The 144179-nt window shown below is 41.8% G+C and overlaps 3 protein-coding genes across 10 annotated transcripts in view; all 3 read left to right on the plus strand.

Annotated features, from left to right (window-relative positions):
• Positions 1-8186: 8186 nt before the first annotated feature.
• LOC309846978 (zinc-regulated GTPase metalloprotein activator 1A) lies at positions 8187-63664 on the plus strand. 8 transcript variants are annotated; one of them, XM_082696666.1, is made up of 17 exons: positions 8233-8493; positions 8760-8847; positions 9086-9197; positions 12680-12766; positions 15062-15158; positions 16513-16604; positions 31780-31839; positions 33383-33420; positions 38757-38803; positions 40973-41059; positions 43954-43998; positions 49889-49945; positions 53549-53600; positions 59417-59485; positions 59587-59652; positions 62868-62997; positions 63358-63664. In XM_082696666.1, exons 6-17 carry the CDS (start codon positions 16544-16546, stop codon positions 63462-63464), a joined length of 819 nt encoding a protein of 272 aa, XP_082552792.1. In that variant the 5' UTR covers positions 8233-8493; positions 8760-8847; positions 9086-9197; positions 12680-12766; positions 15062-15158; positions 16513-16543; the 3' UTR covers positions 63465-63664. The 8 variants fall into 8 exon arrangements, with proteins under 8 accessions (XP_082552790.1, XP_082552791.1, XP_082552792.1 ...); XM_082696668.1 differs by having other exon boundaries at positions 8241-8613; XM_082696665.1 differs by lacking the exon at positions 8760-8847 and having other exon boundaries at positions 8231-8493.
• Positions 63665-73717: 10053 nt separating this feature from the next.
• LOC309846976 (forkhead box protein D4-like 1) lies at positions 73718-75442 on the plus strand (the record flags this gene model as incomplete). Its single annotated transcript, XM_082696661.1, has 1 exon — positions 73718-75442. The coding sequence occupies one exon, from the start codon at positions 73718-73720 to the stop codon at positions 75083-75085; it is 1368 nt and encodes a 455-aa protein (XP_082552787.1). The 3' UTR covers positions 75086-75442.
• A 36853-nt stretch (positions 75443-112295) lies between these two features.
• Positions 112296-144179, plus strand: part of LOC309847256 (phosphoglucomutase-like protein 5) — a gene marked incomplete at its 3' end in the record, with an annotated part of 44115 nt that continues 12231 nt past the window's right edge. Inside the window, exons 1-4 of the mRNA XM_082697198.1 lie at positions 112296-113082; positions 130761-130923; positions 137753-137899; positions 141555-141680. Coding sequence (XP_082553324.1) covers positions 112822-113082; positions 130761-130923; positions 137753-137899; positions 141555-141680 — 697 coding nt within the window. The 5' untranslated portion in view covers positions 112296-112821. The remainder of the gene's footprint in view (positions 113083-130760; positions 130924-137752; positions 137900-141554; positions 141681-144179) is intronic.

Consider the following 144179-nt stretch of genomic DNA (forward strand, 5'->3'; position numbering starts at 1 on the left):
TGGGTGGCTCAGTGGATTAAGCTGCTGCCTTCGGCTTGGATCATGGTCTCGGGATCCTGGGATGGAGCCCCGCTTTGGGCTCTCTGCTCGGCGGGGAGCCTGCTTCCCCCTGACTCTCTGCCTACTTGTGGTCTCTCTCTCTGTCAAATAAATAAGTAAACTCTTTAAAAAAATATTAATTGCATATACCTTTTTTTTTTTTTTAGCATATGCTTTTTGACCTAGAATTTCTATAGAAAGCAATTGTTCTAAAGGGAAGATGTTGGAAAAGCCCTAACTACCCGCCCGTAGGGGTATTGCTAAATGAATTTGGTCCATTCATATGTTGGAATAATATGGTCGGGTGAGGCTTTACATTTTATTTACATATTAAACTGCTAGAAGCACCTTTATTTTGAACAGCCTCCAAGAAAAAGTTGGACAAAGAAGGGTGAAAGGAGCATTCTGATTAATAAGAGACACTCCACTAAAATGTTGGTAGAGGGGCGCCTGGGTGGCTCAGTGGGTTAAAGCCTCTGCCTTTGGCTCAGGTCATGATCCCAGCGTCCTGGGATCGAGCCCCACATTGAGCCCCGCATCAGGCTCTCTGCTCTGCGGGGAGCCTGCTTCCTCCTCTCTCTCTGCCTGCCTCTCTGCCTAATTGTGATCTCTGTCTGTCAAATAAATAAAAAAAAAATCTTTAAAAAAAATAAAATAAAATGATGGTAGATTTTTTTTTTATTAATCACAAGTGGGGTAAATTCATATGCAGCTTCATTGAAAACATTGAATTCCCTGTAATACCCATATCCCATAGATTAACTATCCCATAAATTAAACAATTGTGATTTCCTTCAACAACCATGTTGATGAGGTCATGACATGCTTTAAAGTTAAAGGTTACATTCCAGGAGATTAAGTAACTTCCAAGTTAACAATCAACTCACCTGGAGAGCTACTTGCTCTTTCCCTGTACACATTGATGAAAAAATTAATACAACAGCAACAGAGCACAAGTATGATAAATATATCATAACAGCAACAGCCATACTCAGACCTTTGCCCTACCAATGCTCTTTTGCCTTGGGCTTCTGTGGTCATCAGAATGTAAACATTCACTTTATTAGCTTTACTGAGCAACATAATAACCAGCACAGTACTTTCACTTCTAAAACCTCTGGGGTGGATAAGATTCTGCCTTGCCAAGTTTTGCATGAAATATCGTTGTGACCCATAACCTGTCTTTTATATTAAGTAAAGCAGAATCACAATTTTAGGTTTAAAATATTTTATTTGAGGGGCACCTGGGTGGCTCAGTTTGTAAAGCGTCTGTCTTCGGCTCAGGTCATGATCCCAGGGGCCTGGGATCGAGCCCCGCTTCAGGCTCTCCCCTCAGCAAGGAGCCTGCTTCTCCCTTTGCCTGCTGCTCCCCCTCTTGTGCTCTCTCTCTGTGTCAAATAAATAAAATTAAAAAAAAAAATCAGGATCCTGCTTTTACTAAAACAGGGGATGGGGAAGGTATTGGGTAATACACATACTTAATTCAGGGAAGTTCAGATTATTCTACACATAAATTTGGAGGGGTCACTAAAATTCAGGTAGACTGTAGAAGTATTAAGTGCACTGGAAAATGCTAACCCACTATGTGGTTGAGATGGAATGGCTCAGTGGCTTGAGGAGAGGGGTTGCCATGTACTTGGAGTAGTCGACTCTAGGACCCCAGGCCGAACAGACACAGGAAAATCATAAGAGGAAAGTAAATCCGTCTGAAAAGGATTCATGAATCTTTCCTCCTAGTGAAAGCATGGTGCTCACGGAGAGACAGAGCTACGGGACTCAGAAGACACTCGCTTGAAACTGGGAAGACCTGGTTTTCCTGATCGCACAATATTTTTGTAGTAAGTGCAACTAAACACTCTTTTTTTTTTTTTAAGATTTTATTTTTATTTATTTGTCAGAGAGAGAGAGAGGGGCAGAGAGCAAGCACAGGCAGACAGAATGGCAGGCAGAGGCAGAGGGAGAAGCAGGCTCCCCGCCGAGCAAGGAGCCCGATGTGGGACTCGATCCCAGGACGCTGGGATCATGACCTGAGCCGAAGGCAGCTGCTTAACCAACTGAGCCACCCAGGCGTCCCGCAACTAAACACTCTTCAAGAGAATTTGAAGGACTAGGAAGAAGAAGGAAGAATGAAGGCATTTTATTTTTGTTTCTGTGTCTTTTACTTACATTGAAGAAATCATGCGTAGGTGCCCGTGGATTTTGCCACTTCTCTAAAAGTATAAAAGTTAGAAAGTAAAACTTAAAGCCACAAATGTCACTTTTAAATATTCCCTCACAAGAGAAGAGGATGTTACTTAGACAGTCTCCTAAACTATTACAACAAGATCATTGCACAACTTTCTTTTTTTTAGTTTTGCTCAATGTCCAGTCCTTGCCTGATAGTGTATTTTGGAGACAACAATGCACCACTCAGATGGTCAGCTTACAAGCTTTTAATGGTGTTTTCTGTTGTGTGTGTGGTGGGGGTGGGGTGGGCGGTGGTGAAACTGATCTAGGAGTGACTGCACTGTAAGTTAAGCCTAATTAACAGAATGCTTTAATAGCCCGAGACAATGAATTAGCATACTACTACTTAGAGCCTTTGAAATGAAAGTCACACTCTCCAAAAACACTGAAATGTACCTATTTCACCTGCCAGCCACCATCAGCATTCAGGGGAGTGGGGTGGAGAATATTATTTCATGTCCTTACAGTGGCTTTACATCATAACAAAGGGCATACGATATTTGAATATTGATATTCTATCCTGATGGAAGTGATCCCAAAAAGCCTTTGGCTTCCACCTTTCAGGGATGTTCCTATTAAGTTCATGGGCTCCTGGTGAAAAACAGCAAATAAATGGATAAATATCAAGGGTTTAAGAGATGCTGTGTTTGTTTTTTGTTTACTGACCACAGCTAGGTAAGAGGAACTGGGTTAATTCTGAAACCCTCAGTTTCCTTTCCTCTAAACCAGTAGCCACTGCAGGCCACTAATATGTTCTTTCCTTTGTAGGAAGTTGCAAAATGACTGAAGAAAAAACACACTGAAACAAAAAAAGCAAAACCAAACTGGCAGTATCTTTAGCTTTCCTCTGATTTGGATATAGCTGGAGTCCTTACTTTCTCCCCTGGCAGCCCATGTCATATGTGTTCAAAGGAGTAAAATGAGGCAAAGGGGAGGAGGCAGGGAATTGTGCCAAAGGACTTAGGGCAAGATTGTTGTCTTGAAGCTGGGCTGCAGGAATCCAGACAACCAGAGTGCTTCTCTGCTGGGCTCCAGTGCAGGGAAGCTCCTCCCATTAGGAAGACTCAGATGCAGCCTAAATCGGGTCCCTTGAAGACCAGGTATCAGTGTTCTTGGAGAAATAGTTTAGTTGTCTTTAGTTGTTTCCTTTGATCTGCAGAAGCTTTCTATCTTGATGAAGTCCCAAAAGTTCATTTTCGCTTCCCTTGCCTCTGGAGACATGTCTTGAAAGAAGTTGCTGTGGCCGATGTTGAAGAGATTACTGCCTAAGTTCTCCTCTAGGATTGTGATAGATTTCGGTCTCCCTTTGAGATCTTTCATTCATTTAGAGTTTATCTTTGTGTGTGGTATAAGCGAAGGGTCAAGTTTCATTCTTCTGTATATAGCTGTCCAATTTTCCCAGCACCATTTCTTGAAGAGACTGTCTTTTTTCCCATTGGATATTTTTTCCTGCTTTGTCAAAGATTAGTTGACCATAGAGTTGAGGGTCCATCAGAAAGTATTCATTCTTTCTGCATTGACATGGGTGGGACTGGAGGAGATTATGCTGAGTGAAATAAGTCAGGCAGAGAGAGTCAATATCGTACAGTTTCACTTATATGTGGAACATAAGGAACAGCATGGAGGACATTTAGAGAAAAAAGGGGGAAATGAAGGGGAGGGAATCAGAAGGGGAGACAAACCATGAAAGACTACGGACTATGGGAAACAAACTGAGGGTCTCAGAGGGAAGGGGGTTGGGGGCTGGGGTGAGCCTGGTGATGGGTATTAAGGAGGACATGTATTGCATGGAGCGCTGGGTGATATACGAAAACCATGAATCATTGAGCACTACATCAATAACTAATGACAGACTGTATGGTACTAACATAACATTAAAAAAAAATAGCTTAAGCTTCTCAGCTTCAGACCTTCCTCTGAATGGTGGTAACTGTGGTGCCTAACCTTGGAGGCCAAGGGGTTGTTGCAAGGGTGAAGGATTTACAAACTAAGCTTAAAATAGCAAGGATGCTACCGAAAAAAAATAATAGTAGTAAATAAATAAAAAATAGCAAAGATGATGTATTTTTGCAAAATTTCATTTAATACAGCATAACAAGGCAGAACATGTTAGCTTAGATCTGCAGCTTGTGGGCTGTGGCTTATCACCTCTACTGCCTGCAAGCTAAGAATGAAAAGAACAATATTTCATGACAGATGAAAATCACATCAAATCCAATTTCAAAATTTGCAGAAATTTGTTCTCTCTTAGGTTGTAGGTACCTACATAATATCCTTGAATTTGGCTGTTGACCTGTGAAACATAAAAAAAATTTACTACCTGACCTTTTACAGAAAAAGGTTTTTTTTTTTTTTAAGATTTTATTTATTTATTTGATAGAGAGTGAGAGAGAAAATGACAGGGGAGAGGGTCAGAGGGAGAAGCAGACTCCTCATGGAGCTCGGAGCCCGATGTGGGACTCGATCCCTGGGATTGTGACCTGAGCTGAAGGCAGTCGCTTAACCAACTGAGCCACCCAGGTGCTCCAGAAAAAGTTTAAAGATCCCTGGTTGAAAAGAGCATGGGATCCTGTCAGGTAAATCTGGAATGAGCCCCAGGGCTGCCATTTGCTAACTATATGACCTTGAGCAAGCTATTTACCTTCTCAAGGTTTAGTTTCTCTGTCTATAAAATGGGCATACGAATAATATTTATCTTGCCAGTTCAATAAGATAATGCATTTGATGTGCTTAACACAAGGCCTATCAGATGGCAAGGGGTCCACACATTATCATTATTGTTGTGGTGGTTGTTTTGCCCCAAAGCTACTGAAACTAAACAAAATGTCAAAACTGAGGGAATTTTAAAGTTACCTTAGAAAACGCAATAGAGGGACACCTGGGTGGCTTAGTGGGTTAAAGCCTCTGCCTTTGGCTCAGGTCAAGATCCCGGTGTCGTGGGATCAAGCCCCATATCGTGTTCTCTGCTCAGCGGGGAGCCTGCTTCTTCCTCTCTCTCTCTGCCTGCCTCTCTGCCTACTTGTGATCTCTGTCAAATAAATAAATAAAAAAGAAAAAAAGAAAATGCAATAGATTTTGCAATATATGATTATGATTCTTTTTACTTATTTTAAATGACATTTGGCATTAAAAAACAACAACAAAACCTTCCTCAAAATAGGATGGATAAAAGTGGTAAGTCCTGTGTTAAGATAGAAGTGAAAACAGTCACACAAGTAGGGAGAGATGAGATCGCAAGCCATTTATCTGAATATATCAAAAACCTCTCCTCTTTAGACACACGGATGTTAAATTTTGGGGGGAAAAGTTAATACACGTCAGAAAAGAAAATGGCAAAACACAGAATTCATGGATAGATACATTGCTGAAGAGTCTTACAGAAATAGACAAGAGACATTTATGAAGCAGCAATCTTTGTAGCCATGCCTACGTGTGGCTGAGCTGAAGAATCACTGCAGATAGGTTCAGACTTACCTGCTCAGAAGGCCAGGGCTTGAAAGGGCTGGGAGAAAACCTTGAAGGCAGTGTTTCTCTGCAGATGCACATGGGCACCCCCCCACGTTTTAACACACAGTGCAATGTTTAACACTTTTGAAAAATAGCAGCTCTGACTGGGTGTGGTGCATAAACAATGAATCTTGGAACACTGAAAAAATAAAATTAAATTAAAAAAAAAATAGCAGCTCTGAGGGTACCTGGGTGGCTCAGTGGGTTAAGCTTCTGCCTTCAGCTCAGGCCATGATCTCAGGGTCCTGGGATTGAGCCGCATGTCGGGCTTTCTGTTCGGTGGGGAGCCCGCTTCTCCCTCTCCCACTACCTCTGCTTGTATTCCCTCTCTCACTGTCCCACTGTCTTACTGTCTCTTTCTCTGTCTCTGTCAAACAAACAAACAAACAAACAAAACCTGGAGTGTCTGACTCTGGGTTTCAGTTCAGGTCATGATCTCATGGGCCATGAAATTGAGCCCTGCGTGGCAAGGGGGGGGTGTCATCTGCACTCAACAAGGATTCTGCTTGAAGATTCTTTCCCTCTGCCCCTCCCCCATGCTCTCTTTCTCTCAGATAAATAAATAAATCTTTAAAAAAATACATTTCTGTGGTTTTTTTTTTGTATTTTCACACAGTTGCACTACTATCAACACAATCAGTTTTAGAATATTTTTATCACCCCCAAAATGCACAGGAGATCAGTCACGCCTTTCAACGCCCCGTCTCTGGTGACAACTGATCTACTTTCTGTTTCATTGGATTTGCCTACAGTGCACATTTCACGTATATGGAACCATACAACATGTGTTTCACGTAAATGGAATCATACAACGTGTGGTGTTTTGTGAATGCCTCCTTTCACTTCATAATGCTTTTGAGGGCCAGTCATGTTACAGCAGCTACTTCATTCCTGTTTGTTGTGAGATAATTTTTCATTGTATGGATGTACCACATTTTGTTTATTCCTTCATTGGGTGGTGAACGTTTGGAGTGCCTTTAACTTTTGACCACTGCGGTGTGTAAAAACTCTTTTTGCTCTGACCAAGGCTATATACTGTTACAACAATATTTGTCAGTCACCTTGACTGAGCTGGCCTTTTGGGCACAGGTTGCTCTCAGTGAGATAAGAGATGTTCGTATAACATTCTGTCAGAGACATGTAAGGGAATCTGCAAGAATGTGTCTGAGAATTGTGTAAGGGAATGTGGTCTGGGCTGTCACAGCTTCTGCTCGGCCGGTAATACGGTGCTGAAGGGTCACTGAATGCTGTCCATGAAGCAAAACTGGGAAATAATTGACAGGAAATGAGTGAAGAAATTGCTGTACAGTCACACAGCAGAACAGACTACAACAGAGGAGCTGAAAATGTAGATAACCCCAGGAGATTACATACTGTGTGATACTCTTTTTATGAAGTTCAAAGACAAGCAAAATTAAACAACATGTTGTCTATTCACATATATATTTGATAACACTAAAAAGAAAGGAGCGCGGGTGCCTGGGTGGCTCAGTGGGTTAAGCATCTGCCTGCAGCCGGGGTTGTAATCCCGGAGTCATGGGATCCAGCCCCACACTGGGCTCTCTGCTCTGCGGGGAGCCTGCTTCCTCCTCTCTCTCTCTCTCTCTCTCTCTGCCTGCCTCTCTGCCTACTTGTGATCTCTGTCTGTCAAATATATAAATAAAATCTTTAAAAAAATAAATAAATAAAAAATAAATAAATAAATAAATGAAATTTAAAAAAAAAAGCAAATGAACAGTCACCTGAAATCAATTCAGGATAATGGTTACTATGTTAGGGGAGAGGCAGAGGCAGAAGGTTGGAACAGGGTACTGGCTCCACACAGATAGGTATAGCTTATTGGTAATGTCTGTGGGCTAGGGATGAGGTCAAAGGAGTTTATTATAAACATAAATATAAAGGAGGGCTTTCCATGATTAACGATGAAAGTGTCATGAACCAAAGAATATGATAAATGAACACAGGTTACCTGAGTCCGAATAAATGAAAAAGAAAAATAAATAAGAGTAATTCATATACATTGTAATAATTTGGATATACATGTAAAATATACAGTTATAAGAAAGAAAAAAGTTTCGCTGGTTATTCCTTCAGGGATAAAAAATACAATTAACATAGTAGTGTTACAGCTTCCCATTCTTCCCCCTATGAATTAAAAAAAGTTTCTTAATGATACTAAAAAAAATGTCAGATTGATGGAGTCTGTTCTCTACCGGGACTGTTGAGGTCAGGCTACCCGTTCCAGGATCCCACCACCCGGGTCTCAGTCGGTGCACACAGGGACAGCACGGAGGCTGGCACCATAACAACTCCGCCCAGCTCCGCTCAGGTTTAGAGAACACGCCCCGGGGGTGTGGTCAACTTCTCTGGGGGCGTGGCTAAGAGGCGAGGCGGTTCTCCGCCTGAGCTCAGGTAATCCGGGCGGGACCGGGAGGTGCCGCGCGTCGCGGCGTGATGACGTCAAGAACGCGTCCGGCGTGGCGCTTGCGGCGTGCGCAGCTGCGCCTCGGCGTTTTGGTTGTGTCGGCTGAGGGGAGGTGGAGGCGTAGTGTGTGCACTTGGCCGGGATGTTCCCGGCTGTGGGTGTTGTGGGCGAGGAAGAGGAACTGGCGGAAGAGGACTGTCCAGAATTGGTCCCCATTGAGACGAAGCTGAGAGAGGAGGAGGAGAAGGCTGGTCCCGACGCTAAGATCCCAGTCACAATTATCACCGGGTATTTAGGTAACTAACCATCCCGGTCAGAAAATGCCGTGAACGCTGGTATCCTGGGATTTTGGGGGCTGCCGGCGCCTCTTTACCTCAGGCATCCGGCCCTTCTGGCCGACAGCACGTGTCTCTGAGGTAGGGGCTGGGTCCCTCCCTCCCGGTTGGGGTTGCTCCTCATCTCGTGGCTCGAGGACGCCCCGATCCCTTTGCGTTACCTGCCCGTTTATCAAGGGAACCAGTTAACCTCGCATTTTGAAAACGAGATTTGGCTTTGCCCCTAGAGGCTTGGGCCCGCCCCCTCGTTACCCACGTGGCCGCTCGCCAGTCTTCTCCGTGCCTGAAGCTCGCGAACCTGACTGGAGAGCGGAAGTAATCTGGGTCACCCGTTTGGGTTTGCTTTCTTACCTGCTCGTCGGGGCAGGAAACACCCAGCCTTAGGTCTGTCACCTTTACAGGGTGCCCTGTCTGTGCCCGACCCACGGGGGGGGGGGCGGTCCTTTGGTAGCTTCCCCTTCCCCCACGGGCCAGCCCCTTCCAGCTGTTCGGGGAGAGGACTCCTAGCAAAGGTGGTTTTTTTTTGTTTGTTTGTTTGTTTTTTGTTTTTGAGGTTTGTTTGCAGAGCGCTCTAGGAGAAAGTAAGGATCAAATCTCTCCCCTCCCAGATGCTCTTTCTCACGCCGGCGACGTTCAGGAGTGCACACGGGCACTTGAACTCGTAGGTGTGTAACCGTGCAGTTCCCTGAAGGCCAGTGTGGGGGCTTGCGCGGGAGGAGCTCGGACGACTCTGAGGAGCAGGAGTCTAAAGCCTTACAGTTCACGGGAAGGGCTCGAAGCAATGCAGGACCGCATTGCGAGCGGGCGGGAAGTTAAGAAATGTAAATAAAGTGAGATGATTTGGGGTCGGTGATACCATTCCTGGATGGTGCCGGAGACAGCCACAAACTTGGTGCACCTGAGGGTCTTTTACGCAAAAATAGGAGTTAAATCTCTGGTGTTGTCGTTTTTTAGCTGCTGCTTCTCCTTTTTCTTCTGGACTAATTTTATAAAGGGATTTATTTTTGATGTGTCCCCACTGTTATGCAGAGGCTGCGCCACTAAGCAGTTGAGCAGATTCCTTGTCTGAGACACAGTGGCTCAGCCTCGCCCCTCTGGCCTTGACCATTTTTCTCATTCCTCGGTCACTAGAGCATTGGAGGTAACGGTCTAAAGCTCAGGAAGAGGACTTTTGCCGACCACCTTGTTGCTGATTATAGGGGATCTAGTTTCACTACTTATTCTTGGCTATTTTCTCTTTTTTGAAATATTGTTGTATCAGCTTTCATCACATTTTTCTTATGAAATTTCCACGTACTTCTCTGGCTTTTGTTTTGTTTTTTGTTTTTTGTTTTTATTTTCTCCCACCTCTGTTCATCCTTTTCACTTCACACTCAGATAGTTTCTATTTTGATGTCTCACAGACATCTCCAACGTAGCAGGTCCAAAACTTCATGTTATTTTATGGTCCAGTTCTCCTGCTCCTCTGATTCCAACAACCTGGAATATTCTAAAATTTTTCTAACTAGCCTTGTGTCATGTTTCCCTTTAATATATTCTCTGTATTTTAGCCTTAATGATCTTCGTAAATGTCAACTGTGTCGCACCCTTCAGTGATTTCCATTTGGGTTGCTGTTCAAATTCCTAAACATGAATCGACTGGTCCTATATGATCTGGCCCTTGACGGTCTTTTTAGCCGACCAAACTGTGGTCCAGGCACATTGGAGCTTTTACTTTTAAACAATACCAAGTATTTTAACCCCTGGAATCTTTTTCTTTTTTGTTACTCCTCTGCCTAGACCTCCCTTTTAGGTGCTGCCTAACATCTTGTCTATCTCCTGTCCACTCTATAATTCCGTGGCATCCTTGCCTCTCTGTCCGTCTGAACTACCTTCCATTTCCCACTTTCTTAGCCTTTCTAAGCATTGTAAAAGTAGAGGCAGGTTGTCTCTGTTCTGTGCACTTGCCACCAAGGCCCAGCATGAGATCTGCCCCATAGTAGACTTTTGAATGAATAAACTGTGCCTCAAGTCTTCTGCTTCATAATGTGGTTAATTATTAAGTCCTAGTAATTTTCTTAGAAGGTCTCCTATATCCACCTCTGTTTTCCCATTTTCACTGCCACTGCCTAGTGCCGCCCTCATGTTCAGGGTCTCTGTCTCACATTTGGACTGGTTCTAAGAATTTCCTCATTGCCCTGTCTCCTTAAGCTCTGTCCCTTTCATTCTATACCTCACACTTACGTGATGTTGAGGTTTTTAAAGCTCTCTAAACATAAACTTTTAATCCCTTCAACAGCTTTTAAAGGAATAAGACTTAAAAATGTGAAGATATTAATACCCTAATGATCATTAAATCCCTTCTAGTTAGAGGCTAAAAGTCTCCTAAATGTACTTCAGAAGTTGTGTACAGGCTTACATGTAATAGTTCTTAGCAGCACTGTTTGGGAAAATAAAACACTGGAGATAACCCAAATATCCACCAACAGAAAAGTAAATGAATGATACACTCATACAACTGAACTACACTACTATAAAGTTTTTTTTTTTCTTTGAACTTTGGTGTGTATAGTTGTTCACAAGGGAAATGTTTTTCTTTTTCTTGAGCTGAACATACTAGGTTTAACATGCCACCTACTGGATAAAGTTAGTGTAGCTTTATGAATTTTTCTAAGTACTGAATATTCTGTATATTGTTAACATTTTTTACATCATTTCTCCCATTTTTTGTGTGTGTTTTATGGAAAGGTAGTCAGATACAGTTGACCCTTGAACAGTGTGGGGGCTAGGGGTGCTGACTTCCTGCATGGTAATTTTGGACTGCCCCAAAACCCAGGTAATAGTCTACTGTTGACCAGAATCTTTACTGGTGATATAAACAGTTGATTAGCACATATTTTGTATGTTATATATATTAAATATTGTACTCTTTTTTTTTTTTAAGATTTTATTTATTTATTTGACAGACAGAGATCACGAGTAGGCAGAGGCAGGCAGAGAGAGAGAGAGGAGGAAGCAGACTCCCTGCTGAGCAGAGAGCCCGATGCGGGACTCGATCCCAAGACCCTGAGATCATGACCTGAGCCGAAGGCAGCGGCTTAACCTACTGAGCCACCCAGGCGCCCCTAAATATTGTACTCTTAACAATAAAGTAAGCTTGAGAAAAGGAAATGTTATGAAGAAAATCATAAGGGGGAAAAATACAGTAATGTACTATATTTACAGAGAAAAAGCCATGTTAAGTGGACCTACAACCCACACAGTTAGTTGTTTGAGTGTCAGCTGTATATATACACATATTTTCTTATAGGTTACTTTAAGCACTAAAAGTAGCCCTATAGTCTGTTTGAATTTGTGTGGTTAATGATGGATATTGAAATAAAAGATAGGCTTTATATGTAAATTTTTGGGAAGTAAAGCATACATTCTTGGCTAAGAAACATTGTCATCATGTGAAGGTGTCTAAATATTTTAAATAAAGTACATTAGTAATTTAAAGTTTAAATTTTAAACTTAAATTTAAACTTAAATGTAAAGTAAATTTAATTTACTTTACATTTAAATACAGTAAATTAAGTACATGAGTACTTTATTCGCTGGAAGCCATTATTTCAATAATTCCTTACTTAATAGAAATTTTAGATGTCTTTATATTAATTATATTATAAATTGTATAGAAGGCATATTTTTGTTGTATGAGGTTGAAGAAAACTGTGATCCAAGTTGAAGGCATATTTATAAATATTTACAAAGTTTTATTTCTACATAAAGCTTTTTTAATATTTTGCAAAGGATACTCTAATCTTTTCCTTTAGAATCTTCTATGCCATAGTTAAATAATATTTTAAAAATAGCACACAAATTTTAAAAACATTGGGACTCTATTTTTGTGTCTATGCCTTTAAAATTAGCCTTTGAATGTTTTTAAAACAAGTATTTTTTTTTTTTTTTTTAAGATTTTATTTTTTTTTTTTTTTTTGACAGAGAGAGACACAGCAAGAGAGGGAACAGAAGCAGGGGGAGTGGGAGAGGGAGAAGCAGGCCTCCCACCGAGCAGGGAGCCCGATGCGGGCCTTGATCCCAGGACCCTGGGATCATGACCTGAGCCGAAGGCAGACGCCTAACGACTGAGCTACCCAGGCACCTCTAAGACAAGTATGTTTTACAGGTGCTGGGAAGACGACACTTCTGAACTATATTTTGACAGAGCAACATAGTAAAAGAGTAGCAGTTATTTTAAACGAATTTGGGGAAGGTAAGTAAAGTTCAGTGAATGTGATGCTATAAGAATTTATAGGTAGCTTATGGTAAATTTTGATATTCCATACATAAAAATGAAAATACAAGGTATCGTAATGTGAATACATTGATGCAGATAGTTTTGGGAAAATTAATTTCAGTTCAGCTTTCTTTTGTACAGATTTGAGGTACTGAAATTAGATCGTTTTTATAAAATTTTATAAAACTTCAGAATTCATAATAACAGAATTAAATTAAGTTTTTATATGAAATAACTCCAGAAGTAAAAAGCTAAACATGTGAAAGAAAGTTCTTTAAGGCTTTTCTATGTACTTTTATACTGACTGTATTGTTCACTTGTAACTTTTGAAAAATTCTTTAAAATGTTCCAGTTTTCATAAGTTTATGTTGTTGGGTGTTTATTGTTTACAAAGCATTTAAAAAATAAGTTAAATATATGGTTTCTATCTCAAAATCTGCAGTTGTCTGTGGAAATATATGCACTTAAAATTCCATTTTTTAATTTTAATATTGAACTGTGCTTTTAAAAATACATATACAGCAGTGTTAGACACAATTTTTTGATTCCTTGTAGAAGTTTTTCTTCTTAAGTGTGAATTTTAATTATAGCTCACTTTTAGCCAAAAAATGTATCTTATGTTGAGCTATTTCTTAAAGTATACTATTTTCTCTGTTGTAAATGAATAAAGGAGCTAGGTTTTATGAACAAGAAGGGAGACCTGTTAAACTTGATTTCTCATTTTTTTTTTTTAAAGATTTTATTTATTTGACAGAGACACAGCTAGAGAGGGAACACAAGCAAGGAGCGTGGGAGAGGGAAAAGCAGTCTTCCTGCTGAGCAAGGAGCTTGATGCGGGGCTCTATCCTAGGACCCTGGGTCATGACCTGAGCCCACGGTAGACTTTCAGCTATTGAGCCACCCAGGCGCCTCTTGATTTCTCATTTTTTTTTTTTTTGATTTCTCATTTTAATAAGCTATTATAAGACTAGTAGACTTAATAAGCTATTATAAGACTAGCTTCTTAACTGATCTGTTGGACACTGATCATTACATTTATTATTGTTACTATTTTTCTTTATTCCTTCTGGATTGTTTATATAATTTTATATAAACTATTTATTTGCAATACTTTCCTTTGCATTTTATTCATATCCCCTATACCTTGAATTCTGTAGCAGTCCCTTTCAAAGCTCGTTATCCTTGCCTAACTGAAATATAAACAAAAAATATATGCATAAAAAATTACTGAATTTTCTTTTGTGGCCATTCACTTTACTAGATATTTAGAACTCTTCCTTGGCTTTGGTATATTTCTTTATTGGAGGAAAAGTAAGATATTTAAAATCATTGTTGTATGGTAACAAGCATCTCAGAATTTCACATATATATTACTCTTTCTTAAGTAAGCATTGCTAGGAAATTGATTTTAAAATTTTAATTTTTAAATGGGCCAAGCAAACTTCCTCAAAAAGAACTAGGGTTTTTACTCATACCGGGAATATTGGGTAGTCTGTCTAATAGAAACAAAAACAATTTTTAGAAGAAGAATGGGAAGAAAAAAATAGATAAGGCAGTCTTTTTTTTAAAAATTAAATTAATTTATTTATTTTCAGAAAAACAGTATTCATTATTTTTTCACCACACCCAGTGCTCCATGCAATCCGTGCCCTCTCTAATACCCACCACCTGGTACCCCAACCTCCCACCAAGGCAGTCTTTAAAGAGGGTTAAGGGCATATAAAAACCACTATATTAAACATACTGGTTGGCCATGGCCAAGGAGTACTTTTGAAATAGCTGCTTTATTAGGATATAGGAGTGGGCAAGTGAGAGGACCAAAGAAGAAGTAGGTATGAGTCAATTTTGGATTTGTCTTGTTAGGGACTTAAATCCTCTTTAAAAAGTAAAAGCCTAGGGGCGCCTGGGTGGCTCAGTGGGTTAAGCCTCTGCCTTCGGCTCAGGTCATGATCTCAGGGTCCTGGGATCGAGCCCCGCATCGGGCTCTCTGCTCAGCGGGGAGCCTGCTTCCCCCTCTCTCTCTGCCTCTCTGCCTACTTGTGATCTCTGTCTGTCAAATAAATAAATAATTTAAAAAAAAAAAAAAAGTAAAAGCCTAAATAATCTAGAGTAGTATAGTTTAAAACATTGAGGCTACATAAGCAATGAAAGAATGAAAGTTATAAAAGATGTTTGTATCAAATGATTTGATATCAATTTGAAATTGATATCCTCATCTTTGCTTTTGCTAGTGAACATAATCTAAAGAGTGCTTCTTGTTAATTATTCCAGGAAGTGCAGTGGAGAAATCCTTAGCTGTCAGCCAAGGTGGAGAGCTCTATGAAGAATGGCTGGAACTTAGAAACGGTTGCCTCTGCTGTTCAGTAAAGTGAGGAATGTGTTTATTGTGTGCTTGTTGGTTTGTTACAAATGTTTATTGATTATCTTTCCAGCTTTGGTTTTCTCGTGTAATGTAACAGACTTATGTAGTCTACTTCATTGTATTTCCATATAGAAAATAACTTATTAGGATGTATTTTCTTAAAGTGTTTCTTGCTATCCTATTTATTTTTTTGTCTGCTCTAATGCATTGAGTTTCTTTTTATTGTCTTTTGATGTCAGTGTTTAATTATTAATTTCTGTTTTACATGAAAGTCACATTTCATGTGTAAAAATTATTATTTTACATTAAATGAGTCATTGGTCCTATTTCCAAGGATTCACCTTCTATAAACAAAATAAATGACCATCAAAGGTGAAAAAGCTCACATTGTGTTCCACTAGTGGTAGTTGCTTCCAAGGACAGTATCTGGGTTTGTTTTTTGGGTTTTTTCTTTTGTTTTTTTAAGATTTTATTTATGTATTTGACAGAGAGACAGTGAGAAAGGGACCACAGGCAGGGGGAGTGGGAGAGAGAGAGAAGCAGGCTTCCCACTGAGCAGAGAGCCCGATGTGGGGCTCTATTTCAGGACCCTAAGATCATGACCCAAGTCTAAGGGAGATGCCCAACAACTGAGCCACCCAGGTGCCCTGACAGTATCTATTTTTTTCACTAATAGACCATAGATCTTAGAAAAGGACCTGACATACCTATTCACTCAAATATTTTGTTGAGTGAATAAGGAAAATTAATACCTGTACTGTTGACTTTGTATATTCTAGTGAACTAAATTTTTTCTACATTGTTTACAACTTAGGTATTTGACTTTGAGTCAAATATATTAACAAATCTAAAATCCTGACATTTTCTTGAAAACCAGTAAATATTTTCTTGGGCTGTGGATGTTCTAAGAGAAAAGGGAAATTAAAGTCTGGTACCCTTACTCAGAACAGAATTGAAAAGTAGTGATTGTGTCCCTTTAGATGTTATATTAAACCATGGTAATTCATAGATTTTATCATTGTTTTGGATGTTGAGTTTTTTCTTTCGTGATGCTATAAAAATAGCAGATTTTAACTTATCGGGGTTATTAAAGTTTCCTCTCCTTTTAATTTTAATAAAGTTAAAATATTAACTCCTCATGTATCTGATTTATTTCACTTATCAGTATATATGCCTCTGTTTTTCACTACCATTAGTAAATATTGATGGATGTTGTATTAGCAGTTTGGGAATGAGTTAAATTTTTACATGCCTAAAGGTATTTTTGTCTCAGGTTGCTAAATATATTTTAAAATGTTTATAATGATCGCTTTAAAATATTCAGATAATCAACTATATTTTATATTTTGGTATTCTCCAGGGACAATGGCCTTAGAGCTATTGAGAATTTGATGGAGAAGAAGGGGAAATTTGATTACATACTATTAGAGACAACTGGGTTAGCAGATCCTGGTAAGAAATGACGTTATTAATAACCGGAATATAGTTCTTAAACATTTTTAAGGTATTGAGAAATATGTAAAGTAAGCATTAAACCTGTACTCTAGACTAAAAATACTGGATTGTCATGTTTCTTTTGGAGATAAATCATAATCAAAGTACTTGGTACTTTTAACTTGATAATAGGATTGAAGTTCAATTGATTGATTTAAGACTACTGGTAGGAACAGGAGGTGTTAAAAGTATGGAAATTGGGGAAAAATAAAGACATTCCACTTCTGCGTTTTACTTTTATATCTGATTGATTATACTCTACAGAGATCTCACTTCTGATTACTTTTTTTTTTTTTTTAAGATGTTATTTATTTATTTCACAGACAGAGATCACAAGTAGGCAGAGAAGCAGGCAGAGAGAGAGGAGGTAGCAGGCTCCCTGCTGAGCAGAGTCCGATGCGGGGCTCTGGGATCCCAGGACCCTGGGATCATAACCTGAGCCAAAGATGGAGGCTTTAACCCACTGAGCCACCCAGGTGCCCCCTGATTACTTTCTAATCCAGCTGTCTTGGAGGTCATTTAAAGATACTTAAGGACTTTTAGACTCTAATCTCATTATTACTTAATTGTCTTTCAGTTAATTATTAGCAGTTTGTTTTTCTACTGAAGTTGAAATAATTTTATTTGTAAATACTGTCCTTAGGTACAGAGTTAAAATAAGGCTAATGGACCTTTTTCCTGGTGTGGAATTAATGATTACCCATGAAATTTTTTTTTTTTTTAATTAATATTTTATTTGTTTACCTGACAGAGAGCTAGAGAGAGAGCACAAGTAAGCAGAGCTGCAGGGAGAGGGGGAGAGAGAGAAGCAGGCTATCCGCTGAGCAGGGAGCCCGATGTGGGGCTCGATCCCAGGACCCTGGAATCACGACCCGAGCCGAAGGCAGCTGCTCAACCAACTGAGCCACTCGGGCGCCCCTACCCATGAAATTTTTATCTCTAAATAGAATTACATGTAAATTTCTCTTTTGAAAGCTACACAAAGTTGAACTATTTTAACAGTTTCTCTTTCCTTCTTACCAAACATTTTTTAGGTAACACCTTTATTCCTAGTTTGCAGAACATTTTGTGTTCATTGTATAAGTCTGACCATACCTTTTTTTTTTTTTTTTTAATTTGAGTTAATGGTATTGGGCCATAAAGCAATATAAAAGACTATATAAAAGTACTGTTTAGGAATAATTTATTAGGGGTCATAACTGTTTAAAACAGATACTGAAGTATGCTGAAGGGCCAAATGTAAACAGCAGTTATTGTACTTACAATTGTTGCATAATAACATTGTCCTTCTGTTTTAAAATTAGTGTTGAGTTGGGCTGTTTTGGTTCTGTAGTAAACCATACTATGTGTATTTTCATACATTTCCAGTAGATTTGACTGATGATAGAACTTGGACTATTATATTGATACTAAATATTAAACCTGGTAAGATGGGAAAATATATGCCTTCTTTTTGAAATTGCAAATATCAATTTCTTTCATGGTAGCCACTTCGTAGAGAAGAAACTCTTCTCTATGGGAAACTCTTGTAACTTTGATTTGAGAGTAGGTGAGTTTTAAAACATGGTTGAGCTTTTCAGAGGGAGAAGGAAGGTTAAATAATGATCTCAGAGAAGGCTTTTGTACAAATTGTAGGTATAAATAGGTTAATGTTTGTAGCTTCTACCTTTCTTTAGAATGAAGATTTTATTGTTTGAGTAAAAATGGAACATTTGTTATAAAAAAAAAATTTACCCGATATCTAAGAAAATGCAAAGAAGAAAATTAAATCACACTGTATCTCACTACCATGAAATGCAAGTAGATACGTTTTATTCCAGGGATTTTTCTGTGACAATGCTACTTGCTGAATGACAGCATCAGTGTCTGAAACCTGTGAAAAATGCAGATTCTTGGGCCCCATCCCAGATCTACTAAATCGGAATCTACTGGGTGAGCCCAGCAGTCTATTTTAATAAGCCCTCCAGTGGATTCTTATACATTTCATGAATTTGGGAAGCCCTGTCCTATGTGCTTCTGAAAGCTGTATAACAGACAGTTTTTAAAAATGTGATTGCATTCTTTGTGCTGGTCTTAGTAATTATTAATTTAGTTTTACTTGAATCTAAAAGGAGAGAACTTGAAGGCAGTTCAAGATGGCAGCTTAGGAACACCTTGAACTCTCTCTTTCTGTAGACACACTAGATCTGCAGTTACTTATGGAATAATTCCTGCTCAGAAAGAACTGAAAACTAGTAGAACAGCTCTTTCTACAATAAGGAAATCAGGGCCACATTGAAATGGATAGGAGAGGTGGAGACATAGTTTTGCCAAGAATTTCGTGCTTGGTGCAGCAAGTCAGAGTAGGGAGGGGTTTCATAGGTCTGGTGTCTTTACCTGAGGAGGGATGGGTTTTTAACCCACTTAGGGTATGCCAACCCTTGGAACCTGCACTGGAAAGATGAGGCTCCCCAAATGGATTTGGAAACCAAGGGGGCTTGTGTATAGTGAACCTGAGAGGCTGAGGGGAATCTGAGATACTCCTTTTGAGGGGCTTACGCACAAGCACACTCATCTTGGGACCCAGTGCAAAGGCAGCAATTTGAAAGTGTCTGAATTATATGGGAAGGAGATTCATTTGCTAATTCTAAAGTGTTTGCTGGAGTAGCTGGGACCAGTTGGTATTTTCTTTGGGTCCAGAGGTGCTTGTGAGTGCCATTTTTGCATTCTCCTTTCACTTGGCTAGTGCAGTCAGTCGCCATGGACACAGACAGCTCCCTAAAGCCATGCGTGTGCCTTGTCCCAGCCATCTCCGTGCCTCACTAAAGCCTTGGGTATATCCTGCCCACGTTGTTCTCCTGCATCCCTAAAGCCATGGATGTGCTCCACCCTCAGTACTCCTGCAACCTTGCTGAAGTCTGCCTTTAAGTGCGGTCCACAGAGGGAATGTCTGTTGATCACTTGTCCCTGGTGGCTGGAAAAGCTTGAATTTCTGCACCCTATGGGATTATAATAGGAAGGTAGTTTGGGGAGGGCTACCATACCCAAGGTACTGCATAGACAGCCTGCTGAAACACACTACTAGTCTGCCTATGAGGAAGGCCCATCCACTTGTCCTGGAGCCAGCCTAAGGGACAGGCTTCAAAGATCCTCTCAAAATGTAGCCAGGGAGACACCACCTTTGATCTCTCCTTCGGCCTCAGTGTAGCTTGGTGGTGCCTTCGGAAAGTTTGTGTGCTTGTCTGAAGCCCTGATTTTTGCAGGTTGAGTTCAGGAGACACCTCCAGATCTCTTGGGCTGGAGGTTAGCTGGGTTTACAGTGGTAGTGCCACAGGGCTGTATATTTGTATACTCCAAAAGCCCCTTCCTGTGGATCTTTTTTCCAATGGATCTATCTTCCAGTCAGTCTGAAACCAGGCACTGAGATCATTCCTTTTGGAACACTGGCAGGTCTTGACACACTCTCAACAATGTGGGATCTACCAAGAATAATTCAAGCTAATTAGTTAACATAAAGCTTCAGAGAGATAGCCAAAAGCTAGAGCAACGTTGAATTATAAGGTTTATCTCCTATACAAGGCCACTCCTTCAAGACTGGGAGAAGTAACTGTTTTGCTTAATAATTAGAAACAGAGAGTCAAGCAAAATGAGGAGACAGGAATATTTTCCAAACAAAAGAAGGACACAAAACCTCAGAAAAAAGACCTTAATGAAGTGGTGATGACTAACCAACCCGATAAAAAGTTCAAGGTAATGGTTATAAAGATGTTTACCAGAGTTAGAAGAATGGTTTAGATTGCAACAAAGTAAGGTAGAAAATATGAGGAAGTACCAAATGCAAGTCACGGAGCTGAAGAGTACAGTAACTGAACCCAAAAATATACTAGAAGGTTTCAGCATCAGAAAAAGTGAAGAAGAATGGATCAGTGACCTGGAAGACAGGGCAGTGGAACTCAGCCAAACAAAGCTACAACAACAACAAAATTAATAAAGATAGCTTCAGAAACCAAAGGGACAATATCAAGTGAAATAACATTCATATTATAGGGATCTCAGAAGGAAAAGAGAGAATGAAAGAGAAAACTTCCCTAACCCAGGGAAGGAGACAGACATCCAGGTCCCAGAAGCACAGAGAGTGCCAAATAAGATGAACTCAAAGACATCCACATCAAGAGACATAATTACAATGTCAAAAATTAAAGAGAGGGTCTTAAAAGCAACAAGAGAAAAACAACTTGTTAAGTACAAGGGAATTCCCAAAACCCCATCAGCTGATAGTTCAGATGAACCTTTGCAGGACAGAAGGGAGTGGCATGATAGATTCCAAGTGCTGAAAGGAAAAAATTTTCAGCCAAGAATATTCTACCTGCCACAATTGCCATTCACCGTTGGAGGAGAGTTTTCTAAATGAACAAAACTTAAAGGAGTTCACCACTAAATTAGTCTTATAAGACATGTTAAAGGGACTTCTTTAAGCCAAAAAGGAAAGGTACTACTAACGAGAAAACATGGGAAAGTAAAAATCTCTCTTGTATGTGCAAATATGTAGTAAAGGTTGTAAATTAACCATTTATAAAACTACTATGTGGGTTAAAAGACAAAAGTGAACTTAAGTATAACTATAAAAATTAAGAGATACACAAAGAAGATGTAAAATATGACATCAAAAACAAACGTGGAGGGAAGAGCAGAAATTAGAGTTTTTATAATACATTCAAATTTATGGTACTTTCAACTTGAAATAGGCTTTTATTTATATATAAGTATATGTAAATATAAAATCTATAAGCATATGAGTATACAAACAAGTATATAAACAAATATGTATATATATAAGCTGCATGTATATATAAGCATATTTTGTATGTATATGTAGTCTGCAAGGGAAGTGAATGAGAGAAAAAACAGGAACTACAAAAATAGCCAGAAAATAATTGAGAAAATGGCAAGAAGTACATATCTATCAATAATTACTTAAAATGTAAATGGACATACTCTCCACGTATGTATGTAAATGGATATACTCTTTTAAAATAATTTTTATTTTTTTATTTTTTATTTTGTACATCTTCAAAGATGTCTATTAGTTGAACAGATTAAAAAAAAAGACTCATCTCATCTATATATTGCCTTTAAGAGATCCACTTCAGATCTAATGATGCACAGACTGAAAGTGAAGGGGTGGAAAAGATATTCCATGCAAATGTAAATGAAAGAAAGCTGATGTGGCTCTACTTATATCAAACCAAATAGACTTTACAACAAAGTCTGTGATACAAGATAAAGGGCATTGCACAATGACAAAGCGTCAAGCCAACAAGAGGATATAACGTTTGAAAATTTTTATTCACTCAACATAGGAATTCCTAAATATATAAAGCAAATGTTAACAGACTTAAGGGAGAAATGGACAGCAATACTATTAGAAGACTATAGTACTCCATTTACATCAATGGATAGGTTATCCAGACAGAAAGCCAATAAGAAAATAACAGCCTTAACATATGAAATTAGACGGACTTAATAGTGTACAGTTAAGCCTTGAACAACATGGGTTTGACCTGGGTAGGTCCACTTACAATGCAGATTTTTTACAGTACGATACTGTAAATGTATTTTCTGTTTCATATGATTTTCTCAATAATATTTTCTTTTTTCTTGTAAAAATATACAAGATTGTATCATTTGTAATATCTTACATAATTGTAAGAATATGATAGTAAGAATTGTAAGAATATGATACAAAGTACAACCTATAAAATATGTACTGATTATTTATACTATCATATGATAGTATAAGTAATATATACTATCATATGATATGATATGTAAGAATTGTAAGAATATGATAAAAAATACAGCCTACAAAATATGTACTAACCGATTATTTATACTATCAGTAAGGCTGTAGGCAATTAGTAGTTAAGTTTTTAGGGAATCAGAAGTTATATTTGGGCCATCTGGGTGGCTCAGTCAGTTAAGCCTCTGCCTTTGGCTCAGGTCATGATCCCAGGGTCCTAGGATCAAGCCTGTCATTGGGCTCCCTGCTCATCGGGGAGCTTGGTTCTCCCTCTTCCCCTCCCCCTGATTGTGTGCATTTGTGCACTCTTCTGTCCCTCTCTGTCAAATAAATAAATCTTTTTAAAAAAGTTATATGTGGATTTTTGACTGCATAGGAGGTCAGCGTCCCAACTCCATTGTTCAGGTGTTAATTGTATACAATTCATATCATCCAAAAGCAGCAGAATATATATTCTTCTCTGCATATGGAACATTCTCCTATTAGATCACATACTGGACTACAGAACAAGTCTCAGTCAATTTAAGAAGATTGAAGTCGTGTCCTCCGATATCTTCTTCAATGATAGTGGTATGAGACAAAGGCAATTATAAAAAGAAAACTGGAAAAATCATAAATATGTGGAAATTAAGTAGCATGCAACTGTTATAATCAATGGGTCAATGAAGAAGTCAGGAGAAATAAAAAATACCTCGACACATGAAAATGGAAAGACAACAATCTAAAATCTATAGGATGCAGCAAAAGCAGTTCTGAGAGTAAGGTTCATAAAGACAATTCTACCTAAAGGAACTAGAAAAAGAACAAATGAATCCCATAGGTAATAGAAGGAAAGAAATAATAAAGATTCAGAGAAGAAATAAATGACATAGAGACTAAAAAAAAAAAAAATAGAAAAAGAACAATGAAAGTAACCTGTTTTTTGAAAAAGATAAAATCAGAAATGAAAGAGAAGTTACCATACCACAGAAATCGAGGATCAAAAGAGACTACTGTGATAATGAAATGGGTTAATTCCTAGTAACACATAATCTCTCAAGACTTCCAGACTTCCATGAAGACATAGAAAATCTGAATAGATGCATTGCTAGTAAGAAGATTGAATCTGTAATAAAAAAAAACGTAGTAAGCAAGTTCAGGACCAGATGTTTTCATTGGAGAATTCTACCAAAAATATAAAAAAGATGTAATATCTATTCTCAAACTCTTCCAAACTATTGAAGAGAAGGGAAAGCTTCTAAACTCATTATAAGGTCAACATTACCCTGATATCAAATAAGAAGGACACCACCAAAAAAATAAAATAAAAAAAAAAATTATAGGGGGTGCCTGAGGTGGCTCAGTGGGTTGAGCCTCTGCCTTCGGTTCAGGTCATGATCTCACGTCCTGGGATCGAGCCCCGCATCACGCTCTCTGCTTGGCGGGGAGCCTGCTTCCCCCTCTCTCTCTGCCTGTCTCTCTTCCTACTTGTGATCCCTCTCTGTCTGTGTCAAATAAATAAATAAATAAAATCTTTTAAAGAAAAATTTATAGGCTCATACCTGTGATGAACATAGATGTAAAAATCCTCAACAAAATATTAGCAAACGGAATTCAACAATATATTTAAAGGATCATACACCACGATCAATGGAATTTATTCCAGGAATGCAAGGATGCTTTAACATCTGCAAATCTGTCAGTGATACACCACTTAACGAAGTGTGACAATCATGTGCTCATCTCAGTAAATGGAGAGGAAATCTTTGATAAATTTCAGTGTCCATTTATGATAAAAAACTCTTAAGGTGGGTATAGAGGGAATGTACTTAAATATAATAAAGGCCATACATGACAAACTATACTCAATGGTGTAAAGCTGAAGGCTTTTCCTCAGCTTGGGAACAAAATAAGGATGCCCATTCTTGCCTGTTTTATTTGATATAGTATTGGAAGTCCTACCCACAACAATAACACAAGAAAAAGAGATAAAAGCATCCAAATTGGAAAGAAAGAAAACAATCACTTTTTGCAGATGACATAATTCTATATATAGAACACCCTAAAGACTCTACCAAAAAACCAAAATAAGTGAACTTAGTAATTTGCTGTATACAAAATCAGTATATACTTATCTGTTGTGTTTCTATGTAATAAACTGTCAGAGAAATTAAGGAAACAATCCTTGCAACAAGCCTAACAAAACAATTTGCATCAAAAAGAAAATACCTAGGAATAAACATAACTAAGGAAGTGAAAGATCTGTACGTGGAAAACTGTAGGACATTGATCAAAGAAATTAACTCACCAAAATAGAAAGTTACTCCATGCTCTTTTTTTAAAGACCTAATACTGTTAAATGTCCATACTACCCAAAGCAATATATTCGTTGTCAACTCTTTCAGAATTTTAATGCCATTTCTCACAAAGCTATAAAAATATTTTAAGTAATCTCTACACATACACCCCAACATAGGGCTTGAATGCATAACTGTGAGATCAAGAGTTGCGTGCTCACCTGACTGAAGCTGCCAGGTGCCCCACAACAAATAATTCTAAGGTTTGTGGGGAATCACAGAAGACCCTGAATAGCCAAAGCAGCTTTTTTTTTTTTTTTAAAGATTTTATTTATTTATTTGACAGAGCACAACCTGGAGGGAGGGAGCTGTAGGCAGAGGGAAAGGGTGAAGTAGGCTCCCCACTGAGAAGAGGACAAGATACAGGGCTTAATCCCCAGACCTGGGATCATGATCTGACCCGAAGGCAGATGCTTAACCACCTGAGCCACCCAGGTGCCCCATAGCCAAAGCAGGCTTGAGAAAGAAGAGCAAATGGGGGACACCTGGGTGGCTCAGTGGGTTAAGCCGCTGCCTTCGGCTCAGGTCATGGTCTCGGGGTCCCGGGATCGAGTCCCGAATCGGGCTGTCTGCTCAGCGGGGAGCCTACTTCCTCCTCTCTCTCTCTCTCTGCCTGCCTCTCTGCCTACTTGTGATCTCTCTCTGTCAAATAAATAAATGAGATCTTTAAAAAAAAAAAAAAAAAAGTGAGAGAGAAAGAAGAGCAAATGGGAAATGTCACAGTCCCAGACTTCAAACTGTACTTCAAAGCTGTAATATGAAAACAGTATGGTATTGACATAAAAACAGATCAATGAAACAATAGAGAACCCATATATAAACCCATGCTTTTCTGGCCAATTAAACTATGACAAAGGAGGCAAGAATATACAATGAGCAGAAAAGATTCTTCAATAAATGGTGATGGAAAAACTGGACAGCTACATGAATGAAACTAGACTACTGTCTTACATGATAAAAAAGTTAACTCAATGGAGGGAAGACTTGAATATAAAACCTGAAACCATAAAACTCCTAGAAGGAAACAGATATTTAGCTCCTTGACATCCATCTTGGTGTTGAATTTTTGGATCTAACTAAAAGCAAAGGCAACAAAACAAAAATCAGTAATTGGGACTATATAAAATTAAAAGTCATTTGGACAGCAAAGGAAGCCATCCATAAAATGAAAAAACAGGAGAAAATATTTGCAAATCATGTATTTGATAAGGTTAATATCCAAAATGTGTAAAGACTCAGTAGCAAAACAAAACAAAAAACAACTGAAAAGAATGCAGAGGATCCAAATAGACATTTTTCCAAAGAACATATGGAGGTGCCCAACAGGCACATGAAAAGATGCTCAGATTCACTAATTACCAGGGAAATGCAAATCAAAACCACAGTGTGATACCACCGGACACCTATTATATTCAAATCGGCAAGAAATAAGTGGTGAGGATGCAGAGGAAAGGGAACCCTCATGCACTGTTGGTGGGAACGCAGACTGGTGCCGCTACTGCAGAAAGTGGTGGTTTTCCATTTGCATACACTTTCATTACTATGGTGATTCCTCGAAACATTAAATATAGAACTATCATGTAATCAGCTATTTTATTGTATGTACTTTTCTGAAGAAAACGAAAACTAATTTGAAAAGATATTTGCACCCCTATGTTCATTACATCATTATTTACAGTAGCCAAGATATGGAAGCAACTTAAGAGTTTGTTGATGGATGAATGGAGAAAGATGTGCTATATATATATATATACAGTGGCCTTGCTATTTGTGACAACGGGAATGGACCTTGAGGGTATCAAACTCTGGGAAATAAGTTAGATTTCATCAATCTGTGGAACCTAATAAAAGAAAAAACAAAACTCAGATACAGGGAACAGATTGATGGTTATCAGAGGGGAAAGGGTTTAGAGGACTGAAATGGATGAAGGGGGTCAATTATGTGTTTTGGATGGTAACTAGATTTCCTATGATGATCACTTTGTAATGTACACAAATATGGAATCATTATACAATACACCTGAAACTAATATAAGGTCAAATACCATTTTACTCAATTAAAAATATGTATATTATATATGTAAACCACCTAAAGTTAGCCAACATGTGTTAGATACTCCACTAATCACCTATTAATGTCATTAAAATGAATTTAATAAATTACTCAATAAAAGGTGGGTAGAAGCAAAAAAATTACTACGTAATTGAAAAAAGAACTTGAAAGAATGAAGGAATCCTAAATTATCAGAAAAATGCTTTTCCACTGGAAGGGATATGAGTTAAGGGGATAAAAAGGTTATAAAGAGCATAAACAGGGGTGCCTGGGTGGCTCAGTTGTTAAGCTTCTGCCTTCCACTCAGATCATGATCCCAGGGTCCCAGGATCGAGTCCCACTTTGGGCTCTCTGTTCAGCAGGAAGCCTGCTTCTCCCTATCCTACTCTCCCCTGCTTGTGTTCCCTCTCTTGCTGTCTCTTTATCTGTCAAATGAATACATAAAATCTTAAAAATAAAACCATAAACAAATGGGATGAGTTAGTTTTAACTATATGTGTCAGTTCAGAGTATTTCTTGACTCCCTGACATAAAGGAGTAGGGAATGAACACTATCACTTAGTGTGGTTGATTTATTGTATGTGGTGGTGTTAAGATTTCTAACATTTACATTCTCTCATACTTTGTTTAGTTCTATGTTAAACAGTTTTAGTCCTCATTAGCTCAGTACTGTGGCTTCTCCATTCCTGAGTTGATGAATCTCTTGATTGGACTGATTTTCATGGTCAGGTAATCCTTTAAAGCTACAGATGCTGTGTTCCTTCACTTTTTTTTAAATCTTAAAAAAAAAAAAAGATTAAAAAAAAAAGATTTAAAGAATTTATTAGAGAGGGAGAGAGAGTTGGGAGCAGGGACAGAGGGGAAGGGAGAGAAAAGTCCCAAGAGGACTTCATGCTGAGCGCAGAGCCCGACGTGGGGTGCAGTCTCATGACACAGATCACGACCTGAGCTGAAACCCAGAGTCAGACTCTCGACTGACTGAACCACCCAGGTTCCCCCCTTCTTGAGGTCTTGCATACTTCCTTGAGAATGCTTGTCCTTTGTTTTTATAACTGAAGGATTGACTAGGTACAAAATTTCCAGATCACAATTAACTTCCCTCAGAACTTAGCAAATATTACTTCTTGATCTCTCGGTAATTTTTGGTTGGCTGGATTTCCTTTTTTATTTTATCAGAAAGGATTTATGAGTGATGTATTTTTGAGTTTTAATGCTTTTGTTTCCTTTAATGTATTGTGTGTGTCTATCTGGTGTTTTCATTGTTGAAAAACAACTTGGCAGGAGATAATATCGTTAGGGAACACTTTCATTAGAACTTTATGGTCATTATCTTATTATATTAGGGCAATGACTGTTACTATAGAAAAGTCTAATATTTTTTTTTCTGCCTCCTGGAAAGTGACTTGCTTTTTCATCCAAAATGCCTGACAATTGTTTCCTTTGTTTTTGAAGGTCAGTAATATAACCAAAGTACATCTACATGTCCTCTGTAATCATTTTTTCTTGGATTACAGTATGCTCTTTTGTCTGTAAATTTATGTATTCATTTAGGAGCATTTTCCTTATTTATTACCATAAGGATCTTTTTTTTGGTCCAATTATTGGGTCCTCTACTTTATGACACCAATTTCCCCTATGTTGAATTTTCTTTTGTTCTCCCTATCTTTTATCTTCGAATTGTCTTTTGCTTCTGTATTTAATCATCTCACATGTTCCTTTTTGTCAGTAATTCTGTTTCCACCAGTGTCTATTCCAACCTTGATCTTTTAAAAGAATTCGTTAAGTAATGATATGTTTATTGGGTATATACATTTATTTCTTTCACAAAGTACCATTTCATATTACTCTGCTTTCTCTTGCCTTTGAGAGTTTGTTTTTAATTGATTATGTTGTTTTTTAAGTTCTCTATTATGAATAGACCTTTCAGAATTTTCTTTGATTATGTTTCTTTGGTTATGTTTCCTCCCAGAATGGGTTCTATGCCATTTATATGCCTTATTCATTTCTTTAACATTTTTCTTTCTTTCATCTTTTTTGTTTTCTTCTAAGCTGTAATATTTGTGCATTGGTTTTTTCAGCATGTTGGTGATTGGCGTAGAGAACATTGGTCTACTTACATATGGTGTTGAATTACTTTTAATATCTTACCCATCTTACCTAAACGTGTTTTTCTCCTACACCTCAATTTGAATGTTGGGTATTGCTGGGAGCAGGGAAGGGGAAGCAAAGGAAAAAGGGTGACTGAGAGATCCAGTCAGATCTCTCAGATGGGCAAGCAGACTTTCAGGCTCAGCTCTCTTTAAAGTACCCAAGTGTTCCTCCCTTGAATTTCCTCCAGCTACTCATGAATATATATTCCATATCTAGTGTGGGTATATCCTCGAGCCTCAGACCTTTCGATTCATTTTGTTCTGAGCCCTAGAAGGTGACCCCCTCCTCCAAAAATGTAGAAATGGTGAATGCCTGGGTGGCTCAGTTGGTTATGCGACTGCCTTTGGCTCAGGTCATGATCCCGGAGTCCAGGATCAAATCCTGCATCGGGCTCCCAACTCCATGGGGAGTCTGCTTCTCCCTCTGACCTTCTCCCCTCTAATGCTCTCTCATTTGTCTCTCTCTCAAATAAAATCTTTTTAAAAAAATACAGAAATGGTTAGAAAATTTACCCTTGGTTGACTTTTTCCTGTATTACTTACTTCTTGTTCAGTTCCCCATACCATTTTGAAAGCTGTTTCTGGTAAGTATTTGGATTCTGTAAACTCTTCCCCTACAACCATTTATTGATGGGCGTAGAATGAAGAATTATCAGAAGTCACATAGGACTTTGTTTTCTTTCTTTCTTTTTTTTTTTTTTTAAAGATTTTATTTATTTATTTGACAGAGATCACAAGTAGGCAGAGAGGCAGGCAGAGAGAGAGAGAGAGAGGAGGAGGAAGCAGGCTCCCTGCTGAGCAGAGAGCCTGATGCGGGACTCGATCCCAGGACCCTGAGATCATGACCTGAGCCGAAGGCAGAGGCTTTAACCCACTGAGCCACCCAGGCGCCCAGGACTTTGTTTCTTATTTAGACTATCACTCTTCAGTATTCATCGTAGGAGGTTATATATTTTGTTATTGCTAATAAAAATTTGGCTTTTAAATTTTATTTTAAATTTTTGTTGTAATTGGTTTTGAATAAGGGAGATTCTATAATCTAGCTAAGGGTTTCTTAACACTGGCACAACTTAAATATTTTGGATTGGATAGTTCCTTTTTGTAGGGGATTGTCTTATGGATTGTGGGATGTTTTTGTTTCTTTGTTTTGTTTTGTTCTGTTTTTTGCCTTGTGGGATGTTTAACAGCATCCCTGGCTTCTACCCACTAAATATCAGCACCATTTCCCTAGTTGAAATGATTAAAAATATCTTTAGACGTTGACAAATACCCCCTGGGGAGAAAAATCAGCCTGGGTTTGGAACTACTGATCAACTTACTCTCTCATCTTTATTCCTCTTGCTAAACACACCTGCATCTGAGTTTCAGATAGTTGCTTCTTGGGTAGCCTGATATTACCAAAGATGCACATCAGATTTAGAAAAAAAAGCTCCAATACCCTCTTGTAATTCAACTTAATACAACATGAATGTTAACTGTGTGGGACTTGTAAGCTATTTGAATAGTAATCCATGAATTTAAAAAAAGGTTTATGAGCAAGGTGGAATTTTATTGAGTGAAAAAAAATTAAGTCTCTTTTATGACTTACTGTTTGGAGTAAATGATGCTCATAGTAGATTTCCTTTTTTCCCCCTCATTAATTAAAATCATGTTGTTAGCCAAGTAAGTGAAGAAAATTCTTATTGGCAATTCAGTTGTTTCCCGTTTAGGAGACTGACACTCTCCAGTTCTAAGCTAAATAATTGTCATGGTAAAGTAATTTCCTTGAAAAGAACAGGCATTGATTCTCTCCTGTTACTCACAAATCCTATTTCAGTCAAATTGGAAAACTATTAAGTTTTTGGGAAAAAATCAATAGGTATCAGGAAACCATTAGATCTTGTGGCCCTTGCTATATCTTGCATGAGTAATCACTGTAAACAGCTGACAGGTATTTCACTGTTGACACAGAGTGATGCTTGGGGGACCACATCTCCTCGGGCTAGGTGGACAGCTTCAGACATGGGAATGAGTTCAGTTATCCTTGTTTTTCCCCAGTACTCATTCTTTTAGACAGCCCTGTCAGTAACTGGACCTGTGATGCTTTGAAAAATCACATACTTTCTTTACGGCCAGTTTCCCTTTTCTTGCGTAGTGGCATACTGATCAGGGTGTGTGCTTTGCTACTGAACCAGTGTGCGTCAAAAACAAGTTTCAATTTCTTATTTAGAAATTATTTTTCCTCAGACCCACATTTTATATCAGTATTAAATAAACAGTATAAGGTTTTACTGGTAATGCCATAGAGTATACAATTTTGCCTCTGGTCTTTTTTCTTCTCTAAAACTTACAAGTTTTTCTCTTTTTCGGTCAAGTGGCTTCCGAATTACCTATGTTGTGTTTTGCTTCCCTTTAGAGAGATAACTGATTATTTATGAACTGCGTGATTATTAAATTAGGGACAGAAAACATAAAAATAATTCCCATGTGCACATATCCATAGTACTAAATTATTTGGTAGTATCTATTGGCAGATTATTATGGCATCGGCAGAAGCTTGGTGTTGGGTTTGTATGTGATAAGAGCTAATCTGTTTTTCTTTTCCTTTCTTTCCTTTTTTCAGAGTTGGGGGCAAAAAGGGAGAGGGGAAGAAATGAGTACAAATAGCAAAAGATTCTGTCATTGTAATTCCCATAAAGAAATTTGGAAAGCCATACATCATTTGTATATGTGTTTGCCTAATTCTGTTAGGACATGTTAAAACAGCCTAGTTAGCATAGTGTTTCTCAGTTTGAGTAAATATTTTTGTTTGATGAATATTTTATATATTTTTCAGGTGCTGTAGCTTCTATGTTTTGGGTTGATGCTGAATTAGGGGTTGATATTTATCTTGATGGTAAGTTGAAAAGCAAATATTCTTTTGTTTTCAAGTAAAATGTTACGGTTAAATTTTTTGTTGTTGTTCACATTATAATTTTAATCTTCGCATTTTTACTCTTTTTAAATTTGTTTAGTTTGATAATGAAGTAAGATTCCAAAGCCCCATTCAGTGGTAGAACTAGATGTAAGGTCTCAGTGTCAGCTCCCAATTTAGTGCTTCCGCTAAGGTTTTCCTTTTAAAATGCTATGTCAGTTTCTTATATCCTATATTTGATTTATTCTACTTTATTTAAAATATGCAGTATGAGGATTCTATTTTTGCTTTCATTTTCCCTTGAAGATAAGAATTAAAGTCCCCACCCACCCCTTACTTCTTTGCCTTAACACTTTTGGGCAGTTTTATTCATAGACTTTATTTAAGATATAAGGAAACTTTCTGCCTACCCTTTACCTTTCTTTAAACCAGGTCTTCCATAGACTCAAGAGTGAAATTTAAGACTGTGCCTAATCATTTGGCTCTAGTGTATGTAGTGTGTAGCTGGTTGAATTCCCTAGGCATCATCAGACTCATTCTGCTCTTACCATTTGAAAAAATTACTCGACGTACAAATTCAGAGGTTGCCAAACTAATTGACCGTTGGAAACTTAGGTACGTGTTATGGAAAATACTTGTGTGAGTTAGATTTGGTGCAAATTACTAGGAATAAGATATCTTAAGGTATCTCAGATTTATTAAGCAGTAAATTAAATGTTAAGAAAAGTCTTGATTTTGGGGCACCTGGGTGGCTCAGTGGGTTAAAGCCTCTGCCTTCGGCTCAGGTCATGATCCCAGGGTCCTGGGATCGAGCCCCACGTCGGGTTCTCTGCTTAGCAGGGAGCCTGCTTCCTCCTCTCTCTCTGCCTGCCTCTCTGCCTACTTGTGATCTCTCTCTCTCTCTGTCGAATAAATAAATAAAATCTTTAAAAAAAAAAAAAAAAGAAAGAGAAGTCTTGATTTTGATAATGTGAATATAAACTGGAAATAACCTGTCTTGATGGTTTATCACATCCCAGTTTATATTATGGAATTTGTCTCATCATATTTTGGATTGTAAGCTTTTTTTTTTTTTTTTTTTAATGTTACAAATATTCTCTCACTTTTCCTATTTTTTTTTAATTTTTTATTTTTTATAAACATATATTTTTATCCCCAGGGGTACAGGTTTGTGAATCACCAGGTTTACATACTTCACAGCACTCACCAAAGCACATACCCACCCCAATGTCCATAATCCCACCCTGGATTGTAAGCTTTTTTAAGGCCAAAGAAATCTTATTTTCTTATTTACTTCTTTGTTTATTCAATTAAAAAAGTATTTTATAGCCTCTCTAATGCTTTAAAATGGTGCTAGGCACTCAGTACACATTTGAAATGTATCTGCTTGTTCATAGAATTGAATTAAATATCAGCTTTGGCACAACAACAAAAAAATATTTACTGAGTAAAATTTGTGAATTTAAATAGGTTATGATTTTCATTCTTAAACATAAAGGTGACTAAAAGATGTATTCTTTTGTAGGTATCATAACTGTTGTGGATTCAAAATATGGATTAAAAGTAAGTTGAAAGATTGCTGTGAGTTGCTAATAATTTGTTAAAAGCTAGGTATCTGGGAATTGATTATATTATTTTTTCTACATTTTTGTTTGAATATTTTAACAAAAAGTTTTAACTTCATCTGTTGCTCATATCATAAGCAATAGATGAAACTTCTGTGTCTTTTAATTATTGTTTTAAAATTAAATATTTATTTTTTATTACTCTGGCTTAATGTGATAGAAGTTGGAAGTGTAATATTTTGTAAAGATGATATTACAGCATAAAGTTTGGGTATGTGTAACTCCTTACTGGGACTCAGCCTCAATGTTGATGTATTTTTCCATTTGGTAGAAGCAATTGAGATTGATAAAGCATATGAGAACTTTTTTCTCGTGCTAAAGTTCTATCAGACACAGACTGGAAACCACTGCATTAAAAAATAATTGCTTGGGGCGCCTGGGTGGCTCAGTGGGTTAAGCCGCTGCCTTCGGCTCAGGTCATGATCTCGGGGTCCTGGGATCGAGTCCCGCATCGGGCTCTCTGCTCAGCAGGGAGCCTGCTTCCTCCTCTCTCTCTCTCTGCCTGCCTCTCGGCCTACTTGTGATCTCTGTCTGTCAAATAAATAAATAAAATCTTTAAAAAAAAAATAAATAAAATAAAATAATTGCTTTACCTTATTTTGAAGAAATCAGGATTTATACATATGTGTATTGAGGATAAACTCTCCCTTAAAAGGCAGCCTCCTGTGAATGTTTTCGTAACTACCAAGTTCTTCAAATGCATTTAAATGAACTTAAATTCATAAAATGCACTTAGTAAGATTTTTAGAAACATGTTGCATAAAATAAAACAGTATTTTTCAACTTTCCAAGTGAAATATTACTAAAGGGAAAAGAGAATGAAATTATCCTCCATCTCCCCAACTCAATCTAGGATGTGGATAGCCTTCTAAATAATCATTTGTCAGAAGTTTAAATTTAATATTTAAAAATACACATTCGGGGCACCTGGGTGGCTCAGTAGGTTAAGCCTCTCCCTTTGTCTCAGGTCATGATCTCAGGGTCCTGGGATCGAGCCCCACATCGGCCTCTCTGCTCAGTGGGAAGCCTGCTTCCCCCTCTCTTTCTGCCTCCCTCTCTGCCTGCTTGAGATCTCTCTCTGTCTCTGTCAAATAAATATATAAATAAAATTAAAATACACTTCAGTTTTGTATTCTACTCCATCGTATATCTGAATTTGTTAACTTGAAAACGTTTTCCTACTGGGGCACCTGGCTGGTTCAGTTGGTAGAGCGTGCGACTCTTGATCTCAGGGCTGTGAGTTCGAGCCTCATGTCAGGTGTAGAGATTACTTAAGAAAATAAAATCTTAAAAGTGTTTTCCTTCCAAACCTTCAATAAAGTTATGCTCTCAGAATACAGCAGGCTTATTAAGTGGCTCCCAGTATCCCTTCACTAGCCCTTTAGTTCCCTCAGGAATAGGGCACCTAATTTGACCTGTTTGGAAAATTATTTCTTTGTAGATTTTAAGTCCAAATTTATTAGTCATCTTAAGAATCAAAGAAAAGAAAGAAAGAAAAAAAGAATCAAAGCAAGATTCCCAGTATTATAGATTTACTCAGAAAAATTCTGACTTTTCTGAAATCATGATATTTCTAATAAAATATTCATGGAGGAATCCAAATAAATCAAGTTGTTAGTTCTGTATGTTTACTATGGGCATGTTTGAACTCCTCTCTTATATACATTTATTACCAAATTTGGGATACCCATGGGAGAGGTAGCAGTTAAGGTATTTTATTTGTTTTCTTGGTAGACTTAACATATCACACCCAGAGTTGAATAATTTTATGTGTTTATTTGGATGTGCAGAGGAGTTAAATAGAATCTATTATCAGTGTAATTGGGGCCAAATAAACAAAGCAACATTCTGAATAATGCAAACACAGTAAACGTTTAACCTCCTGCCACCTTGATAAAACCTCTTAAATTATTAAATCAATATACCTACACAAAACTGACATACTGTCAGGATAATGGAAACTTTAGATTTTCTAAGTCAGATGCCAGATAAATAACTTTTCCTTTATATGAAGGATTTGCCCACTTGTCCAATTCCTCTGGTTGCACAGCTTGACCCCAGTAGCTGCTTGTGATTCAGAGCATTCTGAGGCAGTGCGAGTAATGACACTTGGATGATGGGCAGCAATTTAAGGATGTCATGCTTCACAGAGCCAGCCCATCACAAGGAAAGCTGAGAAATGGTACCCTGTGGCCGGGCAGCCAAATTGAAACTGAAGTGGTAATTGATATCATGGGCTATCACTCTAATGGGATTGCCACCCATTGATCTGAAATATTCATTTTTTAATCACGGGCAAAGAATTGGACAACTTCAAATGACAGCTCTCTATTCTCAGGACTTGACACCCAGGCTACCAACATTGTTCTTTTCAGTTCTACAAACGTGACAGCATTGAATGCAATAGAATCAATGGATGAAGTTACACAGGAAAGGTCAAGTGAGAGGTTTCTCTCTGGCTCCTCTGTTACACTGCACTAGCTGTTGAAACAATTCAGTCAGAAAACAGTTGGGCTTGGAAAAGACTGGAAAAATAAATAGATTGACATTATGCAACAATCGTTTTCTAACAGCTGAAATAGCATCAGATCTATAACCAGTCCTTGGAGAAGAGAGAGCTTCTGATGCTTTTTTTAAAATGTCGTCTGACATCTCTGACACTAGATTTCTTTCCATTTGGGTCAAAAACAGTGACCCAAATGGAAAGAAATGAAATAAGTCCAGCTTATTTCTGTTTCTGCGGGAGAGGGGTCTACAGTGGTGTTATTTCAGAGGGTTTCTTTCTTTCTTACGTGTGCTGAGTTGGAGGGTTGAACCTTGATTTTTGGGACGTGTTGTGTTCATTAGTACCAAAATCATTTTTGTCTTTTTTAATATATAAGCAAAAGCCATGGTCTCTCAGCAGAGATGAGGAATCCTTTGGGTATATGTATACATTCTCTCACACACACACACACACACACACTCACTCTAAAATTTTTGGAAAAAAAATTTGCAGGTGTTTTCCTTCCTTGCTTGTACAGGTAGAACAGAATCTCAAAATTCCCACTTTTTAACTTTATAAATGGAAGTTGTCCAACTGAGTCATGAATATTGGAGAATGTCCCTTTGAATAACAGACACTGATTTTAGTCTTTTTGCAGAGTTTGGCTTGGGGAAATAGGAAGTTGCATAAGGGAAGTAAATATCGGGCTAATACCTGGAGAAAATAAATGCTAGTGTGCATTTATTATTTCTTTATGTTTGTATGGCCTTCAGAAGTGTATAGAATGGGGATTTTGTCTCCTTTTGTATAATTATGTGTGATAATTATGTGCTTTATCCATAATAGAATTGTACACATTGGTCATTTTTATTTTGGGGATTTTAACGTGTTTTTTTTTATATTTGGTACTTCTTGACAGCTTGAAGGTAGTAAAATGTGTTTTTTCCCAGTTAGCTTTACATATAGATTTCTAATCTTCTGGAGAAGTAAATGTGTTAAAAACATGGGTAACTTTGTGAAACTACTATTAGTTCCATTTAGGTATGGAAATTCAAAAACAAAAAATCTAATTTTCCTGCCATGCCTTTTTTTATACACCACCAACTCACAGCCAGATAGCCCCAAATTCATATGTAAATAAGGTTCCCAAAAGGTCAGTGATAAAATATTTTGAAAAATGTTTCAAATTTTCAAATCTGGAATATCCCGGGATATTTCAGAAATAGGTACCTTGCTAAAAATACATCTTTATTAAATAGATGAACTGCTGAATAGAAGGGGATTTGTTGCTGCACATTATATAGAATATTTCAAATAACAACATCCACTCATCTTTGTCAACAAATAGGAGTGTTAACTAGAATTCATTCAACAGATATTTTTTGAGCCTGGTGCCAGTTAACTATTTCCAGGATGGTAACAGCCTTATTCTCTACAGGACATAGTAATAGGATTTGCAGTGGCCACAGGCTAAGAATAATTAACAAAAATAGTAAACTCGTCTTTTGGCAAGGAACAGTTTTTGATTCAGTACTGTAATAATAGTGGAATGATGAATGCAATTTTTAGGTAATCTCTATGAGTATACTCTTACATGATTGTTAACACTTGTGTAACATCCGCATCCAAGATTGATTTTATGTGACATAAAAAGCTTTCATTCACAAGGTTTTAAAATTATGATCATTTTACTTATATTGAGTATGATTTCAGTTTTTGAAAAATACCCCTGTATAAAAAAAGAGTATCCTATAATACTATTATGATACTATTGTGACAGTATTAGATTTAGTTTCTTCTTTTATAAAATGAGAATAGTCATTTCCTCTAATCCTTTGAAGGCTAAATGAGATAATGTATGTAAAATGATTTAAGAATTTGTGAAGTTTGATTTCAAATACAAAGAATATTAATATAATCAAATTGCCTCTGACCTCACAAGGCAGCTTTTTCTTGTGACAGGGAGCAAGTATTGAAGGTTAAAGTAACGAAGGTGGAATGTTTTGCAGGATGAACCTTATGGGCATTGATGCCTTTAGGGGTTTAAAGAGAATTATGGAAAGGTAATAACTGCTTCTAGGGACATGAAAGCTAGCTGGGTCAGTGTCACATTTTTTTTTTTTTTTTGGAGCTGGCTTGACTCCGGAGAAGTCAGCGAGGTAAACAGTTACACTGAGGGGCCAGGTCAGTCAGGTGTGGGTTTCTCTAAATGATCAGCTGTTCTTAGGCTAGAATTGGGGCTGAGGCCTTCCCACAGCTTGTTTCAAGGGAGTAGGAGGGGCTCAGCACTGAATCTGTATTGTGTGTGATGCTGGGGTGCAAAGTGAGGTATGGGACTGGGATGGATGGAAGTGTATTAGATTTTAAGAAAGTTTATTTCAGTGGTTACCTCTTTTATATGTAAGTAATAATGAATATTTAGAACAAAAACAGTTTTGTGAAAAGGAAGAGGCCTATAATTTGAACTGTAATGCTCTTTGTTTTTATTGACATTATTTAAATCTGGAAGGTTTTCCTTTTAAGAAAAAGGAGATGTCAGGGGGACAGAATTTAAGTCCTGCCCCCTCCCCCAAAAATCTCCCACAGGTTCACTGTGGGAAAATAATTACAAATGGGGAATAAAATTATTTCATTAGAAAAATTAGCTCTGCATTTGTGTATTCAGTAATAGAATTTGTTGAAATCTATATTAGAAGCAAGAAAGGTGTGTCAAAAGTAAAATTCTTTGTGTTGAAATTAGCATTTGTGTTTTCCCACAGTAACTTTTTTAAAACTTTGTTTTTGTTTAGCATTTAGAAGAAGAAAAACCAGATGGCCTTATCAATGAAGCTTCTAGGTATTCATATTCAAAGTATATATTGATTACTGGCTAATTGAAAAGAGAAAATTATTCTGAAAACCAAAGTGAGAAATACAGAAACAGAGTAAAGGAAAATTTGTTATCTTTTTTTCCTGAAATTGAATTGCCGTTTATAATGGTCTGATAACTAAAAAAAATTGTTTTAAAGATTTTATTTATTTATTTGACAGAGAGATCACAAGCAGGCAGAGAGGCAGGCAGAGAGAGAGGGGGAAGCAGGCTCCCCACCGAGTAGAGAGGTCCATGCTGGCCTCGATCCCAGGACCCTGAGATCACAACCTGAGCCGAAGGCAAAGGCTTAACTCACTGAGCCACCCAGGTGCCCTGATAACTAAAATTTTATTTAAAACTTTTATATACAGCTTAAAATGAGTGTTGTTGGGCATAGCAGTTCTTTGAGAGGAGCTTGGGAATGGTGAACATTTAAAACTGTTTTTTTGTTCTTACATAGTTTCATTGGGATTCAAGAGGATTATAAAAAAAAGAGTTGGTTCACTTACTACATTCTTCAGCAGTAATTCATTTCATTTACGTATTCACTGTTATTCAGAACAAAAGAGGAAGAAATATGAAAAAAGTTTTAATTGGTATTTAGAACATTTTTTTGTTTAGTACCTTCGTCCTAACTGGGTTGTCTTAAGACTTAGAAATATTTAAATCAGTTTGCCTACCCTAAGCATATTCTTCCTAACGGGGGAAGAAGGCTTTGGGATAATCCACTGTTGCTAAGTGCGCTGCTGAGGTTGGAGGGGGGTCTCCCTGAGATTTGCTAAGAATGACCCAGACAAATAATAGAAGGCAGGCAAGCACCTGGCTCCCTCTCATTCTGCGGTATGGTGCTGTGTGATGCTGTAATCCTGCCCGAATTCTGCAGTGCGTAGGTAGGTATGATTCAGGTTAGACTGAACTTAAACACTTTTGTAATTTTCTTCCTTATTAAAGTATATTTATTATGGAAAATATAAATAAGCCAAATAGAAAATAGCAAAGTGTCATAAAAGCAACAATGAAAGTGGGGCACTTGGGTAGCTTGTTCAGTTAAGCGACTTGATTTTGGCTTAGGTCATGTTCTGTGGGTGTGAGATCCAGCCCAGAGTCAGGCTTTGTGCTCAGCCGGGAGTCTGCCTCTCTCTCTCTCACCCTGTCTCTCTGCCCCTTCCTCCCACTTCTTTTCTCTCTCTCAAATAAATACATCTTTAAAAAGCAATAAATAAAGTTAAATATAGAAGGGCTGCAATTTAAAGATAGTAACTGTTTATATTTGATGATATCCACATTAAATCTTTATTCATAGAAAACTTAAACAGAAATGAGATTATGATGCAATGTACATACTGTTGAAACTTGCTTTTTCAGTAAATCAAAGTTAACTTATTTTTAAGAATTTGCCTATCTCCTTTGAAATAAATGGCTTTATCTTCAGGTAGCATAAAACTAGAATTAGGAATAAATAGTCTAGGGATTAGAATTTCTTGAAGAATTGAGGAAAATTTAAAGAATCCTCAGCTCTGCTACTCCTGTTAACAGAAAATAGAACTTCTATTTATAGTAAGCTATTTTGTTATCTAGCATTCTATCAATGGGTCAGAATGGCATTCTTTAACTTGAATGTCTTTGTTTCAGTTTTACAGATACATGTACACAGATAAATTTCTAGTGATGATTAAGAAGATATTCGTTTACGATCCTGATGTATCTTCTGTAGTTTTAAAAAACATTGTTTAGTATTAGTGTTAATTTGTTTTATTTCTCTGAAAATTCCATGTGATAGCATGGAATATTTTAGTCAGTAGACTGTCCATATTTTTACCATACTGAATATCTGAATTATATGCATTTCATTACAAAGAAATTATGAGTTGAAAATGATTTTTGATTGTAAACTTTTGGGGTTTGTCTTTTCAGTTTCAGAGTAGCAAGTGAGACCACTTAGTAAATATTTTTTGAATGACTATATGTGAAAACTGAATTTATATAGTGATAGATGGAATTTATTCCTACTATTTGAAGAATGATAAATAGGAGTTAAAACAATTACCATATAGAATACTATATAGTCCTTAATGCTATTTGATCTGAAGATGTTTCTATTTTTAATTTCTTAACATTTCTCTTTTGACATCTGTTCTTTGTTTTCTAATTTAGACAAGTTGCTTTGGCAGATATCGTCATCATTAATAAAACAGACTTGGTTTCAGAAGAGGATTTAAGCAAATTAAGAACAGCTATTAGGTATGAAGTTTTATGTGTTAACTACCTACAAATCCAAACTGCACCATACAAAATATTTTTCCAATGTTACCCTATAGAAACTTGAGGTTCAAGGTTGACGTGCTTCAAATACCGTTCTGGAATCACTTATTGTTGATGCCTAATTGACTCTTATGTAAATAGTAATATATAAAATCATTCCCCATTTCTTACAGAATATAGTTAGAATTCATAGACTGATAGTCATGGTTTTCTGACTCCATCCTCTTTTTCCTGTCCTCTCTTTGACTCTTTCCCTGTAAGGAAGTTCTCCAGCTAAACTAAGGACGACTTACTTTCCCAAGGATGTGTCTTGCCATCTCCTTTCTTTACTCTTACATGTTCTCACTCTCACTCTGCAGTCCTTGAATTCCTTCGTTGTCTCTGTTTTCTTTGCCCCCCCCTTTTTTTTTTTAAAACAATTTTATCCATTCTGTAGAGTCCTCCCAGCATCTTCTTTTCTCCTTTGGGCCCCTGTGAAATCTGTCTTGAAGGTGGTCTCCTTTCCCTGAACCCTCACTGACCTGTCTTCCTTGACTGTCAACTAAATGTGTCTGTTTTCCAGCTTGCTTTAATGTCTTCAGAGTCCATGGCCAAGGTTGGTCAACATAGGACAATATGAATGGTGGTCAAATCTATGCTAAATGACCCAACAGTCATTTGGACTTTTCAAACGAGATAAGAGTTCAGAGACTTTGAATTATCTTTTAAGACCTAAATTAAGAAATGCCATCTACAAAGAGACATTCAATAGCTTTTATTATTAGTCATCTTTAATGGATGTAATCTGCTGACATCGCATTTTGATTCTGTCAGTACCAGGTTACATAGTATGTTATAAATTAAATCAGTAAAGGTAAGGCTCATGAGGAGATTGACTGCAGTGATTAATGATTAAAGAAGAAAGAAATTCCTATTTTTCTGCATATTTTGTTTTATTTTAATGTTAATATCCTTTCAGTCTTTACTACAGAAAACTAATACTGTCTGCATGTGGAGGGCAGGTAGTGCTGCATAGTGTTTAAGATGATGGACTTTGGAATGTGGTTGGGTTTTACTCCTTGGTCTGTTTCTTGGTGTGCTCTTTTAAATTCTCCTCTCTAAAATAGGAAATAATGACTACTTCATTAAGTTCGGTAAAAGCGTTCATGACAGTGTTGGTAAACTTAGCACTGTGCCCGACACAATAGCAAGTGCTCTGTTAGCTACTGTTATTGTTAGAGTGTTGATTTTGTTTCCTGGTTTACATAGTAATTTCAAGCTACAGTGTATAAAAGAAATAGAAAAATGGTTGATATTTTTGAAAAGTCTAGAAAGATGAAAGCAGTGAATGGAGATTAGTTCTTTTACCCCTTTTGACACTGGTCTCCTAAATTTTGTTTCTCTTTTCAAAATCCTCTACATCATTGTGATTTCTGGAAAGGAAAACAAATCCATGTAGCAAACATTTTTGTCACAAAAGGAAGGATTGTTGCTACAGTGCTTTCTGTCCGCCTGCTGACTGTTTAAGCTGGGTCTCTAACATTAGCACTGTTGACTGGTAGCCACTCGTTGCCGGCCTGCTCTGTACAGCAGTATCAGGAAAGAATTTGGACACAGTGCTTCGATAAATTATAAACCCTTTGGGTATTGACCCTCCATTTTACATCAGACTTGAAAGTGAACATATCTGAGAGGAAGTGGCCATCAGGTTATACAGTATATTCAGTAGAAAAGATTAAGACCCATGTGGAGTGGTAGAGAGACTTGACTTAGAATCATCGTAGATGGGAAGCCTTACCCATGAGAATAAGCTTGAAAAAAGGCACATATATTAAGCAAGTAATGCTAAAGGCAATGGAATTGTTGGTCTAAAGAGAAATAGATGAGGTGTATAGTATGTTGAAAAGAATTTAATAAGTATTTTGGTGCCATACAGAAGAAGTCCTCTTTCCTTATCTTAGTAGTATCAGAAAGGGAAGGATGGGGCAGACTGGGTATGGATTCTAGTTAAAGAACAAAGATGTTATTCTGTGGAAAAACCTGAATGCCTGACTTACTGTGAAAACTGAGGACAGGCTGGGGTCAAAACCACCTAATTAGGTTTTTATTTCTAGCCTGTGTATAGCCATTTCCACAATGTGTGCTTGTGGATAATTGAGTTTCAGTAAAGATAAGTCTTGATTTATCTTCTCATTTTGAGAACATTAGAATTACTGGATGTTTATGAATCATTTTTTCTTTTTTTTTAAAGATTTTATTTATTTCACAGACAGAGATTACAAGTCAGACAGAGATCACAAATAGGCAGAGAGGCAGGCAGAGAGAGAGAAGCAGGCTCCCTGCTGAGCAGAGAGCCTCATGCGGGGCTCGATCCCAGGACCCTGGGATCATGACCTGAGCTGAAGGCAGAGGCTTAACCCACTGAGCCACCCAGGCGCCCTGAATCATTTTTTCTAAAGTGAAGGTCTCTTTATAATTCACAAAGTAGCCCCTAATTTGTCAGTTATGCTGTCATGTTTTAATACTGAAATGGAATATACCTGATTTATGATTAGATAAAAAATGATAAGCTATAAAAAAATGTAAGTTTTGGGACACCTGGGTGGCTCAGTGGGTTAAAGCCTCTGCCTTCAGCTCAGGTCATGATCCCAGGTCCTGGGATCAAGCCCCGCATCGGACTCTCTGCTGCCTGCCTCTCTGCCTACTTGTGATCTCTGTCTGTTAAATAAGTAAATAAAATCTTAAAAAAAATGTAAGTTTTGTTTTTCTGTTTTTTTTTCCTCTGGATGTATTTGTATATGCTTATTTTCTATTTTAGAAATAATATGCTGTTTGATCTTTAAAAAGTTTAACATTTACCTTTTTACCCTTCTCCATTTTTATGTTTATTTCAGATCAATAAACGGACTGGGAAAAATTTTAGAAACACAAAGATCAAGGTACTTTAAAAATCCATTCCCAATATTGACAGTAAATAATTTTAGTTAATAATTATTAAGTATTAATAATTAATATTAATCGATAAATAAGTTTGATTCTGTTATAAGAAAGATAAAAAAAATAGATACATGTGCCTTTTTAAAAAATGGGGCCCCAAAATGTTTTGAATGTTCTTTATAAATTAGTTTGTCATATTTGATTAGTATGTTTGCTTCTTGTAGCTAAGACTAAGAGCCATGGTAAGACTGGGTAACTGTGCTTTTGTTTCATGAGGAAAAAAAACATGGGACTTTTCATCCACTCATAAAAGTAGTATAGAAATCTGTAAGAGTATATTATATTACTAAGAATCTCTGGGGCGCCTGGGTGGCTCAGTCGTTAAGTGTCTGTCTTCAGCTCAGGTCATCATCACGAGTGCTGGGATCGAGCCCCACATCGGGCTCCCTGCTCAGCGGGAAACCTGCTTCTCCCTCTCAAACTCCCTCTGCTTGTGTTCCCTCTCTGGCTGTCTCTCTCTGTCAAATAAATAAATATATATTATATATATATATAAATAACTAGGAAGCTCAGCTTGAGGTACTTAAATTGCATTCTAATATTTTTTAAAAACTTCTTAGTTTTTTGTATAGCTGCAAAAATAATCTGTCATGTAAAAATAGATGGAACCTTTATCTTTAAGTTCCTAACACATTCTTTTTTACATTTTTATTTCCGTTTCCGATAGGTTCTTCTGTCTTTTTATTCTGTTCATACAGATGTGCATTAGTTTATAAAATAGATACAGTCTTGAAACATCTGTGAAATGTATTTGTTTGGATTGAATTCGGTTTTCCAGTGAATGCTATTATGATTTCAGAAAATTTCTTACAGGGCTATGTCATTAAGCTCATTTTTTAGCAGGAATGGTTGAGCAACTGATAGGCCCAGCAGCATGCAGCCAGCAGCTCTGGGGCTCACAGCTGGCAATCTAGCGCCAACCCAGTCCTTAATTCAAAGATTCTTTCCTTGGAAGTGCAGCAGAGGTCTTAGCTGAGAGGCTTGTCTGCTATGGCAGAGATTAGAGGTGCTGACAGACTACCCTCAGCATTAGGCATGACGGAGGCAGCTGCTTGTGTGTGTGTGAAGAGCCAGGGAATGAATTTGGTGTGCGTTCTTGGAAGCCACTCATCTGTTAGCAGCGGTGGCAGAAGAATGCCCTTAGTGTAAGTCTTCTCCAGGCACACACCAAATGTGCTCCCTGCATTTCAGATTCCAGTGTAGAAAATCTCTCATCATCCAACCCGTACTAGAGCCATTCCTCAGTTATCTGTCTTCTTTCTATTGCATTTTTACCATTTTCTTTTTCCTTAAATTTTCTCTTCATTGCAAAGTGACACACAGACGACCACATAAAGCTGAAAAAGTTTTTTAAAGACCATATCCATAAATAGCTGTGGTTCTAGTGTAGTAGCATTTATTTGGTTCACATTCACAAATATCTCAGGGTTTTTTTTTATTAATTAATTTATTTTCAGCATAACAGTATTCATTATTTTTGCACCACACCCAGTGCTCCATGCAATCCATGCCCTCTATAATACCCACCACCTGGTTCCCCCAACCTCCCCCCACCACCCCGCCACTTCAAAACCCTCAGATTGTTTTTCAGAGTCCATAGTCTCTCATGATTCACCTCCCCTTCCAATTTCCCCCAACTCCCTTCTCCTCTCTAACATTCCTTGTCCTCCATGATAACAAATATCTCAGTTTTTACAGGCCCCTGGATTTACCTTGCTTAATATTTTTTCTGTTTGTTTTCATTTTAGACCTTTATGCCCTGCATAAAGGTTTTATCTTGAAAAGATTATTATGAAACAATTTGATGTTTATATGACATTTCTAATAGTTGTTCTGTTATGTTATAGAACAGTAAACATGCAGTTATATATATAATATATATATCATATAATACATATAATATAGTTACTTCAAGTGGGTGAATAAAATCTTTTTTCCTTTTTTTTTCTTTCTTCAGTGTCTTGTGTTTGACATTCTATCTGAGAATGTAGGGAATTTCTGAAATAGTACTTCCTTGCCATGAGGACTGAAATTGGATTAGGATCTTTTTCAGTGAAGATCAGACCTCCATGGTAGAATTCTTACAATGGTCACGAATCTTACATTAAATATTTTCCCCAATTCCTTGAGGCACAGCAATTTGAGCTTTCCAGTTTAGAAAGGAAAGATCTGGTTTTTAACAAAATGGTTGAAATAATGGATGGAGGTTTTGTCCTACTGTGTTTGTTTTTTTGTTTTAAATTTTAATGCCTCAAGCATTTTGTGGCTGACAAACGCTGATAGTAGTAAAACTGACAATAATAAGACTGCTGTAAACTTACGTAGAAAAGGCTTACCTTGAATATTTAAGTTGAGGAATAAGAATCAGGTGTGGCATTGTCTTACTAATAGTAAGACTTAAGTTGACTTTGAGACAAATGGAAGTTCTAATAGGCCATATAGACTTCAGAAGTAGGGGTGGGATATCAGAAGAAGAGCCATTCTTATCTCTCCCTGACTCCTTTTTAATCTTAGAGATTTCAGAGGATGGAACAGGAAAACCAAAATCCAGTTGTTCAGTAATAAGTTAGTCGGTTCAACAAACTGTTGGGCATTCTATTAGCTGCCAGACATTTCTTGGCTTGCTGAGGACTTAAGCAATGGATAAGGCAAAAACTCTGCCTTTGTGGTAGGTGATGAGTCATTTGGGGGAGCCAGAACTAAACAAACAAAACCCAATGTATTAACTATTATTAATATAATAGGAGTATTATTTGTGTTGGGTCCCATAAGAACAGGGATATAGAGGAACAACTGCTCAGCTCTTCTTGATGAAGATTCAGGAAATTTTGACTGAGAAGGTAACTACTGACCTCTTAAAGAATGAATAGGATTTTTCCAGATGAGCAAGAGTAGCAGTGGCTTTTTAGGCATAGGAAGATTTGTACTCCAGGGACCTGTAAGTATTTTAGAACAGCTAGAGTACATGGTGTGTGGCAGAGAGAAAAAGAGGTGTGACTGAGGAGATGGAGAACTTTCCTCAAAGAATAACTTTCCACAAAGGATCTTGACTGCCATGACATATACTTTGGATTTTTTTTTCTGTGGGCAACGAGGAGTCAGTGAAAGGTTTTAAAAGCAGTATGAGTCCTGGGAGAAGGAATGAATATGGTGCAGTTCTCCATGGAAGGAAATACCAGAAGGAGGAACAATTTCCGGGTGAGGTAGTGGTAGCAGGGGTTTGGTAAAAGGTGTTGAGTTTTGGAGATACTGAGTTTGAGGGGAAGGCCTTCAGAAATCTGGTTCTGAAGTTCAGGAGTTAACTTAACTATTGGATGGATTTGATGGTTCGTAGATCTGGGATTGGCGGGTGGCCCCTGTTTAGGAGACTTACTGAACTTTGGAAAAGTAACTAGCAGCCACTAACCCTGGGGTAGCAGCTAAACTCTGCTCCCCACTATGTAAAAACTGATGGAGGTAGTCTTTTAATTTTTTTATTTTTTGTATTACTGTTTTGAAATATTTGATGTTCTTATTTTTAAAGGAGGACACTTAATATATTTTATGCCATTGAAATTAGTTTTCTAATTGGATGAGTGAAGGAATTTATTTTCCGTGGTGGTACTAGATTTGGTCAGGTCCATGTTAACTCTAATCTGGAACCTTAAACTTTTCCTCTTTAATTCTCCATTGAGAATTTGGAGAGATGTAGTGAGAGGCTAGTGTTACTTTAGTCTCTGTAGAATTTTTTTTTCCCCTTCCCTTTCAACACCGCTGTAGCGTCCTCCAGCCCCCAATGGTTCCTGCAGCGGAGAGCCCCAGTCTGGGTAGGAGACTCCCCAGAGCTCCCCTAGTCCTATTCCAGTCCCCTCCCCACATGTACAGAAAAGAGAGGCATGCACCTGGCACCTCCAGCATCCCCAGCTCTGCCACAGGAGCAAGGGCAGTGGCTGGGTTGTGGCAGCCTCCATGAGGACTCTATTCTCTATAGATTTTAACCTCTGCAGATTTAGTGTTGATACTGTGTGTTTGGAAATATCAAAAGATTCTGGGTATCAAGCAGAATTATTTCTAAATGTGTGATGTGAATTCTTAAGAACACCGTCAGAGTGAAACTATTTATTTTAAAAGCTTGTGTTTCAAAACTGACTTCTGGTATTCATACAGTTGGCCTGAATTTGATATTCAGACGATTGTCAGGTGTAGTTTTAAAACTAGCTATTTCCTAAGGTAAAGACGATAAACTTGTGGGGCACCTGGGTGGCTCAGTAAGTTAAGCCTCTGCCTTTGGCTCAGATCATGATCTCAGGATCCTGGGATCGAGCCCTTTGTCGGTCTCTTTGCTCAGCGGGGAGCCTGCTTCCCTTCTCTTTCTGCCTGCCTTTCTGCCTACTTGTGATCTCTCTGTCAAATAAATAAATAAAATCTTTTTAAAAAAAAGATGATAAACTTGAGGGAGAAGTTCATTCATCTGTCACATATCAGTACAAATATTTACTCTGTTGTCATGGTGAAGATGGAAATATGTTTAATATTAAGGGTTTGATCTCTTATGTTAAGTTGTTATTTTAAAATTTTCTTTATGGAATATTTACTTCTTTGATGATTTTCCTGATTCTTTTCATCTAGGATGTCCAGAATGTGAAATGTTGATATAGTTTATTAACATAGAACTTTGGAGTCTTACTCTTTTCGTAAGATAAGAATTTGTCTGCCTTGTGCCAGGATAAGTACTCCTAATCAAACAGTATTGTTGCCACAGGCACGAATATTTGGCTGACTGTTGGGAATCAACAAAACAGCCAGAGCCGGTCACTCCTAAGTTAGAAGAGGTGGTTTGGCTTACACATTGGCGTGTTTTTAAAAATCTTGAATTTGACTAAGTTTTGTTTTCCTTTTAAAAGAACTTACATGTTTGGTAAATTCCTGGAGTCTGATTTTGAAATTCATACTGTGTGATTTTCTTGAAACTTTCCTTCATCGTAGCTTTGATTATAGAGAAATCACTGTCCTCTACTCTTTTACAAGCTCATGTAAGAATTGGAACTCACTAGTCTTTATGTATTTCAACCAAAACGAATGCTCTTTGATGTGATATTCTCTTTTTATTTCAATCACTGCTTTCCTAATAAGCCACAATTACCTCTAAATAATTCCCATGGAAATAATGTTTATTCACATAGCACTAACTGGGATGTTTCAGTCAATGCAATCCTGATCTGAAGGAAATAAACCACATTCTTTGACTGTAGATTAGTGTCCTAGAGTGCACATTTATACCTTAGTTGTTTGACTCCTCATATTCTTAAAATATTACCTGTTATATCATGGTGGGGGTGGGAGGGAGTGAAGTAAAAGAAATCCAGACCTTCTGAAGGTAAGGTACTGTACTGTGCTAGTCTCTTTGCTTCTCTTCTTGCATTTCATCTTTTGAGTAATAAACTGCTGCTTTGTAAGGTTCTAGTTCTATAACTGATGTGTTTTTTGTTTTTGTTTTTTTGGCTGTAAAAATGTATTTGAAGTCAAGCTCATAAATATCCAGAATTAAAAAACAATTGAAGGTATAAATAAAAATATATGTAGTTTATTGAAGCAATAATCAAGTAATTTTCTGCCTTGAATTTATACTATTCACCATTTTTTGAATTTTATGAAGAAAATTATTTAAAAGATTTACAACAAGCTTTTTGTTCTTTGCTTGTCATTTTTATGTGTTTCCCAAATGGTATGATATGTTGATTAAACTTTACATCTACATTTTTGGCAAAAGATTCATAGAGATTTTTTTTCCTTGATTAATTGAACATATTTCACAGAATTGCCCACTGTTTACACTGGATTTCTTCCTTTTAGAGTTGATCTTTCTAATGTATTAGATCTTCATGCCTTTGACAGTCTTTCTGGAATAAGGTATGTATTCTGTATTTTGTTCACTTTTTTTGTAATGTACTTTTTATTCCATGATTGTAGAAGTTACAGGAATGATGTAATGTGCACTTGTTTTAAGTTTCTGATCATTTCCATGGTTTACAAGATCATTCCTAATGTTTAGATTCTTAAAATGTTATTAATTTGTTGTTTGGAAATCACAGTACATTTTCCTAAAGAAATTTTAGTATAAAAGGTAGTTAACTTTAAGGATCCATTTTTAATATTTCTACACCAACCACTGTGCGTAATACTTTCTATGAGAAAAATGGATGAAATACAAAAAAAATTTTAGCTTGAGATATTCCTACACACTTCTCCTTTCTCTTAAGTGATGGATCACATTCCTGTTTCTTTCCCTAGGGAATCTTTTTTTTTTTTTTTTAAGATTTTATTTATTTATCTGACAGAGAGAGAGATCACAAGTAGGCAGAGAGACAGGCAGAGAGAGAGGAGGAAGCAGGCTCTCCGTTGAGCAGAGAGCCCAATTTGGGGCTCAATCCCAGGACCCTGGGATCATGACCTGAGCGGAAGGCGGAGGCTTAACCCACTGAGCCACCCAGGTGCCCCTGGAGGTAATCTTTTGATAAGGGAAAGGAACATATCTTTCTTCCCTGGACATCAGTATCTTTTTTTTTTATTTTAAATAATCTTAATCGTTTATAAATGTATAGTTCAGTAGTGTTAAGTATATTCACATTGTTGCACAATAGATTTTATAGGACTTTCTCATCTTGCAGAACTGAAACTCTGTTGAATGACAGCTTGCCATGGTCCCCTCCCCACAGCGTCTGGCAACCACCATTTTGTTATCTGTTCTTAAGAATTTGCCTACTCTATGGGCACCTGGGTGGCTCAGTCACTTAAGCGTCTGCCTTTAGCTCAGGTCATGATCTCTGTGTTCTGGGATCAAATCCCGCATCTGGCTCCCCACTCAGTGGGGCGTCTGCTTCTCCCTCTCCCTCTGCCTGTCCCCACCATTTGTGCTCATGCTCTCTTTCTCTCTCTCAAATAAGACAAATCTTTAAAAAAAAATAAAATAATTTGACTACTTTAGATTCCTTATACCAGTGGAAATATATGGCATTTGTCTTACTGTAACTGGCTTATTCACTTAGTCCTCAAGGTTCATCCATGTTGTAGCATGTGACAGTTCTTTCCTTTTCATGCTAAATACTACCCCATCATATGCCTGTGTTACATTGTGTTTATCCAGTCATCCAGTGATGGGCATTTGGCTTGATTCCACTTCTTGGCTGTTGTAAACAATGCTGCTATGACATGGGTGTGCAAATGTCTCTTCACAACTCCTGCTTTCACGTCCTTGTAATATTTTGAGGCACATTATACTGTTTTCCACAGCAGCTGCACCATTTCAACTTCCACCAGCACTGCACAGGGTTTGCTTTCTCCATGGACTTGCCAACACTCGGTATTTCCAGTTGGTTTTGGTAGTAGCCGTGCTCATGGGTGTGAGGTGGCAGCACCCTGTGGTTGTGCTCTGCATTTCCCTCACGGTTAGAGATCGTGACCATCTTCTCATGTACTTAGTGGCCATTTGTCGATGATCTTTGGAGAGATGTCTATTCAAATACTTGGTCCATTTTTTAACCCCATGGTTTGTTGCTGTTGTTTATGGCTGAGCTGGAGGAGCTTTTTATGTATTCTAGGTGTTACCCACTCATCAGATATGTGATTTGGAAATATTTTCTCCCATTTCCTCCGAAGTAGTTGAGTCATAGGAGCCCCGTGTGAGAGGTACCCACCCACTGCCCAGAGGAAGGGAGCATCCTTTCTCTGCAGACTAAGGCGCACACAGAGGAATCTGAAGAAACCGGCCTGAGTATCACCCAGTTACTGCACTTGCTTTGTACTTTGTCCCATTTTATCTTTCCACAACCTTCCACTCTTCATCAAACAGCATAAAAACGCTCAGGTTTAACCATTTTTTTGGTTCTTCATTTCTTTATGAAGGCTTCTGTGTTACATAAAACTTACATTAATGGGGTGTCTGACTGGCTTAGTTGCATAAGCATCTAACTCTTGGTTTCTGCTCAGGTCATGATCTCAGGGTCCTGAGATCAAGCCCTGTGTTAGGCTCTGTGCTTTGTAGAGAATTTGCTTGGGATTCTTTCTCCCTCTCCCTCTTCCCCTTCCCTGCTGCACACTCTTTGTTTCTTTCTCTGTAATAAATTTGTACCATTTTCTCCTGCTAATCTCTGTTTGTCAATCTAATTTTCACACCCAGCCGGACACCTTAGAGGGTTGAGGAAAACCTTTTCCTTCCTTGTGGAAGTTGTTGGCAGTTATTTTGAACAACATTAAATATTGAACCTAAGGAAAGAATGTGTGATTTTTCAAACATTTTCTAAGGTAATCTCACTCCACACTTGTTTAAGAACAGTGATAATGCATTAGTGACACTTAAAGAATTAACTATTTAATGTGAGCCCATTCTGTGACTTAAGCCTGTGCATAACTTTCATTGTGCTCAGTTGCCACAATGGAGAACCCTTTCCTGAGCAACCAGCTGGGAAGGATTTAATTCGACACTTTCTCTACCAGGACCCCCTCCCTTGAGGCTCATTTCCCTCCAGCAGTTCCTACAATACTTTTCTCTTTTCTAAACTCCCTGTTACTAATTTACCCCTCACTGTTGTGCAAAGCAAAACATTTGCAAGGTTTTAAGTCTTTTTCCTCCTCCCAGCCTACCCCCATCAGTGTCCAAGTATATGCTACAGTTGTTAAGGTTGTAACTGGTTGTGCCATATTGATCTTCTTACTCTTTTTCATATGAGAACCATACATTTTTAAGATTCTGTCATTGGCAAGTAACTATATAGTTACTCTCTCAGTCATTGGCAAGTAACTATATAGAAGGCGTATATTTATGGATGTTACTTATTTCTTAATAAGTAGATAGGTTTAAGGGAAAACACTGATAAAGGAAAAAAATAGACCGTTCTGACTTTGTTTAGGTACTAGCCTTGTTTTGACGCTAGGAAGCCTAAGACGAGTTGAAATTTGGAGCAGGAGTAAAATGCTCCTGTGTCTTTTTCTAGGCTGGTAATAGATCTGTTGGAATTAAAAAGAAATCTGCTGATATATTTAACCACACAGAGTAGTGTCACTAAAGATTAATTTTTTTCTATATTGTGTGTATATGTATGCATGTGAATGTGTGTACATTTTTTTTATTGAAGTGTAACATACAGTGTTTTATTATTTTCAGGTGTATAGCATATTGAGTTGAGAATTCTTTTTCTTAACTCAGTGCTCGCCTTGATAAGTGTGGTCACCATGAATCACTGTACAATGTTACTACAGTATTAGTGACTACCTTCTCTGTGCTGTACTTTTCATCTTTGACTTATTTATTTTGTAACTGGATGTTTCTAGTTAGAAAAAAATCTTTAAACATTTTGCTAGCTTTTCTCTATTAGAATGTGTAAATAGTATGTAAAACTGGAACCATGTAATAGAGTGAATTGTAGAAACTCCCTTCTTAGCTCTGCATCTCTAAGTAACATATAAGGTTAAATTGAAAGTATATTAATCTTTTAATTTATAATCAGTTTTTTTTAGTTTGCAGAAAAAACTTCAGCATGTGCCAACAACACAGCCTCACCTTGATCAGGTAAAACTCTCTTTAAAAAAACTTTTTAAGCATTAAAAAAAAAATAAATTGTTTCTGTTAGGACTGTTTTATTTGAGTCTTGATTTAAAAAAAAAGTATTTTTGAAGTTTGTTGATAATTTTCAGAATTTGGATGCTTTTGAGGTAATCTCATCTAGCTTCTTAATACATATTAGGAATTCATTAAACCAGAGTTATTTAGAATCTCAAGAAGTCATGCTTTCTAGCTTCTCTATTCAACAGGTCACTCAGCGTATTTTGATCAGTTCTTCTTATGGGAATCACTCCTTAAAAGCAGCCTGGGGTTCTATAAGCAGCCTATTTTAGCTATGTTGAACCAACAGATTAATGGGAAGTCTGGTAAAAACCTATGGCTTATTTAAATGAAAATTGACTTGGAGTTTCACCTGGAGATAGCACTGTAAATTTGAACTCCCTAAGTTGTCCTTCATTTAGGTGGTCTAAAGCTCTTAATATTTAGGTACCTTAAATTAAAATTTAGGTGGTCTAAAGCTCTTTCTGGTAATTTCTTTGTTCCACTGAAACACAAAGGGGGCATGTGAGTGAGCTGTATACCGTCTTCCCTCCTCTGTCTAGAAACCGGCACTCACTCTTTGAAGCATTACTGGTTGTGATGGGGCTACTTGTTTGTCTATCTTCATTTTGCCTCATATTTATGGGGATCCATATTACTGTGTTCCTGGCACTTTTCCTCTGGGAAGCTAAAATAAAATGTTCATCTTTGCATGTCTTTAAGATGAGTGAGTAAAGGGCACCTGGGTGGCTCAGTCGGTTAAGTGGCTGCCTTCGGCTCAGGTCATGATCCCAGGGTCCTGGGATCGAGCCCCACATCAGGCTCCCTGCTCAGCAGGGAGTCTGCTTCTCCCTCACTCTCTGCCTGCCACTCTCCCTGCTTATGCTATCTCTCTGTCAAATAAATAAATAAAATCTTAAAAATAAAATAAAATGAGTGAGTGAGAGAAATACAGTTCTCTGGCAGTAGAATTTTTTGAAAAACCCAACTGTTTACAATACTCAGTCATAATGATGAACCGGAATCATGTTCTTACTTTCTAAGTGAGGGACATCATCCTAGGAGTCATGTAAAAGATGAAGAATGTAGTAGTCTCTTCCAAGAACCTTTATAATGGCCAATATCTCTACGTACGGTATCTTGCGTATATCCCTCTCATGGCATTTATAATGCCCTGCAGTTTGGGTTGAAATGCTTTTTCCTTGTAGTAGTCTGTATGCTCCTTAAGTGTGGAGTCCTCAGTGCTCTGCACAGGGTATGTGGCTGCTCAGTGAATATTTGTTACGAAAATGAAAAGCTGTTTCTCAAATGGGAAACATCAGAGTTACCTGTGGAACTTCTTAAAAAATATTGGGTGTTCAGTAGTCCCCCACCTCGTATCTCTGGGAGTGGGGTTTGGGTGTGTGCAAATTAATGTGTATGTACATTTTTAACATTTTATTGAAATTTCTGAAGACACACAAAAGTACAGAGAATAGCAATAGGAACTCAGTTGCAAAGGTTGTAAACATTTTGCTGATTTTATTGCCTCTGTCTTCCCAGTATTTTTTTTTTTTAAGATTTTATTTATTTATTTATTTGACAGAGAGAAATCACAAGTAGATGGAGAGGCAGGCAGAGAGAGAGAGAGAGAGGGAAGCAGGCTCCCCGCTGAGCAGAGAGCCTGATGCGGGACTCGATCCCAGGACCCTGAGATCATGACCTGAGCCGAAGGCAGCGGCTTAACCCACTGAGCCACCCAGGCGCCCCTCCCAGTATTTCTTTTGCTGGAGTATTTTTTAAACAGAAAAATTCAAAAATACATAAAAGTAGGATGGTATAATAAAACTGCAAGTGCCTGTTACCTTTGCTGGAGTGTATTAAATCCAATCCCAGACAGTGTGTCATTATTTCATCAGTAAATAGGGTGTATCTTTTTTTTTTTTTTTTTTTTTTTTTAAGGCTCTACAGGAGATTCTGAGGCACGTCCCTGCTTTAGGCGTATAAAAAAGGGCAGAATGTACTACTGCATACAAAGGCTCTGGGATTCAGGGGAATGGTGGTCTCCTATGGTTTAGTGGATCTGAGGCTTCATAAAAGATACTTTTTTTTTTTTTTAATGTACAGTAAAGCATACAGGTTTTTAGCATAGAAGTCCATGTGTCTTTACATATATTTGTGCTTGTGTATCAGTCCATCTGCACACATGGACACATATCTCTGTAATCCTCTCTTAGATCCAGATACAGAAGATTTCCAAAATCGTTAGAGAGTTCCTTGGCATCTCTTTCCAATTAGCAACATTCTTTGCAAAGATGCAGCTGGTGTTCTGAGTATGACATCAGAATGTAGCCTTAAACTAGGTTTTTGTTTGACTGGAAGAAGTAAGGGAAAGAGCAATCCAGGTGTTTAAAAGTAGGAAAGTGAGAATACTCTAGAAGAGGAGGACTGTAGCATGGAAGTGTTGGTGGGATGCTTGGTATTTTAATCCTGAGCTAAGGTGTTGGGCTTCCATGTGTGGGGGCAAGCAGAACTCACACTGGGCTGGAGCTGATGGCAGGAGACCAAGCAGGAACATACCCTGTGACAAGGGCCTGGACTGTGTGGGTGGTGGGGGAAATGGAAATGGGTTAAATGGAGGCCTGATTCCCAGGTAGTAGATTTGCCGGAGTAGCCTCACTGACTGATGCGGGGACAGTAAGATGGGGAAAGTGATGGGAAACAGGCCTGATTGACTGGAGGGACTTAGGCTTAGAGAAACCTGGAAGGCACACTGATTTGGAGAAGGATGTATGCCAGACGTTCAGCTTCATACTTGGTGGCAGGATATCCCATAGAGATGACTCAGGAAGAGCTTCATGTTTGGTTTGAGCATGTTTTAATGGGCTCAGTTTCCCAGATGAAAACATGCAGAAGTTATTGCATATTAGATACTGTTTGCCAAAGATTGGGACACCAAGGGAAATAACCTGTGAGGTGGAAGAAAAAATAGACCAGAAAACTAGAATTTTGGAGTTATTCCTAAATTTTATTCTAGCGGCAGTACCTTATTTTACTTTTGTTTTCTGAATGATTGCTTTGGTTTTCTGCTTCTTTCTGTGTCTGGGAAAAGAAGAGTTAATTTTAGATTCAAAACAAAAACTGGGAGAAAAGTCTGAACTAGGTAATACTTGGTACATTGTAGTTATGTTATTAAAGTTTTATCCCTGAATCATCTGTAATGCAGCCATCTTTCATGGATTCCTTGTTCCCTCCCTATAAAGAGGGCCCAGGGTTGGAGGGTGAGAAGGTGAGAAAACCCAAATGGCAGTCTGTGCATAGTTTATTAAATTAGGAATTATGAGTTGTGACTCTCGTCCTCTGCAGTGGGAATTGGATGATTTAATCTTTAAGATTTGTCTATGCAGGATGCCCAGGTGTCTCAGTTGTTAAGCATCTGCCTTTGGCTCAGGTCATGATCACAGGGTCTTGGGAACGAGTCCCACATCAGGCTCCCTGCTCAGTAGAGAGTCTGCTTCTACCTCTCCTATTCCCCCTGCTTGTGTTCCCTCTCTGGCCGTGACTCCTATCTCTGTCAAATTAATAAATAAAATCTTAAAAAAAAAAATTTGTCTACTGTAAGGAGAGTTTATTGAGTACAGAAAAACCTCTAGTTCTAAAATGTGTATCTCATTCCTTGAGCCCCCTGATGCATTGTTGTAATTTTTAAAACCCTTTTTATCTCATACTGGAGTTTATTGTACCCCTTAGAAATATCCTCATATTGCTAACCTGCCAAAAACAATAGTCATTCCCAGTAAAAATTCTTTTAGCTAGAATAAAGCAGTATTGAGTTCCATATTGGGACCTTTCCAATATTAAAAGCCAAGTTATCCAACTTGAATAAAATTCATTTTAAGCAATTTTGAAGGTTGAATTGCTACTGTCTTTTGAAAATGACAAATTATGTTTCATTTAGCAACCTTTTTGCTATGTATTTTGAAATGTTATATGGTTTTGTATGCATTTTGGTATGGATTTTTAGTGATTGCTTTAAGGGGAAAAGAAAACTTTAAGTGCAGGATACTATTAAACTTACAAAACAAATAGTTTAAAAGCATGGTGTGTTTATTTAGACTTAAAAATAACTATTTTCTAAAAATTATGATAAACCCATGTGATCTGCCCTCTTGACAGTGTTTTTAAGTATATAGCGCAGTATCACTAGCTAATACTGTCTGTGTACTGTTGTAGAGCAGATCTCTAGCCCTTTTCCATCTTGCATGACTGAAACTATATTCACTGAACCGCAGTCCCCCATTTCCCTCACCTCCCAGCCAGGCAGCCGCCATTCTGTCTTCTACTTCTGTAAGTTTGACCACTTAGAGACCTCGGATAAGTGGAATCGCGTAGTATTTGTCCCTCTTTGGCTTATTTCACTTAGCCTGTTGTCCTCAAGGCTCATCCCTGTTGGGGCATGTGGCAGCATTTCCTTTTCTTTAAAGGTGAATAATGGTTCATTTACATCCCACATTTTTATACTGTGCTATTATACTATGTTTTCTTTGTCCATTTAGTTTGTTGGTGTTATATTGTTTCATCTCTTGGCAGTTGTGACAGAACAAGTACTTCTAAAAATCTGACATTTCTAGTTTCATTTTAGTTGACTTTCGTGTCTCACATTTAGCAAGAAAGTGCTTTTTGCTTTTCCTATTACCAGCAACAGTGGAGACTAAATTTAATCAGTTTATTTTGTCCTTAGATTGATCTTTAGTACTTACCTTTAGCAGTCCTCCATGTTTGGATAAAAAGCAATTGGGTCTTTCCATATTTTCTGCTCTAAGCCTGTGTGCTTTTCTGTTGGTGAATAAAATTGCTCTTAATATGTGCAGTTGTAGGAAATGATGCAAGGCCGTGCTTTACTATGTTTTTTCTTCCTGTTTTAAAGCTTGGCTTGAGCATATTCTGATTATCCAAGGTGGGGTTTGTGTTTTCATCATCTTATGCTTAGCCCTTGTGTATTTTCATCACTAAGTTGAAATTTTGGTTACAGGAGCAAATGGAGCTTTGGATTTTAGTTATGTGACCAACTACAGGTGATCTTGAGCTTCTGGTTCCTTAGAGTGGATAGTGAGAGTGAGAGATTTTATCTAGAGCAGGAGGAAAAATAAATATGAGAGTTAACATTCTAAATGATGCCAGCCTTCTCAAACCAAAAATGACATTGTGCTATCATTCTCATCTCCACATACTCTCCTCCTTTGGCACATACTTGGTCAGAGATAAACTGAATTTTCTTTTACATTTTTCCCAGAGAACAGAATTACACTTTTGCATTTGAGTTTTACTCCTGGCTCTGAGTAGTTTATTTTTTCTGAGCGTTTTTTTTTTTCAATTTATAAAAGGGAAATAATTCTCTCAATTCCACAGGATTGTTGTTCCCCAAGTAAATGAAAACACGTAATGAAGTGGCCCAGGCAGGAGCAGCTGGCTCAGTACATAGTCGGTGCCCTGGCACGTTACCTTCCCGCTCAGCGCTGCGCGTCCTGGACAGAATGAATGAAATTATGAGTGTCCTTTCCTGAAATACTAACCCACTGATCACCCCTGCAGAGTACAGAAAATGGAATTGCTGCTACCAGAACTCAGCAAGATAGTGAAAACCATAGACCCCTGTACTTGTCAGGCAGCATGCATGTTCATGAACGTGTTCCTTTTTGTCTTCAAATATTCCAACATCACTATAAAATAATACTGATGTTCTAAAAAGTACACCAATATTACTATAAAGAAAATCATGATTGATTATCTGTCTTGATTTATAGAGCATTATTACCGTGACATTTGAAGTACGAGGAAATGCAAAGGAAGAAAGTCTGAATGTATTTATTCAGGTGAACGCAGTATTTAATTGATAATGATTTACCACGTGTTGTGTTACATGGTTGTTGCTGGCAGCAATGGTTGATCTTATTAAATATGTCACTTGATACAGAATCTTCTGTGGGAGAAGAATGTGAGGAACAAGGACGATGACTGCATGGAGGTCATACGGCTAAAGGTGCGGAGTCCGTTCTACACTTTTATACTTCGGGACAAAGGCCTTTTCCTTTCTCGACCGTTACATAAAACTGTATTTGGTTTTAAACACCAGCACTGGTCTTAGTACAAATAATCTTTACTTATTTCCTTTTTTTCTCATTTCCATTGCTGAACAGAAGCTTTGGAAATCACTGCGTAAAACGTAATTTATTTGCATAGCTTCATTTAGTGTTGCAGCTAAAACAACTCAGGCGCCTTGAAGCATCACCCCTCTTTCTCTCCTCCCAAGTGTTCCGAGCAGTTACCTGGCTGATGAGCTTGACTCACTGGAACTCTCCTTTCCTCGGCACGTGGTTTGGTTGGTTAGGGAAAACTGAATGAATGTCCTTTTTTTTTTTTCCTTTTTTTTTTTTTTAAGGGAATGGTGGGGTTGAGGGAGAAGGAGACATAGAACCTTAAGCAGGCTCTGTGCCCGCTACAATCTCATAACCCCGAGCTTGTGACCTAAGCTGAAATTAAGAGTCAGACACTTAGGGGCACCTGGATGGCTCAGAGGGTTAAGCCTCTGCCTTCCGCTCAGGTCATAATCTCAGGGTCCTGGGATTGAGTCCCACATCAGGCTCTCTGCTCAGCAGGGAGCCTGCTTGCCCCTCTCTCTGCCTGCCTGCTTGTGATCTCTCTCTCTTTCTCTCTCTGTCAAGTAAATAAATAAAATCTATTAAAAAAAAAAAAAAGAGTCGGACACTTAACCAATTGAGCCACCCAGGTGCCCCCGAACATCTTTTTGTGTTTGATTTTCCAGGTGAGCTTCATTAACAGAGAAAGCACATTAGAAATCTTGCTGTAAGGGCGCCTGGGTGGCTTTCAGTTAGGCGTTTGCCTTCGGCTTAGGTCATGATCCCAGGGTCCTGGGATGGAGCCCCGCATTGGGCTCCCAGCTCAGCGGGGCACCCGCTTGTCCCTCTGCCTCTGCCTGCTGCCCTCCTGCTTGTGCTCTCTCCCTCTGTCCAATGAATAAATAAAATCTTTTAAAAAAAAGAGAGAGATCTTGCTGCAGCTGAACCTGTGTTGCTTGGTGCATTTAGCAGACCCTGAACGGTTGTCATAAACAGAGATACAGAACATCAGAGAAGAATTCTTCCTCTGTATTTGGAAACCCATTCATGTTATTTGGCATTTCGGTATTTATGTCATGAAATGTTTTTCCTAGGGAGCAGTGCTTCTAGTTGTGTGCTTACCCAATCAGCAGTCATTTGTCTGCTGCTCTGTTTCCAGAATTGTGCATAAACATTTTGTTATTACTATTGGTTATTATCACTGTTAGTAACTAAATTTTCCTGTGAGGTTAGCTGCTGACTTCCTGGGGTCACTAGAATGACAAAGGTAGAGACAATCAAGAAACCATTCCGGTTTAGATTTCTTTACTCCCTGTGCTGCCTCTACCTGGGATCGGCTTCAGAGCACCACGTCTGACTGTTCGCAAATCATTTCCACGCGGAGGAGCTGAGCATGGTCCTGCCACTGCTGTCCTGACCGCAGCACCGTCTGCATTCCACAGTCCCACCTGGCAGATTGTGTTTCATTCTGTAACTGCTTTTATCCCCTGCTTCTGAAGGGGGGGTGGGGACTACAAAGCAGCCCTTGGGGCACGTATACTAGTGCTGCCCCCAACACCTGCACACACGGTTCAGTGGCTCTTCCTGCGCCATCCCAGCGTGGATTTTGTCCTTAGGTGTGTAACAGTTTTTTTGCAGTTGTTTGTCCTTTTGGTTCTTCCCTTCCCCTTCGTCTCATCACAACAACACTGTGAGAACTGGGGCAACACAGCTTTCACCTTCACAAATGTCCTCCTTTTCTGGCTACAAAAATGTTAGTTTGATAATGATGAACATGTTTAAAATGTTCCCTCAGGGAGGCACCTGGGTGGCTCAGTCAGTTATGTGTCTGCCTTTGGCTCAGGTCATGATCCCAGGAGATCTCAGAGTGCTGGAATGGAGCCCCACTCTCTGCTCAGCCGGGAGCCTGCTTTTCCCTTGCCCTCTGCCTGCCATCCTCACCACCTGCCCCTTCCCACCGAGCTTGTGCTCTCTCTCTGTTAAATAAATAAATAAAATCTTTAAGATAAAATGAAATCTTCACTCAGCAGCTAGCACTTCAAAGTCTTTAAACAAGTAACAGAAAATTGATGTTTAGATAATTCTTTCCAAGGAGTTTATATGTATTAAAATGAAATTTAAAAAGCAGAAATCAAATCATATTATACACCTTAAACTAATAAAGTTCTGTATGTCAATTTTATTAGTAAAACTAGAAAATAAAAAGCAGAAAACAGAAGTAGTCAAAGGAAAACAGGAAGAACATACACCTAAAATACACAAATACACCAAAAAAACACAAAGCTTTTATGGCAAGAGTGACAATGAGTGGTGTGTTTCTTACTGTTCTGCAATACATGTATTAACTTTATAATAAGTATAACAAACATTATTTCAGAGAAATTATTTCATGCCCAGAGGGACCAGTTTATCATTTCTATAAGTCAATAAAAAACGAACTTAATCCAGACAGTGTTTCCTTTCCTTTAGTCCATCATTCCCTGCACCATTCATTGCAGCCCCGTCAGAATTAGCGCCCAAGTCTTTTAGCTCCTCATATTTTCCCACTAAAACTATGGAACAGGTGTAAAATCCTTGAAGTAGAAACATCAGTAGAATTTGATGCATGTTTTGTCATTTGGTTGTTTAAATTTTGTGTTGTCATAGCACTGAAAGCATATCCCAGTACATATATTAATTTTATTGTTCGAGGGATTATTTTACAAAACATTGTGCACATAAACTTTTTTTAAAAAAATTGGAGGCTATGGGGCACCTGGGTGGCTCAGTCATTAAGCCTCTGCCTTTGCTCAGATCATGATCTCAGGGTCCTAGGATCAAGCCCCACATCAGGCTCCCTACTCAGCGGGAAGCCTGCTCCTCCCTCTCCCACTCCTGCTGCTTGTGTTCCCTCTCTCACTGTGTCTTTCTCTGTTAAATAAATAAAATCTTTTTAAAAAATTGGAGGCTTTAGAAAGCTATTTCTAGAATGTACAGATAACTGGATTTAAGTAATTTTTAACAGCATCTTCTTTATGGGTGTGTATTTAAAATGAAATAAGAACAATTCATTAAGATTGATGCACAGCTTCTGCTTTAAATTCGAACTGCGGCTGATTGAACCATCTCATCTGAGCAGGGGTTGGTGTCGATCAAAGACAAACCAAAACAGGTGATTGTCCAGGGTGTCCACGAACTCTACGATCTGGAGGAGACACCACTGAGCTGGAACGATGACACCGAGAGAACAAATCGACTGGTTTTTATCGGTAAGTGACAGTTAAATTTCTAAAATATATATTTGAAAGTGATAAAATAATGCTACTTAACCAGTATTAACGAATCTCAATACTTTTTGTCAGCCTAAGCTTGTGGTTAATGTATTTGTCTTCATGACGTGATAACATTCAGAACTTGTTAGGCATTCTATTCCCCTTCACATGTAGAAAAGTAATTAAAATGCCAATTTGATTTTGAGGGAAATAGAAATAGGTAGTTAACAGAGGGGATCACTGATTACTTAGTTTTTGTAAATTTCTTAAGATTATCAAGTTAATGATTTAGAATTGGTAGGCAAACTCATTTTAATAAGTATCATATAATTACATCATACTTTATTCTGTTTGCAGGCAGGAATTTAGATAAGGAGATCCTCAGACAACTATTTATAGCTACTGTGATGGAAACAGAAAAACGGTGGACAACACGTTTCAAAGAAGATCAAGTTTGTCCATAACAGTAAAAGCATTTCTTACCAGAGGGACTGGGTGACCAATCGGGAGTAAGTTTCCTACTGGGTGTATTTCAAGCATCTGTTCTTTGCATTACTTATGTCGTGAATTCCAGTGTACTTTAAAATAGTGTTTATTTTATGGAACACATAAAATGTAGTAAATAAATACTTAAAACATACAATAAAATACAATGTTCTCTGAAGTATTTGTTTTTTGTTTTGTTTTTTTGAGAGCGAGTGCGTGAGAGGTATGTGTGGGGGGAGGGGCAGAAGGAGAGGGAGAGAAAGAATCGTAAGCAGGCTCTCCGCTTAGCATGGAGCCCGACATGAAGCTTGATCCTAGGACCCTGACATCATGACCGGAGCTGAGATCATGAGTGGAGCCAAAGTCAAGAGTTGGGCACTACCTGGGTCGTCTGGGTGGCTCAGTGGGTTAAACCTCTGTCTTCAGCTCGCGTCATGATCTCAGAGTCCTGGGATCGAGCCCCACATCGGGCTTTCTGCTCAGCAGGGAGCCTGCTTCCCCCTCTCTCTGCCTGCCTCTGCCTACTTGTGATCTGTCTGTGAAATAAATAAAATCTTAAAAAAAAAAAAGAGTTGGGCACTACCAGCTGAGCCACCCAGGTTTTGTTTGTTTGTTTGTTTTTAATAGACGGTTCACAAAAGTACCTGTCAGAATTGGCTTTGAAATTTTCATATGTTGAACTTTTTACCCGTGGAAGTTATTTATAATCCTAATGATAAAACTTACTTTCATGTTGTCTTTTTCCCTTAGAACTGCACTGACTGCACAGATACAATTTTATTGTTATGAACAAAAATTATTTAAAAACAGTATCACCATTTTTATTAAATGGAAGTCTCTTGCAGCTAGAGACTTATGAGTGGAAGAAATCTGAGTCAAAAAATTAAAACCATCTCTTAGTCAATTCTAAGCTTTCCTGTAGAGTAATGGAACTTCCATTTACTTCATAATATATTTAGATGATTCCAATTTTAGAGCTTTTAATTTTTTTTTAAAGATTTTATTTATTTATTACAGAGATCACAAGCAGGCAGAGGCAGACAGAGAGAGAGGAAGGGAAGCAGGCCCCCCGCTGAGCAGAGAGCCCGACTCGGGACTCGATCCCAGGACCCTGAGACCATGACCCGAGCTGAAGGCAGCAGCCTAACCCGCTGAGCCACCCAGGCGCCCCTAGTGCTTTTAATTTTAAGTAGAATTTACTACTGCTATTAAATTCATCATGATTTCTTTGAACTTCTTTAATTTTCAATATAAGCAAAAAAGTAACAAGGTGCAAAACTTCAGACATAACTGGCAGACAATGTAGGAAATTTAACCATCTTTATATTAGTGGTTGATGTGTAAATGTACAGTGGCTTACTTATCTCCTATTCCTACTAAAGGCCAGGTCTGCATAACTATTCAGATTGTAAGAGAAAAGCATTAGATGGAATTTAAAGAAGAGCTTTCCCAAACTAATGACAAGGTATCAGAAGGCTATCAAAATACCTTTTGGAATTTTGTTTTCCCAGAATTTTATTTTATTTTATTTCTTGAACAATTTTGTTTATTTGACAGACAGAAATCACAAGTAGGCAGAGAGGCAGGCAGAGACAGATTGGGGGAAGCAAGCTCCCCGCTGAGCAGAGAGCCCAACTCGGGACTTGATCCCAGGACCCTGGGACCATGACCTGAGTTGAAGGCAGAGGCTTTAACCCACTGAGTCACCCAGGAGCACCCCCCCTTTTTTCCCCAGAATTTTAAATAGAAGAGTTACATCTCTGTGTCTTGAATGATTCTAGTGTTTGGAGGCAGGCTTATTGACTAGCCTATCTGTCTCTCAGGGCACCTGGCTGGCTTAGTTAAATGTCTGCCTTCGACTCAGGTCATGATTGCAGGGACCTGGGATCAAGCCCTACATCAGGCTCCCTGCTCAGCGGAGCCTGCTTCTCCCTCTCCTGCTCCTTCTGCCCTCCCCCCCACCCCCCGCCCATGCTCTCTCTCAATGTATAAATATAATCTTTAAAAAAAAAAAAAAAAGACTCTCTCCTCGCCTACATTCTGTCTCTTTTTATTTTTTATTTTTATTTTTTTTTAAGATATTATTTATTTATTTGACAGAGAGATCACAAGTAGACGGAGAGGCAGGCAGAGAGAGAGAGAGGGAAGCAGGCTCCCTGCTGAGCAGAGAGCCCGATGCGGGACCCGATCCCAGGACCCTATCCCAGGACCCTGAGATCATGACCTGAGCCGAAGGCAGCGGCCCAACCCACTGAGCCACCCAGGCGCCCCTCTGTCTCTTTTTAAATAAAAGTTCTCTGTATTTATCCATTTGCCTTCTGAATCCATTCTCTTAAATCCGTGGTTGAGAGAGTAAGCTTACTTGGTGGTGGTAGATTGCCCAATAGAAACTCATTTGATTTTTGTGTCTGATCTGGGCTGTGATTCCACTTCTTTTCCTTCTTGGCTGTGTAATCTTTGGCAGACTATTTTCTCAAGATTGGTTTCCATATTTATAAAGTGGACGGTGATGATATCAATCATTCAGTGTTTTTGTGGGGATCGAATAGGTTTCTTTTTTTTTTTCATTATTTTTTTTATTTAAATTTTTTATTTTTTATAAACATATATTTTTATCCCCAGGGGTACAGGTCTGTGAATCACCAGGTTTACACACTTCACTCACCAAAGCACATACCCTCCCCAATGTCCATAATCCCACCCCCTTCTCCCAAACCCCCTCCCCCAGCAACCCTCAGTTTGTTTTGTGAGATTAAGAGTCACTTATTGTTTGTCTTTGAATAGGTTTCTAATGCACCCAACGCAGCTCCTGGCACACAGCAGAACCTGGATAAATTTTTTCTTCTTCCTAACAACTTAAATTGATTTATTTTATAGTTAATGTTGACACAATAATACCCCATAATGTTCTTTGACAAACAATTAGTATCTTGATTCATCTGTTCTAGAAATATGAGAGGGCGCTTACCTTAATTGTCCTGTTGCAGGAGAAGTGTTTGAAGTAATATCAATCAATACTCTTAAAAGTCTGTCTTTATCAAACTCACAAATACTTGTTTTTTCTTTAAAAAGTATTAATCTCTAAATATTTTTTATCACACAAGTATTTATATTGTAAAAAATGCAAGCGTTGCAGATGAAGTCAGCCTCCCCTGACCTTTCTCCTTCTGTCACTGTCACTCTTTGGAGGTAAGCGAAGTTGTCAGCTTCCTGTCTGCCCTTTTCCATATTTCTTTTCGCTCGCACACATGGCTTGCGTTGTTGCCTAAAGTGAATTGTTTTTCAGTGATTAGAACGTAATTGATGCTGCTTCCTCAGGATATTTAGAAGCTTGTTATAAATATCCTTAAGGGAAGGTTTTATTTTTATGTGTGTGTTTTAAATAAAATAATTGTATATTGTAATACAACTTGCTTTTAAAATTTTATTTATTTATTTAAGAGAGAGGGAGAGAGAGTGCACCTGGTGCGGGGGTGTTGCAGGGGAGCAGAGGGACAAGCGGACTCCAAGCTCAGCACGGAGTCAATGTGACACCAATCCTACCACCCGGAGATCATGACCTGAGTCCAAATCAAGAGCTGGCCATGCAACATGCTTTTTTCTTTTTTTTCTTTTTTTTTTAAACTCAACTATTAGTCTTAGATCTTTCCATGGTCATATTGCTGCATAGAAGTTCATAGCATAGCATAGACTACATTCATTTAAAAAATCATTTATTGAGAGCTTCCAGTCTGCCCCTGCGTGAGCACTGGACTGAAGCTGCACAGGATGGGTAAGGGTCAGGATCTTACTGTGTACATTTTGGTGGAGGGACATAAATTAGAAAATTCAAGGGAAATAAGAAAGCTGATAAAAGTACTGGGTGGGCCGGAGAAGCGTCCCTGAGGAGAGGTGGTGTCTACGTTGAGAATGGAGCTGAAAGGTCATGCACTGGAGTAGGGAAGAGAAGCAGCTTCCGCAGAGAGGGAGCAAGCAGTAGAACAAGGCTTTTAAGTGGAGCCCGCACAGTGCCAGGCAAGAGCAGGGAGGAGGCCGGGGCGGCAGAGGATAGAAAACCAGGGTATGGAGAGGGACTGGGGCTGTGTGCTGGGGCCAGGCTGGCTGCTCCTCCAGCCTCGGAGCAGACCACGTGTGGTTTATGCTGAATGCCTAGGGTTTTAGCTGGGGTCCTAATGTGGTTTGTGATCCCTGGGGCAGATGAACCAGTCCTTTGCTATCTTTGGAACTGCAAACAGTGCTGCTGTGACCAGCCTCCTGCAACAGCATCTCTGTTCTCATGCGACAGTGTTTCTCTAGAATGGAGAGGTACGGGTGGAATCACTGGCCTCGGGCATGTGCACATGTGAAATGTTTAATAGAGCTGATAAACTGCTCCTCCAAATGGCTGTAACTTTATACAGGAGAGTATGAAAGTACCCATTTTTCCAAACCTGGTTAACACACTCGAACCTTCTCAGGTCTGTGTGGAATGGCGTCTCACTGTTTTAATTAATTAATTAATTGATTAAACATTTTATTTATCTGACAGTGTGCATGCACGTGAGGGGGGAGGAGGAGAGGGAGAGGGAGAGGCAGACTCCTCCCTGAGCAGGGAGACCAAGACAGGACTCGATCCCAGGACCCCAGCATCATGACCTGAGCCCAGGCAGATGCTTAACCGACTAACCCACCCAGGCGCCACTTCACTGTTTTAAGTTTTGCACTGTATTTTTATGTTGCTTATATGCCCTTTTAAAGATGTGTTGTTCTGGTCTTTCTTCTTATTTTTCCCCAAATGAAATATTTCCCCATGATCATAATTGTTATTGGTTTAACCTACACTTCAGAGGACTTGGGAACTTGCCCTAAATATCCTGGAAAGAATAATTTTTTTAATAATGCAAATCACTGAATAATGTGGGCTGTTATTCTGCTAGCTTTAGAAAATTTGAAGGGTATTGGTGAGGAGGGTCAAGGTTTAGGCATAATCCATCTAAAACTCTCTTGTTTACCAAGTAATATAGGATAGATTACTAAATCTCTCTGAGCCTTTGCCTCCTTATTTCGTAAGATGGAGATAAAATGCAAATCTCTCTCCATTGTTCTAGGGGTGAAATTTAAAGCACCCTCAATACAGAGTCTCAGTAAATGCAAATTCTCTTTTTATAGCAAGATTTGATTTTTTAAAAATTCAAACTTTCTGAATACCTTCCTAAATAGCAGAAGTTCTTTTCTAGGCTTTTCCCAGCTTTTAGTGTAAGGGGCTTGAACATTGGTTCTGAGTGCAAGAAAGCTGTAGGAAGAGGTCAGCACAGGGTGTGAGGGAAGACCAGGTGACTGAAAGGGTCTATAATTATGACATTTGAAGGAAGTTATCCACAAAATAACGCTAAGAAGCTTTTAAGCACTTAGGAGGTTGGTTGCTTGCTAAATTGATTAATAGTCTCCTTTAGATTTACTAGTGTAGGTGGGAAAACTATTTTTAGATTGCTTTGAAAAGACTATTCCAGTGTTAGAAATGCCATACATTGTGGAAGTGAAAGAAGTTGTTGAAAGAAGTAAATTCTGCCTTCATGGACTAGCAACTTGCCCTACCTACTTCTATGAGAAACAAAGATACGCTAGATTTTTTCCCCAATTAGTCTTAATATGAGAATCGACTTTAACCATTGATGACTACATTGCATATAATTTTCAGAGTGAAATGGAGAGAAATCAAACGTCATCATCCTTTTTGTAGATTAGTTTAGAACGTTTGGTTTTTCACACTGAGATGGCATTTTGTGAGCTCGATAAGTTTGTTCAGAAAAAAAAACTATTGTTAGGAAAGAAGTAATCACCAATTATTACAGAGTGCCCACCGTGCACTAGGCCACATGTTAAATATTGCAGGGGCTGCAAAGGAAGTTTTCTGATTCTTTTTTTTTTTTTTTTAAAGATTTTATTTATTTATTTGACAGAGAAAACAAGTAGGCAGAGAAGCAGGCAGAGAGAGAGAGGAGGAAGCAGGCTCTCCGCTGAGCAGAGAGCCGGATGTGGGGCTTGATCCCAGGACCCTGGGATCATGACCCAAGCCAAAGGCAGAGGCTTTAACCCACTGAGCCACCCAGGCGCCCTGAAGTTTTCTGATTCTTATGGCAATACTGAAACTGAAAGAATGGGACAGTAAGAGTTCCTTTCCTGCTTCTCTTTTTTTCCTTAGAGTGACTTGGCATAATGGTATCTTTCCAAAACACTCAGTCTTCATTGATAAATCTCTTTGTTTTTACACTGACATATTTTGTTTAACGGTTTTGTTTAGTTACAATTCATGTACAGTAAACTTCACCTTTTTGAAATGTACAGTTCATGGTTTTAGTATATCCACAGGTAGTGGCAAGATTCCAGAACATTTGCATCTCTCTCCAAAGAAACTGTCCATCAGCAGTTACCCTCGCTTCCCCTGCTCCAAGCCCCCAGCAACCACTGGTCTACCTTCTGGGTCTATAACTGGTGTATTCCGGACTCCTTTCACATACCATAATGTTTTCGAGATTCCCCCTTGTTGTAGCACGTATTGGTGATTTATTTTTATTGCTGAACAAAAAGTCTGTACCACATTTTATTTATCCACTCATCAGCTGATGGGCATTTGAGTTTCCTTCTGGCCATTAGGCCTTTTCCCCCATATTTAATTTTTTAAACTAATAGAATGTAATTTTCAGAACAGTTTTAGGTTTACAGGAAAATTGAGCAGATAGTACAAGATAGAGATACAGATAGTAGATGTTCCCATATCCCCTCCCCAGTCAGTGAATGTCTTACAATAGTATGGCACATTTGTTATAATTAGTGAACCAATATTGATACATTATTATTAATCAAAGTCCATAGTTATTCAAGTATCCTTGGGTTGTTTTGTGGGGGTTTTTTTGAAGGTTTTATTTATTGAATAAAATGAGTGAGAGAGGGAACACAAGCAGGGGGAGTGGGAGAGGGAGAAGCAGGCTTCCCACTGCGCAGGGATCCCAATGGGGGCTCAGTCCCAGGACCCTGCAATCATGACCTGAGCTGAAGGCAGGTGCTTAATGACTGAGCCACCCCAGCGCCCCCAAACAGCCTTAGTTTTTACCTAGTCTCCTTTTTCTGTCCCAGGATGTCATCCAAGGTGTTAGTTGTCATGTCTCTGTAGACTCCTCTTGGCTGTGACTGTTTCTTAGACTTTCCTTGTTTTGGTGACCTTGATAGTTTTGAGTATGGTCTTTTTTTTTTTTTTAGATTTTTATCTATTTGAGAGAGAGAGCAGGTGCGCGCCTGTCCACACAAGCTGGGGGAGGGGCTGGGGGAGAGGGAGGAGCAGGCTCCCCAGAGAGCCACCCAGGCGCCTGAGGATGGTTTTGATTAGGTACATAAAATGCTCCTCTCTTGGAACTTGTCTGTTTTTCTCCTGACTTCATGGGTTTTGGGGAGCGAGATCACAGAGTGCTATTTTTATCACATACCAAGGGTATATACTATTCACATGGTTTATGACTACTTATGTTAACATTTATCCCCTCCCCCCTCCCCATGACCCAGCTGAAGTGTTTGTCAGGCTTCTTCACTTGTAAGATTATTCATCGGCTCCCCTTGCCCCCACACTGTAGTCTGGAAGGAAGCCACTCAGCGTGCCCACCACGGTAAAGGAGTAAGTGTATGCCACCTCCTCAAGGGTGCAGTATCTATGTTATTGGGAATTCTTCTGCATGGGAGACTTCCTTCTTTTCCCTCATTTATTTTTGGGGGTCTTGTTTTGTTTTAAAGCAAGCCTTATGCCCAGTGTGTGGCTTGAACTCAGGACCCTGAAATCAGGAGTCACATGCTTTACTGACTGAGCCAGCCAGGTGCCCCTCCCTACCCCCATTTATTAATTTACTTGATTGTTAATTTTTATCAGTATGGATGCTTGAATATTTACTTTATACTTTGGGTTGTAACCTAATCTTTCCTCAAATTGTTCCACCCCAACCAGAGTGGTTGGGGGTGGGGGTGGGAGGGGGGCTCTTTCATTTGTCCTCTTGACCCTCTCTGACTAACCTCCCAAGAATGGAGGTTGTTTCAGTTGTTTTGTTTTTGCATGACTTTCCTTTTCTTCTTTCATTTTTAAATCACCCAAATCCCCATAGAAGTTGACTCTAGGAAAACCAACAATACTCCCTTTCCAGGTCGTCCGGATTCCTCTGCTCCGGGCAGAAAGGTCCTTTACCTGCAGGGGGTTGAAGGGAAGGCAGCTGGGCGCCTGAGTTTGAATAAGACACCTGTTGCAGCCCTCCTGGAGCTTAGTTTAGTAGATCACACAAGTAATAATTGGTGACTCTGGGATTCAAACACAAATCGGTTAGGCTCAAAAGTTCTGTCATTTGTCCTTCTTCAACCTACATCTGACTAAGAAGCCTAAGAAGGTGAGAACCTCAGGAGTAATGGATAAGCTTTTAAAAGACAGGAGAGAATTTTATCCTGAAAGGACTAGCTAGTTTGAGCTTTTTTTTTTTTTTTTTTTGAGCTGTTTTGTTTTATTTTGTTGTTATATTTTGCCCTTGTAGCTGGCTTCTGATTTTTTCCTGAAAATTCATTAGCATGAATCCAGGGTAGAAGTTTCATTCTGTGACAATCAATGCCATAATACAACGTTTTCCTGCTGCATTTTTCTTAGATCCCTTCTCAAATTCTTTTCACTAGTGGGTGGGTATTAAATTATGAATATATACTGTTGTTCAGCATTTCAGCATAAGATCCCCTTATATAAGACACAATATATTCCACTGCACTGCTGCTGTCGTCTCTGAGCAGATTGGAATAAAGCCCATCTAAAAATCCTCTTCAAGGACGTCAAGTGAGTTCATCGGCTTCTCCGCCGGGTCGCTCCTCCAGTGTAGGGAATGCAACCTAGTCATTCGATAAAGTGCTGAAACTGCAGCTCTTCCTTTGCCTTATTTAAGTTTCAACTTTAGTACTGACTCTCACACTGGTGTATCCCTTGGTGTTTTGAGGCTATTTTTCAGAAAACAGGATTTTTCACACTGGCTCTCTACTAGTTAGTCTGTGGCAAAATCAGTCGTTGGTCATGGCCATTTTTTTTTTAAGATTTTATTTATTTATTTGACAGAGATCACAAGTAGGCACAGAGGCAGGCAGAGGAGAGGAGGAAGCAAGCTCCCTGCTGAGCAGAGAGCCAGATGTGGGGCTTGATCCCAGGACCCTGAGATAATGACCTGAGCGAAGGCAGAGGCTTTAACCCACTGGGCCACCCAGGCACCCCGGTCATGGCCATTAAAAAAAAAATAATAATAATAATCAGTGATCACTTGTTTCATGAAACCCAATTTAGTTACAGAAATCGATCTATCCAAGATCATGACATGAAATGTATTTCATGCTGCGGTTCAGTGTTCAAAGAAGTTCGAGAATCAGTGATGCAAGGGGACTTCTCTTTAGCTCTCCTGCTTTCTTTCCACCCTGAACTTCCATAACTTAATGCCAAGGACATTTCAGCCTTTTCTGGAAAGCTGAGCCGGGAAGAACATTTTGTGGAGCTAAGGTGCGGAGTAGAAGGGAACATGCAAGCTTTCCTCACACCCCCCTGAGCTCACGGATGTACTTATTAGGACATTAAGAATGTTTCAGTGCATCATTGTGGATGAGGACCCATGAAAATGGGTGAATCACCAGCTATGAAACACGAAAACATACTTTTACTGTTACACATTGTTTTACAGTCAAGCACCAGACACTTACTGTCCCCCCACCATTTCTGTCCTCCAGGGGAGAGGCCTGAGTGGAAGTAGCCCTAGATTGTTGGGTACCATACTTTCCTGCCTCTTCTTTATGTGCACGTTTCCGAAGGGCTTTAACAAGCACATCTTTGCTGGCGGGTGGGTGTAAGAAGGAGGAGGCTGAAGGTTCTTGCCCTGTCGGGTAACGTGCAGAGGACCCTCATCATTGGACTGCGTCGGGAGGGAGTGGAAGCTCTCAGAGGTAGGGGAAGAAGGGGTATAAAGGAGAGGGGGGAGCCAACCACACAGGGACTCCAAGAAGCCTTAATAAAAGGCAAAGTTGCATCTTTGCTGGACGGTGTTGGAAACGAGGAGAAACCAACAGAAAAGGACACCACCAAAAGGGCAACGGCAAAGGTTTCTGCTTTTTGGAACATTCTTAACCCAGAGCTCCAGGCCAGTCCCCCACGAGCCAGGTGAGCCGCCGCCACCTCCCCGGCGTCTGCGGGACCTGCTCCTCCATGAACTTGCCAAAACCGGAGCGCCTGCGCCCCGCACCGCAGCGCAGCCTCCCAAGCTCCGACGGGGAAGACGGTGAGATCGACATCTTGGGAGAGGAGGAAGATGAAGACGAGGAGGAGGAAGAGGAAGACGGAGAGACGGAGGAGAGCCAGCGGCTCCTAGAGGAGCTGCAACCGCCGGGGACGCAGGAGGCGCGGCGGGGTGCGGGCGCGCTTCCCCGAGAGCCCCCCGAGAGCGGCGGCGCCCCGAGCGACTCCTCCAAGTTCGGCGCCAAGTTCAGGGCATCGAGCGGCCCTGCGGCGGCCTCTGGGGACGGCCCGCAGCCGGCGAAGCCCCCCTACTCGTACATCGCGCTCATCACCATGGCCATCCTGCAGAGCCCGCACAAGCGCCTCACGCTCAGCGGCATCTGCGCCTTCATCAGCGGCCGCTTCCCCTACTACCGCCGCAAGTTCCCCGCCTGGCAGAACAGCATCCGCCACAACCTCTCGCTCAACGACTGCTTCGTCAAGATCCCCCGCGAGCCCGGCCACCCCGGCAAGGGCAACTACTGGAGCCTGGACCCCGCCTCCCAGGACATGTTTGACAACGGCAGCTTCCTCCGCCGCAGGAAGCGCTTCAAGCGCCACCACCCGCCCCCGGGAGTCCACCTGCACCACCCCTTGGCCCTGCCCGCCGCGCCCGCCGCCCTGCACGGCCCTTACCCGGGCCTGCTGCTCGGGGCGCCCGCCCCGCCGCAGCCAGTCCCCGGGCCCTACCCCGTCGCCGCCGCCGCCGCGAGCCGCCCGTGCGCGCTCCTGCACCCTCACCCGCTTCGCTACCTGCTGCTGTCGGCCCCGGCCCGCGCCGAGACGCCCAAGAAAGCGCAAGGCGCCGACCTGGCCAACCCAGGCGCGCTCTCTGCCCTGCAGCCCTCTCTGCGCTCGCAGCCTCGGGAGGAGGAAAAGGCGCCGGCGGCGCGTCTGGGAGACGGATGCTCACCCTTCAGTATCGAGAGTCTCATGCACGGGGTCCGGGGAGGGGGCACCAGGGCCACGCAGAGTCCGCCCCCGACCCCGTGGGGCTACTGCCATCTGCTGCAGCGCCCGTCGTGCCTGTGGCACCACCGGGCCGCTAACCCCTTGCTGCACGTGTCCGCTGCGGCCGCCGCGGCCGCTGCCCGAACGATTTTAGGGCAACAGCAGCCGCTGCCGCAGCCCCAGCAGCAGGAATGCACCCGCGGCTGCACTCCCAGCGAGGGCGCTCCGCTGGGCCAACACCTGTCCGCCCCCGCGGCGCTGCTGGGGTGTCAGCCTGGAGCAGAAGGCTCTCGGCTGACCACGGTGGCCAGCCTTTCCGGCAGAGAGGGTATCTTGCCAGCTTTTTGAGTAGCATCCACACTTTGTCCTGGCGCTGACTCCGCCGGGCGCACCTGCAGCCAAGGCATAGCGCAGAGCGAAGAGGGGTCCCGCTCTTTTGGTCTTCGGCTCTCATCCTCACCACCCTGCAAGGCAGGGACAACGCGGATGCATCTGAATCCCACAGCCAAACAACCACTAACTGAACCATACAGTTAGGGTCGCTGCAAAGTATGTACAAAGCTCAAGTTGGATGCTGTTCAGACAACCGGGACATAAACTTCGGCCGGAGGCAACACTTGCCCTTTCTTTTCCAGCCTTCAGTTGTGGCTTCCGGGGCTCTTCCGGTTACACATTTCCAGAGGAAGTTCGAACGTGAGTGGGACATTTTGTTCTGGTAAAAAAAGAAAGAAAGAAAAAGAAAATATAAATGTCCAATGCACAACTTGTTTCCCCTTGTTCACTCCCTAGAAATGGTAAATACCACCAATGCAAAATACTTATGTTCTTTATGAAATGGATGTGTAACATGGAATTTTAATTTTGACACATTTGTTTCTGCTCTGTGTGTCTGATGTGCCACCTTCTGCGGAAAGATGTTAAAATCAAAAGCTAGCTATATAGACTAAATAAAATGAGAAATCATTACACTACGTCGTTTATTTCATATTATGTCTCAAAAATTGCTTTCCAGATGGAACTTCTTTCAAAACTTAGTTCTTGGGGCGCCTGGGGGGCTCAGTCAGTTAAGCATCTGCCTTCTGCTGGGGTCATGATCTCAGGGTCCTGGGATCAAGCCCGAGGTCAGGCTCCCTGCTTAGCAAGGAGCCTGCTCCCTCTGCCCCTCCCCCTGCTTGCTCTCTCTCTCTCTCTCTCTCTCTCTCACACACACACACACACACACACACACACACACTTTCTCTCAAATAAATAAAGTCTTCCAAAAAATAAAAACAGGGGCGCCTGGGTGGCTCAGTGGATTAAGCCTCTGCCTTCAGCTCAGGTCATGATCTTGGGGTCCTGGGATCAAGCCCCGCATTGGGCTCTCTGCCTGCTTCCCCCTCTCTCTCTGCCTGCCTACTTGTGATCTCTCTCTCTCACTGCCAAATGAATAATTTTTTAAAAATCTTAAAAAAAAGTTATTTCCTCCCAGTTAAACAATTCAGTTTTATAATCTGTATTCATTATAGGTATCAGAAACAATTTTCAAAATGGCTTTCAAAACTTAAATAGTTGAAGTTGAAAAGGTCCTGAGTTTTAAAATAATGGGATTCAGTACTTATGAAACTGATAGAAGAGAAAAAATGGGAGGAAACTAAATATATTCTCCGTTTGTTTTTCTTTTTTCTAGAGACATTGATTTTTCATCTGAATAAAGTGGAGCACCATTTGAGATCAATACAGAATGTAGTGGCCAACATTTACTAGGGAAAAATAAAAGGCAATTTTAAAAAGCATTAGAATTTTCAAAAGCAGGGTGGGGGAGGGCGGGGAACAAGTATCAAATGAAGCAATTGGAATTTGGACATTTATAATTAAAACAATTTTCTCCCTAGATGGATGACTTCTAAGGGCTTATAGTCCATTTCTTTAGAACAGAAAGAACTTTGTTGTTTCTAATAGAATTTCTGAAAGAACTTTGCAACCAGAAAGGTTTCACTGTCATTTGGCTCCAGGTGACCCGGTGGGAGGGAAGCCAGAGGAAGATGCGCATCAGGAAATACTCTCCAGAGAAAGCAAGTTTCTAGAGACCCTGCGGCTCTCCCGGTCTGGAGGAGGGGTCCTTTTCAGATTTGCATTCCTTGGCGCTTTAGGAGAATTCACTTGGTAAGTGTGAGAAGGTCCTTCCCCTTCATCTACTCCGCTGTTGCAGCTGTGAATTTCTAGGGAAGACACATTTTTACAGCTGTTTAATTGGTCCACTTTTGGGGCGCCTGGGTGGCTCAGTGGGTTAAGCCGCTGCCTTCGGCTCAGGTCATGATCTCAGGGTCCTGGGATCGAGTCCCACATCGGGCTCTCTGCTCAGCAGGGAGCCTGCTTCCCTCTCTCTCTCTCTCTGCCTGCCTCTCCGACTACTTGTGATTTCTCTCTGTCAAATAAATAAATAAAAATTTAATTGGTCCACTTTTACCCCAGTTTCTTATCTCCTCCCCAGCACTTAGAAATTCTTCGCAAGTCCTGCCTGCTCTCACCTACTCCACGCTTGCAGTAGGGCAGTTCTGGGGGCGTTCTGGAAAGCTCTCAAACCAAACCCCCGGTAGCAGCTGAGACTCGAACTTCCATTCTCCGTCTGCCCTGCACGTGCTGTGCAGCCTTAGTCCTCGCTGCCAGTACCGCCCCCCCCAACCCTGCCCCAGCCACTTTACGTTTTCAGGTTTTGCCCCGTCTTGTCAGACCCTCTGCACCCCGGCTTTAAGATCCGATCATCGTATTCGGCAAGTCTGGGGTTACCTGTGTTTGACAACAAGCCATAGTAAAAAGAGCTTATTTCCTGCCAAGAACAATCCCGTGCAACCACCTTCCCGACCCCCACCGCTTTCGATTGAGTGCAAAACCCTCTCCAGGCCTATATGCGCTCATTTATTCGGTCAGCAAACTTTGGGAGGGATGGGTAGAGCCCCCGCCAAGCCTAGTCGACTCTCCGATCTGACGCCGCTTTCTGCCTTCCCTTTGCCCCAGGCGGGACCAGCACCGTCACCAACACGGGTGTCTGAGGGTCAGAACCCGGCCCAAGCCGCCCCCCCCCCCGCTCCTACTAAGGAAACCATATCGAACATGACATTTCGAGAAAAACGTCGATTCGGTGGAAGAGTAGATTAAACGTTGTTCTCCAGTTGAACTTGGCGACTGCGTGGACAGGTCCGGCCTCGCGGGGGGCCCACGAGCTGCCCCACCCGACCCCCCAACCATGGCCAGCGCCAGCCCGGCTGTGAGGACGAGCCTGGGCGGAGGCCTCACTGCAGGCGAGGCGGCGCGGGGGTGCAGGTGGGTCTGCGCAGGGGCGTCCGCGCGCCTCCGGGGGTCCCCGCGGCTCAGGGCCACAGCGCAGGTCCGCTGTAAACGCCGGCGCTCACAGCACAGAGCTTCGCAGTTGCGCAGAGGGATGCGGAGGTGGGGTTGCCCTCGACCTTCGGGCTCGTCTTCTGGAGGCCGGGCTGACTGGACACTTCCAGAGCTGGGGGAGCGGAGTTTACCCGCTGGGAGGCGCAGAGAGGCTGGGGCGAGGGCTGGAAGGAAAGCGACTCCCGCCGGGGTCCCTCCGGCTAATAACAGCACTAATAACTAATAACAGTAAGGGAAGCGGCGGACCGTTCTCCTGGGCTGGGCTCCTTGTCTGTGTGCCAGGCACTGGGCTCCCTGGAACCCTCCCAGCACTCAGTGGAGAAGACACGCTGGAAGCCCCATCACACAGATAAGTTTGCGACTTAGAGAAACTGAGAAACTCGCACCGGGCCCTGTTTGGTTTCTGAACCACTAACCCTCACGGCGCCCACGACTTTCTCCTGCTGGGTCTCGGATGGGTCGCGGAGACCGAGGCCTAAACGGACCCAAGTTCCCGGCTTCCTGCCCCAGACCCGGCGTGCCGGGAAGCGCATTTGTCCCCCCAGGACCCCAGCCGCCCCAAGCCCGCGCCGTCGCCTCCCCAGCCCAGCGCCATGCGCTCTGCTCCGCGTTCCTCTAGGAAGCGGTTGGGCGGAGAGATGTTCGGGAAGGTCACGGCCGGGACTGCACCTGGCTGCGCCCGGGTCCGCGCTGAGCTACCACACTCGACCCAAGGTAGCCAGCCAGGAGGCAGAGGAGTCGTGAGGATGCGTTCTTCCTCCACAGTGGGATTTGCGTCCTCTTGCCGCTGGTGGGTCCCAAGAATGCACGCATGCCTGGACGTAGTTGTCCGCGGTGCTGCAACCCCCAGTCCGCCTACGGGCCCGCAGCCGCCTCCCCCTCCCTGCCGCCAGCCCTCTGCAGTGGAGTTAGGCGGATGGCTGCGCGGTGCTGCCCCGCCAGGCCTCGGATCCTCCCGGGAACCTTGACTCTGCACTCCATTTCGCGCCCGGCGCCAGGCCCTGGTTCTGGACTGCGCGGGAGGGGTCGTGATGTGGCCAGGGAGCTGGGCCGCACCTGCCTGGAGAGAGCTAGGGACGGATGGCGACGCTGGGCTGGGAGAGGGCCAGCCCTGCAGTTCACCCTGGGGTCCGAAGGTCCGGGCCCAATGCACGCGAGCGAAGGTGAAGGCGCCTGCGGGCCAGGAGAGAGGCTGCCTGGGAATCTGGAGACTGAGCTGGCGGAAGACCGCGAACCTCGGTGCCGCTGGGCGGCAGGTGCGGTGTGGCGCGGCGGTAAGGCTCTCCGCTCCTGCTCCTGCACACTTTGGGTGTCCCGAGTGTTTGAAAAATACTCATGGGAATGTAGCTAATGTAGCTCTCATCTCCAGGCTGCTGAAACCAGACGCCCCCGCTCCTCTCGTTTGGCTTTCATATGCCTTAGAAGCCATAAGGGCAGAAAATCCAGAGAAACTACAGAAACTACGAGAAAAGGGGGTAAGGTCAGAACGGCAGTAAGAACTACAGGGCTGGGAGAGAGATGAAGCGATTTTCGGCTTTTGAGTTTTTGCACCGATCCTTCTGCACATTTCACTGGAAGTCTGAGGGGACTGGGCTCTCATCCCCCCTTGGCATTTAGGAAGAATGTTCAGAAATGTCTTCCTTCGTGAATATCTGATTCCAGTCTCAACCGTAGTCGGACTGCTAATGTCCCCTCCCTGTAATTTCTGCAAAAATGGTTTCAGCTTAATGGCTGTTTTTTCACACCAGCACTGAAATTATTTAAGTGTTTCAAGTATTCATTGATTCCATATACATCACTTGGTTCAAGGAACTTACATAGATGGTAGCTAATAATACCAAAATCTGCCCCACCCCCAAGAAAACACACCGCTACGGAAAAATAGGTGTAGGAAAAGTAAGAGTTTGAGAGTCCAGTGTGAAATTCAGTTCCACACCAGTTCCCTGTTGCTCAGCTATTTAATATAATCAAGACTTATATGTCAAAAATGGATGCTTGTAAAGAAAATACCTAGATATAAACTTCATTTCCTTTTAATTAATTAATTAATTGGACAAATCACAAGTAGGCAGAGAGGCAGGCAGAGAGAGAGAGGGGGAAGCAGGCCCCCTGCCAAGCAGAGAGCCAAACATAGGGCTCCATCCCAGGACCCTGGGAATCATGACCTGAGCCAAGGCAGAAGCTTTAACCCCCTGAGCGACCCAGGCTCCCCTAAGTTCATTTTCTTATTTGTTCTGGGAATGCAGGTGTATGTTTATTGAAATCATTAATTAAGAACATTTGGGGGGTAGTTAATGATTTATTCAGCTCATGAATCGGTTTCTATTCCTAAATTTGGGCAAAGAGAACAATGAAATTAAATTAAGTGTAAGAGGGGTGCCTGGGTGGCTCAGTTGGTTAAGCCACTGTCTTTGGCTCAGGTCATGATCCCAGAGTCCCAGGATTGAGTCCCCCTTTGGGCTCCCAGCTCCATGGGGAGTCTGCTTCTCCTTCTGAACTTCTACCCTCTCATTCTCTCTCTCTCTCTCAAATAAATGAATAAAATCTTTTAAAAAAATAAATTAAGTGTAAGAGATTTCCGTCTGTCAGGTAATTTTGCTATGAATAGTTATGTCTATACTTAAAGCCATATTTATGACCGATAGATCTTTTTTTTTTTTTAAGATTTTATTTATTTATTTGGCAGAGAGAGATCACAAGTAGACAGAGAGGCAGGTAGAGAGAGAGAGGGAGAGAGGGAAGCAGGCTCCCGCTGAGCAGGACTCAATCCCAGGACCCTGAGATCATGACCTGAGCCAAAGGCAGCGGCTTAACCCACTGAGCCGTCCAGGCGCCCCTGACTGGTAAAAAGTTAAACATGAATATTATGGTGTTACCTGAAGTATCTCTTGTATAAGAGATATTGTGCCATATTTCAAGCAGCATCTACTTTTCTCTTAAGTTTTAAGTCTTTTTGAAATATATATAATAGAAACTTCCAAGTGTAATCAAAGTTAGAGGGATTAGTATAATTAATCTCCATGTACCGCCCCCCACCCAGGCCAGACTGGTTTCATCTTTACCCTCCAACAGCCCTCTTCCCACTGGATTATTTTGAATCAAATCCCAGATATCCTGTCATTTCACCCATAAATATTTTTTTTTTATTTTTTATAGATTTTATTTATTTATTTGACAGACAGAGATCACAAGTAGGCAGAGGCAGGCAGAGAGAGAGGAGGAAGCAGGCTCCCCGCTGAGCAGAGAGCCCGATGCGGGGCTCGATCCCAGGACTCTGGGATCATGACCCGAGCCGAAGGCAGAGGTTTCAACCCACTGAGCCACCCAGGCGCCCCACTTATAAATATTTTTTGATCATTTCTCTAAAAGATTTGAATTCTGTATCATGGTACATAACCACCCTACCATTAGCACACCTGAATAACTCACGCATAGCATCAACTTCTCTGGGCAATATTTACATATTCTAAATCCTCTCAAAACTTTTTTTTTTTTTTTTAAGATTTTATTTATTTATCAGAGAGAGAGGGAGTGCGAGGGAGCACAGGCAGACAGAGTGGCAGGCAGAGGCAGAGGGAGAAGCAGGCTCCCTGCCGAGCAAGGAGCCCGATGTGGGACTCGATCCCAGGACGCTGGGATCATGACCTGAGCCAAAGGCAGCTGTTTAACCAACTCAGCCACCCAGGCATCCCCTCTCAAAACTTTTTGTTTAGTTGGTTGGTTTGAATTAGAACACACACAAGGACCACATGTACATGGTTGATGCTATCTCGTCTGTGTCCACGAAGATTCTTCCATCCTCTTTATTGTACTGCATTTTTGTTGTTGCAGAGACTGGACTATTTGTCTTAAAGATTTTGACATTCTGGATCTTGTGGTTGCTGGCAGCATCTTTCTGGTAAGATACTCTCAAGCATAAGGTTATTTATTTACTTACTTACTTACTTATTTACTTAAAGATTTGTCTACTTATTTGTTTATTTGAGAGAGTGCACAAGTAGAGAGAGTGGCAGACGGGCAGGCAGAGGAAGAGGCAGAAGCAGGCAACCCACTGAGCAGGGAGCCCCATGCAAAGTTCAATCCCAGAACCCTGGGATCACAACCCTAGCCAAAGGCAGACTCCCAACCCACTGAGCCACCCAGGTACCCCAGCATAAGATTATTTATTTAGACTTTTGAATATTAGCAGATAGTAGTACTGTTTGTAGAGGGGCAGGGAATAGCCAAGATACCTTGAAGTGTCAACTGTTGAGAGGATACGGAAGGATGGAAAGGCTTATATGAAATTTTCCTAAATGTATAATTTTTAAAAAGAGATTATTTTCTGAGATGCCTAGATGGTTTGGTCAGTAGAGCACAAGTAGGGGAGTTTGTTTGAAATTGTCTCCCCCCGCCCCCAAAAAAGTAAATACATCTTTTTTTTTTTTTTTTAAGGAAAGTGACCAACTGTTTTGGGTTCCCATTAGTTTACTAAGTATATACACTAAATAAAATTCCCATTTCCATTCTTCCATTGTATACTGGACTTTCTTTATCTCATTTGTCTCATTCTGTAGGATTTGCAGACGTTTTTATGTTATACACTCTCTGGAATCCCTGTGAGTCTTACTGATCTTTATATCTCAAATGACAAAGAGCACATTGTCAAAAACACAGGTGAAATTAATTTCAATCAGTCACATCTATAACATTGATAACTGTTTAAAAGTGTGTTCATATATTGGGCTCCTATTTGAGCTTGGGTGGATCTAAATATTCAAATTACCAATTTGAAAATTATTATTCATCTAGAATAGACAGAGATTTTAGGTAAGGCTGTATCTGTATGTTGTAATACCTTAGCTAATAGGTCACATTTCCTGACCATTAAATACCTGTTTGGTAAGCAGTCGATGCTCTATATAATGCTTTTGGGTAGTTTCTGTTTGCTTGAATTTCCTGATTCACTGCATTCAGCACTTAATATGATATAATAAATCCGTATATTATATGTCATCTCTGTGTATCTTCTATATCTATTATGTGTGTATATTTGGCATTCAATAGCTTTGGAATTTTAATCCTGGAATAGACTTCAGTGTTTACTAAAACTGTTTAAATACCCATTGCAAGGAAAAATCTTTTATTTATTAAAAAACAAAAACGGAAACAAAACCCCAGGCTCCTGTTTTCTCGGGGACGAGCCGAGGATAAATGGCAGCGAGGTCTGGGGGGTCTCTGGATGAAACGCATGTTGGTTTGCACTTCCGTTCTGCCTCCTACTAGCCTTGTGATCTTGGGCAAACCACCTCACCTCTCAAAGCCTCAGTGTCTCCATCTATGCGGTGGTGATAAGGACAGATTTGATGGTGAGGGTTACCTGGAATAATGCATGTGGAGTTCTTGGCACGGAGTTCTAGGAAAGCCAGCTGTTGCTCAGTGATGATAATAACTACGATGTGTCCCCAAAGTACTGCTGGAGTTTTCCTTGGCATTTTCTTTGTGCAACGTGTAATCTGCCGTTGATCCCACCCAGGGTGTTTCTCATCGGACACATTATAATGTTTGCTTCTACAAGTGCGTTTCGGTCTTTTTGTCTGTCTTCCATGCCTCCAGGGAGAACGCTCAATCTTTAGCTTCTGGAATGTGTGGGATACAGTTACGTAACTGCTCAGATGTACTTGTACCCTAACTCTGTCATTTATGTCATTTCTGGGTTGGTCCGGATTGATTTTTATCCTCGTTCTGTCCTACTTTCTTGCCTCTTCGCACCTCTGATCATTTTTGACCGGGTGACAAGTTTCACTCTGTCGGGTGCTTGATAATTTTGTACTTCTCTATCTAGTCCTGAACTTTGTTCCATCACACTGTTCAGCTACTTGGAAATGGTTTGATCTTTTCAGATTTTACTTTATTAGTCATTAAGAATCGCACTTGAGAGGCTCCTGGGTGGCTCAGTCAGTTAAGCATCTGCTTTCGGCTCAGGTCGTGATCCTGGGGTCCTGGGATCGAGCCCTGCACTGGGCTCCCTGCTCGGTGGGGAGTCTACTTCTCCCTCTCCTCTGACCCTGCTCATGCTCTCACTCTCAAATAAATAAAAAAAGATCTTAAAAAAAAAAAAAAAAAAGAAAGAAAGGAAAAGAAAAAAAATACAGCACTTGGTCTAAGGCTGTTTTGCCCCAAACACTGAGGCAGAACTCAAAACCTTATTAGTTGAGGCTTTCCACTCTTGCTAACAGCACCAGACACTAACCCTTTCTGATGGGAGCACCGTGTGCTGTTCCTTTTAATCCTGGGGGATGGTTCTTTCTCCCGTCTCGGGCATGCTCTCACATGCGTGCTCTGACCGGTGCTCTGCAGGATACTCGAGGGGGATGAGTGTGCCCAGCCTCTCCGTGCAGCGCAGCCCTCCCCAGTACTCCGCTCTGCGTCCTCCAGCCGCCGTGGCCTTCCCGGACTGTCAGCTCTGTCTTCTCAAGTCAGGGAGACCTCTGAGCTCTGTCTACACCTGCTCCCTGGGCGGTGGCCAGGAAAGCCCCAGGAGACAGGAAGCTGGGCCAGGGGGAGCGCTCCCCTCACTTCTTTCCCATCTCTAGGGGACCCCTGTCCTTTGTTGCTTAGTTATAGTGACTTCGTATGTGTCGTCTCGTTTTCTCCTGTCTCAGGTGGGAGGGTAGCTTTGGTCTCTGCGGCTTCATCTCAGCCAGAAGAAGTCATTTGCCCAAGCACTTCAAAATCAAAAGACGTATCATTTTACTTTAAGTTTCTTCTTTTCCCTTTAAATCCCCTTTACCTTCTATCGATTATTTGCAATTCCTTTCTGTTCAGGTCCCACACTCCATTTTGTTGATGCAGTGTGTGAGGCATTCCAGAACAGCCGTGACACTAAGGGACATTGAGTCTGATGGGATGAGAATGGCAACCTTCGTAGCCACAGAGACCTTACAGTTCGCTCCGCATACGGAGACAGTCTTGAAAGTGAAAGGGTGTGCTCTTTTTATTTTTTTTTTTTTAAAGATTTTATTTATTTATTTGGCAGAGATCACAAGTAGGCAGAGAGAGAGGAGGAAGCAAGTTCCCTGGTGAGCAGAGAGCCAGATGTGGGGCTTGATCCCAGGACCCCGAGATCCTGACCTGAGCTGAAGGCAGAGGCTTTAACTCACTGGCTACCCAGGTACCCCAAAAGGGTGTACTCTTAATAGTTACATCAGGACCGTGGTCCCGGCCAGATGTCCCAGGCAGCCTGGGACACATTTGCGCCTCAAGCCTACTCTGTGTCCTTTTGCATCATTACTTCATTCTACAGCCTCAGCTGAGCCGGCTCTGTGCCCGGGGCTGGCATGGCCAAGATGAAGAAGGCCATGTCCTGCCTGAAGGAGCGGACACAGAGAGAGAGGAAGCACTTTGCACGATCCGGTGTGATCTGTTCTCTGAAACAGCCCAAGGATCTGATGAAGGCCCAATGAAGGGCGCATCTAACTCCAGTGCAGGGGTGGGGAGGGCAGCTTCCCAGAGGAGCTGAGTCTTGACATCTGTTCGCTGGGTACTCAGGACGAGAGGTTGGGGGGAAATGGTATTCTGCTGTGTTGGGGCCAAGAACCAGAGGAACAGAGTGTAATTAGAAGTTCATTCTGGTCGGCGGGAGAATAATGTGCGTACCATGTGGATCTGAGAGGACAGGAGAGCAGAAAGCAGTACTTCTAGAAACAGAGCGACTATTTACTGCTTATCCCCGGCTGGATGCCGTTCCAGGCACTTCTGACACTTAATCTTTACAAGGACCCAGTGAGGAAGCTATTATTATTATTGTCCTCATTTTACAGAGAGGAATCTAATCTGAGGCGCAGAGAGGGTAAGTCCCTTGTCCAGGGCCACACAGCAAGGATGTGTTAGATCCTGGAATTGAGTCCAGAGTCCCTTCACTCTCAGCCCCTGAGAGCCAGAAGCTACGAAGCCTCACTCTTCTGAGCCGAGCTGTGCTAAGTGCCCTGCAGGCACCCAGGAGCCTCTAAAGCATTCGAAGCCGAAGTGATGTGTCTCGGGACAGTATGAGAAGGCTTCTCCCCCAGCGAAACATTCACATGGGCCTTCTTAGGGGTTTCTACCAGGGCAAGAGGAAGTGAGAGTTGGAGTTAAAGCAGCAGCAGCGGGGATGGACAGGAGAGGATGTACTTACCTGCTGGGTGGTGTCCCTTTGTCGTGGTGAGCACAGTGTGGGGATGGCTGGAGGCTGGGGAGGCACTAGGCATCGGACTTGGGCCCCTGTGGGCACAGGGTTATAGCAGGAGAAGCAGGTGTGTTCGGGAAGAAGATTCCAGATGAAGACTTCTGCCTCCGCCGTGAAGTATTTGAGTGCTCGTACCAGTGTCAGGTGCATGTCCAGAAGGCAGGAGGAGATGGAAAACTGGAGCTCAGGAGAGTGGTTTGGGCAGGGGGTGTGGGGGGCCGTCAGCATGGGCGTGGCAGGAGAGCTGGTGTTAGGTGAGGCTTGGGTAGTAAAGGAGGAGACTAGTAGGGACGAACGCGGGACACCCCTGTTCGTGAGGGGGCGGAGTAGGCGGGGGCACTTGGGGGAATGGGGCTGAGAAGATGCCGAGGCGAGCGAGGGGCCGGTCACGTGTCAGACGCAGAGGAGCGAGAAGGAATAAACAGAGCGGGGGCCCAGAGAGGTCAGATAGAATGAACACTGGACTTGGCACTAGCAGATCACATGCAGAAGGATCTTGGAGCCCCAGAAGGAAAATCATGGTGACTTACAGGATTCTTAGTTTTAGAGTTTAAGTTTAGAACCACGGGGCTTCGAACAGCAGCACTTACCCTCTCCGGGTCCTGGAGGCCGAAAGTCTAAAGTCACGGTGTCAGAAGGGCCCTGCTCTCTCTGAAGGCTCTAAGAAAGGTCTGTTCTGTGCCTTTCTCTTAGTTTCTGGTCCTGCCGGCAACCCTGGGGTTCCTTGGCTTGCAGATGAAATGCCCCAGTCTGTGGCGTTCTCCCTGAACGAGGTTCGTGTCTCCTCGCCTCTTCTGAGAAAGACATGGGCCCCACGTATCCTTATTATTTTACTAACTTCACTAATTTGATCTGCAAAACCCTATTTTCAAATAAGGTCACCCTCTGAGATTCCCGGGAAAAACATACATTTTGGGGGGTACTGATCACCCCACTACAGGGGTAGGTAAGTATCAAGGAAGAGTGTGGACTTTGCTTTAAGCAGCTGGAGAGAGAGATGGGCATGAAGAGACGCTTGTTCTCCCCCCGCGCTCCCCAACCAGGAGAGTCTTTTTTTTTTTTTTTTTAATTTTACTTATTTATTTGACACAGAGAGAAAGCACGCACAAGTAGGCAGAGAGGCAGGCAGAGAGGGAGGGGGAAGCAGGCTCCCTGCTGAGCAGAGAGCCCGATGTGGGGCTCGATCCCAGGACCCTGAGATCATGACCTGAGCTGAAGGCAGAGGCTTTAACCCCCTGAGCCACCCAGGTGTCCCAAAACAGAAGAGTCTTAACATGTTCCTCTGTTGGATACATGAAGGAGCCCAAGAGATGGCGAGGTTAAGGATTCTGGACTGAGAGGGAGTGATTCATGGTCCACATCCCCGAGGGGCTGGGGGCTGCAGCCCAGGTGCTGGGTCTACCGTGGGCAGGCAGAAAGTGGGGGCAGGAGGGGCAAGGTGAGGCGGGTCCCGCAGACAGACAGGGATGTGTCTAAGGGCGGAGGGGACACCCGGAGCTCCGTGCGTGTTGGAGGTGCTCCGTTCAGCAAACCAAGAGCAGATGTCGGCGTGAGCAGCTGAAACAACAGCTTGAGAAACTAGTTCTTTTTTTTTTTTTTTTTTTAAAGATTTTATTTTTTTATTTATTTTACAGAGAGAAATCACAAGCAGATGGAGAGGCAGGCAGAGAGAGAGAGAGAGAGGGAAGCAGGCTCCCTGCTGAGCAGAGAGCCCGACGCGGGGCTCGATCCCAGGACCCTGAGATCATGACCTGAGCCGAAGGCAGCGGCTTAACCCACTGAGCCACCCAGGCGCCCCGAGAAACTAGTTCTTCTTGGTGGGGAGAAGATTAGTTAAGGACTCTGGCCATGGGAACCCAGAAGAGGAGGTGGTCTGTTCGTGCCTGTTACAGAGGTTTGGGGAGCAGTTTCAGTGTTGGTGGGAGAATGTTCGTGAAGGCCAGAAGGAGAAGCCCTGTCATCAGGAGAGCCAGCGCCTGTCTTGGAGACAGGTGCACACCCAGTGCTGTTGTTGCCCTCTACATCGTCATGGTCCTCGGTATGGCCATCTGGAGGAGTCCTCATGGCAAAGAATGGAGGGGGGAGCACGAAGCTCCAGTGTTGGGATAAAAAAATAACTCAGGTAGGGAGGGGCTGGCGGAAGAGGGTATAGGAAGCTGGGTCCTGTTTCCAGGTCAGTCTGGCATTCGGTCACGGGAGAGCAGGGCCATCCCCAGCCTTGGGCGGCAGGCTTGGGAAGTACTCCCTAAGAGGCACTTAGGACGCGAAAATCACCAGTGCTGGAGTGCCTGGGTGGCTCAGTGGGTTAAGCCTCTGCCTTCGGCTCAGGTCATGATCTCAGTGGTCTTAGGATCGAGCCCCGCATCGGGCTCTCTGCTCAGTAGGGAGCCTGCCTCCCCATCTCTCTCTGCCTGCCTCTCTGCCTACTTGTGATCTGTCTGTCAAATAAATAAATAAAACCTTAAAAAAAAAATAAGAAAGAAAGAAAATCACCAACGCTTGTCAAATGCTGGGGAGCCCCTCCGGTCTCTCTTCTGCTCCAAGCGCCCCCTCCGCCCCTTAATCACAGACAGTCTATGAGAGCAACCAGGAGGTTTGAGGAAGAATTACTCCAGAGGAAATCCCTAGTGTATTCTGTTAAACACATGCAGGGGAAAAACACAGAACGGTGTTAAGAGTTTTCACAGAGTTTATTTCCATCCCATCAGTGCTGGATCCACAGGCAGGAGCCTTTTCTGGGATCAAACTATTTAATTGTTGTGGAGGGCCTGGCCTAAAATCCGAGCAGATGAAAACCATTTTAGGAGAGCTGAAATTCTAACCCTTGATGGGGCGAAGCAGCTGAGCCCCAGCCCTGCGTTTTTCACACATCTATTTCAGTGAGCTACCCCCACCGCTGGGACCGTGGTTCCCAATTTTGTCCCCCAGAGGCTATTTGGCAATGTCTGGAGACTTTCTGTCCCTTCTATTTTTAAAAATCGTGGCAAAATACACAGAACATAAAATTTAGTGTTTTGACTATTTCTTAGTGGATGGTTCTGTGGCATTAGGCACGTTCACACTGTTAGGCATCTGTCTCCACCGTCCACCTCCAGACCTCTTTTCATCTTTTTTTTTTTTTAAGATTTTATTTATTTATTTGTCAGAGAGCGAGCGAGCGAGCAAGCACAGGCAGACAGAATGGCAGGCAGAGTCAGAGGGAGAAGCAGGCTCCCCGCCGAGCAAGGAGCCCGATGTGGGACTCGATCCCAGGACGCCGGGATCATGACCTGAGCCAAAGGCAGCTGCCCAACCGAGCCATCCAGGTGTCCCCTCTTTTCATCTTTTATTTTATTTAAAAAAAATATTTTATGTATTTATTAGAGAGAGGGAGAGGGAGAGAACACAAGCAGGGGAAGTGTCAGGCAGAGGGAGAAGCAGGCTCCCTGCTGAGCAGAGAGCTGGATTCGGGGTTTGATCCTGGGACTCTGGGACCATGACCCAAGCCATGACCACAGCTCAGCATCGCCCAACCCCAAGCGTCCTTCTTACTGAGTCTGAGAAACCCTGAGATCAAAGAGGTCCATTCACAATGTTAAGTTATCGCGTGTCCATCAGCAGACACCAGGGGTGCCACAGAAATAAACCATCTCCAGATCCGTGATTTAACACAAACGAGTTTAATTTTTGCTCTGACATGAGGCATCGTTCGTCCACGACCAGGGCCTGGTGAAGTGTGTGACGGCTTTGAAAGCTTCCATGGGAAGTGACACAAAGAGTTGTGTTTGGTCTTCCACATTTTTCCATAGGACTTAGGGATCTCCTGGTTCTGTTCAGAATCTGGATGTTTGTATCTTTCTCTCTCTCTTAGCAGAAAAGTCAATGTCACGGGCTTGCATGGGATTTTGTTCTTGACCTCCGGGTTTGGATGGGGCTGGAGCGGCTGAAAGGTGACAGGTTCTGAAAGGGGAGCAGCTTTACTGTGTCCCAGGTACGCTCACCGGGCCTGCCCCCCCACACACACACCGTCACGAACCCTATGATACAGCGCTCGTGTGCGGTGCGAAGGGAAAGGTTTCTAACTGGGGAAGGGGCTCAGAGGATGGAGGAGTTTTGGAGCAGACCCCGAGCTTCAGCCGGCAGATGTTGGAGGTCAAAGAGGGGCATTCCTGGTGGAAACAGCTCCAGGTCCGTCCGGGTCAGGCTGAGAGGCCTGGGGGATTACATGAGGTGAGGAGGCAGACAAAACCCTGAGGCCATGGCAGGGAGTGGCACAGAATGCCAGCCTGAAGAGTTTTGAGTTTTGAGTCTGTTCTGCTTGTGGAGAAGAGTACAAGCAGGGCACACCGGAAGGAACACTCGAGAGAAATCTGGTTCGTGCTCCTGGCTTTATACAGGAGGAAACCGAGGCTCAGATTTGCACAGCTGACAAGTGGCCAACATTGAGAAGTCCTCTGAGGGACAGAGTTTGAGGACTGGGCAGGCTCCTGTGATACCACTGATGGCAGGAGCCGGAGATCTACGGATGGGGAGGGCAAGTACCCCAGACATAGGCTCTATTCTGGGGACCAAGGGTTCATGGAACACCAAGTGGAACAGAGGAAAGCAACTGAGGCAGGAGCCATGCTTTGCCTGGATGTCTGAGGACAGTCAAGGAAGAGGACAGCCCTCGAAGAGGAGAGAAGGGACAGAAGAGTGTGAGAGCATCTGGTCCTGCAGAAGTCAGGCAGGACAGGATTTGAAGGAGGGTTCTAGGAGTTCCAAAGTTTGCGTTGGCCATGGTCCCTGCTCTCAGGCACCAGACGGCAAGGGGTTGAGGGAAAGGAGGAGAAAACACGGAGCCCGTGGGCACGAACAGAGAATTCCAGATGTTGGCCAGAGTTGGCGTCCTAGAGAAGAGGGAGGCTGAACAGTGGAGGGAGTCAGAGAGTTCATTTTAGGAGGGAGAAGTGTCCTGTTTGGCTTGAGGGGAATGAGCTAATCTTGCATAATGGGATTAAAGTTTTCTTTTGCTTTCATCTCTGAGACTTCCATCTCTCATCTTTAAAGCAGGGATTAGAAAGAATTTGTCGTAGGTTTATGAGGATTAAATGGGAAAAAGGACGAGTAACCTTTAGTACAGTGCCTCAAACATTATAAACACCTAACACATGGTACTTATTTTTAAATATTTTATTGCTACAGATTTGCAAAGGTCTCATTCCAGAATCCTGGGGCAAATATTGCTTACATTTTAAATGTTGGTATCTTATATTTATCACTTCATGGGGGTACAGTTGATAAATAAATAGGATTTCACATATTTTGAAAGTCTGGGCTGGAAACAGGCCCGAAGAAGTATTTTTTTTATCTCTCATGTACATGTGGAAATTATACATTTTAATTAAGTGCTATTACACGAGCCAAATTCCCTCCTCCTGGATGTTGGTGGGAGTTTCCGTTTTGGGAGGGAGAATTTGGTTTTGGACTTATTACTTACATCTGCAGCAGGAGTAAGGAAGAACAAGAACAGGACGTTCTCTGATAAGCAATTTGGCCGTTTTTTTTCCATTTTGATCTGTAATCTGTAATCCAAGATTAAAAAAAATAACAAAACCCTTTTCTGTAAGCTGGAATGATCTTGTTTAAACCAGGATAAATCGTAGGTGATAGACTTTTCTCTTGGAGTAGTTCATCTCTGTGCTTTTTTAGTGCAAACTTCATTAAAAAAGAACCCCAAAAAACAGGGGTGGGGGTGCGGTATGGTCAGGAAACCCAGATACAAAATATTTTTCTTTTTAAAGAAGACACCTGTGATGCCAGCTCATGAGCACGGCCACATGGGGCGGAAAGGAATTAGTTACAGCCCTAAACGAAGGATAAAGGCATCTGGTGGCAGATTAACTCCAGCAAAGAGTCTTGCTTTGTCCAGAACGCTCCAACTCAAAAGCATGCAGATTTCAGCGTGAGAAATGCATGTGTGAAGACAACTTCTCAGTAAGCCAAGCGTGATGGGTGCTTCTTAGGTGGGCACCAAGCAACATCAGGAGGTCTTAAAACCATGACGTTGAGTGCAATGATAAGAAAAAAAGACTTGATACGATGCTAGTAAGCCGTTTTAAGCCACGTGCACGCACCCAGTAGGGCAGTGGTTTCTACAGAGATGCACGCATTTAAGGACATGTATCTAACAGAGAGGCTGCCTGAGAGGTAGAGGGGAGGCGTGTGGGGATCAGAGATAAGAGGGGAAGAAGAAAACAAGAGAGGGGCTTTGCAGACTGTGCTAAGAGGATAATGTGCTGTGAATTAACCCTGATTTTAGTAGAAGTCTTGGAGTCGTTGGTCTTCTTGTGGTCGAATCATCGGTCGGATGCAAATGCAAAGAAACTTCAGGCAGACATGTTCTAGTGGTAACGGGTTCTAGGGATTCCTCAGGGCGGTTTGGAAAGGCCTCCAGAACGTAAAGCAAACCCAAGGAACATCGTTTCAGGCCAGGGTCAGAAGCAGGGCACTACCTTCGTCAGAACTCCAGGGGGCGCTCCTCACGCAAGCCGGCCATGGGCCCCCTGGCCCCCTTCCCAACCTCTGCCGCTGGAGCCCTGGAACCCTGAGCCCTACTCCTGCTTTTTCAGGGGCTGTCTCCCAGGATATTTTTACGACTTATGTTTAGACCGCGTTCTGGTGGAGAAATTATTTTTTTGAGGATGAAAACATGCAAGCTGGGAACAACGTCACGGCATTTTTACAGTAAGAAAAATAAGAATATACAAGAGCACGGATGGAATACCTTAAATATTTTAGGACTCCCACCCCGCCTTAAGATGCTTGTTTCAGCTGCATCTTGTCTGTTGGCCTAGAACAGTTCTTGGAATGAGTTTGAGGTTTGATCTTGTATGGCCCATCTTGCTAGCAGGGATTCTCAAAAGGCGGTCCTAGGATCAACAGCACCAGCACGGAACTCCTTAGGAATGCAAATTCTCAGGCCCCACGGGAAGCTCTTGGAACCCTGGGGTAGGGCCAGACCATCTGTGGTTTCACTAGCCCTCCCGGTGTTCCCGAGGCAGTTAAAGCTTGTGTCTGTGTTGGCTGAGCAGACTTTCCTTGTAACCTGCCAGCTTCTTACAAGCTGAGGCGTTTTTAAAAACTCCCAGGCCAAACCTTAGACACTTAGATCAGAATCTCTAAGAGGTAGGGCCCAGACATCAGTATCTTTTTTTGTTTGCTTGTTTCTACAGGTGATTCTAATATGCCGTCAGGTTTGAGAACCATTGATCTAGACCAGGGCTTCTCACACCCTGACTGTTCACTTGAATCAATGGAGACCAGGTTATAATACAAGTTTGGATTGAGTAATGGGATGGGGCCTGAGCTTCTGCCCTTTGTACAAGCCTCTGAGGCACACTGCTGTTTCCGGATCACCAAGCACACTTGGAGAAACAGGGACATGGGGTGCAAAGGAAATAGCTTTGACTGAGGTTTGGTAGATCTGGGGTTAGAAGGTGGAGGAGGAGGGGCCGTTTTCTCACTGAGAAGGCACTTTGGGACTGGCAAACCAAGCAGGGGACTCCATACAAGATACACGGAGTTCTACTCAGGATAACTTACTGATGGGGGTGAGGAGGGATCATGCGAGTCACAGCCCAGAGCTAGGCAGCCGTTCTCCGCAAAGTCTCGACCTTAGTCCTCAGGTTTTATAGAGTGGGGGGCATGCAGAAAAGCGTTGCTGTGAGATCAAAGGGGTCACATGCACCTAATTGACAGTTAACCTTTCGTTAGATCTTGTGGCACCGTCTGTGTGTCAGGAAGAAGAAAGACTGTGTTATTTTTAAGCCAGAGCAAGACTCCCCCATCCCAGCCTTGGTGGGCAGTTCCAAGGTACATGTATTAATCACCCAGGGGCTCAGAGCATGTAACCTAAGAGAGGACATGGCCAAGATGGCGGGCCAAAGATGGAGTTGCTACTGTCAGCCCTTCTATACCTGGCTTCCTATCCATGGCTTACATTTCTCTGGCCGCCATCTTGCTTGGACTGCCATTTCAGTTCTCCAGGCCAAAGTTCAGTGAGAACACTGAATGAGTAACACAGAGTTGTTTCCCAAGTATGCGTGAAGCACGTGCCCCATGAATTTAGAGTGTGTGGAAAAACATTTAACATTTTTAATAGTTGTTATGAGTACTTAGGGCAAGTGACACTGGCCTTCAATATATACAGTAGCTATAAAGCTACATTTTATTTTATTTTTTTTAAAGATTTTATTTATTTGAGGGGCGCCTGGGTGGCTCAGTGGGTTAAATCCTCTGCTTCGGCTCAGGTCATGATCTCAGGGTCCTGGGGTCGAGCCCTGCATCGGGCTCTCTGCTCAGCGGGCAGCCTGCTTCCTCCTTTCTCTCTGCCTGCCTCTCTTCCTACTTGTGATCTCTGTCAAATAAATAAATAAAATCCTTTTTTCTTAAAAAAAAAAGGATTTTATTTATTTAAGAGAGAGAAAGAGTACAAGTGGGGTGAGGGTCAGAGGGAGAACCAGACTCCCTGTTGAGGATTCTGGGATCATGACCTGAGCTGAAGGCAGATGCATAACGACTGAGCCACCCAGGGGCCCTAAAGCTACCTTTTAAGAGACATGTTCCCTGCACTTAGAAACTGAGGCCATCTGAATAAATAATAGTAGTCCTTGACAGACAAAATTAATGAAGGTAGGATGAGAAGGACTCAAGTTTGAGAGATGGTGAGAAAGCAGATACAGAAAGACCTATGGGAGCTAAAAAAAAAAAAAAAAAAAAAAATAGCCCTTGATGTTGAGTGGCGGAATGAGATTATATGTTAGATCATTTGAGGGGTAGGTATCCTGCAGCACTCATACTGCCTTCAGCGGTGAGGGACTCATTATTCAAAAAATATTTATTGAGTGCTTCCTTTGCATTGGATACTCTTTTGGTCACTGGAGAGAGAGAAATCATTTATGTCTATAAGGAAATTATAGGAGGGCAAGAGGTCATGAAATAAACTAATATACACTTTTTAATTTAGTAGTTCGTTAGAAAATATGAAAAAAAGTCTTGTTCACTAACAGCAAAGCCACCCTAACACAATAACTCATTCATTCGTGAATCACAATCAGGGAAAGTCCAAAATCTCCACTCTGATAAATTCTAATGGATCAGCCACGTTTACCAGACATAGGGAAAGGAGCCAGGCTCCCGTGCCTGGGATGATTTCTTTTTTTTATTATTATTTTTTATTTATTTATTTTTTTTTTGATTTCTTGAACGGACTTTGTGTAGTTACGTTATAAGGATGTCTGTGACAACCATTAGGACACAGCTCCATGAATCTGAAAGTCACCGACTCTGACTCAAAATAAGAATTTCTTTTTCTTTTTTGTTTTTTTTTTTTAAAGATTTTATTTATTTATTTGACAGACAGAGATCACAAGTAGGCAGAGAGGCAGGCAGAGAGAGAAGAGGAAGCAGGCTCGCCGCTGAGCAGAGAGTCCGATGCGGGGCTCGATCCGAGGATCCTGGGATCATGACCTGAGCGGAAGGCAGAGGCTTAACCCACTGAGCCACCCAGGCGCCCCCAAAATAAGAATTTCTAAGGTTCCTAAATGATGGGGGAAGGAATCCAGCATCATTCAACCATACCTCGTGGCCCTTGGCCTCTGCGCCTGAGCCTGTGTGGAGCTTGTCGATGGTCACTTTCTGTTTTATTTATTTAACACTTTGGGAACAAATGACTCAGCCTCCTCTGGGCTTCAGTGTCCTCCCCCGTGAAATAATGGGATTGGACAGTCACCACATCCTCTGTAGGTGTAACACTTCGGTACCTATGATTTTAAATAGTAGGAGGGGTGTCTAATGGGAAACACAGAGGGGAAGGGCTGAGGGCTTATTAAAGTGTAGTTAGACGCTGATTTGTAAGAATAGCATTTAAAAAAAAATGTCTTTGTCCCGTCAAGGTTTAGGATCCTACCTGATGATAGCATCTGGAGGAGGGGGTGTATTAAAATGTGATAAAAAAAGACTTTGTTTGAACTTATCCATGATGCCGATTCTTCTCTTTGGTCTGAAGGTGTTAAAGCTGTTGAAAATGTGCCCTGAACTGGGTCTATCCCAGCAAAGTGAAGGTAGAGTCAATGTCGGATGAATTTAAATAATGTAGCCAATAAAAAGAGTGACATAAGCACCCCCTGTATCACCAATACCCATCTAGAAAAAGAAAAATCCTCCGTTTTTAATTGTTGGGTTTGGGGAATTCAATGCAGTCGTACTGGCTTACGCCTCTCCATTCTGGCTCGCTTGCATACAGAGGCATGGAGAGGACTTCTCCAGGCAAGCCTCCCTTGCCAAGCCTCCCTTGCCTGTAACCTGACATCTGGAGATAGAGGTCTAAGATTTATCTTACTTTAACCAAAAAGGAGCCAAAGGGAGGACAGAAATCTGATGGCTTCACTGCTCCATGTGGAAAAGAAACAGACTGGGTGAATTTGTGTAGGATCCCCAGGGAGAAAACGTCTTCGTGCTGTATTTCTTTTTGACCTGGAAACCCTGAAAACAAGTCAGTTACAAGCTGGAAGAGGCGGTTCCCCAGGTCTGGATTTGTTTGAGTTTCAGGGACAGCCTTGATTAGAAAGGAAGAAATGCTTTATTTATATACACCAGATGGAATGCAGGGTTCCCTGCTCTGTCTTTCCAGGCACCCAGAGCCTCTTGATGAAAATCAGTTGTCTCAATTAGGAGCCGTTCCTTGGTCGGCAGAACCTGATATTAACATTTCCTCTGCCGGATTTGCTGGCATCTGTGTGTTCCCTTCAAGTGATGACAAACTAATTGCAGTGGTTTCCTGTCACCAGCATAGTCTTCCTGCAGAGAAGGGGGTAGGAGGGGTGGGCAGGGGGGAGGTCAGTCTTTCTGGTGAGCCAGGTCCCCAGCATGCTTTCCATTACTGACGGGGACTGGTTTCCTTGCACCGAACGGCTCTTTACTGTAAGTGGTGCTGTTGGACCATCTTCCTCGTGTTCACTTGCCATCAGTACCCTCCCTGCATTCAGCGGCTCATTTGATACCAAAACTGTCTATTCCTTTTGATGACTAAAATAAACTTTCTTTGTATGATACTCCCTTCCTACTGGGATTCCGTGGAGGCAGCTCGGACTCCTCCCAGTTTGCAATCTTGAGATTTCTCTTAGATGTGATCAAAAAATTAAATAAAGCAGTATGGGTAATGTAGTGGTACCTTCTCGACATGCCTTTCTGAGAGGGAAGCTGGGGGCCAGCCAGTGATGTAAAGAGACAGTGTATGAGCAATGGGGGAGGGGACCACAAAGGGCCGAAAGTGAATGATCGTTTTTATATAAAAGAAGTAAAGAGGCTCCGGGGTGGCTCAGTGAGTTGAGCTTCTGCCTTCGGCTCAGGCCGTGATTCTGGGGTCCTGGGATGGAGCCCTGGAGTCGGATCCCTTCTCAATGGGCATTCTGCTTCTCCCTCTGTCCTTCCCCTGCTTGTGCTCTCTCTCTTTCTCTCTCTGTCACATAAATAAAATCTTTAAAAAAATAAAAGAAGTAAAAAAAAAACGAAACGAAACAAAACAAAACAACAAAGAAAAAAGGAGGGAGGGAGCCCAGAAAGGTGCAAGGAAAGGAAAAAAGAAGATGTGCTTTGATGATGAGCCAGAGAGGCTATTATGGGCTGATTCCATACGATCCATTTTTTTTTTTTAAGATTTTATTTATTTGAGAGAGATCACAAGTCGGTAGAGAGGCAGGCAGAGAGAGAGGAGGAAGCAGACTTCCTGCCAAGCAGAGAGCCTGATGCGGGGTCTCGATCCCAGGACCCTGGGATCATGACCTGAGCCGAAGGCAGAGGCTTTAACCCGCTGAGCCACCCAGGCGCCCCCATACGATCCATTTTTTAAAGCCAGACTTTAAAAATAAATTTGTATGTGTGCACGTATTTTAGGATAATTGCATGTATATGTGTATTACTTTTATATTTAGTGAATGGATGTTCTTTTTCTCTCATGGACTCCTTCCCTAAGTCACTGACCCCTGGCAGTCCTGTTTACCTTCTCCCTCTTTCTAGAACCACGCGGGACAGCTGAGCTTCACGACCTCGGCCCTGGGAGGGTTCTGCCGTATAAACATTGGATCTCCACGTAGCCCACCTTTTAGAGAAAGCGAGTCACGTTTTTAAACTTTGTATTCTGCAGTGCTCATTTAAAACGAATATGAGACATTACGCCCCGCCCCTCCACCCCCCCCCCCCCAAGAGGAGTGAGCTCAGTTGTGGAGGTCATTGATAAACTTGTTCTTCCCCCCGTGTTAACAGTCAGGGTTCTGTGGTCCTGGTAAGGGAGTGACCACAGGACCTGGCCTCTCCCACATAACATATTTGCACCATTTTTTTTTTTAACAGAAGGAAAATGCGGGAGGCTCGGTCTGGGGCAGTCTGGCAGGAGAGAGGGCTGGTATACTTGGTTTCCTTCTGTCACATGTTTGGTGAAATGAATTAGACTTTTAAATCAGGAAATTCAGCAAGATGCGTTAGATCTGTGCACAAAAGCAGTGGAGGGTTTCCAGCTGGGGGTATGATATGGAAATGCCTTGCTAAATCAGGGTCTGGTGGATTGTTGCTCTCCTGGCGGGCTCTGTTTCTTGCAAGCTCTGTTCCACAAGCGAGCTGCGGATTGCATACAGAGTGCGGCGAGAGCGGGAACATAAGCATAGTCTTGCTTGTGGGAAGACCTGGGGGTTCAGATGTTTTTCATTAGGAGCTGGTTGTGAGCTTTTTCAGCTTAAAGGAAAGCAGCGTTTTTAGTAGGAAAAGCCTCCTTGAGCTGTGTCTTCTGTTTCTGGAGACTCTTCCACAAGGAGGCAAGTCTTTAGCATCAAGGACTGTTAACGGGGGTTCTTTGTGCAGCAGAAACTCTGCGGGAGGATGGGAAAGATGGAGAAAGATGGAGAAAGAGGATGGTTATGGACTTCAACACTTTATTTAGAAGCTTTTGGTTTTACAATAACCAGCCAAGACATAGGCACTCACTTTCAATGAAAATGTTGCCTTCCCTTGCAATTATAGATAGCTCTAAGACTCACGTGGCCATGCAGGACCCCCCCCCCCATGATGACTGCTTTTTCTGGTTGGACATACAATATCCAGATTATCAGACAAATATTGTCTCAGAAACAAATATTTTATACCATATTGATCCAATCACCAGCACTTTCCAAGGTAAGGCCTGACCTCTCTTTTCCCTCCATGTGTAATTTCTGTTTGTCAGAATCAGCTTTGCGTCAGTTCTGTGGATTGGCTCTGCTGTCACCTGAACAAAGTTCTTAACATCCTTTTTAGACAGAAAACACAATTTGACTCGTTTCTGAGTTCACATATCGGTTTTCTTGCCTGTGGATATCAGGGACTCTCTTGGCGGTTGCTGTATTCAAGGCTGGGTTATATCGAGAGCTTGAGACGCAGTGGGGTGGGAATGGAGTGGGGGGGCAGGACTGCCCAGACTCAGGGTACAGGCTGGCAGGTGTTATCACGGGAAATCCTGGCAAACTCAGAACCTTCAGGTTCCCATATGGGAGAATTAACCGCCTACAGTCTGCCTGGCAGTGTGTGTCCAAAGAAAAGCCGGATGTGTGTTGGAGGAAGGGACCAAATCGGCAGTCATCGTCATATTAAAAACAGCTCACATGAGCTGGTCTTCTGATGGCCCATCAGGAGTTGAACTTAGTAGAACAAAGTTAGGGAGGTTCAAGGGAAAGCCCCCCAGGTAGGTTTTCTTTGTCACATCCTGTCTGGCCTTTCAGTTTTTTGTCACTATTTCTCAAGGATGCCCCTGCTCGCTCCTTCGGACCCTCAGCTTCAGTGCCTTGCCTTTTGGAAGGCGGTGTGTGTGTGTGTGTGTATGTGCTGCTGGCAAGTTTCCCGGTTGTTGGCATATGTTTAGCCTTCTAAGAATTCTGTTTTTATTTTAATTCAGGAGCTCTTGGATAAGAGCAGACCTTTCTAAGATCCTAAGTGAAAAATCTGAAATGTTGGAATTTCATGACACGGAGAGAGAGTTTGGGGCAACTTAGCTTTCCAGGTGAGCCTGGCATGTGAATGATTACTTCTTCAATGCCTCAAATATGCCTTTCATTTAGGAGATCAATTCTTCATCCACTTTTTCTAGCGTTTGGGACAATATATGTAGTGGTAAAAATTGAATCAGAGTTGTGCTGTTTGCTAGCGGTGTGACCTTGGGCGTTTCACGTAATCTCTCCAAACTTCAGTTTGTAAAATAGAAGTAATAATGATATCTTTTCAAAGAGCCATTTTTTTAAAAGATTTATTTATTTATTTATTTTAGAGAGGGAGCCTGCGCACTCAAGTTGGGGGAGGGGCAGAGGGAGAAGGAGAGAGAGAGAAAGTCTAGACTCTAGAGAGAGTCTAGGAAACTCCATGCTGAGCTTGGAGCTGGACACGGAGCTCGATCTCAGGACCCCAAGATCATGACCTGAGCCGAAATCAAGAGCGGGCTGCCTAGCTGACTGAACCCTTCAGGTTCCCCTTTGCAAAGAGTCTTTGAAAGAGTTTTTGTGAGCTTCAAATGGGTAACACACACACACACACACACACACACACACGCACACACACGATCTCCTTGTTCTTCTGCACAGAGGATCTTCTTTAAGGATAATAAAAAATCTGGAAACGTTTGGTTGCCTCCAGGGAGTTAAGCAGGAGCAGGGTTGGAAAACGTTTCACTGTATTGTCTTCCTTATTTTTGGAATTTTGGATCATACGACTGCATAATGCATGTAAAATATAAAAATTAAAACATTCCTAAGTAACTTACCAGGAATTTGGTTATCATAAAGAAATGCCACCTTGCTAGTAGCTCTTGTTTACTCAGTGCAGGGCTCATGTTACCACTGCCCCCCAAGGTTTTGGGGGGCATAAACATGCACACTGTTCACAGTGATTTGGCCATAAACATGTACACTGTTCACAATGGGGCACAGACCCCATGGGTGTGTGTTATAAACTATACAGAGCATTCCTTTGTATGTTTCTAAATATTACATAAATGGCATTTCAGTTTGTCACTTTTTTAAGTCAGTAAGGCATTTTTCCTCCTGTTCCTGGAAAATTCAAGGAATTGGACCAGAGAATAATGATGTATTAGCTAAGGTTCTTTTGATTGAAAGCAACAGAAACTAATTCTGGCTTGCTTAAACCATGGGAGGATTTAATGAAGAATATTGAGGAATCATAAGTATCGATCCCATGACTGGAAAATGGGAGGTTCAGGGCAGCTCCTGGGACATGAGCCCCAGGTAGCTCTGGGTTCAGTCCTTCCCTCGTATGTTTTCAACAGGGCCAAATCACAGTGACGCCCCCGCCCCCCGTCTCTCTATGTCTGGAGTCCACTCTTCAAATTTCAGAGACAGTGAGAGAATCCAGTTGGGCCGGATATCCCTCCCTGGGCCAACCCCCTTTATTTGGTCAGGAATGCAGGATTACATAGTAGGTTCATAACCATGGAGAGCCCATTCGGCATTACTGGGGCTCTTCCCAGTAGAGGGGAAAATTGTGAGTTTAGTAGGTCACCTAAAGAGGAGACAACCATAAGTGAGCGGAGAAAATGTAGAGACGAGAAGGAAAGCTCTGTGTTGAGGATTTCTTCTGAAAAGGAACAAAGAGAGAGTATTTCCATTTGAGAATTCCTTCTTGGCATTTCTTGAGAAATTGATACGGACTCCCGTATTCTGGATTCTGAGTAAAATCAGTTGAAAAATCAGGAAAATTGGCACAGTGTTATAATTCTCCTAGGAGAATTAAAGCCTAATAGTCCATAGGGAGACCTTACTGGTTTGAAGTCCACTGACTTCAAGTTGAAAGCAAGAGCAGGAAACATTGATGCATGGAGTCAAAGGTCAAGGTTGACATTTCTGGGCTGGGGACAGAAGCCCTAGGAGAGAATTGTCAGTGGGACTTTCCTGTATCTGTTGTTCTAAGTGGGTGTTCAGAGCCTTGTGGATAGGGAGTCAGTCTTGGGGATAAACATTAAAAAGCTGATGTGCTAGTACTTTTTACATGCATGGTGTTCTAAGAAATACCAGCTTTTGGAAGCAAAATATGTCCTTAAGTTGACTGTTCTGACTTTTGCCTTTCTGTAGTGCTCTTAACCTTGCCAGGAGATCCAAATATTACAATATTTGGATTCTACTGGAGAGAACAGTTGATGATTTGTGGGACTAAACTGTCATTTAAAGAATGATAACATTTAACTATTTTGGTATTACTTTCTAATTTCTAAATAATGTTTATTTAGCTTGTATTTTATTCATTTCTTTTGAATGTTTTCTATTATCCTGTGTCTGTATTAGGTAGAGACCATTTTTATGTTACTGAGTTTTATAATCTTGTCACAATCTATTGGTTCATAGTAATGATAGCCATGTACTAGATGTGATATCAGTTTTGAAAAAGAAGACCACAGAACCTTTTTCATATAATCCTATTATAGAAAAGTGTTTCTATGCTTATTATTATGGCTACTTCTTTTTCTTTCTTTCTTTCTTTCTCTCTCTCTCTTTTTTTTTTTAAGATTTACTTATTAGAGAGAGAGAGAGAGAGAGTGTGTGTGTGTGTGTGTGAGCTGGGGGAGGGCTGGAGGGAGAGGGAAAATCCCAGACAGACTCCCGCTGAACCTGAGCGGAAATCAAGAGTGGGCTGCTTAACCGACTGAGCCACCACCCATGCGCCCTGTGGCTACTTATTTTTCAAAAGCATCTAAGTAAAGTGTTATGAAACTTATGGAATGACCTGGATTCTGGAATCCCTGAGAATTCTCAGAAATCCCATCCATTTCCTAATTCTTGAATCCCAAGGATTAATTATCTGTCCAAAGTTTGGATGCAGACTAAGGGAGTAGCATGCTATGCTGGTTACCTGGTAGGGTTAATGGTGAAGGGTTATTGTTTATCTCTGAGCTACTCTCATTAGTGATGTCCCCAAGTAAGTCAGACTCCTTGGGGTACCAAGATACACAAAGACAAGTGCTATTGGGAAAAAAGAAACCCGGGTTGATTTCAGTTCCTGCTGAAAATTGGAAAAATCAATTCCATGAGAAATGAGAAGTGACCCTCTTCTGTCTTCCAAGGAAACATTAGAAACAAGAGGCAGAAAAACGGTGAACAATGAAGGTTCCCCTGGGCTTCCAGTTGAAACTGATCATCTTGTTTTAATCCAGGAAGCCCTGATCACCAGCATCACTTTGGGGTTAAAAAGTTGTGTCCAGAAGACCCCAGGTTAGAAGGCAGCTGTGTGTGCATTGCTTCTCTGTTTGGTTGAGTTAATTTTCAAATGAGTGTGCCCTCTGTAGATGTGCTCTAAGGGAGTAAACTAAAGACTGGAGGAATCTCCTGGAGAAAACTGATCTCCATGGGTAGGGCATGTAGAATTGTTGGGGACAGTGGTTCCTGACACATGGGTGAATGAGATGAATCTGGGCCTCGGGCTAGCCCAGAGGGGCTGACAATGACATCTGCTCACAGACCCCAAATGGGCTGGTCCTGATGACACAGTATGTCTTTTTCTTTCTTCCTTTCTTCTTCCCTCCCTCCATCCCTTCCTTCCTTTCAATATTTATTTACTTATTTCTGGAGAAAGAGAGAGAGCACAGGTGCGTGAGCCAGGGGAGGGGCAGAGGGAGAAAGAGAATCTCAAGCAGGCTCCCTGCTGAGCACGGACCCAGACCTGGGGCTCCAGCCCAGGACCCTGACCTGAGCTGAAATCCGGAGTCTGCTGCTCAACGGACTGAGCCACCCAGGGGACCCTGGATTTGTTTTTTTTTTTTTTAAAGGAAATATAATTCACACAGAGTGTTATATTAGTTTCAGGTATATGATCGAATGTTTCAACAACTCTGTAGTTTTATTTAATGTAGTTTTATTTATTTATTTATTTAAAATTTATTTATTTATTTGACAGACAGAGATCACAAGCAGGCAGAGAGGCAGACAGAGAGAGGAGGAAGCAGCCCCCGCCCCCCCAGCAGAGAGCCCGATGCTGGGCTTGATCCCAGGACCCTGGGATCATGACCCGAGCCGAAGGCAGAGGCTTTAACCCACTGAGCCACCCAGGCGCCCCATGTAGTTTTGTTTTTTATAAAAGATTTTATTTGTTTATTTGAGAGAGAAAGTGGGCAAGCAAGAGGGAGAGTACGAGCAGGGGAGAGGGAGAAGCCGACTCCCCACTGAGCAGGACTGGATTCGGGACTTGATCCCAGGATTCTGGGATCATGACCTGAGCCACCCAGTTGCCCCTACTCAGTGTCCTTTTAATCCCGTTTATCTATTTCAACCATCCCTCCACCCACCTCCCCTCTGAGAACCAAGTTTGTTTTCTGTATTTAAGAGTCTGTTTTTTGTCTTTTTTTTTCTTTGTTTTATTTCTTCCACATCTGATTGAAATCATGTGGTTTTATCTTCCTTTGACTAACATATTTCACTTAGCATTCCACCCTCTAGATCCATCCATGGTGTCACAAATGGTGAAATCTCATATTCTTTTTATGGCTGAATAATGTTCCCGTGTGTGTGTGTGTGTATCTCATATCTTCTTTATCCAGCGATGGACACTTGGGTTGTGTCCATATCTTAGTTATTGTAACAGAGAATTTCATATTAGCCATGCAAACTGACCCAGACTTCATGGCTAAAAAAATTCATTCATTAGGCAGGAATCCTGGCTGATATGACATATTTGATATTTAGCTCTGTGATGTAGATGGATATAAAATAGCTTTCAAAAAATGACTTGGGACGCCTGGGTGGTCACGACGGGGGGGGGGGGGGGGTCTTTCAGCTCAGTTGGTTAAGCAGCTGCCTTCGGCTCAGGTCATGATCCCGGCGTCCTGGGATCGAGTCCCACATCGGGCTCCTTGCTCCACAGGGAGCCTGCTTCTCCCTCTGACTCTGCCTGTGCTCGCTCTCGCTCGCTCTCTCTCTGACAAATAAATAAATAAAAATCTTTAAAAAAAAAAAAATGACTTTACAGGGGCACCTGAGTGGCTCAGTGGGTTAAAGCCTCTGCCTTCGGCTTGGGTCATAATCCCGGGGTCCTGGGATCGAGCCCCGCGTTGGGCTCTCTGCTCGGTGGGGAGCCTGCTTCCCCCTCTCTCTCTGCCTGCCTCTCTGCCTACTTGTGATCTCTGTCTGTCAAATAAATAAAATCTTTTTTTAAAAATGACTTTACATAGGAATGTTAGATATTTATCCGGAGATTGGCCATATATGGGGGGGAAGAGGATTCCTTCCTAAAACCCAAAACAAAAACCACCCTAGAAAAATGCCATGTAGGCTATGATTGCAAATGACTCACGGAATGCAATTTAGTGGAATATGGAAAATACATTTCCTTTATAATAAAGACCTCAGTTCTTTCTTTTCTGAAGCCTTAAAACCAAAATTCAGCTATTAAAAAAGTGTGGAGATAGCTTCAGAAAACCTTTTGCCTTTTATGAAATAAGGACTTTGCTCAGATGATTCACAAACTTGTCAGCCACCCATTACTGTGTATCAGTGATGCCTCTAAACACAGTGGGGGACCCCTGGAGATGGAATATTCCTTTCTGGCCCACCAGTGGCCTGTTGTTTTTTAGATAAAAGTGAATTAAGATGAAACCTTTTGCTCTCTCCAAACCACAGTTTTTACTAGCTAGTCAATTAACATTAAATGCTTTCCAGAGTTGTCACCCCCCCAACCCCCAGCAGGAGCACACGCAGTAGGCAGGAAACCCCACCTGAAAGCGTTTTCCATCAACTTCTCGTGCTGACCTCAGGCACTTCTGACAGCACAGAGTTCTCCTAGGCTTACCCGTGGCTACCTCCAAAAACAAACTCTTGAGTGGAGCTGGAGCTCCCAGTATTAGGCTGATGGCTTTTTTTTTTTTTTTTGAAGATTTTATTTATTTATTTATTTGACAGACAGACATCACAAGTAGGCAGAGAGGCAGGCAAAGAGAGAGAGGAAGGGAAACAGGCTCTCTGCTCAGCAGGGAGCCTGATGCGGGGCTCAATCCCAGGACCCTGAGATCATGACCTGAGCTGAAGGCAGAGGCTTAACCCACTGAGCCACCCGGGCGCCCCAGGCTGGTGGCTTTTTTTGCTTACAAAGCAGTTAAAGGTCAGTAAAACTTTTTTTCGTCTTTACTAGGAGTTCAGTACTCTGCAAATGATGTCCTACTGGATATTGTGCTGAAAAAAGTTTATTAGCCATAATCTAGGACTGCCATCAAAGACAATACTGTCTGATACTGTAAGGACCCATTTTATATTTTTATATTAGCCAGAGGCTTCCACTGAGGTTAAACAATAACTTTGTTGTTTAACCCTTAAACTGTTCCTGCTCCCCTTCCCCCAGGGGACTTACTTAAAACACATCCCGGAAACCAGCTCCGGGTAACAAAGCTCAGATACGAGGGCGGGTCAGGCCAGGTGGAGACATCCATCAGTGGGGGTTGCATACTGTCTCCCTAGCTACCAAGGAGTATGCTGGCTGCCCCCCCCCTTTGGGAGCCTTTTGGGCGCCAATCCTAATCAAGGTGTTATAGGCTGGTTTAAATGTCTACTAGGGTAAATTGTAATTCAGTTGGTCACCTGCATCACTGTGGAATTTCCTGTGTGTGTTACAATCTCACTGGTCACCTGTGCGTGCCCAGGCCCGACGGCATCGCCTTTGCCCTTAAAATCTAGTCTGTGAAACAGAGAAGGGTCGCCCTCTCTTGTAAGAGGTGCGGCCCCGAAGGTTCGGTTAGATTCTTGATGCTTGGCGCAAAAAAAAGCTTTGCTTGACCTTCGCTTTATATCAGTCCTGCTCCTTTAATCACGGACCCATTATTGGGGTGTAACAATACAAAGATTCAGAATTATTATTATAGTAATAGGAATTATGTTGGTACTATTTCAATAATTATTTAATGGTAATATTTAATAATTTAATAAATAAATTTAATAACTTAATAAATTTAATAATTTAATAAAATTTAATAATAAAAATTATAATTTATAAAATTGATAATATTTACTATTCCATTCTAGGCTCCATGTGAAGCAATTTGCCATTATTATCTCTCTGCATATGATCATGGACCATGGGAGGTAGGTAGCATTATATTCATTTTCCAGATGCAGAAACTGAGGTTTAGGGAGGGTAAGCAGCTTGTCCAAGGCCACACAGGCAGTCAGTGATGAAGGTGGGAGACAGAGTAGTAAAGCCTGACATACAAGAACATAGAAAGCAGTGCACAGACGTTTGCAAGATACACCTGCGACATGCCTTCGTCCATCTGGTGAAGTTTTGAATATAGGTGAGGTTCAGTGGGGTGGAGTCCTGAGCCCACAGCCAAGAAAGAATTCTTGGGACGCCTTTGGTGCAAAATGGTGGTTTACTAAAGCATGGGGACAGGACGCATGGGCAGGAAGAGTCACAGTCACTGGGCTGTGAGGAGTGGTCCATTACATACTTGCAAGTTGGGAGGGGGTCAGGGATGGCGTCAGTCTCTAAGGAATTTTGGAAGCAAGGTTTCCAGAACGTTGAGGTGCTAGCTGTTGGGAAAAGGTCATTTATTACCATCTAATGAAACCTTAGTCATGAGACCCTTCAGGTGTATATATCATCATATGCTTGGGGATGATTGCCAGCACGTTTCTTGGAGGGTTTCGAGATAAAGGAAGTTTCCAAAGGAATTTTTATATCTTGAAGTAGACTTAAAGGATCCTGGTTGCAGTGGGAGAGGCAGCCAGGCTAGGATTGCCTTTTTTTTTTTTTAATATTTTATTTATTTATTTGACACACAGAGATTACAAGTAAGCAAAGAGGCAGACAGAGAGAGGAGGAAGCAGGCTCCCTGCTGAACAGAGAGGCGGATGCGGGGCTCAATCCCAGGACCCCGGGATCATGACCTGAGCCGAAGGCAGAGGCTTTAACCCACTGAGCCACCCTGGTGCTCCTAGGATTGCCTTTTGCCCTTAGCATGGTATTAAGGTGGAGGCAGTTCAGTCGCTAGAGGAATGTCACTCTGCCTGTTTCAAGGACTTGTCAGTGGCTCTAGATAGTAAGGAAATCGAACTTTTCTTCTGCCTCTGTTTCCCACATACATTCCTCGAGCGTTCACTCAGTGGCCTTCTGGGGAGGGGGCTGGAGAAGCAGCAAGTTCTGTTGGAATTATGATCTGTATTTCCTTTGCTAGGGAACAGAGAGGTTTGGTGGAAAGCGGTGTGTTTTAAGAGAAATATGTAATGGACTTTCCCCATCGCCAGAAGCTCTTGGGGCAGATTTAAAATGAGTACATCCAAGATGTCCGCCCTGGAGATTTTCTACCTGCTCTTAGCATCAGTGAGTCAACAGCCTATTTTTAGCATTCCCCGTGTGCACAGACGTGGACCCTGACTGAACAGGTGTGTGTAATCACCACAGGCCAAATATGCGTGCCAGTCTTTCCTGCTAGCAGTGGGTCGGGGTGGTGGTGGTGTACAGGGAGGTGTATGGAAGAATGGAACATATAAAAACAAATCTATAAATATATTTAATTCATTTTAAGTCTCAAAATCTCTCAAGGGAATTTTTTTTTTTTTTTAATTGGGCAGTTCAGCCTGTTCCCCTTGGCACCTTCTGATAAGTTCATACAGGAAAGCCTGAGATAAATTAATCTTTTAATGCCTCACAAGTAAAAAAGGAAGTTATAGAATGATGTAGCTGGAAAGGACCCCAGAGATCTAAAGTGTTTCATGGAATATTCATGTCCTTGATCTGTTAATAAGTGTTTTGCCAAAGACCTTACTTGACCATGGTCAGATAAGATGTGGAAATGCTAGGTTAAAGGTGAATAGTTTTCTTTTCTGTGGAACCTCAGGGTCTTTAATGTGCCAGTGTGCTTTGTGAATCTGCAAAACTCACTCCACACCCCTCCCCCTCCAATTCTTTCTGTAGACAATGCTGGTCTAGCTTCTATGAAGATGGTGGCTGACACCTTTTTGAGAGCCAGGAAGTCCCAAGGGGAAGGAAAGATAGATCAGTTGCTCCTGTTACATGCCAGGAATTCTCAGTGAGATGCCTTTCCCCTAGAGGCTCAGAGAAGGCTGAGAGACACCTCAGCAAACAGGCCTCCCCTTCATTGTGAACCACACTGCAGAGAAGTGCCAACCTAACACAAAGGGGTGACCCGCCCTTTAAAATCTGGAAAGTGTATTCATCCCCTTCCTAGCCCCCTGGGGACAGCTGAAGGGGAAGGGGGACTGTCTCCAGGCTATAGTCACAAAGCTACTCTGGGGCTTTCCCTGGACAAAGTGGGCATGTGAGTTTGACAAGAATCAGTTTAAAAGCTCGCAGAGGTTTTTGTAGGAAAATGTGCATCGCAAAGCTCCAAGAATGAAGTAGAGTGTGGAGGACTTCCAAGTTGCTTGACCAGGCAGCTCTGCTTTGTGAGGCGTTGGGAGGCACTCAGGTTCTGAGGAAAGTCCTTTGGGAAACACTGATCTAATCCGACCTTCTCATTTTACTGTGAGCTGCTAAGGACAAGGCATTTCTTCTGGGAGCCCGCTCAGGTTCCTTTTTCCACCACTGTAACACAGTTATTGGAACAAACTGGACCAACTTTGAGGGCAGCTTTGAAGAGATTTCTTTAGTTCCTAAATCCCTTTTATACATTTCAAGGGGAAATTGACTCTATATTTCTTGAATTTCTGTTGTCAAAAACCACAGATTAATTCAACCAATGTGCATAGAATGTCACCTATGCCCAAAGCCGCTTTCTGTGTCTTGGTGGTCCCTGCAAAGATATAACTGAGTTCTTGGTACAGAGAGCAGTCATAATAATGATAAATATGATATCGATGGCGATACTGTGAACATCTTTTAACGAATGCCTTTCTGTGTGTCAGGCCCTAAACCATGCACTTTAATCCTCCCAGCAACGAGTGAGGTGAGGATGATAATGATTCTTATTTCACAGTGAGGACACTCAAGTGAGGAGAGGTTAAGGAAATACTCCAAGGTCACGTACAGCTGGCAGAGAGAAGGCATGCATAGAAAGGCCCGTGAGTGTTTTATCAATGATGCAACGTGCTGTATGAATTTAGCGAAAAGAAAAATAAGTTTTGAAAGGCTTGATCAGTGCAAGTGTCAGTTATGTGGAGGACAATTATGGTTGTTTGCCCATCTCTCCTCCCTCTGGGGAACAACACCCCCTTACTTTGGAGGAACTCCAAAGACACTGTGGGGTCTGGCTTTGTGGTTGTGCACTTTGCCTTGAGCTGGACCAGAGTCTTTGGAAATATGGGGATTAGAACCAAGGGAAGAGGTTTCCCTCTCTTAGTTGGTATAACTGTAAAAGCTTCTCTGAGATATGGATGCCTTGTCCCTAGCCCTGTGGAAGGAGCTAGGCTTTGGTAGGAGAAACAGTGTTGGAGGTGGAGAGATAGAGAAGTAGATCTTCTGGTCATCTTTGAGGCCAAACCTTTCTCTTCTTTACAGGGGGCAGAGGATTTGCTAACTTCTCTTTTGGGAATGATATTGCCCTTCCCTGCAAAAGAAAGATGTTATTAGACAGTGATTTAAAAACCCCTATGCTATAGGGATGTACACAGATCCTTAGAAGAGTGGAGGTTCTCTCTGTTGGGTGCTGTAGGGGAATGGGCTCTTGGGGACCCAAGGAAAACAAAAACAAAAACAAAAATATATTAAAAAAAAAAACACACCTCACAATGACAACCCAACTTTGGTGTTTAAGAGGCTAGCTGAGAAGTCCCAACAAGATTCCATTGGTGGCTACATTGGATTCGATTCATACTTCAATGATATTAACAAAAACAGGAGCGGCCATACCAGAATTCCGACTGACTGCAAATGTCGTCTTAGCCACTCCCTTGGTCTCACAGGAAGCCTCCCTTTTCTCATCTGTAAAATGGAAATGATATGAATGCCATGCTTTCTTCTTTCACTTTGAGCCTACAGAGAGAAAACAGATGCAAAGCCTTTGTATGCAAAACAGCATGGAAGTGTGACCTCCTGTTCACACTCAGTTTACTGTGATCAAATGCTTTTCCAAACCTGCAGCAAGTCAAGCTTAGTCCCAGCAAGTGGACAGTATTTGGGGGGAGAAGAAGCAGGAGATTTCAGGACAGTAGCCTGAAATGCAAAAATGTAGTGCAAAAGTAGTACAAAAATGCTTGGAGAGTGAAAGGTGACAGAAGCCAAAAAAAACCACAAACCCAAACCCAAAACAAAATAATAGTTTCTTCCTGTTCGGGTTTTATCCTTTCGGTCCATTGTCTCTCCACTTCTGTTTTCTATGGAGTATTTCTTGGTTTGGGTTTTGGTGGGCTTTATGGAGACAAGGCAGACCATCATCGCTTGCCTCCTGCATAATGAGAAGATGCATGGAAAGGACCCAGGAGAGTTCCTGGTATCTTGTCCTTGTTTGAGTTTATTCATTCATTCGTGGTAGGGTATTAAGAAGGACTCTACCCTTCTCCTATGGAAAGTGATTAATCCGGGCAGGAAGCTCAGCAGTGTGGACAAACTGTGTGGGACCAGCCCGTTTCTAAGCAGGAGCTGGGCTAGGGAGGGTGAGGAGTAGAAAGAAAGAAATAGTGTCTGTGTTGCTGTTGCAACCACCACAACAAATCGGGCGGGGTGGGGGGGGGGCGGGCAGTTTCCACGCTGCCTTGAGAGAGCCCAGGGAAAAGTGCGGTCGGCTGGGTGGGTCCTGCCGGTTTCAAGGGCCTGACAGTCTGTGATTCCCGGCAACAAATGGTAGTGGTGGGGTGTGTACCCACACACACACAGACACACATGCAACGCTCAGCCTCCAATTTCAGCGCTGGCAGAAGATAACAATTCTCAGTTCGCCTTTCCAGGGTTATTTTTGGCCCGGGGCTGTTCGCTGGTGGCAAAAGGTTCAGCCCCCTCCCAACTCCCTCCCTCGTCCTTGTTCAAAAGAGAAACTTGGGCTTGGAAAAGGCTCACTTGCAGGGAGACCGGGAGACTGGGCTGCGGTGGGAGGGGAGAGGGAGTGGGGGTCTGGGAGAGGTCCCCAAGTCCCGCTCCAGCTCGCCCTCGCCCCCGGGCTGTTTTCTAGCAGAGGGTGTGTGTGCTCGGGAGCGAAGCGGTCACCGGGAAGGCTAGGGCCAGGCGGGCGACTGGGGTCTCCGGGATCGGGCTGGCCAGCCCTGGGAGTAGGCTCTGGGGCATCCCCCCTTAAGTGAGTCCAGCAGGGTCCGGACACTGCCGGCGCCTCGGGGGACCCGGCTCCAGAGAGAGAGCTGGGCGGGAGCAAACTTTCTTGGAAGGTAGAGGCCAAACTCTGCCGGGGCGGCGCGGAGAGAGGACTGCCGGATCCGCGGGAGGGCGCAGGGCTGCGGAGGGGGCCGGGGCCGGGGCGCGAGGCGGAGCCCGGGCGCGTAGCCAAGCTGGTGGGGAGCAGGGGGGCCGGCGGCTGCAGATTCCCTCCGGCTCCCGGGAGCCGCGGCAGGACCGGCCAGGAGGCGCCATGGAGGGGAGCCCCATCCCGGTGCTGACGGTGCCCACCGTGCCCTACGAGGACCAGCGGCCGGCCGGCGGCGGGGGGCTGCGGCGGCCCACCGGCCTCTTCGAGGGCCAGCGCAACTACCTGCCCAACTTTATCCAGAGCGTGCTGTCGTCCATCGACCTGCGCGACCGCCAGGGCTGCACCATGGTGGTGGGCAGCGACGGCAGGTACTTCAGCAGGACGGCCACCGAGATCGTGGTGCAGATGGCCGCGGCCAACGGGGTGAGTGACCTGCCCCCGCTGACCCTAGCCTCTCACCGCGCCGCTGCCACCGCCCGCAGCCGCTGCCGCCGCCCTCGGTCCCGGCCCTGCCCCCTCCTGCCTGCCGCCCCCCAGCCCCGCAGGCCCAACCCCTACCGCCACTGCCACCCCCACCCCGGCGCAGCGGCTCCCCCAGGCCCTCTCCTTGAGGTCACCGAAAGGCCTTCAGGGTTCCGCTTGGAGGGAACCTGCCACATCGCCCTGAGCTCTCCCCCGCTCTCTGCCCATGGCCCGCACCTGCCCGGGTTCCTTTTGGGCCTCCTCTTCCCCAGCCCTTTAAAACTACCCGTTCCCACCGGTTTACTACCCTGCCTTCCCCACCCCCACTTCTTTGCTCAGCTACCAACATAGTGGTCTCCCCCCACCACCGCCCCTTTCCTTCTTTTTTCTCCTGTGCCCTGTTTGCAGCCCTCTTCTTCCCCCTCTAAGTGTTGGCTCTCCCAGATCTAACAGTAGTGTCTCAAACACACGCGTGTACACACACACACACACACACACACACACACTCCAGTGTTGATTCCTGGCATGTTTAGCAAGAGTGGACTTTTAGTGTAAGTGGTTCTTTAACCCAGTGGAATTACTTCACTATTCATCTGGTTTGTGCAGGGCTGGGGTGGAGGTCAGTTCCGTGCCACACAGCCTCTCTGCCCTCAGTTCTGTGTGTGTCATGGGGGTAGGGGGGAGCCCTATCTCTCAACGATCTGAAATGCGCCTTGCTCTGCCTTTCTCAAAGCAATTCCTAACTACTCTGCGAAAGACTCTGGCAGCTGATAGCATTTTGTGCCTCTTCTCCCTTTCCGATTTCATCCTCACTTCCTCTCTCTTCTCCCACCACCTCTGCGGACCTTGGAGGTTTCTCCTCCTCCTTCCTTTCTGTCCTACAGCTAGAAACACCTTCTGGCATCATCCGGTAGCCCCCTGTTCTCCTTCCCAAATCCCGCAGCCTCTGCGCACTTCTGCAAGAGGGACACCGCACTTCAGCGGTCTTTGTGGGAAATACTGTCTAAAAGAGTCATCTGAGCCAGAACCCCACGCGTAGCACATTTAAGTGGAATCCCTACCGATGTATAAATGAGTGTGAACATTTAAAAAAAGTGAAACTAAACAACCCTCTGGGGTGTGGATTCCCTTTCTCCTTCCCGACCCCATCCTTTTAATTTTCTTTCCTCTCTTTCTTTTTTTTAGTCTTTGGTGTCGTCCGTGCTCCACCTTTGTGTACTCTGATTCCCCTCTTGCAGTGTTTTAGGGGTGGGGAAAGTAGATTTTTTTTCCCCCTAAATAAAATAATCCAAAAGCATTGGGAGAAAGCACTGAGCGGTGATACGGGTGGTAGAGCTGGGATTTCCAACCTCAGAAGACGATGTGGCTGGTGATACAGCACTACTATTTCTCTCTGGCCCCTAACTTGGGATCGATCAAGGTTGGCTTGAATCAGGGAGTTGGAGAGAGGTTGACAAGTAGTCTTACTCTTGTCTGACAAGCTGTTCCCATGGAGTGATGGAGGATAAGGAGCCTTGGGAGAGGTAGGGCAGCTCTCCTACTCCTTGCTGGGGCAGGTTTTTTTTTTTTTTTTTTTAGGGAGGGAGAAAAACATCCACTTATTTATTGTGGGTGAGGATATTTTGAAGCTCCAGTTGTCGATTTGCACGGGCAAGATATTGCCATGCTTTCTGATTTCTTGGCACACGTTCCCATCAAGTCTCTTCAACTTCTTACTTCAACGCTTCTCTGATAACCATATCTTATTAACTTTAAGGTGGAGTTTATTTTAGGCAATAGGTAGCATATGTTAATAAATGGTTAAATCAGAGCCACGCTTAATCTTGTGGTTGTTACAAGGGACAGAATGAAAAGTCATAACCCACACAGAAGGACCATCTCCTAAATAATCTGAAAGTGTTATTTCCAAAATGGGTGGGTAGGAGTGAAGGGAATGGCCAACATTTATCAAAGTTTCAGGCAGCCAATTTAAACCAGTCTTCTCATTTTGTTCACCTTCTTGAGGGCTTTTGCTTGGGCAAATGAACAATCAGAAGGCTGGCTTCAGGAGAAAGGGGGTTCACCATGAGCAAAATTGGTCTTGAATGATGGCAAATTGATAGGAATGAAGACCCTCGGTTCCAAAAACTTTGCCTCCCTTGATTTCCCATTGGATATTCATAAACGGGTTAGAAAAATAGTACAAAAATAGTATTTATTCTCTTTGCACTGACTTGAACCTGAGTGAGAGGGCTGCCTCTCTGTATCTGAAAGATTTGGGGTTTGATAAAGTTAATTTTACTATGCAGTTTAATATAACCAACTGTAGTTGCTCTTTGATTATATAATTGCTAGAGGAGGACAGAAGTTTGGAATTTCCAAAGTGATGAACTGCCACTTATATCTTAATATATCATAGAGTTTGAAATAGATTCTCTGACATATAGCCAGTACAATTCAGGATAAACATTTTTTTATTGTAAAATTCTGAATATTTCAAACTTTCAGAAAAGCAGAGAATAGATAAATGGCTTCCATATGCCCACACCCTAAGCTGTTATTATTTTTCCTATATCTGTTCCATCTTTTTTGAGGGCTAAAGTATTTTAAAGTATATTTTAAAAATGACGTTTTATCCTTAAATTCAGTATGGATCTTTAAAAACTAAGAACAATGTTCTTGATAGTTACAATGTCATTACCATCCCAAACAAAATAAAAAAAAAGGATTTCTTCATTTATTACCCATCCTACATTAAGATTCCTCAATTATTCTGAAATGTCTTTTATAGCTGTTTTTTCAAACTAGTTTTCTTCTAATCAAGGAACACACATTGCATTTGGTTATGTCTCAAGTCTTTTTTAAACTAGAAACTATCTCCCTCCTTGTTTTTTTCTGTTCATGAAATTGACTTATTGAAGAGACAGGGTCGGTTGGTTGTCCTGTAGAATGCCTCCCTCGGCCCCGCTTTCTGGAATTTTCTGATTTTTTTTTTTTTTTATAGTGTCATTTAACTTTTCATGATATTCTGTGTGTGTGTGTGTGTGTGTGTGTGTGTGTATGTGTGTGTATGTACTAAAATTGAGTTCTAAAGGCTTAATTACATTCAGGCTCAACACTTTTTTTCTTTTTTTGGCAAGACTATTTCGTAGGTGGTGGTGTATATTCATGTTGTATTGTGTTAGGAAGCAATCTCAGGTTGACCAGATGTTCATGGTTCTGAGATGACTATAGGGCTGTTGTGGTGATTGCCTCTGCCTTCTTGGAACTGGCCAGTAGCCTGTGGGGTGAGGTTTGTACCATGTGAATATCCAGTTCCTGTCATCCTTGACTCAGTTGTTTCAGCTTCCATTAGCGATTCAGGCTTGAGTGGATTATTTCATTAGGGGTTTCAAAATGATTTTTAATTCTCTAATTCTATCTACGTGCTTCAGCTAGCATTTTTCTAAAAACTGGGCATTTCCCTCACTATTGGGCTATCCTGTAATAGAGTTCCTTCTGGAAAAGCAGAATTTATGTTTATTTCCCTCTCTTTTTAAATTATCAATTTTCAGTCAGGATTTGGCAAAATAGCCACTTGAACTCTTGACACACGAATTTGTTTGGCTTTTCTTTTGCTCTTTTGAGTTTCACTGTGAACTCTTGAATTTTTATATAATCATTTTGAATGGATTTGTAAATTAGTGAGAAGATACTTATACCTGTTTCTGTAATTTTTATGTGGCTGTGCAAACTTATCTAAAAAGTCCCCACGGGGCGCCTGGGTGGCTCAGTGGGTTAAAGCCTCTGCCTTCGGCTCAGGTCATGATCCCAGCGTCCTGTGATCGAGCCCCGCATCACATCTGGCTCTCTGCCCAGCGGGGAGCCTGCTTCCTTTCCTCTTTCTCTGCCTGCCTCTCTGCCTACTTGTGGTCTCTGTCTGTCAAATAAATAAATAAAATCTTTAAAAAAATAAATAAAAAGTCCCCAGAAGTATTATAATTCTTTTTTGAAGATCCAGACTGTCATACCATATAAGAGCAAAGAAAAATATCTACTAAGTATGAGAGTAAATAGCACATTTAAATGAATTGCAGAACTTAGTTTGTTACCAATATAAACTTAGTTTGTAACTAAGTGATTTTTTAAAAAAAGATTTTATTTATTTGACAGACAGAGATCACAAGTAAGCACAGAAGCAGGGGGTGGGGGTGTGGGGGAAGTAGGCTCCGATGTGGGGCTCCATCCTAGGACCCTGAGATCATGACCTGAGACGAAGGCAGAGGCTTTAACCCACTGAGCCACCCAGGTACCCCTGTAACTAAGTGGTTTTTAAAAATTATTTCTTTTTCTATCTGCTTCAGATACTTCTCAGGGGTTTAGATCCTCTAGGTATCAATTTATTTAAATTTCATAAAGATTTCAAGAACTAAATGTAAGTAATGGCTACATTATGAATAAATGCCTTTGCCTTTTTCTGGGTGAATCCATCTGTGACTAAGGGCATCTCTTTCTCCTCTTTGTTCTCATCTTTTTTTTTTTTAGTCCTAAAGTACCTTTAATATTGGACAGATGGCAGCACTGTGCTTGAAGATGTTTCTGACTTTTTCTAAAGTTTTCTATCTCTGGAGATGACACCATATATATATGTGTGTGTGTGTGTATACTCACACACACACGTATGTATATGTATGTGTGTATGTACATATACATACACACATACATATATATGTATATCTCATCACAGTCCAATAGAACTTTTTATATATATATATATATCTATATATATATCTCATCACGGTCCAATAGAACTTTTAGAATTTTTTTGTTTTAAAGATTTTATTTATTTATTTGACAGGCAAAGATCGCAAGTAGGCAGAGAGGCAGGCAGAGAGAGAGGAAGAAGCAGTCTCCCTGCTGAGCAGAGAGCCCGATGCAGGGCTCGATCCCAGGACCCTGGGATCATGACCTGAGCCGAAGGCAGCAGCTTTAACCTACTGAGTCACCCAGGCGCCCCACTTTTAGAATGTTTTGAGAGGAAGGAAAGTTTTTGTAATCTACCCAAGCCACTAGCCACATGTGATTATCAAATAGTCAAAATGCACCAAATGTGACTGAAAAACTGAATCTTTTTATTTAATTTTAATTAATTAAAATTTAAGTTTAAGTAGCTGTAAGTGATTAGTAGCTACCATACTAGGTAGCACAGCTCTGTAATTTAGCATTTAAAATGTAAAAAAAATTTTTTTATGGATCCAGACTGTTACAACAAAAAGCAACTATAAATTAAATAAAGGTAGGTCACCAAACACTGCAAATGCATTTTAGCAAACCCAAACCAGATTTCTTCATGTGATGATAACCACACTGTCTTCTGACCTTCGCCTGGGAGACAATGAGGTATGGTAGGAAAAGCTCCGTATCAGCAGCTCGGAAGCTCGCTTTCTTTTCCTAGCTCGGCCATACAAGTTGCAGGGCAAATGTTTTAGCCTCTTGAAATACCTAGAAACCACTTGTTTCCTCATCTATACATTGGGAGGGACAGCAGGGCTGAGTTATCCTGGGAATCAAATGAAAGCATTATATAACATCCGTAGCTTTAAGAAATATAAGGGAATATTATTATGGTCAACTGAATATTTCTCCTAAAATAGTGATTTGATTGCACATATTGAGTAAAACAACTTACAGTTCTGTTGCAAGTTTTAGCCAAGAGAAAATCCATTTGTTGATTAGCCACACAGTGTGCTGGCCATGTGATGATCAGCAATGGTAATAATTATATTAGCATACAGCTCAGCTTACAAGAACTTCTCAATGCCTTGTGAAATCTTTTAGAGGTGGAGGGTGAAGTGCAATGGTATGAAGAAGGCTGTGTTGGTGAGGAACTGGGGTATGCCTTCCAGAGGGATGCTTGTGCCGGCCGTGTTTGAGTCCCATGTGCCATGCAGAGGTGGTTGTTTCAAAAAATGGGAAAGCCTTGTCTTGACATTTATCAGAGCTATCTGGGGAACAAATTTTGATGTCCCAAAGAAAAGGAGCATAGATTTGGAAGGGAAACAGAGTGGAATATGGCGGTGTGGGGGATGTAGGGAGGAGAGAGGGAAGCCTGTGTTTCAGCAGATAAGGCTTCTTTCCTGGGGTGACTCTGGAAGTCTGGGATTGGCCGGCTTCAGGTCCTGTCTCTAGAAAGGAAAAAGAACTGGGTGGTGACTGTCCTTTATTTTCGACCGAAGTTCACTACAGAATAGGTGAATGGAATGAGTTATGGCCCTGACATTAGGAAGGGCAGGTTTGTAATACACAAGAAAGCCCTAAAGAGCTTGCCATAACTTTCTTTCGCTTCCCTTCCCAAATCCCCATCCCTGAGTTGTGGAAATGGGAAATCCATTATATGAGCAATAGCTCTTGGTTACCTTTGGTGCTCTTGGTTCCCTCTTTCTCCCTGTTCAGTCAGTCCATTCTTGAATCTGTTAGCCTCAAGTCATCATTCACTTGTTTTTTTTTTTTTTTTTTAAATGGGGAAGGAAAAGGAATGGGAGAGGTTTTAAGAACAGCTGGGCCCTCCCAGTTGCTGGGGTGGGTTATTTTAAGCTTTGTTTAATGTGTCCAGAGACCCAGATGACATTTTTAACTAAGCTGTGTTATTAAATCTTGTGATAAAGCATAATGATGTTTATTGAAAAGACAGACACACATCACCAACATTATGTGTGAAACTTGCCCAAAGAATTTTCTATAAAACATCTGTTCTCTTCGAGTCCTTCATGAACTCTGAAGGTTTGACAGTTTCTGTACAGATTTGAGGGATAGAAGTTGGAACCTAATTTTGAGGAAACTAAGCATAGGTATTGGCTTTGCTAAACCTAACCTTCATGTTTTGGGCCCTGGTCATCCTTCTGTTAGACAAGAGTAATGTAAACAAATACTGGGATAGGATTTGAACAGGGTTTTTTGAGAATAGTAGGTGGGGTGGGGTGGGAAACAGTGTCTGAAATTTCCAGGGATTTTTAAATTGAAGGTAGAAACTCAACATCCTCTGTTCGCCTACAGCTTTGACAGTTAATTGCAAACACTCAAGATTTGGCCAATATGCCTTGCATGTTTATACTTGTGAAGCCAGAGGAAAGGCTTTAGGTCCTTGCCTTGGACTTGACTCTCATTAGTTATGGATATGAGACTTGTTAAAATCCACATTTTCTGGAGCTTTAAGAATGTTTTTCATCTCCTACATTTTTAGTGATGGTCAAATTTTCGAGTTGATGCTTATATTTGTGTGAAGAGAAAATCTTCAGGAAATTTGAAGAAATTCTTCTTGGCATTGAGTCACAGAACTTTTTCTTTTCCACGTCTCTAGTTATAGCTGTTTTGTAATGTAATACTTAATGATTGCCTTTCTTTTTTTCTCTTATTAATAAGAGTTCTCTTTGGTAGCTAGGGGTATCTAGTTTTATATTTAAGGCTTTCTAATGGAAAGGGAAAAGAAGTTGAAATCAGAAGACCAGAGTTTATAACAAATGGTTAATATCTACACTCTATAAAAAGCTTTTCTAAATCAGTAAAAAATTAAAAAAATTCAAAAGAAATCTTGTCATCTACAACAACAAACATATGAAAAGGAGATCATCTTCATTAATAACAAAAAAATAAACAAAAACAATCTATCAATTTGAAAAAAATCAAAAGTACTCAGAGTTGGTGTGAACATTTGAAAATTGTCATGCTAATGGAAGTTAACTTGATAGAACATTTTGGCCAGGCAGTTCAATTTAGCAGTATGCACCAAAATCAATGGAATACTTGTCCAGTAATCCACCAATCCATGAATCTAAGAATCTGTCCTGTAAATTTCCTAATATAAAGGTAGAAATGTCTATGTACAGGAATACTCATCATAGCATTTTGTAAAAGAAAACCTTAGAGACAGTTTATATGCTCATTAGTAGAGAACAGGTACCTAATGTATGACACAAGCCTACCACTGAGGCATTAAAACCCGTAAACAAAGAAGGTGGATCTACACGTACATGAAAAAGATACAAATGATAGTTTGTTCAATGAAACAAAGCAAGTAGTAGATTAAGAAGAATGTACTTCCAACTTCTATCCCTCCTCTGTACAGAAACTATCAAAAATCCAGAGTTCACTAAGGCTCAAGGAGAAGAGATGTTTTCTAGAAAATTCTTCGGGCAAATTTCACATATAATATTGCTGATGTGTGTCTGTCTTTTCTGTAAACACCATTATGCTTTATCATAAGATTTAATAAAGCAGCTTAGTTAGAAATGTTGTCTGGGTCTTTGGCCACATGAAACAAATCTATAATGTAAGCATAGAAAATAGGGTTAGAAGAATATATTCCAGTTAACAGTGAATACATCTGGGATATATGGGTGTGTGTGGCGGGGAAGGAGAATCCTTTCTCTTTCTACGTCATATACTTCTTTTTATTAAATACTCATACACATGTATAGGTTGCTCTGATGATTAAACACACCAGGAAAAAATAATAAAAAAGGAGAAGTTCTGGATTTGAATGCCGATACTATCGTTTGCAACTTGCATGACTGCGGAAAAGTCAAGTGGCTTTCTGGGGTTGGTCTCCTCATTTATACAAATAGGGAAAGTAAAACCACTTGCCCCTACCTGGAAGATTCCAGGTTCACTGGGAGGATTACTATCAATTATTTTATTTGTTTTCATAACACAATTATTACTAAACTTGTCTAAACTAAACTCTGATTAAAATGAAAGGACCTGGGCGTGGTGCCCTGTAGTTTCAGTAACTTTACTGCTCACATGGCGATTCTGGCTGCTTTGGTAAGGCTTCCTCTTGACTTCGTCTGTGCATTATTTCCCAGCATGAATGAGCTGAGTCTGTCCCATGCTTTTCCATCTTAAACATTTCTGAGGCTCCGGCTGCGTTCAGGCAAGACCCCCACCCGCCCGCCCCCCCCCCCCTGGTCCCCGCAATCTGCTCATTTCACGAGGATTTTCAAGCCTAACGGACAGGGCCATGTGAGAGATGACCGAGAGGAACAGACCCAGCAGAGGCTAGGGGACTCCACGCTAATCTGCTGAGTCGTCTGAGCGCCGACAGCTGCAGGCGCTCGAGGTGCGGTATTTGGTCAGGATGTTTGTCCCCGTGTCTGTTCCCGCAGCCTCGCCGAACGCTTGGTTCCCGGGCAGGGTCTTTTTTTGGACAGGATGTCCCAGATGTGAAGTGTCGGATGCTAATGCGGGACAGAACACAGAAGACCCGGCCCTGCCGTCATAAATAACAGTAAACTGTTCAGTCTTGCTGAGCTGTAAATCTGTTATTGCCAGAGGTCTTCAGTTCACTGGAACACAGTTTGAGGCGTGGGGGCACTTAGCAAAGGGGCAGGAATGTTTCCCAACCAGACGGAAACGGGTCTGATGTAATTTATTTAAAAAGCCACATAAATGTATTTTAATTGATTGTGAGAATGACTCAGGAAAAAACACATGGCTATAGAGACTGAGGTTTATTTTGGGGGAGGGATATGCAGGCCACACACACACACACACACACACACACACATATTTATTGCAGTATGGGTATATATATTAAGTACATATTCACACATATGTATTCTATCTATAAAGATGTCAAAGATAGAGTTTTTTGTTTTATAGATGTAGCTTTGTTTATATATATATATAATATATATATATAAATATAAAATATATCTATATAATGATATAATTTTTTTGTGTGTACCTATAAAGGTGCCAGATGGAAAGTGTTTTTATGTATTTAGAGAGTTTATTGAGTAGCATATCCATGTGGGCATATGCGCAGGACACCCCCTTCCTCAGATATATATCTTCCCTGGATGTCTTCAAGAGGAGAGTAGACCAGATGTCAGAAATGTTTGAAGATTACATAGAAGCAAAGGAGTGGCTAAATATGCCTAGATGACCTATGTTTCTATGATGATTAGGAGAATTGGGCTGGAATTGGATGGGCTGAGAGTAAGAGATATAAGTCAAAGAAATCCTACTGTTCTGGGCGGGAATCTGTCTTGCAAGAACAGCTCTGCGGTGAGCTCACCAACACGGGAAAGTTAGCCAGTCGGCATTGAGCATCCTGGCAGATAGTACAAGTCAGAGGCACAGAGAGGAAAATGAAATGATCCAGGTCAAGACAAGAGCACAGACTCGGTCTTGTCACTCCTTACCATGGACTTCAGCACCTTTTCAGGGAGCAGCCTTGGTGGTTAAAGAAGAAAGAAGACATTGTATTCATGTAGGCATGTTACAACTAATTTACACTTTAATTGTTGCCAAGCTACATGCAGTTTCATTTATTTTGTAGCCCCCATTTAGTCCTCAAACATTTTTTAGTTTCACATACAAAAACTTCAGGTAAAAGAACATTTTCTTAAAAAAAAGTATTTTAAGGAGAGAGAGAGAGAAAGAGCACACGTGCATGCATGCAAATGAGACAGGGAGAGGCAGAGGGGGCGGGAGAGAGATGCTCTCAAGCCCACGGTGCTGATTGCAGAACCTGACATGGGGCTTGATCTCAAGACCCTGAGATCACAACCTGAGCCCAAACCAAGAGTTGGCTGTTCAACTGACTGAGCCTCCCAGGCACTCCAAAAGAGCACTTTTATATTGGTTAGTAAACAATGGTACATCTAAATAATGGAAGACCATATGTACACTAAAAATCCAATTGTGGAAGAATATTCAGTGACACAGAAACATAGATACCAGGGAAGGGCTGGGTATATTACGTGAAAGATGTAGGTGATACAATAATCCCTTTTGTAAAAATATGGAAATTTGTAAATTAGAGAGAGAAGCAGAGATACCAAGACCCAGAGGTTTTACATAGAAGTGAGAACTGTGCTCATTTTTAGATTTAGAGATGACTCTTATTTTCCTTTTGCTCATGTGTTCTTCCTAAATGTTCAAAAAGGGAACATGTATATGTGTGTGTGTGTGTGTGTGTGTGTGTGTGTGTGTGTATTTGTAATTAGAAAACCACTATAGGTAAGCAAAACAACAACAGATTCATTCAATAACTATGAATTAAGGAATTCATACTTAAAAATTAAGCAATGGCATGTGGGAGAGGAAGGAAGGCAGGGAAGACCCTTGAGTCTTCGTTTGGTGCTGGACACTGACCTGGAGCATGCTTATCTTACCTTCTCTCACCTTCCATCTTTTAGATTACAAAACTGAGACACAGAGGGATCTTGCCGCAAATCGCATAGCCAGTAGGAAGTCCATTGGATGGATACAAAAATCTCATAGTATCTCAGGGCATACAACTCTGTGTTCTTGACCTAGGTGGATCTGGTGGTTCTTCTCCAGGTCTTCAGTTGGGTTGAGCACCTCATAAATTAGCAGCAGATAAGCCCTTTCTTACTTCATTGAGCCAAGTCCTATACCTCAAGGTAAAGATTTCAGTATTTTCCAAGTGCTGAATTACCTAATTCTTAGGAGGACCCCAAGTTCTAGTGTCACCACCCCCATTTTGCATCTGAGCAAAGCTGGATTGCCTGATTCTCACTAAGATCTCCAGAGCTGCTGAGGGGGTGGAAGACTAGAACTTGGGCCAAACTTCTGGGCACTCGTGACTTTTCTGCATCTGTTCAGATGTTAGGGACCGAATGTGAACTCCACCTTGGTTTGATTCTAGTGGGCTCTCATCTCTCCTTCCAGCCCCAAAGTGTGTGCATGAAGGCTTCCAGGGGACAGGAAGCTGAGGATGGGCTCAGGGGCTCCCATCTGGTCTCCATGTAACAAAGGATATAACCGCATCATTATCCATGTGCAAATGGAGAAGTCCCTTGATGTTTGGATAACCACATCCATGTCCTGAGTTTGTTATTTCTCGAAATTCCACTTAGCCATCTCCGGCTTACTCATGTGCAGCAGTGCACAAAGGTTGGCACACCCCTCTGACAGCTGGGGCTGAGAGACCAAAGCCCTGCCATCATGGTGGCTTGGCCTTGGCCTTGCTTCGTGGGTTTTGGTTTGTGTTTAACGGCGAAGACAGGAAACAGGCATCTTTGCATCTGTGGCTCTCTGTGCACTTTGGAGATGGCTGTGGTGGTGGCTGTGTGGTCCGCACCACACTCTGGGAACCATCAAGGAAGCTTCTGTTTATTGCTCTCTTTGCTCTCAGATTCACTTTGGGAATGAGAGGCATATGGCACAGTGAGTGGAGGATATTGGGGAACGTTATGCTTACTTTTTCTTGTCTCCCTTTGGGACTATTTTTTTTTTTTTTTTTTAATGGCTTGTGTAAAGCTCAAAGGAAATCATGGCAGGGAGTCATATTTAAGGGAGTTCACACAGGAAAACAATGTGTTTTGTTACTTGGAGAAAATCATTTGGAGTAAAAAATCTGCCTGTACTCTGAGATCCTACCCTGCGGGTTTCAACTGCCCATTGCTGCTCTCTAATACTTTGATCTAATTAGAAACTGAACCCATTGCTAAGTCTAATTTAGAAGAATAGTTTGTTAGTGTTCTGAAAAGAACAATCCGTGAGAAAGAAACTTATTACTTTTTTTTAAAGATTTATATTTGAGTGGGGAGGAGTAGAAGCAGGGGGAGAAAGAGAATTTGAAGCAGACTCCCCGCTGAGCTCAGAACCCAATGCAGGGCTCCATCTCACCATCCTGAGATCATGACCTGAGCTGAAATTAAGAGTCAGATACTTAACTGACTGAGCCACTAGGATGCCCTGAGAAAGAAAATCATTTTAAAAATGGGTTGTATATGGCACCTGGTGTAAAGAAATGGGCTGGGAGAAAGCTTTATGGGATTAAAAGTTTCTCTTCTCAGGACATTTGTCTGTGCCATGTGGAGGGGCACACTGATTCCCTTGGCACCTGCTGTGTCCATCAGGGGTGGAGCAGTAACGATGCAGTCCAGGTGAGGTTCAAGAGTTGGTGAGTGGTTCCAACATCCATCTAGGAGACTAGACACAGAGAGATGATTAAGTAATGGCACCCTGGGAAAGGTGACTCATTGCACACCAGCCCGTGCTACGTCCTCTTTTTCCGGAGCCTCTGCAGGTGTTGCCTAGGTAGGAACAAGCTCAAATTCAACGTGTCTCAGTAGGTCTGTGAGCGTCCCTGTGATAGTGTACACGTGGCTACCTGTGGATTCTGGGATCTAGATGTGTGTACTGCCTGTTGCTTGTGTACATGACACTGCACTAGAGGCCATCTTGAACCCCTTTGCAAGTGGGAACGGAAGGACATGTTCCCCAGTAGCAGGTGAAGCCCAGGCTGGTTTCCCCTTCTTCCAGCCAAAGCCAGACCGTATGGGAATGCGAGTGGTGATTCCCCCAGTGCCCCTCCTGAGAAGGTCAGGGAGCCACAGGATGTCTTGACTTGAACCCCCCACCCCACTCCACCATGCCCCGGGTTGCAGACTGGGTTTCACTCAGGAAAAAAAGTCAGATGCCGCCTGCTCCAATGCCCTAAACAAAAGCAGTGTTAATGATGTAAGTAGACCATCCTTTCCTTGCAAGGTAGCATCTGCTGCGATGGTGATGGTGGAGGGCAATATTTCTAGGACTTGTTTGGAAAGTGAAATGGTAGCATAAGGGATAACCTACTGTCTAAAAGTGAATTTTGAGAGCATTTGGGGGGCGCAATCAGTTAAACAGTTAAATATCTGACTCTTGATTCAGCTCAGGTAATGATCTCGGGGTTGTGAGATCGAGCCCCGCGCCAGCATCTGCACTCAGCTGGGAGTCCGCTTCTCCCTCGCCCTCTGTCCTTCTCTCTGCCCATGCTCTCACTTTCTCAAATAAATAAAATCTTTTAAAAAAATTTAAAAAAACAAGTGTTCGAGGAGGGTGATGGTAACACGTCATGTTTGTTTCACAAAGGGTTTTTCTTAATGGAATCTCATCTTAAGATTCTCAGCTTTGCAGATGAAGACACAAAGCCTCAGAAAAGTGAAGTGATTTGCCCTCCTCTGGGGTGGAGGCAAGGCTCCCCTCTAGATCTTTTAACTTCGAAATGGAGTGTTCTTTCTTTAAACAACAGGGTTTCCAAAGGTTATATATATATATATATATATATATATATATATTTTTTTTTTTTTAGATTATATTTATTTGACAGAGAGAGAGATCACAAGTAGGCAGAGAGGCAGGCAAAGAGAGGGGGAAGCAGACTCCCTGCTGAGCAGAGAGCCTGATGCGGGACTCGATCCCAGGACCCTGAGATCATGACCCGAGCAGAAGGCAGAGGCTTAACCCACTGAGCCACCCAGGCACCCCAAGGTTATATTTCTTTTATCAGTTGCTAGAAGAAGGCCAGAAGTCTGAAATCCAGTAGGATCATGCTTCCTCTGAGGGCTCTAAGGGTGAATCATTCCATCCCTCTTCTGGCTTCTGGTGTGGTGGCTGCCATATTCCTTGGCCTTCCCTGGCTTGTGGACACCTTACTCTGATCTCTGCCTCTGTCTTACACTGCTTCTTCTCGGTGTATCTTCTTTTCTGTGTGTCCTCTTCAGTAAGAACAAAGCTCTTCCCCTTCCATAAGGGAAGCGGTGTTACTGTAATCAACCGGCCACCAGGTGTTTAGCTGATCACCCCGGCAATGGTGCCATATGAGGGACTCAGTTTTGGTCTCTGTTGGGTGCCCAGTGGTGGCTGGAGCCAGGCTGGTCTTGGTGAGAGGAAAGCCATGGTGCTGAGTCCGTGTATCACCTCCCTCCTTGCCACCGTGAGGGTTCCTCATGGAACTTTGTTCCCGAGTCCATTGGTCAATGACAGGTGTGGCTACCCGGGAAGGAGGCTGATCAGACTCGCACGAAGGAGGCTGATCCTACCCGCTTGATTCTTAAAATCATTGTCTGCTTAAGTCCCCTCTTACTGAGCATTTCCAGGGGATACACATGTCTTTATGATTTTCTGTGTCTGACTTTAGAAACTCCATCTCTTGCTCTCATGCCTCTCCTCCAGCTCTTACCATGCCTCAGATGTCCCACAATTAGGTTTATACACAGTGTTCAGCACTACCTCTTTTTCTGGTAATGTTGGGTCAATGAGTCCATCTGCATAGGTGAAATTTCCAGATAACTAGAATTTAGTCTTCTGTTAACCCTCCAATTATAACCAAAATGTTAAAGCTTGGTATTTTTTTTTTTTTTTCAGTATATTTTCTCACGTTGACCTTCTTAAACAGAATATGTATTATCTTTTCAAACAAGGAATAATTGAATTTTAGTTAAGTTGGTCTATAATCATGACTACTTGATAAATAAATTGTATATATTTATTTCTGTATTTTTTCCAAATTGTAGCCCCAAAGTGAATATAACTTTACATTGTGTGTTTTTTTTTTTTTTTAAAGTAGGTTCCATGCTCAGTGTGGAGCCCAGCATGGGGCTTGAACTCACAACCTTGAGATCAAGACTTGAACTGAAATCCGTAGTCGGATGCTTACCCGACTGAGCCACCCAGGCGCCCCTTAACTTTACGTTGTTGTCATAGCATAAAAATTATTTTCTATTCTGCATTTTTGACTTAGCATTCAAGCATTGTCCATGTTCCTTCTATACCATTTAAGATAATATAATTTGTTAGAGCAAATAAATCCTTTTAACAGGAAACCATTTTTATTTCCTTTAAAAATAGTAGAACGTCATTTCTCACGCACATAATAGTCCACTGTGGGCATTGCTGGTGAACAAAGACTCTTGGCTTCCATCTTCTGGCTCCGTGTCTCCTAGAGCTATGTGCTCACCTGAGCTGAGTCTCTGGAAGGAAGTCTCTGGAAATACATGGTGGAGAGGAGGCTTCTTACCATCCTGAGCACAGGGGGCACATGCATTACTTCTGTCCTCATTCTCATGTTCGTGTATCATCTGTTGTGAAATCAGTCATGCAGCCACACTAGATGTAAGGTGGTCTGGGAAATGTAGTCCCTGGCAGGGGGCTGGAGGTTGGTCCTCAAAGAGCCGTCTGGACTGTAGAAGGGGATCATTGCTTTTTGAGGACTGCGAACCCAGTCTGCCACAGGTGCACAATCTTCTTCTTTTTTTTTTTTTAATAATTTATTTGTTTATTTGACAGAGATCACAAATAGTCAGAGAGGCAGCAGAGTGGGGGCGGGGTGGAGAATGCTCCCTGCCGAGCAGAGAGCCTGATGCGGGGGCTGATCCCAGGACCCTGGGATCATGACCTGAGCTAAAGGCAGAGGCTTTAACCCACTGAGCCACCTAGGCACCCCCACTTTTTGTACATTTTTTCCTGTATCTTCCTTCATTGTCCTATTTGGTCAGTGACCTACTTCTAGCATTGCTGTAGTTGGGTCCAGGGTAATTTTGGTGTTGAGCTGGATGCTAGAGCTTGCCTTCCCTTGTGGGCCACAGCAGTACTTCTCAAATTTTGATGGACAGATGAATTAACTAGAAGGGGGGGGGAGGGGATCTTGTTAAGGTACTTAACAGATTCTTCCTCTTAACAGATTCTTCCTCAGTGGGTCTTGAGTGGACCTTGAGGTTTAGCCCTTCTACTAAGCTCATAGGGGATGCCCATGCTGCTGATTTTTTTTTTTTTAATTTTTTTTTAAAGATTTTATTTATTCATTTTACAGAGAGAGATCACAAGTAGACTGAGAGGTAGGCAGAGAGAGAGAGAGAAGCAGGCTCCCTGCTGAGCAGAGAGCCCGATGCGGGACTCGATCCCAGGACCCTAGGATCATGACCTGAGCTGAAGGCAGCGGCTTAACCCACTGAGCCACCCAGGCGCCCCCATGCTGCTGATTCTTAACAAGGAGACTTGATCACTAAGCTCGGATGAATGTTGAAATCACCTGTAGAGCTTTAGAGACCATGAAACCTTGATTCTACCCCCAGAAATTCTAATACAATTAGTCCAAGATGCAGTCTGAGTATTGGTAATTTTAAGGCTTCATTAGGATTCTGAGTTGTAACATCTGAGAACCACTGGATTGGATGACATTGGTCTTTATTTTAAGAGCAAGAGTCATACTCTTGTCTTGCTCTTGTAGAGTATGACTTGTAGAGTCATACTCTACAGAGTTATATGACTTTCTTTTTTGTAGCTCTAGAAAGACTGCCTGCACCCGTGGATGACCTCCAGATCTCTGCTTAGCATGACGGGGTAGTTTTTCTGTTGTCTCCAGCACATGTTGTCAGTGGCAGAAATAAAATTCTTGCCTCTATAAGAGTGGTTATTCAGAGCGCAGTTCAATACGCCCGCTGACGATGAGGCTATGGTAAGCCAGGTCCCTCCTGTATGGGCTTGTGCTGAGGAACAGAGAGGAAGGAGGTGAAGCAGAGAAGCACTCCTTTTTTCTTATAATTTCTAGTATGTTCATGTGTAGCGTTTCTAAGCCAGTAACAAACTAAGAACTTCTTGCCTAGTTCAAGCCAAGCCCTTGAACATCAAAAGCCAATGTTTCAAATTACTAAAAGTCAATGAGGCTGATCCAGTTTGGTAATTGACCTCTAGACGTGGGTGCCCCGGTGGTGTTGGAGATATCGGGCAGGAGAGACAATGCCAGAGCTCTCCTTCACCCCCTAACCCAAAGCCTACTCAATTCCTTTTGCCAAGTGACTTACTGTGTCTTAACAGAGCTTGGGACACTTTCCATTGAAATGCCTCTGATTCCATGTAACTGGATTGATTTCTTTCTTTGGCTGATCTAGATTGGACGGCTGATTATTGGGCAGAATGGTATCTTGTCAACACCTGCTGTTTCCTGCATTATCAGGAAGATCAAGGCAGCTGGTGGAATTATCTTAACAGCCAGCCATTGCCCTGGAGGACCAGGGGGAGAGTTTGGAGTGAAGTTCAATGTTGCCAATGGAGGTATGTGGCTTAGAATCTGCCTTAATCATCCCAATTTCTGTCCTATTATGTTGTCATAGTTTTATTTGTTTAAAAAGATGTATTTATTTATTTGAGACAGCATGTATGAGAGCAGGGTGAGGGGCAGAGGGAGAAGGAGAGAGAGAATCTCAAGCAGACTTGCACTGAGCACGGAGCCTGACATGGGCTTCGACCTGACAACCCTGAGATAAAGACCTGGGCCAAAACCAAGAGTCAGACGCTTAACTGACTGTGCCACCTATGTATCCCAGCTATCATAGTCTTACAGTGACCCTTTGGTCGTAGACAAGCAGGGTGGAGGAGAAATTGCACAGAAAGTTCCAGTGAAGTGCTGTACTAGTCAGGTTTCTCCAGAGGACCAGAACAGTGGGCTATACAGAGATTTATTATGAGGAGTGGGCTGGGTTCTGGTTCAAGATGGTGATGTAGGAACATCCAGAACTCACCTCCTGTCATGGACACACTGCATCTACAGAAAAATGGATCACTTTCCTCTGAAAAAAAACCTAAAAACAAGCAGAGCAGCCCCTTTACGCAAGGCAAATGAGAGGGAAACCATGTCAAAGTGGGTGCGAGAAGTTGGGACACCACCTCACCATAAACCTCACTGCTGGCCAAATAGTCCACCATCTGGAGAGAATGCAAAATCCCAAGCTTCTGTCTGAGAAAGGGAAGGCTCATACTCTACATTGGGTACTCCATTTGTTAAGACTGCCACCTGAGAGATGTGCCCCCAACACATCTGTCTTGAAGACCAACTGGCTCATGCCCTTGACCTTTGGGGCTGTGGCGAACTGAGGGAAAGCTCTTAAAGGGCCTGCATGCAGCCTCACCTGCCCCAGGGTCCAGAGAGGGGTTGGCTCATGTGATTATGGAGGCAGAAAAGTCCTGAGACCTCTAGACCCAGGAGCGCTGATGGTGGAGTTCTGGTCTGAGTCCAAAGGCTTGAGAAACAGCAGAACTGACGGTGTAAGTTCCAGTCCGAGTCCGGGTTCCAGGGCGGGAGAGGACCAGTGTCTCAGCTGGAAAGCAGGTAGAGAGAGTGAATTCTCCCTCACTTAGCCTCTTGTTCTGTCCAGGCTTTCAGTGGGTTGGATAAGGCCACTACATTGGGCTTTCCTTTCCTCAGTCTACTGATTCAAATACTAATCTCATCCAGAAACAGGCCTATAGACACATGGGAATAAGGTTTAACCAAATATCTGGGCACCCTGTGGCCAGGTTGGAATGACGTATAAAAACGAACGAACAAACGAACCACCACAACCCTTGAGGTGACATGACAAGGAAGTGGACTAATGAGATCTTAACCCACTTGATCTCATGGATGCTTATCTGATATGGAAGGACTCTGAATTTAAAAGCTGGAAGAAACCCTCTAAGTCATTTAGTCCATTTCTGTCATTTTATAGATGAAGAAATAAATCCCCCAGAGACTGTTATTGATTTGCTCAAGTTCACATGGCTGCTCAAGGCTAGACAAATGATTTTTTTTAGCATAACCTGTAGACATCTTTCTTCCTTATAGTGTTGACTTTCTCTCCCTGAAATGCTTAGAATTATTTCACTATTTCTTCTATTTACAGAAATGTATAGTTTAGAGGTCTTTGTGCAGTGGAATATGTGTATGGGGTGAATTAAACAAATTTTTAAACATATATAAAGATGAGCATAATAAATGGGTAGCTTGTGTCCATTACTTTGCTTTTCTATTTTGCACTTTTTCCCCCTAAAGAATTTTAAGGTAAATTAGCATGAAGACATTTTATACCTAAATATTTCAGAATACATCTCTTAAAAGAAAGACATATTCTAACATAACTACATTATCACACCTAGCAAAAATAATACCAATTCTCTAATATCATCTAAAATCTAATCTATATTCAGAATTTTCCAGTTGCCTCCAAAATGTTATTTATAGCTGTTTTTTTAAAAAAAGAATTTATTTACTTATTTGGGAGACAGAGCAAGAGAGAGAGAGCAAGAGAGGGGAAAAGGTCAGAGAGAGAAGCAGACTCCCAATGCAGGACTTGATCCTGGCACTCCAGGATCATGACCTGAGCCGAAGGCAGTGGCTTAACCTACTGAGCCACCCAGGCACCCTATTTATAGCTGTTTTATTCAAACCAGGATTCATCCAAGAACTATGCATTACATTTGGTTGTTAAGTCTCTTAGTCTTAATATAGAACTCTGAGTCTGCATTTCTGCAGGAGCAGATAATTCTCACCAACAATAGTTACCCTTATGAATTATTTTTGGCCAGAATATTATTCCCCCCCTCCTTGAAGCCATTTTGGATGTTATCCAAACAAATGAACTTCACTCACATCAAGTGTATTTAAAAAAACCCCACCTTTATGAATTGTCGTATACTTTGAGAAGTTTCGTTTCATTAAAAAGCATACCGTGGACCTACATCTAGTCTTGCAGCAGCCCTTGAGGATTTCAGGAAAAAACAGGCAAGATTCAGGTATTCTATATGCTGTTAACATGGGAAATTGAGTGGGCTCAGAAAGTGGCAATTTGTAGAGAAATGTGATTTAAAAGTTACCAAACTAGACAACGCTTACTAAAGTAAGTATTTGGAATTTATATTTGATTTCATATCTTACAAAAATATCTCAGTCATCTCTGTGATATCTTGTGAGGCATAAAAGGAGAAGATATTATTTAAATACCCATTTTGTAGACTAAAGTACAGGGGGAAATGAGACATATTCAGCCATAGATTTTGGCTTTTAACTGTATTGGAAGTCCCTCTCTTATGCTTAATTCTTTATATTTGCATGTCTTGGCATCATGAATAAAGCTAACATTCCTAATGGCATAGAAAGATTCAGCTGGTTTCTTCCTACTCAAAGAAGAATCAATTTTACCATAATTTCTTTCCTTGAAGAGACATTCATCTCTTTTCATTGTGTGTCATATAGATACATTTTATGGAATGAATTAAAAGGCTACGTGTCTTGGGGCACCTGGGTGGTCTGACTCTTGATATGATCTGATCTCCGGATCCTGGAATCCAGCAGTGTTGAGCCCCTTATAGGGCCCCATGCTCAGTGGGGAGTCTGTTTCTCTCTCTCTTTCTCTCTTCCTCAGTCCCTCCCCCCACTCGTGCACGAGCTCTCTCTCTCTCAGATAAATGAATAAATCTTTAAAAAAAAAAAAAAAAGACTAAGTGTCTACGGAATTAGTAGGCACAGCCAGGGAACTAGGACACATCTGGAACTATGTTTCTTCTAAAGTGCATTTAGAGGACAGGACCATTCTGAGGATTTTTTTTTTTTTTTAAGATTTTTATTTATTTATTTATTTACTTGACAGACCGAGATCACAAGTAGGCAGAGAGGCAGGCAGAGATAGAGGAGGAAGCAGGCTCCCCGCAGAGCAGAGAGCCCGATGTGGGGCTCGATCCCAGGACCCTGGGATCATGACCTGAGCCGAAGGCAGAGGCTTTAACCCACTGAGCCACCCAGGTGCCCCTCTGAAGATGTTTTTAAGTAGAGGGGAAGATGCTAGAGGGGAAATGGAATCCATATTAAAGATACTGGATTTTTTTGGAATCTTATAATGTGCTGGGCACCATACTCAGAACTTTACATACCTTTTCTCATTTAATCCTCGTAACAACCCAATGAAGTCACTGAGGAATTAAATGGTTTAAAAAGCTTGACTAGTGTCACCGAATTCTTAAGGTGTGGAGAGAGAGCAAGAGGCTCTCAGTTAGAGCCTAGATTCTGGGAAGAGGGCAAAACTTCTGGATAAGATCACAAGGATGGGGAAAGAAGCAATTCTGAGGGGTGCAGAATGAAAGTTTGGGGTAATAGTTGCTATACCTGTTCCAAAAAGAAAGTAAGAAGAAAGATTGTGTGGTAAGATAATGGGCCAAGGAGAGGCAGGACTTGGGGACATATTCTGTAAAAGGTACTATGGGAAATGTGTTGATGATTCATGCATGAGAAGTCGTAAAGGTAAGCAGCCTCATTTTTAGGGGGAGCCACTTGGTGTAATGTTTGACTACCTCCAGCAATATGTGGGAGTCTGGAAATTGTAGCAGTGTGGGGACAGATGATGGTGATGTCCCAGGGTTGGGGAATGGCTGTGGAGGCACGGAGGAATGGTACTTGTTACAGGTGTCTGAGCTGGCATCGGACTATTAGGATTCAAAATCCAGCCTCTGTCTATTACCAGTGAAGGGGCCTTGGTTAAGGATCTCTTCCTCTTCAAATTTCAGTTTCCCCATTTGGCAATTGACGATAATAATAACTCCTATTTCATCTGCTTTCTATGCACGTTGAATTCCATGTAAAGTGTGAAATGTGGTATATGTAAGTTTCAATAAATGTAGGCTCATGTTATTATGCTAACAAAGGTATGGCTCAGACAGTGGATCTTAGGTCCTGCCTAGGATTAGAGACCCGTGAAACCAGAAGGGACCGATAGCCTGGGATTAACCAGGCGATGATGGGCATCAGTACAGGAAAGAGCAGGTTCAGCGGAGGTGTGGAGGAGGGTAGCTGGAAGATAAGGAATTCATGGGCAGAAGGCACTCAAATTTGATATTTTTGAAAAGATTTCAAGAGGCAATAATATTTAAGATATGACTTTACCTGCCACTGACTAAAATGAGGAGGAAAACTCATTAGAGCAGAAGATGTCAAGGAACTCGGAAGTAGTTGATGGATGCAGAGGTTGATGATGAACTTTTTAGGTTAACAACATAGGTGGTTGAGTAGCATCACAGAAAACGAACATGCTAGAAGTTGTTTTACTTTTGGAAGCCAGTGTGCTTTGTCATCAAATCAGTCTTTTTTTTTTTAATATTTTATTTATTTATTTGACAGACAGAGATCACAAATAGGCAGAGAGGCAGGCAGAGAGAGAGGAGGAAGCAGGCTCCCCACTGAGCAGAGAGCCTGATGTGGGGCTCGATCCCAGGACCCTGGGATCATGACCTGAGCCGAAAGCAGAGGCTTTAACCCACTGAGCCACCCAGGCGCCCCTCAAATCAGGCTTTTAAAAGTGAGGGACACAGTCAAAGAATACAGTGGCACGTAAGGGAGCAGGGAGATATTCATGCATTCTCCAACTGGACAAGCATAGGAAAGGCAAAGACAGAACAAGGCTCTTTACTGTTTTACATTTTGTGGAAGGATAAAAAGTAGTGTGGAGTGGAGGAGGAGGGCCTTTTTTTTTTTTTTTTTCTTTGCAGCCTTTGCTTTTCCTAAAGGACAAGGAAATATGGTTAAAATCTATTAGGCCTCTTTCCCATGCAGTAGAATGGGGACCTTGCCCTTCCTTTATTTTTAAGACAGCTTTCTTGAGGTGTAATTGATATACAAAAAAATCTGCTCATAGTTAATGTGTATAGTTTGTTGTGTTTGGGTAGTATTCCTTTTTATCTATTCAATGAGCATTTATGGGGGGACAAAAATAGTGCTATGTTTTTGAAATACATTGTGAGTTGCCTAATAGAAATATATTGTGAGTCAGGATTTGAAACTTTCTAGTAGCCACATGAAGAAGTAAAAAAAAAAAAAGGTGAAATGAACAATGTATTTTTTTTAAGATTTTATTTATTTATTTGACAGAGATTACAAGTGGACAGAGAGGCAGGCAGACAGAGAGGAAGGGAAGCAGGCTCCCTGCTGAGCAGAGAGTCCAATGTGGGGCTCTATCCCAGAATCCTGGGATCATGACCCAAGACAAAGGCAGAGGCTTTAACTTACTGAGCCACCCAGGCACCCCATGAACAATGCATTTTTAAACCTCGTATACTGAAAATATTATTTCATCAAGTTACTATAAAAGTCAAATGTAACCTATTAACATTTTTTTCTATGAACTGTTCAAAATTTGATGTGTAGTTTACAGTTATAACACATATCAATTTCACTAGTCACATTTCAGGTGCTCAATAGCTGTATACCATTAGCGACTACTGTCCTGGACAGTGTAGCTTGAAGGATTGGGATAGAAAAGAAATTATTTCTTGATTTCCTTTTGGCTGAAATTTACAGTTGAGTTGGCAAGTATATCTCATATAAAACCTATCTATTGTCTCTCTTTGATATTTCAGATCTTGCACTGTACTCATTTGATTTCCAAACTTATTGCAAAAAATCTAAAGTGACTTGCAGCACAAAACAAAATTTAAAAAGAAGCTGAAAGGGGGACAACTTTTGATTTCATGTTCATTTAAAGTCTCTCACAGCCTAATTGTCCTCTTGATCTTGTGAGGAAACACATCAAATATTTTTACTTAAACCTCATTTTAAAAACTTGGATGTCACTAGGGAGCCCGAGTTGGGGAAAGCATTTAACCCTCGCAAGCTCCTGCCTCAACAAGGCAGCCGACCAGGGAGTAGAACTCATGTGTTCTTTCTCTAGGTGCACTTGAGAGGCTGCAGTTTAAATCTGGAATCCCTCACTTCTGTCAAGTGCATATCCTGTTGGTGTCTCATATCCTGAAAAAAGCTGATTACATAACTGGGTCTCCCCGGCAGGTGTGAACCTATTTTTAGGGAAGATGTATCATTGCTCAGAAATGGATTCAGATAAACAAACATATGGATTATTAGCCTACATAGAACAGGTGAGGCTGACCAAATTTCCTTCATCGTGGGTGAATACAACACAGGGATTATGAAGAACAATAGAACTGTGAACTGTTGTCCATTTTTTTTTGAGAACAAATGAATCTTTCTTTTGCTTAATGGTGAAGGAGGGAACATGCTTCTGATTGAAGTTGCAGATGTTTTTTAAAAAATTTAGTTTTGGTGGTGTGCTATTTCCAAATGTAGGTCCTGCGCCAGATGTGGTCTCAGACAAAATCTACCAGATCAGCAAAACAATCGAGGAATATGCCATATGCCCTGATCTTCGAATTGACCTGTCTCGGCTTGGAAGACAAGAATTTGACCTGGAGAACAAATTCAAGCCATTTAGAGGTAATAGATTACATTTTGAAGAAGTCAGAGTCATTCCATGGGTGGCGGTGACTCTGCTTCCCGCATGGGAGGGCACACCCCAAAGTGATTGGATGGTCTATTTTTTTTTAATAAAGATTTTATTTATTTATTTGACAGAGAGAGATCACAAGTAGGCAGAGAGGCAGGCAGAGAGAGAGGAAGGGAAGCAGGCTCCCTGCTGAGCAGAGAGCCCAATGTAGGACTCGATCCCAGGACCCTGAGATCATGACCTGAGCCGAAGGCAGCGGCTTAACACACTGAGCCACCCAGGCGCCCCTGGATGGTCTATTTTGGGAGTGACTTGATAAACAGATGTAATATGACTGTGGTGCATGGGGAAGTGGGAGCAGCCAAGATATTCAGGACTGGCAATTTCAAAAATGACTTCCCAAATTCTAGATCACTTTCAACATTGGAAAAATGTCACAGCTGACTCCCTTATGGCATCCCAAGAATAGGCTATGAGTCGCCAAAACATGTCTTCACTTTTCTGTTCTATTACGGTGAAGATACTGGAGTATTTTATACAGTGAAGAAGAGAACCATCAAGGTAATGGGGTTACTAAAATTTCCCATGGAAGGTAGGCGATTTCTTTCCAAGCCAAAACCACTCTGTTTACCTTGATTCAATGCGTGAGAGATCACCATTCTGTATCAAGCACTATGTGAGGAGATTTTTGAAAGGAACTCAGTAAACACCAAATGGATTAGGCAAAGAATGGAATGAAATTGCCCCAAATATCCTACAGTGTAGACTGATTGAAACTTCTGAAGTGCTCGGATTATAACTTTTAATTTTACAGATTAATACTGAACCATATAACTTTACTAATACCATGTATATGCATATTAGTCCCCCCTTTTACCCTATTGCTTTTTCCTAGAACATATACAATTAGCCACAAACCAACTTTTTACTCCTTTAATGTCCTATATGCTTAAATACAGTCTGTGTTAAAATATTTTCCTTGTTTGACAAATAAATTAATTTAGCTGAAAAGATTAAATACCAGGCTTGCAGCCGCATGGCATTGAAGTGACAAGCAGGGGAGAGCTTGAAATGGACATTGAGGTGTCACACTAGGATCTTCTTCTTGAAGGATTTTGAGTCAATTGCTCGCTTAGCTAACCAGCAGAAATTCATCAGAAGCCATGTGATACTGGAAATAATGGTGTCTCCTTTTATTAATCTCGCTGGGAGCACACACACATATATGAACACACAGTGGTTTGACATCCATAAACGGGGGCATAGTACATGAAATGGATTTAAATATGCTCATTTATATATATTTGGAAAAATTGGACAATAAGATGACTGGGAAAAATCAGACATTACCATCAGGAAGAAGTTACAAATAATTTACTTACTTCTGCACAATCTTTATGCTTGCCCAGGAGACCTAAATCATTGGTCTCATTGATGAACTCAGGTTCAGGCTGTTTCTGCCGCCATATTGCTAATTTGATGAAATTTCTAAGATGCTGTGGATACCAAGAGGTGGGTAGAAGAGCTCCCTGGCTCCTAGTCCCTGGTTCCCAAGAAGAATTTGAAGATAATTGTTTGGGATAATTTATGTGCTGTGTTCTTGGTGTTTTAAATGTTGAGCAAGCCTTTGAGTTAATTGCAAACACATCATTCCTTGGCATTTCACCTTAAGGGTTCAAGAGCCTGAACTATTTGATATGGACTTTCAATCTTCACTGAATTTTACTTGCTTCCTTGTTTTTTACATTTCTGTTTACTATGTGTTATCTGCTATGAATACCAACTGTATTTAGGCAAGTGGTTCAAGAATTAAAGAACCAGAATAAAATAGCTAAAAATATTATCCCATATTGTGGAGTAAGACTTCTATGTCTAAAAGAATATGATCTTTTATTTCATATAGTAATTTTTTATTATGGTGTAATATACATAAAGTTTACCATTTTAACCATTTTACATATACATTTCATAAAGATTAATTCTTTATTGTATGAATTAATATTATTCTCAGGCCAAAAGATTAAGAATGATTTGTGTTCATGCAAAAATAATTACATTATATTTAAATGGGCATACATACTATATTAACTTAAGTGCAAGGAAAAAAATATATATTTTTTTAAAGATTTTATTTATTTATTTGACAGAGAGAAATCACAAGTAGATGGAGAGGCAGGCAGAGAGAGAGAGGGAAGCAGGCTCCCTGCTGAGCAGAGAGCCCGATGCGGGACTTGATCCCAGGACCCTGAGATCATGACCTGAGCCGAAGGCAGCGGCTTAACCCACTGAGCCACCCAGGCGCCCAAGGAAAAATATTTTTATTTATTTAAAAAAAATAGTTGATTTATTTATTTGACAGAGATCACGAGTAGGCAGAGAGGCAGGCAGAGAGAGACAGGGGAAGCAGGCTCCCTGCTGAGCAAAGAGCTGATGTGGGGCTCAATCCTAGGACCCTGAGGTCATGACCTGAGCTGAAGGCAGAGGCTTAACCCACTGAGCCACCCAGGTGCCCCTGAAAAATATTTTTAGATGGTATTTGACCAGGTGAAGGAATAGTTTCATCTATCTAATTATAACATAACATTCCATCCATTAAATATTATAGCTGGAATTTACTGAAAATTATTAAAAGTGGATTGGTAATTTCCTTTGTGCAAGTTTAAGTATTTCAGAATTCCAAAGTAGTATGTATTTGAAAATTTTGAAAAACAACATACATATGTTTCAAAATTTAACTATGAACTTAAAAGCAGGGTTTATGGACAAATTTTCATGCAAAAAGAGTAAAATATCTAGTATTCTAGGAAAATACTTTCTTAGTATTAATTATATGTTGATAGCCAAGTTTGAAAAATATAATGGATTTTGCATTGTGTATATCTGTCAAATAAGTGGAAAAGACTAGTTTTGGGTTCCTGGTCACTGGGCGGTGCCAAACATTGAAGAATACTTATGTTTAATGAAGGTTTCTAAAGATTTGGCATTCAGCCTGAAATGGGTACTGGGTTGGGCACACAGTACAAACTCAGGAATGTATCCTTCATCACCAATTCTAACCCTGGATTTGGTTGGCAAAATGGCATTTAGAAAATAAGGGCCAAAAAAGTGACCCCAAAAGGGCCACTGCTAAAGTGACCCTTTAAGCCCCCTGAGTGATTCTTTGGCTTACCTCCACAGGAGAGGCACCTGGATGTGCCAAGATGTCTCTTAGCATTGAGCTGTGTGCCTTCGTTGGGAGGGATGTGGTGGAAGGAAGATGGGATAAAAGGGTGCATATTTTATTCATTTGAGAGAGAGAGAGAGAGTGAGCATGAAAGGGGCCAGGGGCAGAGGGAGAAGCCAGCTCCCTGATGAGCAGAGGGCCTGATATGGGACTTGATCCTGGGACTCCAGGATCATGACTTGAGCTGAAGGCAGTTGCTTAACCAACTGAGCCACCCAGGTGCCCAGTTTGTAGGATCTTGATTGTGCTTTAATTTTGTGACTTAGTGTATAAATGGATACTTGGCTTCCTGCATGATGGCTAGGGTTATAATGGGATTGTGGTCAGAACTTCATGCTATTAGGGTAGTGATTCTTTTTTACACTTCCCAGTATTTTCATGGGTATGGTCAATGATATTTCTCTTTACTCTTCTATCCTTAGTGGAGATAGTGGACCCAGTAGATATCTATCTCAATCTCCTTCGGACCATCTTTGATTTTAATGCCATCAAGAGTTTGCTGACAGGGCCCGGCCAACTGAAGATCCGAGTTGATGCGATGCACGGAGGTAAAGTCCTGGTCTTCTCCCATTTGGTGGATGAGAAATATTAAGGAGAACTCTACCCATTCTGGGTTTCTGAGATTATGAGGAAGATTGGATTTGTAGATATTCACACAACATGTGTATGTTCAGATATTTGGAATGTTCTGGAAAACCTCACAGTTTTAACTTCTCTCTCTCTTTTTTCTTACTTAGTTAAAAAATATATATATATCATTTTTAATTGAAGTGTAGTTGACACATATTGTTAGGATAGTTTCAGGTGAATGACATAGTGATTTGACAGTTCTATATGTTATGCTCTGCTCACCACACATGTAGCTACCATCTGTCACCATGCAATGCTATTACAATACAATAGACTATATTCCTTATGCTGCACCTTTCATCTGCATGATTTATTCATTCCATAACTGGAAGCCTGGATCTCACACTCCTCTTCTTGCCTTTTGTGCAACCTCTCCCCAGTTCCCTGTCCTGGTAACTTCTCTCTTTTGAAGCAAATGAAGATAGTGGTGAAAAAAATGAGTCGGAGACGATGTCTATTTATGTGTGGAATGGATGATTAATTGTAGTCATTTTAAAAAATCTATTTTTAAAAAATATTTATTTGAGAGAGAAAAAGAGAGTATAGGTGGAGGGGAGAAGCAGAGGGAGAGGGAGAGGGAAAAGCAGACTTCCCACTGAGCAGGGAACCTGACGTGGAGCTCGATCCCAGAACCCTGAGATAATGACCTGAGCCAAAGACAGATACTTAACCAACTGAGCCAGCCAGGTGCCCCCGCAAAATCTATTTTGATCAGTGCACACACATATAGTTTAAGCAGTCAAGTAGTTCAAAGTTTATTTGAAAAGAATCTAAGCCCACCTCCCTACCAACTCTCTTTCACCCTCTCCATTCACTAAATCCAAGCACACTTCCCTCAACTAATTATATCATCATTTTGGTGAGATCAGTATCCAGTGTCTCCATTATTAGAACACTGCTGAGCCATGTAAAATACTGTAGTTATATTTTCTAACAGCACAATTCTTTTATTTCCTTTGTCTTGTTTTTGTATTGCATAGTTTTTGTTAGCTGTATTTACCACTACTAACCCCCATCCTCTCCCAGAGTCTAAAGCTTCTCATCTCATGCTCCTGATTTGCTCTGCTCTGCATGGGTTCCTTGCTGAGTTGCTCTTATCCTTATCATCATTCTAGTTATTCTCTTTATCCTTCCCTTGTGTTGGCTCTCCTTCTATCTGGATCCTTTGCCTTGCATTTTTATGATTTACAAAATTCCTTTTGGAGGAACCCATTCTCCAGAAGCTCTGAAAGAAAAGTGATAGGAAGTAAATGTGTTGAGGCATTGCATACCTGGAAATGCCTTTCTTATTTCCTTCTCTTAATTGATATTATCTGGATATATAACTCTACAATAGATATTATTTCCTTTCAGAAGTTTCAGGGCATTGCTGCATTGCCTTATAGCCATCACATTGAACTTGGGAAATCTGATGCTATTGTGATTTTTAATTGATGATATGAAATCTTTCCTTTTTCTTTTCAGGAGGCTTTTCGGGCCTTTGGCTTATCATCAGTGTTCCTACGTTTTGCAGTGTTGAGTCTTGATGTGGGACTATTTTCCTCTATTGTGCTGGGTTCCTGGCGGATCCTCTTAATCTGGAAACTTGAGTCCTTTAATTCTGGGAAATAACTTCTTGAGTGATTTCCTCTATTATTGCTGCCTTCCTTTCTTTCCAAAATGGTTATTTTTAAGTATTGAACTTACTGAACTAGTTCTTTAGTTATCTGATTCTCCCCTCTGCTCCTACCACCGATGTTCTCTTTCTTTGTTTTGTGCTCTGTTCTGGGAGGTTTCCTCAACTTTATCTCCAAGTCCTTCCATTATGTTTTTCAGTTCCATATTTTATTTCTAAACTGAACCAGGAAGAAATAGAAAACATGAACAGACCCATAACCAGCAAGGAAACTGAAGCAGTAATCAAAAATCTCCCAACAAAACAAGAGTCTGGGGCTGGACCATGAGGTATTCTACCAAACATTTAAAGAAGAATTAATACCTATACTTCTTTTTTTTTTTTTTAAGATTTTATTTATTTATTTGAGAGAGAGACAGTGAGAGAGAGCATGAGCGAGGAGAAGGTCAGAGAGCGGAGAAGGTCAGAGAGCGAAGCAGACTCCCCATGGAGCTGGGAGCCCGATGCGGGACTCGATCCCGGGACTCCGGGATCATGACCTGAGCCGAAGGCAGTCGTCCAACCAACTGAGCCACCCAGGCGTCCCAATACCTATACTTCTGAAGCTGTTTCAAAAAATAGAAATGGAAAGAAAACTGCCAAAGTCATCCTATGAGGCCAGTATTATCTTGATCCCAAAACCAGACCAAGACCTTGCCAAAAAGAATTAAAGATCAGTATCTCTGATGAACATGGATGTCAATTTCTCACCAAGATATTAGCCAGTAGGATCCAACAGTACGTTAAAAGAATTATTCACCAT

This window comes from Mustela nivalis, assembly GCF_964662115.1.
Source record: "Mustela nivalis genome assembly, chromosome: 13".
NCBI classification, from domain to species: Eukaryota; Metazoa; Chordata; class Mammalia; order Carnivora; family Mustelidae; genus Mustela; species Mustela nivalis.

What these genes read in the sequence shown, in the direction of transcription:
- LOC309846978 (XM_082696664.1), top strand. Translation starts at nt 8,340, where the DNA reads ATGTTCCCGGCTGTGGGTGTTGTGGGCGAGGAAGAGGAACTGGCGGAA. An exon ending in CTTATCAATGAAGCTTCTAG is followed by an intron (nt 38,804 to 40,972) that starts GTATTCATATTC and finishes TTTCTAATTTAG; the next exon opens with ACAAGTTGCTTTGGCAGATA. An exon ending in GACAGTCTTTCTGGAATAAG is followed by an intron (nt 49,946 to 53,548) that starts GTATGTATTCTG and finishes AGTTTTTTTTAG; the next exon opens with TTTGCAGAAAAAACTTCAGC.